The sequence below is a fragment of the Nelumbo nucifera genome, chromosome 7 (genome assembly GCF_055504915.1).
Source record: "Nelumbo nucifera cultivar China Antique chromosome 7, China Antique-T2T, whole genome shotgun sequence".
In the NCBI taxonomy this organism is placed as follows: Eukaryota; Viridiplantae; Streptophyta; class Magnoliopsida; order Proteales; family Nelumbonaceae; genus Nelumbo; species Nelumbo nucifera.
Genome location: NC_142655.1, coordinates 49999931 through 50144109, shown reverse-complemented (window position 1 = coordinate 50144109; position 144179 = coordinate 49999931). Strand labels below are relative to the sequence as shown.

The 144179-nt window shown below is 39.2% G+C and overlaps 4 protein-coding genes across 4 annotated transcripts; 1 reads left to right on the top strand and 3 right to left on the bottom strand.

The window, feature by feature from the left end:
* Positions 1–28227: 28227 nt before the first annotated feature.
* On the bottom strand, positions 28228–72117 carry IYO (RPAP1-like, carboxy-terminal protein). Its single transcript, XM_010274015.3, has 10 exons — positions 71707–72117; positions 70477–71575; positions 62191–62318; positions 59777–59961; positions 54989–55094; positions 54585–54842; positions 43063–43251; positions 40656–42980; positions 39915–40124; positions 28228–28790 (listed from the first exon to the last, which is right to left on the bottom strand). Exons 1-10 carry the CDS (start codon positions 71959–71961, stop codon positions 28602–28604), a joined length of 4944 nt encoding a protein of 1647 aa, XP_010272317.1. The 5' UTR covers positions 71962–72117; the 3' UTR covers positions 28228–28601.
* A 14342-nt stretch (positions 72118–86459) lies between these two features.
* On the bottom strand, positions 86460–87296 carry LOC148790472 (uncharacterized). The gene is made up of 2 exons (XM_088892310.1): positions 86882–87296; positions 86460–86779 (listed from the first exon to the last, which is right to left on the bottom strand). The coding sequence occupies exons 1-2, from the start codon at positions 87294–87296 to the stop codon at positions 86460–86462; spliced, it is 735 nt and encodes a 244-aa protein (XP_088748436.1).
* Positions 87297–89911: 2615 nt separating this feature from the next.
* LOC104608118 (protein argonaute 2) lies at positions 89912–103609 on the top strand. The gene is made up of 3 exons (XM_019199563.2): positions 89912–90369; positions 99874–101080; positions 101807–103609. Exons 1-3 carry the CDS (start codon positions 90003–90005, stop codon positions 103260–103262), a joined length of 3030 nt encoding a protein of 1009 aa, XP_019055108.1. The 5' UTR covers positions 89912–90002; the 3' UTR covers positions 103263–103609.
* Positions 103610–132148: 28539 nt separating this feature from the next.
* Positions 132149–136878, bottom strand: LOC104608117 (putative E3 ubiquitin-protein ligase LIN-2). Its single transcript, XM_010274011.3, has 7 exons — positions 135702–136878; positions 135407–135539; positions 134334–135301; positions 134104–134251; positions 133722–133973; positions 133007–133316; positions 132149–132655 (listed from the first exon to the last, which is right to left on the bottom strand). Exons 1-7 carry the CDS (start codon positions 136760–136762, stop codon positions 132525–132527), a joined length of 3003 nt encoding a protein of 1000 aa, XP_010272313.1. The 5' UTR covers positions 136763–136878; the 3' UTR covers positions 132149–132524.
* Positions 136879–144179: the final 7301 nt, after the last annotated feature.

The window sequence follows — 144179 nt, the reverse complement described above, 5'->3', positions numbered from 1 at the left end:
ACCAAGCTGTGGTAGGCCATGCCACATGCCAGGTCATAGGCCTATGCCAACATAGCCCACACTATCGTGTCATGTCATACTAGCCCATGGGCCTGAAAACTCAAGCCTGGAATGGTCCATACCATCGTGTCATGTCTAACATGGCCTACATGCTGTTGTGTCAGGCCGTGCCGAGCCATAGGCAACACGACCTAAAAGTCCAACCCTACCTAACCCAAAAATTTTAGGTTTATATATATATATAGATACATACATACATACATACATACATACATACATACATACATATAGATATATAAAGTTGTAACACCTTTTGCAATTTGCAGTTGCAATCAACAATTCACGTGCAACAAATTGAGATGGGATCTGATGAGGGGCATTTTGGCCGCCCCACATAATCATCGACACATGGACACAAACGATGACTCAACATCCAACTTAGCGAGGTAGCTTGCCTCAAGGGACACATGGCAGTCTGCATCAGACACATGGCCGAGCTGGAGTAAGCTCGACCCATAGCGCCCAATACAGCATAGCAGCTCAACAAAAAAACGCATGGCAGTCTACAACAGGTATGCGGCTGAGCTCAATCTACGGACAACCCTAGCTCGCCCAAAACAGCCCTGTGAACAATGCCCCCATAAGCGTTGTAACCACTGCCCCAGAAACAAGCCCGCCGAGTTGACCACCACAAGACCCGTAGGCGACCTGTAATCGCCGCACAGATCCAGCGACTAACTGACCAGTGTCCCCAAACTTCGGAAACAACTCCTTATAGCGCTCAGAAGGCACCTGAACCTTAGGTGACTATAAAAGGACCCCAGGACCACTCTAAGAGGTATGGGCACATAAGCTCTCATTCTCTCTTGTGTTCTCTCCACAAGAACTACTCAATGACTTAAGCATCGGAGTGTCTCCCTAGGTAAAGCTTACCTAGGCACTCTAACCTCTCTTTTCTTTCAGCAACTCTCAGCTTGGACCCCCAGCTCGACTTTGCCAAGACTACACCTAGTTCGACCCACCTCATCAGACATGAGGGAGTGAGCAGATTTTGTGCTTCATCTATTGGTGGGCATATTTCGTGCTTCATCAATAGGCACCATCTGTGTGAAACGCAGCAAAAAGCTAGTGTTTCCTCTTATTCACCTCTTTTATCTCTCACTTCATTCAAAGAGAACTCTATCAACGGCATTTTCAAGAAATCCTTGTGCCAGTAATATGAACGGCTAGATCCCAACCATCATAATTGGCCAAATTGACATCCCCTTGCCACAACCTGAAAATGTGAACATGCCACCTTCACCCCCATTTGTGAAACCAGTGGCACCTACTGCAACAGTAGATGTACGTCACTTTAATGATCTAGTGCGATGTGTTAACAATATGACCGAGCAAATGCGGTCATGGGAAAACCGGTCAATATTTATTGTTGGATAACAACAACAACTGCCCCAACAACAGCCACACCAGTAGCAGTTTCACCAATAGCCTCATCAGCAACCCCAGCAGCAGTGTTTAGCCACAACATTTGGCGATATCTGGTCAACAAACACCAAGGGGCAGCCAACCTCGCAGCAGCCAATAGTGACCCCATAGCAATCAACAACCCCCTTAGCCTAACAATCTGGATCATGAAGACCCACCCCAACCGTGAATGTGTAGCCAAATCCAAGTGTCGAACAAAGAAGGCACTGCAACCTAAAATGAGCAAGGACCAGTAGAGAGCCAGGCAAAGGCACCTGCTGAATCTAATGCAGTTAGCTTTGCCAAAGGAATCAGAAAGAACAAATGGACGCATCACGCAGGGAAGAAGATATAGCTCGCTCGGGCAGGTAGTGAGGCATGTCTTGGAGAAGGTAGCACGGCAACGGGAAAAATGATATCCTTATCAGAGCAACCTAGCTTGACTAGAGAAACCCCACTTGTGCCAGAGATCCTCAAAGCACTACACCCTAAGAACTTTTGGGCTCCCACCTTGGAGTCCTACCAAGGGAAATCAGACCCAGTAGAACATGCTAACAGTTTCCAAGCTTAAATGCTCCTTCATGGAGCAAACGACACTAGTATGTGCATAGCGTTCCCCACCACTCTAAAGGAAGAAGCCTGGCTATGGTATTCAGAGCTGGCCCCAAGATCCATAAAAAATTGGAACCAGTTTGCCTGATTATTTATCATCAATTTATTACAAGTATGCCACACTCGAAATCAGCTACATGACTGTTTAACATCATGCAGAAGCCCAATGAGACGCTTAGAGAATCAATATGGCACTTCAACATGGAACAACTGCAGATCCGGACCTAGACCCCTCTGTACAACTCATAGAAACTAAAAAATGTGTCAAACACCATGAGCAGAAGAAGCGATAAGCGCAGAGACTGAAGAAGTAGGAAAGAGGAAGCAGGCAGATGAAGAAGCAAGCACGAGTAGAGCAAGTCGCCAATCAAAAGAGCGGAGTGACAATTGGGAACATTGCCAGCATACATCAGGGTATTTACGCCGTTGAACACCTAAAGAAAGGAAATACTCATGTAGATCCAGTCTAATCACTATGTTAAATGGCCTCCCAAGATGAGGGGGACCCTAGCACCTAGAACCCGAACAAGTATTGCCATTTCCATAGGGACTTTGGGCATGATACCGAAAACTACTAGAACTTAAAAAATGAAATTGAAGACCTCATTAAACGAGGATACTTAAAATGTTTCATCAAGGATGAATGACCCCAAGAAGCAGAAACCAGCAGGGAAGTACCTCAAAGCAACAAATAACAAGAACCACCCACTCAAAACCAGTAGACGCAAGAAAGACAAGCCAAAGGGACCATCAATGTGATCATAGGGGGCTCAATTATAGCAAGATGCACTACATCTACCAGAAGGAATGTGGTACGCGAGCTAGAACAAGAAGATAATTAGCCATGCAAACGCCCCCGGATAGAAGAAACCATTTATATCACTAAAGATGACATGTGAGGGATCCAATAGTAATTAATAATTACTATTATTATAAATATTATTAATAACTAGATATTTACTTTAAATTAAAATTATAAATATTATTATTAAAAAATATTGTTAATAAATTTAGTAACCAGATTTTAATAATTATTGATTATTATAGTAATTTAATAAATATATAATTAGTGATTACAATTAATAATTAATGTTATTATAAATATTGTTAATAAATAGATTTTTACTTTAAATTAAAATTATAAATACTATTAATAAATTTAGTAATTATTGTTATAATAAAAATAATTAAAAATGTTATTAATAGTATTGTTATTGATTATTTAATAAAATATTATAATTATTGACTAATACTGATAAATATTGTTAATTTTGTTTAATTTTGGTAATTATTAGTTTAATGAATATTGTTAATAAATCCTATTCATAAATTTAAAAATTACAATTATATTAAAAATAACTAAATAATATTATTAAAACTATCACTAAGGATTATTTAATTAAATATTATAATTACTTACTATTATTGATAAATGTTACCAATAGTTCGACCGTCTGGTTTGAACGAATGGCCTGTTCTGACAATAAAAATTATAAGTAAAAAATTACGGAACCATACTAGCCACCGATTTTTGGGTCAATGGTTCGATCATTCGGTTCGAATGGGTAATCCATTATGACAACAAAAATTATAGGCAAAAAATTGAGTTTGTGAAGTCTATTAAGTAGTATCATACGTGTTATGTCATTCGAGCGTGTGACTCATATGACTCCAAAACGAAACTGTTCTGGTCACCGGTTTTTGGATTGACTGTTCGGTTCGAATGGATGGCCCATTTTAACAACAAAAAATTATAAGCAAAAATTTACGATACCGTTCTGGCCACCAATTTTTAGGCCAACAGTTTGACCGTTCGGTTCAAATAGACGATCCATTTTGACAACAAAAAATTGAGTGTGTGAGGTTCATTGAGTAGTATCATACATGTTATGTCATTCAAGCATGTGACTCATATGACCCAAAAATGGAACCGTTCTGGCCACCAGTTTTTAGGTCGACGATTCGATTGTCCAATTCAGACGGACAACCTGTTCTGACAACAAAAATTAAAAAGATAATAAAAAACAGGCAAAAACCATTGAATGGGTCAACGGATTGACGGTTCGACCACTCAAGTCATTGGGTCATTGACCAATTCAACGGTTTTTGGCCAGGGACCGGGATTGGGGTGAAATGGAACTGGTTGCCTGGACGGTTTCCAATTAAAAAAAAAAAAAAAACAGACGACCCATTCTGACAATAAAAGTTACAGGCAAAAAATTGAGTGTGTGAGGTCCATTAAGTAGTACCATATGTGTTATGTCATTCGAGCATGTGACTCATGCAACCTGAAAAACGGAACCTTTCTGGTCACCAATTTTTTGGTCAACGGTTCAACTGTTCAGTTTGAATGGTTGGCCCATTCTAACAATAAAAATTAAAAAAATAAAAAAATGACCAAAAACCATTGAATGGGCCAACAATTCGACTACCCAGGTCAATGGGTCGTTGACCGATTCAATAAGTTTTTGGCTAGGGACCGAGATTAGGATAAAATGGAACCGGTTTCCTGGATGGTTCTCGATTATAAAAATAAAAAATAATGACCAAAAACCATTGAACGGATCAACGGGTCAATGATTCGACTACTCAGGTCAATAGGTCATTGATCAATTCAACGGTCTTTTGCCAATGACCGGTTCAATGGGTCGACAACTCCATTCTACCCCTGCGAAGCAGGGCCCCTCCGCTAGTATATTATATTAAAAAAGTACCTAACTTAACAAACGAGTTCTTTTTTTTTTTTCAAAATGAGGCGATTTCATTCATTAACTTTAGAGAATATTACATGAGGGGAGCTGGATTTTTATATGTACAATCTAGAAAGAAGAAAAGGTCGACAAAAGATTTTTAACGTGCAATAGGTGTAAATGTTGTAGCCATTCTGAGGATGCTCGTCTTGTTTTTATAAATTAACAAGTCAAAGATGTGCAATGTTCCTAGCTAACCCGACCCTACCATTGTACATATAATTAATACACCCATAATCAAGGTTATTTATACAAATCATAATGACAATTTTACTACAAAATCGGCATATATGGCACCTTGTTAGAGCCATGGTCAGCATGTCTACTAACATACTTAGTATGTTTAAAAAGTTACTCTCCCAATAAAATAGCTTTATTTCTTTATTTGAAGATTTATGAATGGTGCAATTCTAGTGTGATGGTGTACGATCTAGATGCTTCTAGCTGGAAGGCAGTTTGGATGTCGGCTATGTAGTAGACTGGTCGAATTGCAAGATAGATGAGATCAGAGAACCCAGGGTAGTTAATACAACAAGGTCGCTCCGATGCTTAAGTTAGTACTAGATGCAAGTAGCGAGCTGAAAGCTTGAGAACTATAGAGCAACAATGCACTAAATCGCGCATACCTGGGTCTCAGGGGCTAATGCCCTTATATAGCTGAGTTGCTGTGGGTTTCACAAAACACTCCTGAGACCTTTGGCCCGAGTAGTAGGAGTACGTTCCACTCTGGAAGGTGGATAACGTGCTAGCTGATAAGGCCTATCGTGTCCATCCGATTTGAGCGGGATGAGGATAAGGCATACGGTTGCACGGCGTGATCCCGAAAGGCTCAGAGACAGCTGGCAAGCTTCTAGAGAGCTGCTACGTGTCACTTTAGCAGGCTTGGTCATCCCGAGATACCCAGGCTTCGGTGCTATCCGAGGTGACTGAGGTACCCATAGTGGCCCGACCTGCCGAGGTGGTTGAGGATGCTGAGTTATGTGACTGGTCACCAGGTTGTGTCCATGTGTCTGTTGCTTACTAGGTCAAGTCAAATCACCCCTCATCAGTTGCCCCCCACTTCCCGTGTCAGGGGTTCTGACCTGGTGCAGGGAGGTCACGACGAGTTCAACTCGATTTAGCCCGTCTTCCTCCGGGTCAGAGTCCAGTTCGATGGTTAGACCTGGGTGACCCGCCTAGTTCAATCGAGAACCTAGATCGCATACCAGGGACGCACAAATACCATGCATGTTACAGAGCCCATGGATGTCAAAACGTGCACTAAACCAGCTTCACCTCAAGAGGCGAGCAATCGGTTTCCATGAGAGCCGTAGGATTGCATCAATCTGGACCATCCAAGATCATTTATGGTGGCTAGAATTAGGGGCCTTGGGGTCCCATTTTGTCACCTTGCCTTGCGACTGTCATGAAACTCACACTTTTGTCTCCAAGTCGGTGGTGTCTAGTCTTGTGTCCGAGGTCGCTTTGTCTTCTCTTCGGGTAAGCCTTCTTCGCTCCAATTCATTTCCTTTCCAGTACAAGTAGTAGTAGTAGTTCCCTTAGCAATAGCGAGTCTAACTGAGTTGGGGAAACCTCCTCGACTCACGAATATGAGTCCAATCCGGCCGAAGTGACCTCCTCAGCTTGAGAGTATGAGGTCGGTTCCACAAAGGTAACCACCTCAGCGAGCCTACTGATTCCAGTTTGGCCAAAGATATCCTTCTAGTTCAAGAGCGTAAGTCATTTGGTAGGAAGTCGTCATCCTCCAAGCTGCCAAAAAAGACTTCGACTCCAAAATGTACTAACAAATCCTAAGGTCCAAATAAGTTTTGTCCTTCAACCTTGCCACCCGGGAGACTTCAAGCCTTGATCCTTAAATACAAACTCCCGACAACCTCGGGTACTCTATCCCTTTGGAGGGGGATCCCTGGCAACACAACCCTAACAAAATCACCATCTTCCAAGAGCAGCTCATTGTTGGGCTATGCTTCCCTCTTTTCTCCTTTTTTTTTTGAATGTACTAAACCCCTCTTTTGGAAATGAAGTAATGAAGTAAATTTTGTTCTCCACTTCGTATACAATTCTTTTTAAGTGTAGATTACCCCAATGTGCCGAGTTGGCAAGCTAAGCATAGTTAGGAATAATCTGGAGTCAATGTATGCCGAGGTAAGCAGACACTGTAGGGTATGTGCCCAACCTGTCTACACACCAATGAGGCTAAACATGAGCTTTATTTTTTTGTTGCCCATGCTAAAGAGGCGACGGGTCTTATTTAGTGCCGAGGTATTTTATCAGCTTGGCACATTAGCCCTTAGGCTCTGGGAGCGACTTGTAGTCCACTCTCCAATGTACATCCCAACCAGCTCGGTGGTCTTCTAGACTTGGTAAATTTTTTTGTGGATGCCTGACTAACAAGCTCGTTAGTAGTACATCTTCAAGTTGTCGACGTTCCAAGCACAGGGTAGCTGCTTTCCTTTCAACATTTTGAGCTTGTATGTGCCTTCGTCGAAAACTCACCTCACCCTATATGGACCTTCCCAGTTTGGTCCGAGCTTACCTATGCCGGGCTCAGGTACCATCACCTTTCAAAGTACCAAGTCGCTAAGTAGGAACGGGCGCCTCTTGACCTAGGTGTTGTAGTACCGAGCTACTCGCTGTTAGGCTGTAGTCCGGATATAGGCCAGGTCGCGTACTTCCTCGATCAAGTCTAGGTTCGTCCATAGTTTGTCGTTGTTGGACTCTTCGTCATATGCCTCAAGCCACAGGGTCGGTACTTTGATCTTGGTTGGATTCACGGCCTCCGTTCCATATGTCAGATTGAATGACATCTCTCCTATTGCAGTCTTAATAGTTGTTCAGTAAGCCCAAAGGACACTGGGAAGCTTGTCCACCCATAGTCCTTTAGCTCACGCCAAGCGAGCTTTCAATTCGTAGAGGATGTCCTTGTTCATCACCTCAGTTTGTCCGTTCGCCTGAAGGTGTGCTATCGAAGTGAAATTCTGTTGGATCCCCATCTCAGCACACCAGTTCTAGAACTTGATATTTTCAAAATGCATCCCGTTGTCCAATATCAGCACCTTTGGTAGCCCGAAGCGGTAGACTATGTTCTTTTAGAAGAAGCTTTGCACGTTTCGAGCAATGATTTTTACTAGCAACTCGGCTTCTACCCACTTCGTTAAGTAGTCCACTGCCATGACTAAAAATCTTCTCTACCCAGTTGCCAACGAAAATGAACCAAGAATATCTATCCCCCACTGAGCAAAAGGCCATGAGTTGGTCAGATACTTCAAGTCAGTGGCAAGTTGATGGAGGATGTTAGCATGCCTCTAGCAGTTTTTGCATTTCTTGACGAGCTCGAGTGCATCAACTTTCATGGTGGGCCAATAATACCCTTGCCTTAGCACCTTTTGGGCAAGCACCCTACCCCCTAAGTGTCCTCCACAAAGGCCTTCATGGATCTCATGGAGCACCCAGTCTACTTCTAAAGGCCGCAAGCAATGTAGGTAGGGGAGCATAAAGGATCTCCTGTACAGTCGCCCGTCAATGATAACATACCAAGCTAACTGATGCTCTACCCTCCGAGCTACATTGCGGTCTACCGGTAGGGCCCCGTGGAGCAAATAATCGACAAGCGGGTCAATCCAATTCGGTTCTACTTGCAACACGGGAGCAACCTCTTCTATCCCCACAAGAATGCTAGGTTGAGGCAAGTCTTCTATGTGAACCGTCCTCATGGTGTTTGTCACTTATGCTTGTCAACCGTGATAATGCATCAGCCTCAACATTCTCTAACCTCAGTACTTGTTGAATAAACTAGGAGAGGAAGGTCAACAAGAGTTCCCCTACTTTAGCCAAGTAAGCAATCATCGTAGGATCCCAAACCTTGTACTCACTGTTCACCTGGTTCACAACCAATTGGGAGTCATTGCATACTACAATGTGCTTCACACTGATCTCCTTTGCTAGGTTCATACCGACTATCAATGCCTCATACTCTGCCTCATTGTTCGATGCCTCGAATCCAAACCAGAGAGTGTACTCCAGCATCACCTTGCTTGGCTTGTACAGTATGAGTCCAACACCGCTTCCTTGTTGGTTAGACGAGCCATCTACATGGAGGATCTAGGGCTCCTCGTCCCAGGTCAGGATTTCTTTGACCGAGACCGGTGTTGCACTAGTTGACGCCTCCAATGCACTAACCAGCTTAGCCATCGAAGGGGATGGCATGCTAAACATGCATTCCGCCATGAAATCTTTCAAGACTTGAGCTTTGATCATTGGGTCTTGCTCAAACCGCCATACTCACTCAGCTTGATTTCCCAATTCGTCAATCTGCCTGACACCTCGGGCTTCAGTAGGACATGCCTCAAGGGTTTGCTGGTGAGGATGGCGATCACGTGGGCTTGGAAGTAAGGGCATAGTTTTTGAGCTGCTATTACTAGTGCGTAGGCCAATTTCTCAATGTCGGGATATCTGGTCTCTATTGCCTGCAAAACCTTGCTCACATAGTAGATAGGCCATTGGACCTGGTCTACTTCTCTGATTAGTACCGAGCTGACCACCTTATCACTTGCAAAGAGGTATAGCTTCATCTCATCTCCTTCTTCAGGTCGGGTCAGGACCGATGGTGTACTTAGATATTTTTTCAGCTCGTCAAACGTGAGCTGGCACTCTTTGGTCCACTCAAAGTCCTCGTTCTTTTTAATTGCTTTGAAAAAGGGTAAACACCAACCCACCGATTTAGACATAAACCAGTTTAGGGCAGATACCTAGCCAATTAACCTTTTGACTTCCTTTATTTTTTGGGGCGGCCTTATATCTAGTATGGCCTTTATCTTATTTGGGTCTTCATGACCATGTCATCAACATAACATTTCACTTTATTACCAATCAACGGTTCAAAAACCTTGTTTACAAGGTGTTGGAAGGTTGCTCTAGCATTTTTCAGTCCAAAGGGCATTACTTTATAGCAGTACAACCCTAGTTCGGTTACAAAAGTTGTTTTATCCTTGTCGGATAAGTCCATTCTAATCTGGTTGTAGCCGGAGTAAGCATCCATGAAGCTCAAAAACTCATGCCCCGAGGTCATGTCTACCAGGCAGTCTATTCTAAGAAGGGGAAGCAATCCTTCGGGCAGGCTCTGTTGAGGTCGGTGTAGTCGATGCACATACGCCACTTTCCGTTGGCCTTCTTCACTAGTACAAGGTTGGCCACCCAGCTCGGGTATTGGACCTCCTTAACGAAGTCTGTTGCGAGGAGCTTCCCGACCTCCTCATCAACTACCCTCCACTACTCTAGGGCAAGGTTCTATTTTCTTTGTCTAACTGGCCTAACTAGGGGATCCACATTAAGCTTATGAGTTATTATGCTAGGGTCTATGCCGAGCATTTCTACCGCAAACCAAGCAAAAACATTTAAATTACTGAGTAGGAAACTTACTAGTTGTGACCAAAGTGGTTCACTTAGCAAAGCGCCGATCTTGAGGGTCTTTGTCGGCTCGGCATCGAAGACCAATACCTGGACTATCTCCTCCATTGGGGCAGCTCGCTCCTCTATGTTCAGATGGTGGCTCTAGTTTGATGTCCTTCACCAACTTTGCCTTGCCCTTCAATGCTGCCACATAGCACTTACGTGATTCGAGTTGGTCACCTCGTACTACCCCCACTCCGCAGCTCGTCGAAAACTTCATGGACAAGTAATAGGTCGACACCACCGCACGTAGGGCATGCAAGATGGGCTAACCTAAGATATCGTTGTAGGGGGACAAAGTCACAACCACCAGGAACATGTGCTCGAAGTGCACTAAGTTGAGCCATGCTCCCGCTGCAACTGGCATTGTGACTCGACCGAGGGTCCTGACCACCTTGCTACTGAACTCGACTAAGGGCATGTCTGCTAGATTCAAATCTTTTCGCTTCAACTACAACTTATCAAATGCTTCTAAGAATAGGATATCCGTCGAGCTCCCAGAGTCTATCAGTACCCGTTTCACCTCGAAGTCATTAATTACCAACTTAACGACAAGGGCGTTATCGTGCGGATACTGGATCCCACATGCATCGTCCTCAGTGAAATAGATAGGCTCTTCTACCCAATGTCGCTTCGGTTGGTTCTCAGCTTCATGTTCTAACTCTCGAACTGAGGTATTCCCTACCGCTATGCTGCACCCCACAATGATGGACCCACTGGTGATCATGTTGATTACCCCACGGATCAGCCTGTCCTTTGGTGGTGGCTATTGTCGAGGTTACTGGTCGTTTCTTCTACTTGATTCTGGAGCTTCCCTTCTTTGGTCGGCCTGTTAGTCTTCCATCTCCCTAACCTCATTCTTGATGAACTTCTTCAAGTACCCGCGGCGAATCAATTCTTCAATCTCATCCTTGAGATTCTGGCAATCTTTTGTGCTATGCCGGATGTCGCGGTGGCCATTCGGGTTTCTAGTTGACGGGTCTCCTCGCATCCTAGGTGGCCACTTAACATAGCCAGTGTTTTTGATCGCCATCAAGATTTCACCTCGCTTTGCATTAAGGGGGTGTAGGTGGTCCTCTGGATTTGAGGGGTTCTAGATCGCTGACCTGACCCAAAACCCCAAGATGGGAAGTTGCTTCTCTTATATGGAGACTTACTTCTTTTTGGCAACTTGCTCTTCTGCCACTGGTGTTTACTGTTGTCTGTGCCTTCATCATCTCTCTTCCTCTTCTCTCCTTGTTGGAGCTCTGCCTTGGACCCAAGAGCCTCTTCCGTCGTCATGAACTTGTTTGCATTGTCAAGGAACTTCTCCATTGTCTTTGGCGGTTGCACCCTGAGGTGCCAAGAGAATTCGACATACCAAACTCCTTTCTGTGTTACGGTGAGGCGCACGGCCGGGTAGAGGTCAGGTATCTGCAAACATTCCTCGTTGAAGCGCCTGATGTAACTCCTGATCGATTCATTCTCCCTCTAGACCACATTCAGAAGACTCGCTGTAGATTTTGGGCAATTCTTGTGATGAAGTGTGCAGTAAACATGTTTGCGAACTGATCCCAGCTCTTGATCAAGCCTATAGCTAAGTTCCTATACCACAACCTCACCATACCTCTGAAAGTTGTAGAAAAAGCTGCACACACGTTCGCTTTGTCTACACTAGCGAGCAACATCTGAGACTGGAAACCATCAACATGGTCATTAGGGTCGGTCTTCTCGTCGTGGATCTCCAGTGTGGGCATCTTAAACCCTTGAAGCCTTAGGGCCAGGAGAATCTCCAATGCCAGGGGAGAGGGCCGACTCAACAATGCAGGAGCCAGTTGTGCAGTTGTCGAGCTTACTTCATCCCTCACCCTTCTTAGTGCCAATGGCTGGTTGCTTCTCAGTGAATTATTCCTACCTGAAGTTCAGCGTGTTCTGTAGTGACGTCGCTTCTTTGCGGCCTCTACATTGGTGTTGTTCACTTCTGTGTTATCTGGCACCTCAACCCTGGTGGGCTCGCATTCCCAAACACTATCACGAAGCAGGAGCTGGATCTTGTTGGTTGCGTCTTCTTGATTGCGAATTGTATGCTGGCCACTACGAGGGACAAAGGAGTCTCGGTGGGAGTCTGCATCTCTTACCCTGAGCTAGCGATTGCTAACCTGGATGTCGTGGTTCTCATGCCATGAGTGTTGCTGTTGATCGGTCCTGGTGTGGTGAATGTTCTCAACCCGATCCTTCTAGTTCGCCACCTGAGAAGGTGGGGGTGTGCGCTAACCTTCAACTCCGTCTCGATGTGGGGTCTGGACCCAGGAAGTCCCCACACTCCAAGGAGGAGATTGGCAAACATTCTATTGTGGTTGATTCTGACTTTTGTTCTGCGAAGGGTTCTAGTTCTAGTTCTAATTCGGTAGTGGCAGCGGGAATTGCTACTAATATTGTTGGTAGAGATAATACTTCTAGTATTTCTAAAACTGGTGAATCTGCTGCATCTGTAGCTACATCACCTTAACACTCTACACCAGTTCATCGAACTACTGAGTTCCGACCCCAGGAGGAACCATAAAGGGTTCAAGGACTAAAAAGGTGGTACTCACCTGGGGTAGTAAAGCGTGCAACGGCTGGGTATGAAACTATTGTTGTTGGCTATGTACCATCAAAATCCTCGAGATGGTGAGGGGGATGACCAATACAGAATGTGGGGAATTCTTGATTGGTGGAGGTCTACTCCTGTCCCCCAGAGACGATCATCTCGACGTTCTTTCCGGTGTTGCTTGAGGATGCCATTGAAGAGATGCTAGAAGTGTAGTTGAGGTAGAAAACTTGACTTTTTTGTCGCATTTCCCACCAACGACGCCAATTGATGGCTCACAATCTGGATGCTCCTAGCTGGAAGGCAGCTCAGACATCGACTGTAGTAGATCGATTGAACTGCAAGGCAGATGGGATCAGAGAACCCGAGGTGGCTAACCCGGTGAGGCCGCTCTGATGCTTAAGTTAGTACTGGATGCAAGTAGTAAGCTGAAAGCTTGAGAACTAGAGAGCTACAATGCACTAAATTGCGCGTACCTGGGTCTCAGGGGCTGATGCCCTTATATAGTGGAGCCACTATGGTTCTCACGAAGCACTCCTGAGATCTTCAGCCCGAGCTGTAGAAGTCTGTTCCGCTCCGAAAGGTGGATAACATGCTAGCTGATAAGGCCTACCATGTCGTGTCCATCTGATTTGGGCAGGATGAGGATAAGGCCTACTGTTGCGCGGCATGATCCCAAAAGGCTCAGAGACAACTGGCAAGCTACTAGAGATTTGCTACGTGTCACTTCTACAAGCTTGGTCATCCCAAGATACTCGGGCTTCGGTGCTATCCGAGATGACCGAGGAACTCGAGGTGGCCCGACCTGTCAAGGTGGTCAAGGATGCTGAGTCATGTGCCTAGTCACCAGGTTGTGTCCATGTGTCCGCTACTTACTAGGTTGGGCAAATCACCCCTCATCATCATCATCATCATCATTATCATTATTATTATTATTATTATTATTATTATTATTATTATTATTATTATTATTATTATTATTATTATTATTATTATTCAGATTGAAGTGCAGTTGTTGTGTGGAAATAATATGGAATAGGAACTTTTAATCACTTTTGTTGTTCTCCAAGGTTTTATGGCTTTAATTAAAGGCTTGGTACTTCAGTAATCATATGGATTAGTAATCTTTTGTTGTTCTTCATTGGTGGAACAATGTTTGCAAAAGAGATACCCAATCAAACCAAGTTATTTGCATTGCTAAAGAGAGATATTCAAGTGCTGAATATCCTTCTAAAGTCATTAAAAAAAGCAAGTACAAATTGGTTGTTTGGAAATATCCTGATAAGTTTGTTCATAAACTAAAGGTGGTTTACTAAGAAACACATATGAGACTCTTATCTTCACTTTTCATAGCTCCAATATATAGACAATCTACTACTCAAACCGAGTTTTTGGCCTTATATGATGGTCTAAGACTTTGTCTCCAAAGAGACTATAGGGAGATTGAGGTTGAGAGTGACAACAAAGATGGTTGTTTACATTCTGTTGGGCAACTTGGATTATCCTTAGAAATCTATTTATATTTTGCATAGGATTAAGGGTATAGTACAAATAATGAATATCAGATTCCAATATAAGATCTTTTAGCCAACAAAGGAATTGATGAAAGATGCTCTCTCATGGTTCTTGAAGGTAATTCTCAAATTCCAAGAGATTTAGCAAGGCTTATTCACGAAGATAATTTCAGTTTGTGAATTCTCATAATTAATTAGATTATTAAGGCTGTTTTGTTATTCTATATATTTTTTTTGACAGGTTGGAGTTGGTGAGAGAGAGTTTTGTTTTCTTGGGGCAAGGCAAGCTAAGATGGCCACCCCTCCACCTGGAGTAAAGTTTGGATGGAGTTAATAAAAAAAGGTTATCTATCTATACTACTATAAAAATTGTAAAGACTCTCCATGGTTTCTAGAATTTTTTTTTTGTGATTAAAATACCCTTCATTTTGAATTTAATCACTTTATTGTGTGGGCATAAATTATAATTTGGATGTTACTTTTTAGTGCATTTCATTCCCCTATTAAGTTCCATATTTAAGGCCTTAATGCTCATTATTGTCTCTCATTGAATCCTATAAGGTACTTTTATCTATCATCATTAAATTCCACTAATTAACTCCATAAACACTGATATTAATAGTATGAAGCCTATATTTTAAAATAAATTAAACACTAAACCAGTTTTTCTAAGTGGAAAGTAAGTAATTCTATCATTTGGGTTAAATAGGAGAATCCATAATGGCATAATAAAATTCTAAAACTTCAAAAAGAAATAAACATACATAAATAGAAAAATTAAAAAATTTTAAGCACATCTCAAATATTATATATTTCTCATATTAAACAAAAATAGGTATGATAAATAAAAATGTTTCTATTAATGATGGAAATTGATCCATTAATGAAATCATATTCCTCCCTTAGTGGTGGGTCAATGGTTTAACTATGTAGATCATTGGATCAACCCACTATATCATAGTTAAATAATATTTAAAAAAATAAAAATAATAAATTACACAAAATACATAAAATAGAAAAATTTAGACACATCTCTAATATTATATATTATTTCATATTAAAAAAAGATACGTGTGACAAAGAATTATTTATATTAGTGATGTAATGAAATACAAAATTTAAAACCAAATAGATCAATCCATGTTGTTATAATTGGATGATAAAAATTAAAAACATAGAAATACCAAAAATAGAAAACAAATCTCTAATATTATATAACCGTCATATTAAAAAAATAAGTGTGATAAATAAAAAAATAATTTTATTGATGGTGGAAATGGAATACAAATTTTAAAATTATCTTAAAAAGGAAAATATTTTCCATTCAAGGAATGGTTCAAGAATTAAGTGGTCTAGGTTAACCCATGATATCACAGTTAAATACTGAAAAATGAAAAATAGATAAAAAATACTAAAAGCTATAAAAAAGTAGAAAATATTTATAGAAAAATCAGGAGACATCCCTAATATTATATTTTTACCATATTATACAAAAAAAAAGTGTTATAATTCAATAATAGAAACTTTCAATTAGATAGAAATATAAAATATTATATAAGAAATTAAAAAATCTAGACACATCTCTTATATTATTATTGTTATTACAATTATTATTATCTAAAATTGCCATGTGCAATACATGTGCACATTTACTAGTTTATACAAATGTATCAATGAGTTATCGGGTTCTCATATTTTTCTTGAATGTTTATGTTGATGTTAGTATGGGTTGACATATTAATAAGTGTATATTTGATAGTGTTTTTTTCTTTTTCTTTTTATTTTTTTCAAAACTGGTTCAGGGGGGACGGTTTAAGGCTCCTCCACCCCCTGAACCAGTCAGAACCCCAATACAGCCCCTATAGGGGCATATCGAAAAACCACCGGCATGATACGATACGTATCGATACTTTGAACCTTGGGTAAAACCAATTCTTTATATGGTATCAGAGCAAGCTTAATAACACCATAAGCATCACTCTAATATCATGTGAAATTTTTCCATACAATAGATGCCTTGATAAACAACAATGGAGGATTCCAATTAACTTTTTCAGGTAAACCACACAATGTTTTTCTAGTGGAGACTAGAAAGGCCCAGAATTTGATGTTCAACATTGTTAATTAGCTGGCTCAGCTGGACCGACCAATAAACTCTATCTCTGATGTGCCCAAATGCACCCGTGGCCTCACCCCTCATCAAAATCCCATAGCTTTATCCAGAGATGCGAGAAGTGAGAACCATTTTGGTATCAGTTCTGAGGTTGAATGGTCTGACCGTCCGATTTAAATGTATAGAATGCTCTGATTTAAAAAATAAAAAATAATTAAAAATTGTTGTCTGGGTCAATAATAGTTCAACCACTTGGGTCAATGGGTCATTGACCAAATCAACAAGAATGATTTTATGGTGAAACAGAACCAATTGCCTGACGTTCTCGGGTCAATCAGTCTTACCGTCCGATTTGATCCAGTTTTCAAAACCATGATGACATGTCATACTCAAGTAGGATTGTAGAAGGTGCAGTAAGTGTGCAGGCCCTTGAGTGTAGGATCTGGATATCCAGACTCATCTATTCTATTCTCCCATTCAGTCAATCTTGGGTGTGTTCCCATTTACGAAGAAACATGTCTCCAAAACACAATCCCTTTCTTCTATTCATACTTTTAGCCATTTTGGGCAATGTTGTCAGATTTGAACCGGACACAAAACCGACTTGGTCACGAGCTCGTGGGTTAAATGGCCCAACCGGTTCGATCCTTCAACTCACTCAAAAAGAAAAATAATTGCAAGTTATCTTTTAAAGCGATTCTTATTTATATCAAAATCATATTAAAACAGTAAATATCATAAATTATGACCTATCTTGTGGTGAGCTAGGCATTGCAGCTAGACATTGGGAACATCTCCATGGCTCTCTCTGTGCAGTGCATTGTGGGTAGGATTTGGTAGCGTTCTGGTGGGCAGTAGATTCGAAACTGCCCTGTGGTAGATTTCACATTGACACTGCACAGTGTGTCCTACATGTACATCTCACATGCATTGGGAACATCTCTCATATTTGTCATTGGGAGATGTTCCCAATATACAGTTGGGATGTGCTGTGGGCGCCGATAGGGCATACTCTGTGGGGCGCTCATGCAAATTCCCTGTGGTAGTAAGGGAGTAAAGTTAAGTTTGTAAGATCCAATTCTGGTGACTATGAAGTTTCCCTTTATATTGGGAAAAAATAGGGTGCAATTCATGGTTTTCAAAACCGGATTGGACCAGACAGTTGGACTGAAACAATCAGGAACTGGTCAAGTGATTGGTTCTGTTTTACCCCAGAACCGTTATTTTCCCAAAAACTGTTGATTTGGTCAGTAAACTGCTGACTCGGGTGGTTAAAATGTTTGAACCATTCAACGGCTTGACTGTTTTTTTATTTTTTGTCAGAATGAACTGTCTATTCGATTTGAACGGTCGGACCGTTCAACCCGGGAATCGAACCCCTGACTGGTTCTATGTCCGATTTGGTTTTAAAAACCTTGGTGCAATCTTTGAATTTCATTTCTTGATAAATTTAATAATAAATTGCAGAAATGGAAGGATCTTTCTTTGTAAAAAGCTGGTCCGTTGGTGCTAATCAAATATGTAAGGCAGAACATTCTTTAACATCTCCAAAAGTTGACACTCTCATCATTTCTAATCTTCCATTTCAATCCCTTTTCTAAGATTTTTCTTTTTATATGGATACTTCTCATTACCCATGATACATCATTTTTTTGGTTTTTCCTCAAATGAGTTAAATTATTTTTAGTTTTTCTTTTTTGGTATTCGATGCATGCATTATTAATAATTTTCCCCTTAATTCCTTTTCCAAAGTATTGGTTGCAGGATTCGATTCCGCGTTAACGCTGGAATAAACCAATTAACACACCAACGAGTCAACCCTTATTGATAAATCATTTTTAGGTATTTAGAACTCACTATCTTCAGCCATAAATTTCCCTTTTCCTTCAGCATTTTTCAGTCTAATTTTCTTGAGACCCATGCCTTCATTTCTTTTGGGAAAACACAGTTGGTTACTATTGGCTAGAGCCATTGATTTCTTCTCCACCTTCCCCCAAAGAAAGTCACCTTGCAGTCTATTTCTTTCATTGTTCCTTTTGGGAATCTAAACGATCTCAATAAGTATTGGGCCATTATCCCTAGTGTTGCTTTTCGAAATGTAATCTTATTTCTTACTTGCAAAGGGGAGAGCTCTTTCTGTTTCCATCCTGCTAATTCCTGTTATCATTTTATCTATTGTTTTATTATATGTAGACCTATTCATGGGCCGGGCCGGGCCAGGCTCGAGCCGAGCTTTTATTCTTCATGAATAGAAATTTGTTAGGCTTGAGCCCGAGCTCGAGCCCGGGCTTTTACTCACTGCCGGTGACTGTGTTCGTCGGAGCTGATTTTGCGGTGAACTACGATTTTAACGGTGAAAAGTGTGTCAGTTCGTGTCAGAGAGAGAGAGAGAGAACTCACCGCTACCGCCGGTGCCTATATTTTCCGCCTCGCCGGTGTCTGAGATTTGAAAGAGAAGTGAGAAGAAGAACGAGAGAGAGAAAGAAAGAGAGAGAAAGAGAGAGAGAGAGAGAGGACTCACCGCTGGAGTTGTTGCACCGGTGAATGTTCACTGCCTCGTCGGTTGTGTGGCTGCTTGAGAGTGTGAGGACTGAGGAGGATGTGAAGAGAAGAGAGGTTCGACTAAAGGGAAAGAGGTGAAAGAGAAGAGAGGTTCGGTTTAGGGTTTTTTAAGTTTAGTCTATAGGTCGAGCCAAGCTACTTTGGCAAATCCCGAGCCTAGCTCGAATTTATCGCGGGCCGGGCTTTTTGGCCCGAGGTCCACCCGACCCACGAACAGGTCTAATTATATGTCTCATAATTCTTCCACTTATTTGAGGAGTCCCCCAAGTAAGATACATTCTTTGTTTCAATGAGCATATTCATCATACAAGCCAAAATATTTTGTAATTTTATTAGGATATTTTTAAGACGACCTTACATATATTTTGGAAGCTAGTGAAGGGATGAGAGATCCATCATATGGATAACCGAACCCTGCAGGAAGATAGGGCGAAATTTCAAAAATTTATCTCTCTCCCATGTGAGAATCACATTCTCTGTTTTAGAAAATCTGCATTTTCAATGATCAATCTTGAACCTAAACTAGATCAGATCTGAAACCAAAAGGTAGGAGAGGGATATACCTGAAAATGCCAAAGACTGCTCCCACTGAAGATGACACAGTGTAGGGTGGAGCAGAATCAACAAGTGGTTCTTCAGCAAGAATTCGATGGAGGGTGAGTGAGCATGACTTCAGATGAGTTTTTCACCAAAAACTGATATCAAGAACGCTTCTTGATCGCTCCTACAGCTGGAGAACGAACTAGCAATGGCAGCAGCAATAGAAGGAGGCAAGAACAGAAGATGGCGTCAGTCTTACTGGAGTTGTCTTCTCTCTTGAATCTGTAATCAGATTGTGTGTTGAAGGGTTCACCCTCCTCCTCTATTTATAGCCTTAAAGAGAAGTCCTCCTAATCCCATTAGGAGTTTCCTAATCCAAATCTTGTATTTGGATCTGGACTCTCTTTAAGAGATAAGGATAATCCCTTATCTTATCTACAGATAAAGATCTACCCTCCTAATCTTATTAGGAGTCTCCTAATCCAAATCTTTATTTGGATCTGGACTCTCTGAGTGGATAGGGATCTCTCTGAGTGGATAGGGATAACTCCCTATCCAATCTATTGATCTAAATCCCAGAACCACCCCCTTTTAATTAATCAAATTAAACCAGTTTCAAATTGGGCTTTAGGCCCATTAAGTCCATGTGCTCATTCAGCCTCCAAACTACTGCCCAGTTAGGTATCGTTGTATGGCGTGGGATCCAAACATTGATCTATACATCAGCCACATGGGTTTAGCCCAGCCTTTGTTACAAGGCCTGGCCGAATTCACTATAAAAGACTGTGAACCCCTGAGCCCATCACCATGGACTCTTAATGGGCCCAACACTTACACTAAGTGGTTCTTCGATCAAGGCACCTTATAAAAACCCAAGGACTGTGGGCAGATGCAAGATTAGTTCATCAGGGCATCAAGTATTACCCTCAATGGTCTTACACTTAACCTCTTAGCCCATAATGATCAAACACTGCCCGACAAGAGAGGACCTCTCCCTCAGCTGCAAGGAACAGTGTTGCACTCTCTACTCACATGGATCCTAAGAATTAAAACATTTTGCAAACATTTTGAAATCATAATATATATATGTATATCTCTATATAAATATATTTTGCAAAACAAATGTCAACGGTTGAAATCGGTTGTCGGCAGCTTTGGTTTCCATCAGAGAGAGGTGCTTCCCGATCATGCACTTTGTCCGACAAAGGGGTTGATCCTGTCACTATGATCACCCACTCAGATGAATTCTCGGATTGTCCCAACATACCCAGGTTTTGACCCCCTCTAAGGATCTCACTGATTGGCATATCAAAGATAGTCCAATCCAACACCTAGTGTAGTATCATAATCGAGTCTAGGGGTCAGGTGTAACATTCCAGTTTTGCCCATCAATCTCCAAGGTCCAGGGCAATACTGAAATTCTGGTCCGGTTCAGGGTTTCAAGAAAACCCACACTACATGTACCCTAGGTCTCACCCTGGCAGTTGAGATAAGCCACCCCAACCAACTTGGTGGCACATCAGTGTCAACCTTGGTAGGATAAATCTCCCCAGATCTATCCAACAACTGTAAAGATTCTAAACTAACACGAGTCTCATATGTGTCCAATTTAAGGGTATTACATAGAAACACACGATAATAACATGAATCAAATATGTACTTTATTCATTTACGATAAATGTCATAATGTACATCATTCTGATTGGAGGTAAGGGTATACACTGTCTAATAGTTAAAGCCATTAAAGTTTGCTTGTCCTCTACAATGCAGAGTTAATGATAGGAAATAGGTCCTCAAATCTTTTAAATACTATTATAGTATTATTAACCATTTGTATACTCTGCATGATACTATTGGCAAGCTTTTTTTTTTTTTTTTGAACGGTTAACCATTCATTTCTATTACATCTGGACTGTCAAGAACTCCATTATTTACCCAAGTTTTCATAAATATCTGTTCATTAATCAGTCCACTGCAATGCTCTAAGGAGACCCAGACACTCCCTATTGATAATCTCCCTACTCCCTAGCAGGCAAAGGGTCTGTTCAGTCTTGCATCTGTTTGTTTGATATAACAAATAATAATAAAGAAAAAAAAATCGTTTCTATTTGGTTTTATGCGATCTTTTCATTTTCTGTTGAACGCATGCCCAAATAAAAAGGACTGTCAATTGGATTAGATTTGGTGCAATCCGATCCGATTCAACATTGGTTTATTTACAAATGGATTGAATTAAATTTGATCCAAACCTCATACAAACCGGATCCAATCCAATCCAATTAAAATGCAAATGAACTTGATTGGACCCAATACAGTCCAAATTAAATGGAATTTGAAAATCATATGAAAGCCCAAAAAATATAAAAAAAAACGTAAAAATATACTAAAATTTTCATAATTGGGATTAGACCCATCACTGCCGTCTCAGTGAATCTCTGTGGCTGGGCATGTACCACTTACCAGGCAAAACCTTAACAAGTGAGACTGATGGAACTCGTCTCAGACTCTCAGGCTCCACAAATTCCCATCACGAGTCGTGCATTAAAGCCTTGCTTCTTGATGCCTACTCTAAACTCTAAACGTTAGAAAGGTCTACTTCTTCCTACACTACTCTATCAGCCAATTAAACCACAAAGTTACAAGAAATAATCAACACTTACATCTAATAAACCATTTGGTTCAATCCAATTTCAAGTTTTACTCACAAATAAGCATAACATCAAGCTTACTGGTAATTCCAAATACCCATTATCCATGCTCAAACCATGGTTTTCAAAACTGGACGGTTGGACCGGAAAAATTGGGAACCGGTAGGTGATTGGTTCTGTTTTTCTTAAAAACCGGATTTTCCTTCAAAACCGTTGATTTTGGTTAACAAACCATTGAACCAGGCGGTTAACTGTTCAAACAGTTTTTGACCATTTTTTATTTTTATTTTTTTTCAATTTTTTTTGTCAGAACAGTCCAAGTGTTCGGTTTAAACAATCGGACCATTCAACCCGATACCAAACCCCTAACCGGTTCGGTTTCCAGGTCGGTTTTAAAAACCATGGCTCAAACAACATACTGAAAAGAGCATGTTTTTTTATGCAAAAGTTTTAATTCATCTTAAATAAAAGCCTACAGTCTATAATCCCAGATTCCCAATGGGCTATTGGGTTTCCATTATTTGATGCAAAAGAGCATTTTGGTTCTAGGCAGCTCCTCTCACCACTTCACCAGTCAGTCCCTCACATGAGGGATGTTAAATGTAGGTTATTTTCTGTTTCTCTGTTTCTCTTCACAAGCAACTACTAGCATGTAAGAAGTAGGTTACAAAATTCAATGAAGATGTACAGGAAATATTGTGGGACCTCTCAACTAAGATTTAGGCATGCTTCAATTCAAGAACGGGTTCAGGTGCAGCAGTATTTTCTATTTGATCACCCAGCACAGAGATACAGGGATGGCAGCATGAGCAGCTCCTAACCCTACCCCTTTTCTGTTATATTTAATAGAGATGTTACAAAAATGTTGGAGGCATCAAGTAAATTCTATCAAGAATAGTGTTGTAAAATTCAGTATACGTATTTCCATAAATGCTACTTTTATGAAAATATATATATTTATTATATGTATTTATTCAAAACATTTTTGTACAGAGATCTAGGATTTCAGTTCGATCCAATATAGGACCACATATATTTATTAAATTCTACATGATACATTAAGGAAAACCCTCTTGCTGTTTTGAATATTAAGTCCCCACATACCAAACAGAAAGGGAATCAGTACAATGAAACAAAAAATATTTCTGTCAATTAGATTCACAAAGTAATTTTCTGTCAGCAATGAAAGCATGCACTTCATCAAGTAAAATGAAGGTGCAACAGCGCATAGACATACAAAGCCTTATTCTTGATCCTAAACATAGAATCAACAGGGAAGAAAAAGAAAATCTTGGCATGCAATGCATAGATTAGAGGTTCACAAAACAAAATGGCTAGGTATAATCACTGTAGGAGCAACATTGGAGGCCCCATTTGTGATTGTTGGCTCGTCAATGAACACATCAACCATGAGGCATAGGTGGGGCAGGCTTGCCAAGCTGGTTGACAGGAATTTAAATCTGGCCAAATCATAATATCATGTAACTCGTAAACACTTTTTTATCCATGGGCTTAGTCTCCTTGAACTCATACTTGATCCTTATCTGTGTGGCCTTTGTTGGTTAAAGCCCGAGTTTGAAACATAGGAAAGTGACTTTGAAGCTTGGAGAATTACAGTGACTGCAGTCCTGAAACTTTTTGCAACTGTCAAATCTTTAACCAAGTTGAAACACTAGCAGTTTCCAACTGTTTGCTACCAAGGCATGTATAAAGAATTTACATGAAAAAGAAGAAAAGCTTTCCCTGTTTTCATGACTGCATCATTTTCTTTGTTTTTGAGAAGTAAAATGGGGAGTAGAATGATGTGGTTCCCACTTTAAAGCAAAGAAAATGAAGGCAGGTTGTTTGTTTGATAACTTGTTAGACAGTTTTGTATGTCCTTAGCTTCAATCCGATTTGATGTACTTTTGTTATTTAGTGGAAATAAATAAAGTACATGTTTGATTCATGTTGTTTGGTTTAATTCTGTGTAAGACCCTAAAACTGGACACTTATAGAGACTCGTGTTAGTTTTAAATATTCACAGCCGTTGGATAAGTCTGGGGAGATTTATCCTGCCAAGGCTGATACTGGTATGCCACCAAATGTTGGGATGGCCTGTCTCAGCCACCAGGGTAAGACCCAAGGCACATGCAGTATGGGATTACTTGAATCCTTGAACCGGACCAGATTTCCAGTGTTGCCCTGGACCTTGGAGACAGATGGGCAAAATTGGAAAGTTACACCTGACCCCTAGACTCGATTATGACATTTCACTAGGTGTCGGATCGGGCTGTCTTTGATATGCCAATCAGTGAGATCCTTAGATGGGGATCAAAACCTGGGTATGTTGGGACAGTCTGAGAATTCATCTGAGTGGGTGATCATAGTGACATGATCAGCCCCTTTGTCGAACAAAGGGTAATGATCGGGAATGCACTCTCTCTAATGGAAACCAAACTGCTGGCAGTTGATTTCAATCGTTGGAATTTTGTTTTGCAAAATTAATATATTTATATATATATATATATGTACGGTTTCGAATTGTTTGCAAATGGTTTTAATTCCCAGGATCCATGTGAGTGGAGAGTGCGTCACTGTTCCTTGCAGCCGAGGGAGAGGTCCTCTCTTGTCGGGTAGTGCTTGATCATTAAGGGTTGAGAGGTTAAGTGTAAGACCATTTAGGGGAGTACCTAATGGGCTAATCTTGCACTTGCCCACAGTCCCTGGGTTTTTATAAGATAGCTTGGCCCAATGACCACTTAATGTAAGTGTTGGGCCCATAGGGTCCATATGATGGGCTCAGGGGTTTACTGAGTCTTTCAGTGAATTCGGCTGGACCTTGTATCAAAGGCTGGGCCGAACCCATGTGGCTGGTGTGTAGATCAATGCTTGGGTCCCACGCCATACAAAGAAGCCCAACTGGGCAGCAGATTGGAAACTAGTTAAACACTGAACATCTAATGGGCCAAAAGCCCATTTCGAGCTGGGCTGATATGATCACCCATCTATGGGGCGAATCTGATATTAATGTTAGTAAAAGGATTGGGCATTTAACATTATCCACTCCAGGAGACCAAATTCAAATTAGATTTGAATCTAGTAACCTCCCGATAAGATCAGGAGTAAACTAACTTAATCTGCAGATAGGATTAAGATAATCCCCTATCCAAATACAGATTTGGATTGGGATAACTCCTAATTAGGAGGTTTCTTAATCAAAAAGAAAGGAGAAAAAAAAACAAAAAAGGGAAAATACATCAGAATTCGAACTAGGGTTTTGGTGAAAGAAAACTCCCTACGAATTGAGATCAGATCTCATTCATACTCCAGAGAGAAGAAAAGCAGTTCAGCCATCTTCGTCCTTGGAGTTCTCCTCCTGCCGCCGCCATTCACTCTTGCAAGATTCGATCTTTGCAACAATAGGAAGTCAAGAAATCAGTTCTTGACATCAGTCTTGCAAGAAAGACTGAAGAAGATTCGGTGTTCAGAGTTTCCAGAGGATTCTTGCAAAGGATCCAGTGTGTAGGACGCACCCTACTGGTTCCGTTCCATCCACAGCTGTGTCATCTTCAGCAGGAGCGGATCTTGGTTTCTTCTTTGGGCGTGAACACCAACTTTGGGAGATACTGTTTCTCCGGATCAGGTATAATCCTCCCTTTTACCTTTTGGTTCAGATCTGGTTCGATTATGGTTCAAATAAGACCCTTGAATATGGTATTCTAAATTTAGGGAATACAATTCCCAGTTGGAGGAAGGTAGGAAATTTTTGAAATTCGCCCACCCATTCCGCAACCTTTTGGCGTCCATTAGATGGATCCTACCATTCCTTCATAACTATGCTCTATAATTCAGGGTTACACATCTTGAATAGATTAAGGCTTGCCCTCAAAACTCAATATGATGATATGGGACCCGTCATCCTCTATATAAACAATGATGGGGACACCAGGTTTTTGTCTTTCTATAATCAGTAATTCATAACATACAGTTAGGTGGCATTTGATAAATCTGAAAAGTTAAAAAGATATTAAGTGTATGAAATCTGAAAAGATATAGTTGTTTTTTGACTTTTCATAGACTCTGAATAAAGAATGTTGTTTGTGTTGAATCAAACCCTCAACATCTAAAATTCACTAATTTTACTATTTTACCCCTAAATTAGACTATTCGGTAATTTTGAGTTTAACTTGTACTATTTCATCAAAATAATTTATTAATTCAAAATAATATTTTTAAATTTGAATAAATTATAAAAATTAAAAATAATCTATTAAAATAAGAAAAAATTAAAAATACATATAAATTTATAAATTATTAAAAGTTATAGTAATAATGAAAATAGTAATAAAGTCCATAAAGCAATAAAAAATTAATAATTACAAAAATAATACCTTAAAGCCATTAAAATATTTAATAATTAATACAAATAAAATGTACTCAGTGGAGAAGAAAGATGAATATGGTGAACAAAGGATGGAAGAAGAAGAAGAAGAAGGTTAGAGGAATCACTCGCCATTGCTAGTTAGATGGAGGAGTCACTTATCGCCATTGTCGAGAGTTGCAGCGGTGATCAAAAATGAAAAATAGAGGACAGAAGCCATGGGAGGACAGAGGAAGAAGAAGAGAGAGAGAGAGAGAGAGAGAGAGAGAGAAGGCTGAAACTCGATGATGCTGGTTCATCGGAGGAGTCACTTGCCGCCACTGTCAAGAGTTGCAACGGTGATCGAAAATGAAAAATAGAGGCTGGAAACCACGGGACCACAAAGGAGGAGGAAGAAGAAAGAAGAGAGAGGGAGAGAGAAGGCCGGAACTCACCACCACTAGTTCGTCGAATGAGTCACTTGCCGCCGTTGGTTCGTCATTGCGTCAAGTAGAGAAGATGAACGGTGAGGGGGAGAAATGCAAGCATGTTTTTAAGGGTATTTTGGACTTTCGGTTGAAACGCATCTAAACGTATTCAGTGCCTAACCCAAGTCTTATTATTTCAAATCTAAAAATAATTTTCAAACCCCAATTCAAATACACTTCAAAACACCTCTAACATCTGAAAAGCAACATTTAGACTTCAAAGGTCTGAAAAGTATTATCAAACACCACCTTAGTGAACAAGAGGTGTCTGCAATTTTTAAGGGTTCGGGGGTTTTAACAAGCAATGCAAATGGGAAATTTCATCTATTGTGAAACCAGACAAGAATATATTTCAAAAACATAATATCAGTTCATATTAAAGTAAAGAACCTAACTGTCCAATTTAATTGAAACCTCTATAGCTTGGTGTATCAAAATGTCAAATTATTATAGGGATTAAAACAAAGCTCTATGACTATAGATTGAATTATTCAAAATAAATCTTTGTACAAACCTTTGTATCCTGGAATCCTCTACAACTAAAACCAAATATAAGAGGCCAGGGAAGAGAAAGAAATGAACAAGAGAGAAAATACCTAAATGAACCTAACAATCACAAAGGTCAAAGATCAGAGGAGCCTATCACTTGAGAGAGAGAGAGATGCAAGAGAAAAAATGGACCAAAATACCACCAAGACTACCACTGGAGTGCTGTAGTTGAGAGAAGGGGGAGTGTTGTTGCTAGAGAAGGGGGAGTTCTGCCGCCGGAGAAAGTGAGAGGGTGAGAGAAAATAAACAATGATAGATCGCCAAAGAGAGAAATACCATCGAAGTTCAATCTTTAGACTGAGGATGGAGCACAATGGAGGTGTCGAGCCCTAGCCTTCAAAAGTTTCCAAGCTTTAAACGAAATGAATGGACTAGCAGACTCGTTCAAACCAACTGCTTTGTCCACTTTCGGTCCACTCTATGAATGGACGATTCATGTTCAGACCGGTCTGAGTCCATATCACTTTCGATTTGGACAGGGTCCAACCCAAAACCGGTTCATTGACACCCCTATGCCCAATTTGATTCATGCCAGTTCGAATGGACTAATGGCCTCGGCAATTCGGTTGCAATTTGGTTTTCTCAACATTGTAAAAGAGTTTTCAAGACCAAATACTAACCAATTAAGTTGGTAAATTCAAGATATTATTTTAAACCAAGAGCCAAAAAGAAGTATTGCTACATCTACTCAACCTTCATAGTGAAAAAGAAAGGGAAAAAAGGAAAAAAAAAAAAAAAGCAAGATACTAACGGAGACAAGATTATACAGGGAAAAAAAGAAAAAAAAAACAAAAAACAAAATAATTTTTGTTTTTATATAAATACATTTTATACACAAGTACCCAAATCTTGATATCCAGCCTCGTCCTCATTGATGATCATGTAACAAACCTAACTGCAGCAAGTTCTTGGAACTGAATTCGAGACCAGTAATAATGTAATGCCGTCCATGATAATAGAAACCAAAAAATATATATATACTTTAGGTTACAGGCATACAGATTATAATCTTCTACTAGATGATTTCAGTTTCTCAACTTCCACCAAAAGAGAAGAGTTTCCTTCACAAGCTTCTGTCAACAACTGGAACCTTCTTTCCATTTCACTAGTTTGTGGTAAAGAACCATCCTTACTTACAGGTTCACGATTTGTAGTTGCCTCTCTGTATCTAATGAAATCCAGTATCATACCCTGTAAATGCACATTCAATAACCAATGAGTGGTTAGACCCCTTGTAAAAAGCAACACCTAACCAAGAACAAATAGGAAAGAAAAAAACATAAAAGTAAGTTCAATGATCTTCATTATCAATATCATCCAAGTTTAATAGTTCTCAAACCTAAATATGGATATGCATCAGTTTGGGCAATCACAGGTTCAAATCCAGGTAAAGATGTATGATATGGAGATGGAAAATGAACTTTAGCATATGACGTGGATATGGGGTGTCAAATGCTATAATCCCTCATGTGGCCTCATGCCACCTAAGTGAGGGTAGCAACAATCTTGTTCCTCCATCCTGTCCTATAAAAGGCCATGGTGATAAGTGCCATTAAAATATGAGTTCAATATTCTCAGTTCTCTCGCTATATAAAACTGTCCTTTGCTCTCTTCCAGGTAAAGGAAGGCCATGGTGATAAGTGCCAATAAAATATGAGTTCAATAATCTATTCTCGCTATATAAAACTGTCCTTTGCTTTCGTCCTCTTGCACTAGTAGAACTTTTAATTAAGCATACTCCTAGCAGGTGCTTTAACTGGGGGCCATTACTTGGTGTAATGGTAAAAATCTAGGCTGGCATATGTGAGAATGCAGGTTTGAGTCCGAGGATGGCCACTTTGTACAAAAATGCCAAAGGTTAGGACTATAACCAGTCTAACCCTCCCAAGACCCCAGATAGTTGGGACCAACATTGGGTAATGGCTTTTGGGTGCTTTGACTAAATTTCATTTCATGTGCCTAAAACATCAATTTACTTCCTATTACATTGTTACTAATTGATGCTAACCTAGTTTCTCTCAAATACACTCATTTCTATTTTCATCTCTCCATGTTTAAGCACTAAACAATCTCAACATCTTTATCCCTACTACTATTTATGGATTTTAGTCAACATCATAGTTATCAAGGCGATGCCTAGGCGGGCACCTAGGCGACAAGGTGCCCTTTGAGGCTCGCCTCGCCTAATCACCAAACAGTTTTGTACTATGTATTATAAAATAATTTTTTATTCTTTATTTTTTTACATTATAATTATAAAATAGGCACTATTAAATTAAAATATTCATTTTGTGTGTTTATATACTTATTTCTTTCTATTATTTTCTTATTTGTTAGGGTTTAATCAATATAAACATTGCTAAATGCTGTATTGAACCCCCCAAAGACTTTAAAATCTGAACCAATAAGGAAGAACTTAAAATATTGTCTAATCAACACATTTTCTACTACTACTACTACTACTACTACTACTACACATTTTCTAATCAACAGATTCTCTTTTCTTTTTTTCCTATAACAAAAATAAGGGTTCAGCCCCTATATTTTTTGAATTTTCTTTTCCTTCTTTTTCTTCTCATGAATATGTTGATTTCCTATACTTAAACATGAACTCTCTACTTTTCTTATGAAAATTATGAATAATTCTTAAGAAAATATGGTTATGGTACCTAGGGAACTACCCTAGGATCTATGTTTTCTACATAAAAAAACCCATCGCCTAGAAGACACCTAGACGCCCGCCTAGGCGACTACGCGACAAGGCGCCCTCCTGTCGCCTAGCCTTGCCTTGGCGCCTTGAAAACTATGGTCAACACTATGCCTCATAAAAACATGAGTTTCTAAAGAGATCCTATAAAAATTCCCTTTTTTCTGATGGATAACTGTTAAGCTTTATTAGATATGTACAAAGTGCCCCCACCACCCTTTTCTCTTTTCTGTTTGCTGATGACATTGTTTTAATTGATGAAACTGATGAAATATTAAAAGCAAAATTAAGTCAATGACTTAAAAGGCGTGCCTAGGCGCATAGGCGAGGCACTTTTTTTTGCATTATTTTGAATTTTTGGGCATTTCTTTTATTTTTTGAGGTTTTTTTTATTTTTTGCGCCTTGCGCCTCAGGCGCAAATTGACCCATGCGCCTTTTTTGCACCCAGTGCTTTTAAAACACCAAATTAAAAACAAGAGGTTTTAAAATAAGTAGGAGCAAAACAGAATAAATGCAATGTAAACTTAATAACAACAGAGTGCAAATCAGGGTACACTTAAAATTCAAGAACAAGAGATAACATGACCTTTTCCAGCACCTTGGTTGGGTACACTTACAATTCAAGAACAAGAGATAACATGACCTTTTCCAGCACCTTGGTTCCAATGAACTGTTGAACCAAGGTGGGCAATAGGGGTGCAAATGGATCGGATCATGGTCTGATCCGATCCTATTGGGTCGAATTCAGATCACCCCTGTTTGGATCGGATTCAGGTCAAACCCCCTATCCGATCCGAGATCTGACCCGATATGTATTATATATTTATAAATATAATATATATAATACATATATATGTTATTTATTTATTTATAAATATATTTTTATATTATATTTTTATAAATTTGTTATATTATTTATTTTTTATAAAAAACATGTATATATGATGAAAATAATTAAAAAATACTTGTATTTTTGGTTTTTACTTTATTTAAATTAGTATATTTTATTTTTCTTTTAATAATTTATTAATTTGACTTACCGATAGGACTCAAATTCACATCGAATTCTATCAGATCCGATCAGATCCAGCATGAACAGTGTCTGATTGGACTATTCGTATCCAATCCAATCCGTTTGCATCCCTAGTGGGCAAAATGGAGGGGGTGCATGAAAAGTCCTATGTAATAGGCAAATACCAGTTTGATTAAAAGGAAAATTCTATAAAATAGTTGTAAGGTCAGCAATGCTGTATGGAACAAAGTGTTGGGAAGTCAAGAAACATGTCCAAATAACGAGTGTGGAAGAAATATGTATGGTGAGATGGGTGAATAAGGTAAGAAATGAAGTCATTTGAAGGAACCTAAGAGTAGCTCCAATAAGTGATAAAATGAGAGAAAGTAGACTTCGATGATATGGTCACATGCATAGAATACCACCACAGCACCTATAAGGAAAAGTGATCAGTTACAAGTTGAAGGGGATAGAAGGGTTAGGGGCAGACCAAAAAGGACATCGGCCAAAATAGTAAGAAATTATTTAAGCTCTCATAATTTAACAATAGATACGGCATTAAACAGAACGGAATGGAAAAACAGGATTCATATAGCCCACCCCATCATATAGTTGGGATAATGCATAGATGATGATGATCCCCTTCTCTTACACATTTACACCTTGAATTCAGCCTCAAGCATACATATTCCCTTCTCAGATCTCCAGTTCTTTCTTTTATTACCACCACATTCCACCCTTTAAGTGGCTAAAAACAGAAACATTAAACAGCTTTAACATCTTGATCCAATGCACAACCTTTGTTCAGATGTTTTCTATAATTGCTTCTTGAGTTAGTGTGAGGATGGCTCTTTGGGGGAGGGAGAGCAGTGGATGTTGGAGTGGTTCCGCATACAGGGAGAAGGCCAGTTTGCAGAAGTAGAGAATGGAGGCAGCGGTGTCTATACAAGGAGGGACCTAAAGTTTTTATCTGGTAGTAGGGGTGGAGGGAAGAAAACGTAGACTGGAGTACCTGTGTTCATGCCTGGTTGCATCAGTTTACAAGGAAGATTTAGAGGTGGAGAAGGTTCAAGAATGGGCACATAAGAAATGGAATATTCCATTATTAGAATGAGGAGGTTGGGGCCATCTTGCTTCCTGTTCATCCTGCCATCAGTGGAGGCTAGCAGGGTGTAGAAAGTTGGTTCCAGAAATGCATTAGAATCCCTATTGCAGTTGGAGCCTTGGAATCCTGAGATGGGATGCTCAGAACTCAATCATCAGGAACCAAGGGAGGTGTGGGTTCAAGTGTGCGGGTTACTTATGCATCTATGGAGTGAGCAACTAGTTAGGAGCATCAGAGATATTTGCGAAGGTTTCCTTTGCATTGATAACTTGTTCGAGGCCAAGGAAGACTCAGAATGGATTAGAATGAAAGTGCACTAGTGTAGGTACCCACTGACAACAGCAAATGCAGTGATTCTGAAATTGATGTGGCCAGTGTTGTCTAAGGTAGAGAAGATAAAGCATTACAGATAGGGTCGTGCAATCCCAAAAGGAGGAGATCACGGTGGATGGAGATCAAGAGGAACTTCACGTACCCTATGTTGTCGAAAGCAGAAAGGAGGGGAGTTTATTTTGGTGTATTGGAGAAGCATCGAGGGGAGGAAGAAGGAATTCCACATTAACAGATCAAGATAGTGGGACTGAGAGATGATTGAAGGGAAACAAACGGTGGTCAACAATCTAAGAGAGGCAAACCAAGCTCTGTAAGGGAAATGGGTGTGGAGATGGCCTTTGGAAAGAGAGAGATTGTGGCATGAGGTGGTGGGAAGCATTCATGGGAGGTCAGAGAATGGATGGGATGCTGGTGTATCGAGGCAAGCTAACCTAGAAGCACCTTGGAAGGCTATTTACAACACCCTTCCTCAATTCCTCAATTTTATCAGGTATGAAGTTTGTTCTGGCAACTCTATCCTTTTTTGGGAGGATATTTGGGTAGGAGACTCACCGTTAAAGGATTTGTTCACCTCGCTTTTTTCTATTTCTTTGTACAAAAAAGAGGTGGTCTCAAAATTTGTCTCACCCTTGGGAACACCCTTAGATCCTACTTGGGATTTTGGTTTTCGTAGAGGACTTAGGGATGCTGAAATTGAGTCTCTTTCTTTTTTGCTTGGGTGTCTTAATCAGGTTTGTTTGGATCCCTCCAAGCCAGATATGAGGGTTTGGACTCCTAGACCCAATGGAACCTTCACTTGTGCTTATTTTTTCAAGTCCATCTCTCAACTTTCTACTCACCAACCCTTTCCGTCAAAAGAAATTTGGTGTAGGCCAGTCCTCCCAAAAATTATGGCTTTTTGTTGGGAAGTTTTCCATGGGAAAGTAACACTTTAGACAACCTACAAAAGAGAAGACCTTTTCTCTGTATTTCTCCTAATTGGTGTATCCTCTGTAGAGCTCACGGTGAGGATTGTTACCATCTATTAGTATCTTGTCCCTTTTTTGCAGATCTTTGGGCTTGGCTACTTTCGTTGTTTGGGGGTAGTTGGAGTCTACCAGCAGAAGTTCACATGCTCTTCAACCATTCTACCTTTTATTGGCCTACAAAAATAGGGAGAATTATGTGGAGATGTGCTCGTGCTGCCTTGACTTGGACTCTTTGGGAAGAAAGGAATCTCAGAATTTTTCAAGATAAGGAAAGGAACAACCAAGATTTAAAAGACTGTGTGTTAAACAGGGCAATACATTGGCTGAAGACCTTGGAAATCTTTTGTCAATTCTCCTTTAATGACATTTGGAGAAATTGGTTAGCAGTAGCAAGGTGCTCATCTTTAAAGGCCAAATCAATTACAAGCTGGTCTCCTCCACCCGAAGGCTCAATTAAGTTGAACTTTGATGGAAGCAGCATGGGTAATCCAGGATTATCCGAAATGGGGGGTGCTTTGAGAAATGAGAAGGGAGAGATTTTGTTGCTCTACTCAAGTCCTTTGGGAATTGGGAATTCCATCAGGGCAGAACTTTTAGCTGTTGTACAAGGGGTCCAATTTGCAAACCAGCTGGGGGTACAACAACTAATAATCGAGGGGGATTCCAAAGTGGTGGTGAGTTGGTTGAAAAATTCTGAAGAGGCTATGTGGCAATACAAGAATGAAATGAAGAAATTTAGTTGGTTGACAAGGAATATGTTGGTCATTGTACAGTGGGTGGGGAGATCAGCAAATACCTTGTCAGATGTGTTAGCTAAGCAAGGGATAAATAGGGAAGAATTATTTTGGGCTCAGTTGTGATTCTTGTTTTTCTTTCCTAGTTTACTTGTAAGTTTCAAAGAGGGGTTGCAGCTCGCGCCTCTCACTGGGATGATGTATGAACTCACTCTAATTTGCTTTTGAATCAATAAACTTACTATTATTCATCAAAAAAACAATCTAAGAGAGGCAAACAAAATAGAGGCAGATGGAGGGATTCCAGAGGTGTTGAGTTTTAAAATACAATTTTGAAGAGGTTCTTGAAAGTGTCATTCAGAATTTGCATCTAGAAAATTCTATTACCTCTGGAGCAGTGCAAAAGTGTTGTGGTGGGAGGTGAAGGCCAGTGACACGTAGCGGGAAAAGAATGGCAAGGTTAGTGGGTGCATGGGCCATTGGAGGTCCATGAAAATAGTGGGATTTTAGAAGCCTAAACTCGAGATAAGTGTGTGGAGTTGAGCATGCGCTTGACAAAGGAGATGCAGTTACGGGCTTAAGTAGCACATGCTGGAAGAAAAAGGAAGGAGAGTCGCACAAGCAGGGATCTGTTCAGGTTGGCCTGGGGTCTTAATGACCAAGTGAGCAATTTGATGATGAGAGGTGGGGTGGGAGGAAAGGGCATCAATAAGAAGCTCCTAGGTGCTTTACTTGCAAGGAATTGAATCTAGGACGAGGGTGATGGTTATTGGGAATTTTCTCAAGGAATTGAATCCAGAGGTACTTTACTTGCAAGAGAAAAAAGATAGAAAGGTTGGATGTTGGGGTATTTACAATTATCTAGGGACCTAGGCCTTGTGAATGGAAATTCATTCTTACCAGAGGCACTGCAGGGAGGTGTTAATGGTGTGGGATTCTAGGGAGTTGGTGGCTATAGGCAAGGAGGTAGGGCAATTTGCTTTGTCTGTGCAATTCCAAAATATCGAAGGTTTTAAGTGGTTGACCACAGTGTATGGGCCAAAAGACAATGCTCAAAGAGAAGCCATGTGGGACGAGATTAATGGCATGAGGATCAAGGTGGAGTTTCCATGGGTAATAGGTGGTGATTTTAACACTGAGGTTCTGTTAATGAGAAGAATAGGGGTCCCACAAAAATAGAGGTATGAGGTAGTTCGCAGATCTGGTGGACAAATGAGAACTCATCAATCCGCCTTTTGCAAGACCATATTTCACATGGTCAAACAACCAGGATTCACCAACTTTGGTTCAACTAGCAAATTCCTTGTATCTAGCCAATGGGAGGACGAGTTTCTTGATGTGAGGCAGGAAGGATTACCTTAACCTGTCTCGTATCATATGCCAATATTAATGAGCTGTTGTAGGAGACCAAGGAAGCAACCTCCTTTCAAATTCGAGCACTTGTGGCTGGAAGTTCAAGGTTTTTTTGCATTTGTTGGACAAGTGGTGGAAACCTATTGAATTTAAGGGGTTGGTGATGCAGTACAGCCCTCTACAGAAACAGAGGATACAGCAGAACAATTTTTGGAAAAATCTGAGCATCCCAAATTTACTAAAAAATATCAGAAGAACTAAGACTGGCAGCAGTTTCTAATTTATAGCTACGATTTTCTTGTTTAGAAAATTGTTAGCCAATTACTATTTTGAAGTTTATCTATTTTCTGCTTTCTCTTTTAGGAGTTTCCATTTTTTTTTTGTTTCTATTTTCTTGAGTTTCTAATTTTAAAGAGTATTAGGATTCTAATTAGGAGTGAACTACAGATTCACTATGTAAATCTGTCCAGAACAGCAGAATTGAATGATAATTGAGTGTGTTAATTTCTTCTCTATGGCTACTTTCTTCTCTTGAAATCATTGTTGGAGGAACATGTGGTTTCTTCTATCTTTTGATACTTTCTAGTAGTTCTCTGCTACTATAAGAAAACCAGAAACTATCCTCTGGATTTTCCATTTTTCCCCTAGATTCAGAGCATACTTTGTTGGACTTTGAAGCAAGGCTACCCGTCGACCTTGCCTTCTAGTTCTACCTACCAGTAATACATCAGTTGGCCAGTTACATTATGAGCACACACAGAGTTGAAAGGTTTGAAGCTTAAGATTAAAAAAAAAAAATGGAAGAGTGATGTCTTTAGTGGTCTTAAAAGAAAGGAGTGTACAAGGGTCATCAAGTTCCAAGATGGGAAAGAAGAGGGAAATTTTAATCAGTAAAAACAAAGGGAGAGGAGATGTGCCAAGCTGGAATATGATAGATTGGTTTATCAGGAGGAGATGAAATGGAGGCAAAGGTCAAGAGCCATGTGATTGAAAGAAGAAGACCAAAATACAGCTTATTTTCATAAAATTGCCAATACTAGAAGAAGAGAAAACCCAATTCTCAAAATTGAGGTGAGTGGAATGATTTTACATGATAAAACCAGCATCCAAGAAGCTATTATGAGGTAGTATGAAGTGTTATACAAGTAGAAATGGAGGACCAGGCCAAAGCTAAGGGAAGTGCAATTTGATAGGCTTCAAGAGGATCAAGTCAAGGAGCTTGAGGGGGCTTTCACAGAAGATGAGGTTTTGGAAGCTATTAATGAGGTGGAGGGGGATGATGCCTCAGGCCTAGATGGCTTCACCATGAAATTCTACAAGGTATGTTGGTCCTTCTCGAAGCAGGATATCATGAGGGTGTTTGATGAGTTCTATGTGAACTAAAGGTTGACTAGAAGTCTAAAACACTCCACATTTATTACCGTCATACTGAAAAAAGGAGTGGTGAACATTAAGGACTTCCATCCCATTAGTCTTATTGGCAGTGTATAAAATAATCTCTAAGGTCCTACCCAAAAGGTTGACGAAGGTGATGGGGTGTGTGAGTTTGCAAACCAAGGGGCTTTTTGTAGAAGGGAGGTAGATTGTGGATGGCAATCATGACATGACCCAACCCTTGCTATTTTTCCTTCTTTCTGTGACAAATCATTTCATCTCCTTTTTCATTGTGCTCTTCCATTCTGACTGGCAGCCAAAGAAAATAGCTCCATCCAAAAATACTTCAAACATAATAACATCTCTCCATTCATGAAGATGGTTGCCTTTTGCCAAAAACTTCCTCCACTTCATTGCCAGTGAAAACTCCATTCTTTCTCAAATACTCCCAATGACTTCATGGAAATCTCTGATTTCTTTTAGTAGCATTGAATCCTAAATATGAGGTAATATAGATTCCATAACCAGGGAGAATTTACAGTTCTTTAATTTGTTGAGTTTAAAGGGAAAGATTTGTAAAATACTAATAAGGAGTGAAGATACAAATATTATAAGTGGCAAACTGAAACTTTCACTCCTCAAGCTAAGCTATCTTCTATCAGGTTATTAACATACATATGGTTAAAATGTTAAATACATTTCTTCTTTATCCACCTTCCATCTATCTCTAATTACCAGAGAATATCCTCCTTAACCTCTCCATCTTATGGATAATTAAGGCAAGATACTGAAACTTCATCACTATTAGGTATCTCTTCAACATTGATCTTAACTAAGTCTAATTTTACTACTATATTTACTAAATTCTAAATTCTAAATTCTATGTATTTTAACTTATTTGAAATCTCTGGACTCTAGGCTTCCTCATAATTCTTAGTGTATACCCCCTTTCCGGTCTCATCAATTAAAAATATTTCCAGTTAGGAATGGGAATAACATACCACAAGCATCCTCCTCTTCTATATGCATGTCAGAGACTTATTGCAAATAGAAAAAAGAATTAAATGTGGATACTTGATAGAGGCATATTGTAAATAGAAAGCTTAAACACCTTCCAGCAATAGTTGTCCCCTTTACATATCCTTAATTGCAGAAGTATATCCAACAAAAAAACCCTTGCTTTCTCAAATCCCAGTAAATGGCCTCTCTAGGGAGTAGGGACTCCATTTTCTCTTTGTAGATAACAACTATGTGAAGATTCTGTTTTCTCTAAACTTTCCCATCAATTACCTAAGAAAATAGCTACAAAATCTACTGCACTGCATAAATTCAAATTGGTTTTCTAATATCCCTCCAAAAGATAGGTGAATGTGTATACATTTATTTTTAAAATAAGGAAAAAAAGACATTGTGTGTCAACAATGAAAGTGCATATCATGCATCTTTGTGCGCAATATTGAGATAAACAGAGATAAGCAGACAGGCTTCTAAACAATACATCATAAAGATGATTTGGCATGTTCTGACATAGCAAAAATCTTTAGGGAACAATGTTGTTCATGTATATATGAAAGATATGGATCCATTCCAAATCAAACTGATAAGTCTGAGAGCATATCAGAGAAATTGAGCTACTTCGAGGGAGCCCTAGACAGAGAGAGAGAGAGAGAGAGCGAGGGGGAAGCAGAAGAGGAGAGAATTGGAGGGAAGTTTCTTGTTATTCCTCCTTGAGTTCAAACAGCTACTTATAGCCTCAAACATCCATTTCTATTGAGAATAACAACCCAGTAACTAACTGTGTCGACATGTTCTTCTAGAATATACATATTTAAGAGGTGACTTGTAGAAGACTTCTCGGTGAGTCAGGATTTGAGTTGGGTCCTGGATCTGGGCTGAAGCTGAAGTGTCTGGGCCCTGCTGCCTCATTGATCTCTGGGTTCTACCACAAGCACTTTTTATGCCCCATAATAGAAACCATAGCAGTTGCCTCTCTTCCACTGTCACTAAGAGATTAATTTACTAGTTTTCAGTATATCTTTTAGACATGATTAGTGAGAACACTAGATGAATCAGATTGTGATTGGACAAACATCCATTGAACAAAGAATGTTAACAAAACACAAGATAAAGACAAGGTCAACTTAATTTTGTCAAGTCCCTTAGATTGATCTAAAAGATCATTTCCCTATTTAGGTTTACCTAAATAGATAGTTCAGAAGATAACTAGATAGGCAAACACCATATAATCACCAGGTCCCAACCATCCCATCAGCAAGGTGAAATGAATGTACAACAGAGAACTTTCTAGGTGCATTTTTCTTTTCATGCCTGAACAAACTATATTTCGATCTAATTTGCACATCTTATATTGACATGTATATTATATAATTCAGCAAGGTTTTTAAAACCGAACCGGACAACAAACCAGTCAGGGGTCCGATTCTCAGGTCAAACAGTTCAACCGTTCGAACCGAACGGATGGCCCGTTCTGACAAAAAAATAAAAACCGGTCGAACCATTGAACGATTCAACGGTTCAACTGCCCGGGTCAGTGGTTTGCTGACCAAATCAATGGTTTTTGGGGAAATAACGGTTCTGGAGTAAAACAAAACCTGACCGGTTCCTGGTTTTTCCGGTCCAATCCGATTTTGAAAACCATGTAATTCAGTCTTTTTCCCATTTAACCAGTTCAATGTCCCCTGTTAGCATTTCCCACAGAACTTCATACCTCATGCTGTTGCTTTCGAGAATAATCACGCAAAAGAGACTTTACAAGCTTATTCCGAAGCAATATCTTGCCATCAGTGCAATGGAGAAAAATAAAAGATGAAAGGTGGTGTAGTGCCAATATAAATGTAACCGATCTACGAGTTGCAGCTCTGTCAAGCGCCCCCGAAATCCATGACTTCATATATGCCTCCAGAATCTGTTCATTATCCTGAAAAGCAGTTGAAAGGTTGATTTATAAGCAGTTCTTTTCCAAACACCAACAAAAGCTATTACTTCAGAATTGTCAAGCTGATGCAACTCATGCTTTAGTTTTCTAGGGAAGGGAAGAAAAAGATAGGAATATATCTCCCACATTCATAATAGTCATGTTGCTTTTGTTGAACTCATCTAACTTAACAGAGAACTGAATGGACCCCAGATGGTCTTGCAAAGAGTTTATAGTTCACAATAGCAACCAAATTACCACCTTAAATCAACTTCTAATAAGATCCATTCAGAAGATTTGCATAAAGCAAATATTTTATCCATTAATGGTAAAAAAAGGCATTTCCTCGCTGTTTCCTTAATGGTAGATATCATATTAATGTTTAGAAATTGAAGGAATGTTAGTTTTATTAAAGAAACTGGACCTTTTTTTCTGCTAATGGCAGAATATTCCATAAATATAGCATAACAAATTAGAATTAAGTTGCAAACTGAGGAAATCTTTGGCAAATTAGCAACAAACAAACTATAATACCTCAGTAGGTTCAAGGTATCCTGCAGCCTCAGCAAAACATTTCTCCAGAGGAGGCAAGAGTTCAAGGATGTGGGCATTAGATAGTGCATTCCAGGTAGCAAGACGGACAGGCACTTCAACTGTGCGATGTAAATACATTGTTACTTGACGTCCATAAATTACATCACCATAAGATACAGCAGCAAACTGCTCAATGAAAGTCTCAATAAATGTAGGGTAGCTTTCATGAACCTCAGACTGAAACTTTAGAAATTCTACTTTGCAGTTCTTTGTAGAATCTGACACTAAACACTCCTTTTCCATGAGAGGGATATCTCTACTACCTCTTGACTCATCAAGCATCTTCCCATATAACTCCTGTAAAGTATTATATATATCCCTGCTTCTCTCTTCTTCAATCACATCCATTTTAACAAGTAAGACCATGGACAAAGAGTGTAGCTTCCAAACCAGTGGTATGGCCCAAACAGGTGACTGTTGGACATTATTGCATAAGAAAGAGGACATTGCCTCAAGGCTTAAAAGAAAGAAGAGACCACTTTTCGCAACTGCAACAACTTCATCAGAAGGTGAAGATGTGTCATTTTGTTTGTTGAAAGCATTTGGAAGTTCAAGAGCAGCTTTGCTGTCACAAATGGTTGAGATAGGGCTGAGAAACCAATGCATGGGAAGTGGCAGTCTCTGGTGAACCCACTCTACTATCAAAGAAGTGCAAAAAGGATGATTATCAGTCCCATAAGTTATGTCAGAGTCTTCATGAATGGTCTCCAATACACCATTAACTTTCTTATGTAGTTTATGGACATCACTACTGTTTTTAGGCTTCTTTACAGACAACCATCTCTCTTTGAAATGAGAAGATAAAATCTTACTGAAGTAAAGGTAGTCCTCTTCCTTATATTTCCAGGTGAATGATTTGATACCGTTTGCAAGGTGAAGAAATTGGTTAACACAGTAATCAAGGTACTTTAGGGTAGGGGCTCTAAGTAAGATATCTAACGCTTGCTCCATAATAATTTTATTCCTTGGTCCAAGAATCAAAAAGACTCCTAGAATAGAATTTATCTTCTGTAGATTGAATGTCATGTCTTCAACTTCTGTGATCTCTTTCTCAACCACCATCTTAAAGATTTCAAGCAAGTGAACAAGTAAACAGGCATCCATTTGTGCAAGCAAAACAGTTATGGACCAAAACCCTCCACCAGAGGCACCCCAACCTAGTCCAACTCCTGGAGCAGGCCCCGCTCTACCAAACACCTCAATGAACTGTACATATTGCCATCCTGAATCCACTGACTTCATGAAAGTAATTAGTAGGCTTCTTAATTCTTCCCGACACCACATTACCATGCCATCCTCTAGTATTTTACCCTCTCTTGAGATGCTACATCCTTGGGAGGATGGATTAATATTCTCATTCTTGGCTACCTGAATGAATTTGTCAATAGAAACTATAAGTTGGACCAGTCCTTTAAGGCAACATGTAGCAGAAAGTAATAATTCATTATCACCATCATGTCTCAAATGGCATAAGTTTTCAACAAAAGAACCCTTGCCATTAGGAGCTTCTACATATTCTGTATCACTTGATGAAAAGTTCAGAAATCTGTTATTCACAATTTCAAGCCCAATCTTAGGGACAAATTTTGGCAACCATGGCACACGACCACCACTTTTACCCAGGCTATCAGTATTCTCTGGAGCAACTCTATTAACTACACTTGAAAGCATGTGCATGACAGCTGAAATCACCCACAGTAAACAACTAAGAGAAGAATCTTGGACAGCAAAATAAGTAGTGGTTCCTCTGTGCCAGTCAAGGATTTTAGATATAAAGGGGTTACTCTTCAAGGATATCCACTTCAGAGCTAACTCAACCATTGCACCAGCATAGCTCCAAGACCATGTCTCTATATCCTCATCAGCAGAATCAAGGGTTTGCTTTTTGAGTTCCTCCCCATAATGAAGATATGGGAGTCTTCTGGCCAAGGCATCCAGAACAAGGTATGCTTCTCTGGTGATGGAAGCAAATTCACTGAGGACATTGTTCTCAATGAGCTTATCAAACATAGGGGGACACAACCACAGGGATAGTGCAGGGAAAAAATCTCTGAAGTAAGAGACACAATACGAATACTGGATGCAAACCTTCCAAAAGCGCAATTGTTCAACCATCAATGCAGACAGAAGTCTACAGTGTTCCTGCCCTGATTTGATCCACTGATCAATAGAAAGTTCATACCGGTATAAATGCCACATTGTATTACGGAAAATGCCATTCTTTATAAAATGTATGCAATTTCTCTTGTCAGATTGTGACAATACCTGCTTACAAAAACAAATGTCTGCATCACAGTTGAACATAAGAATTGAACATAAGATATATGAATTACTATATCTTTCTTACCTTTAAGAGGGTTACAGACTTTATCTCAGAAGGATGTATCTCCACTGTGTCCTTCTTGATGAACCTGTCAACAACTGTTTGAACAAGCCTTTCACATTTCATTATTGCATTTGCACATGTTGGGGAATGCCTTGCTATCTGAACAAGTATAGAAATAAGGCATTCTTCCAAAGCTGCAGAAGGATCTGTCTGAAGCCAAAGACACCAAGCATTTAAGAAAACATTAGCACCATTCTCAACCAACAGTGACATTGTGAAGGGAAAGTACTAAGAACAATCCCAAGCAGGAAATAGCAGTTCTTAATAAACACATGTCAGGTCAGGAAAAAAAAAAAGATCGGTAACCAATCAGGCACTGTATTTAAAAAGAATATGGGAACCAGTCTTGAAAAAAGATCAAAGTGTACAAAATAAGAAAAAAGTCTATTAACCCTCACAAAACAAGCATAACAAAGAGCTATCTCAAAGCCACTCTCCCCCAAAACCACAAGAGTACCTGGAAAGAAAAGAAAAGGAAAAAAATGAGAAGACCATATAGTAATCCAATAGAGTAAGACCTCCAATTCTATGTACTCCTTCCCTTGGTAATGAATCAGCAATAGAGTATCCTGATCTTGGAACTCAATTGAATGAAGCACTCAAGTTCATGATCAAAGATCTAGCTTCCCTAATGAGGTGTCTGCATCCCAACCATTAGAGTTTATACTATGAATGCTCTAAACTACATTATGCCACACCCCGCCATAATCCAGAAGGAATCTCCACAACCAGTTGCCCCATAAGGATGTAATTATTAAACATAGCCTTCCTAGGGCCTTTATTTGCTAACTTGTTGCTAACTATGCCCCAGTTAACATGATAATCCTTTTAGGTACCCACAGACTCTCACAGAAAACCTTGCCTGATTTCCTCAACCTTCTAGTTAATTTCACCAGCGCTTCAAAAACAAGAAAGAAATTGACAAAGAGGCTAAAAGAAGTATATTTAAGAAAAATGACATTTCCCCCTCGAGAATAACAGTGTTTCTCTTCCACAATGCAAGTTTCTCCAAGACATGGGGTTCTCACCTATTGGAGAAACCAAGACAGCTCATAGGCCATGGAAAAGTTTAACAACCTAAAATACCAGCACAAGAATCCAAAACACCACTTAGAGGATGGAGGGTAGGCAGAAATGAGGTGGTAGTCACCCACTTGCAGTTTGCAGATGACATAATGTAGAGGAATTAAGGAATTTGAAGGATATCATTGTTACTTTCAAATCAATTTCTAATCTGAGAGTGAACTTGGGGAAGAGATATGTAGTAGGGATTAATGTAGAGGAAGAATTAAGAATGTTAGAAGAGATTCTAGGGTATGAGGTAAGGATGTTGCCATTGGATTATCTTGGTCTTCCACTAGGAGGAAACCCAAGGACAAAAGATTTTTGAAGTTGGTAGTAGAGAGATTCACTAAAGCTATGTTTGGTTTGAAGGGAAAGGTAGGGAAAGGAAGGGAAAGGTAAGGAAACCTTTACAAAGCTTGTATTGGTTTCCTTACCTTTCCCTCCCTTTCCCTACTTTTTCCTTCAAACCAAACACAGCTTAAGAGATTAGCACTCTTGAAAAGAAATTACATTTCAGTGGGTGGAAGAATAACCTTGATTAGGGAAACTTTAGATAATTTACCTATTTACTACCAGTCCACCTTTAGGATTCCAGCTAGAGTTGCGAGTTCGCTAGAGACGATCATGAGAGATTTCCTTCAGGAACCAGGGGACGAGAAGAGGGACCATTTAGTAAAGTGGGAGAAAGTTAGTAGACCCAAGGAGCATGGAGGGCTTGGAATAGGGAGCGCAATTTGTTGAAATCAGCACTATAGGGAAATGGTTATGGAGGTTTCCACTGGAACCCCCTATTTGGTAATGTTGTCCATTCATTCATCCTACTAAAATATCTTCTTAAAAAGCAATTAAAATTATAAAATCATTATTTTTGTGTGAGAACTAAGAATTTAGGACCCTAACACGGACTTATTTGGGCTTGCCTCAAGGGCCGCGGCACAAAGGGGACTCGTAGAATTAGGAATGTAATATGTTTTACATCACATTAGCTACTTGAAGTAATGCAATTGAAGAAAAAAAGAGATTGTGGGCTTTACATGCTTGAAAATGTTTTATATGTTTGATTTTATTTTTAAATTTTCACTTGAATACACTTTACATTTTATGTTTATGTATTTTAATTTTAGATAATAGGTTTTTTAAAAAATTTAAAAAATTATGTTTATATTTCTTATTAATATTATGTTTAATGTTTTTTTTTTGCATTTCTTTTATTTTTTTGGCATTTTTTGAATTTTTTTTATGAATGGCATTTTTTTAATTTTCCAACATTTTTTTAGCAATTTTTTGTATTTTTGCACCTTGCTTCAAAAAGGCGCATGCTCTCGCCTCAAGTGCAAATTGGCCCTTGTCCCTTGCGCTTTTAAAACACAAAACCTTACACCTGTGTGAAACCAGAGCCCTCTCCAATGTCTCCATCCCCCCCGCAGACTCCTCTTCACTTCCAACCGATATTGCCTTCTATTAGTCCAATGGAACAACAAAACCAGCATCCATTGAAAAGTCTGGTCTCTCCTTCTCATCATTCCTTTCCTCTACTGATCTGAATGCTTCCCTTGCAAACTCTACCCTTCCTAAGAAGAATAATCCCAAGGTTTTGCTAACCTCCACTTCCTTGCCAACTACTTTCTCAATGTCAACAACCTTTTCAACTTGATAAGTCTCATCAATGATTACTGTAGAAACCACTGATGTGGTCCCCACCTCTTTCTATTGTACTCGTATACAACTACTAGTTATTCAAGTGTCAGTCCACAATTAGTTGTTAGTCTTTTATTAGGACTTTAATTGTTGTCTTTTATTAGGATTTTAATTTTGCCATGTAAGCAGTTTTATCCTTACTTCAGAATTAATATAAATAGAAAGAGGGGGGCGGCAGATTAAGCATCCTCTTCTTTTCTGAAATCCTTCCTTCGAAATCTTCTTCTCTTCTTTTCTCTTCTCCTCTCATTCTCTCCTCTCATCCTCTTAATTTCCTATTGATTATACACCACAGCTTGAGCTGTTAGTAGTCTCATACAACTACATGGTATCAGAGCCAACCTAGGAAATCTTATGATAGTCTGACATGGCCGGCTGCATAAGAATTTCCTAGGGTTGGAAAATTTCCAGCAAAAAGGATCATCGGCTAAGTCTTGGAGATTGTTGGTGAAGCATCAGAAGATGACCAGCAATCAGGAAGAATCAGAAGGAAGAACCCTCAAGATTAGGGTTCAGACTTGATTTTGAAGGTTGCGGCCAAAAAGTCGGAAGGAAGAACCCTCAAGATTAGGGTTCAAACTTATCTTTGAAGGTTGTGGCCAGAGTTTTTCTGAAGTAAGTCAATCTTTTCTATTAAAAAGATTACCTTTTCTGGTTATTTCAAAGGTTCGACTAAAAGTTTTTTCCTCTTGAACTGTTCTTGATACATTAAAAGAATAGTTTTTTGGTTACTTTAAGAGGTGCGGCTGAGAGATCCCCTCCTTTGCTAGCCATTAATTGTGTTCTTGGCTTGTTTCTTGACCTTTGACTGGTTCTAGGTTCAATATTCTAGTTTCTTGACTGTCGCCAATTCTAGGGCTGCAGTTAATTTCAGTCTTGCACTCTCAGCCCTGCACTCTAAGTTGTACTTGAAAGGTTACCTTTTTGGGTGGATTTCCGACCTAGAAGGATAAAGTAGGTTTGGTTGATAGCAAACTCTGGGTGTAATTACCTAGTCTCAGTGATACAAAAGGCAGTTGTTAATCTTTTCTTGACAAAGAATGGAGCTTAAGAGCCAAGGGGATAACTGTTTAGGGGCTGGTGGTACTGGTAGCATACCTGAGAACAGTTTTCAGATTACCACTATAAAATTTGATGGGTCAAACTACCTAGAGTGGGCCCAATCAGCTATGATGGCTATTGGGGGTAGAGGAAAGCTAAGTTATTTACAGGGAGATGTCAAGGAACCAACCAAGGAGGAGCAAATATATACCAAATGGGTTCAGGAGAACTATTTGGTTATGACATGGCTGTGTAACTCCATGCAGCCACATATCATCCGAAATTATTTATGGGGAAAAACAGCTAAAGAAATTTGGGATATCATGAAAGAAACATACTCCCAACCCCTCAATGTTGCTAGGGCCTATGAGCTAAAATGTAAGGTGAATAACCTTGAGCAAGAAGAGAAGCCAATCTCGGTTTATTTTTCCACCTTGAAATCCTTGTGGCATGAGATTGATCACTTAGATACAATTGAGTGGGAAAGCCAAAAGGATGCACAGACCTATAGAAAGCAGGTTGAAACCAATAGGGTATTTGAGTTTCTAGTTGGTCTGAATTCCGAGTATGACATTCTAAGACAACAGTTTCTAACAAGAGACAATGTGACCCTATCACAAGCTTACTCTCTAGTGCACAGTGAAGAAAGTAGAAGGAAAGTTATGTTACAGCATTCACCACTTGAATCAGCCTTGGCAGCAACTAAACCCAAGTTTGGGGAGGATAAGGAGAGAGATATGAAGAAGGAAGACAAGAAGGACCTAATATGTGAACATTGCAAGAAACCTGTAGGAAGCTACATCCTCATCTAGTTCCCGCAAACTCAAGAACAAAAAGGGGAATGCTAATACAGTTGTTACTACTGATTGTACAGCCTCATCAGGCACAAGAGCAACACCACTAGATACTCTAGCTGCTGTCCGAGCTGCCTTGACTCAGTTGGAAAAGGAGGTTGGTAATTCAGCGTCATCATCTCAGCCAGTCACAACATCAGCTCCTCCCACCTCAGCATTTGCTCATTCAGGTACACGGGCCTCGGCTTATCATGCTTCAGCTCCAGGTAACACTAAACATTGTTGGGTAATAGACTCAGGTGCATCTGATCATATGACTAGACCTGTTCATGGGTCGGGCCGGGCCGGGCTCGGGTCGGGCTTTTGCTCTTTATTAACATAAACTTTTCAGGCCCGAGCCCGGCCCTCAAAAAAGCCCGAAGTCCGACTTGGGAGTCTGAGCGCCGGTGCCGTCTGAGAGAATGGTGCTTGTTGAGTTCGCCGATTCCTGGGAGTCTGAGAGTGAGAATAGAAACCTAGAAAGTGAGAAAATAGAAGATGACAACACACAACAGTGCCGGCTAGAGAGAGAGAGAGAAAAAGAGAGCTCACCGCTCGAGAGAGAGAGACGATCTAGATCTGGTGGTGCTAGCTGCCGGTGCGGTAGTGCCTGAGTTCGCAGAATGAAAACGGTGCGCCTGGGTTCTGGTGGCGTTGGGTCGCTGGCTGGAGAGAGAACTGAGAATGAGAAGAAAGAAGATGAAAACGGTGACAGCTAGAGAGAGAGAGAGAGGGAGAGAGAGAGAGAGAGATCACCGCCAAAGAGAGAGATGACTAGTTCTGGACCTTCTGGTGGAGTCGGCCGTCGGTGACTGAGTTCGCAGGTGGGTTGGGTTCACCGGTTCTGAGAGTTGAGAGGGAGAAATGAGAGCCACTTCTGTGAGAGTGAGAGTGAGAAAGGAGAATGAAAAGAAAAGTTTTAAGTATTTAGGGTTAGGGTTAGGTAGTTTAGGAAAAGTCGGGCCAGGCCGGGCTCAGGCCGGGCTTTTTTAACAAATCCCGAGCCCGGCCCGTAAAATAGTCAGGCTCGGGCTTTAAGGCCCGAGGTCAAGCCCACGGGCTAAAACACATGCTCAAGCCCGTCCGGGGGCCAAGTCGGGCCGGCCCGGCCCGGCCCGTCGGGCCACCCGGCCTATGAACAGGTCTACATATGACTGGTTTGCCTTCACTATTTACTACCTATCACTTATCCTCTAGTAAAGACAAGGTGTTTATTGCTGATGGATCACTTGTTCTCATTTCTGGCAAGGGAGACATCAAGTTGTCTAGTGCCATTTCCCTGTCTTCTGTTCTGCATGTTCCTAAACTTAGCACCAATTTACTTTCAGTTAGCAGCATTACTAAAAACCAGAATTGCTCAGTAACCTTTTTTCCTGATCGATGTGTTTTTTAGAACTTGGAGACAAGGAAGGTGATTGGGACTAGCCGTGAGACAAATGAAATCTATCTGCTTGGAGGAAGTTCACAGTGGGAAGGTAGCGAAGTTAGAGGGCCTTTTGTTTCTCAGTCTATTGGTCAAGTCATGCTTTGGCATAACCGATTGGATCATTTATCCTTTAGGTCTTTGAAAAGCTTGTTTCTAGTTTATTTGAATCTATCCAGATGTCTAGTTTAAAGTGTGAAAGTTGTGAGCTTGCAAAGCATTGTAGACAACCTATTCATTAAGTAATAAGAGAAGTAGTGTTCCTTTTGACATTGTGCATACCAATGTTTGGGGACCATATCACATCACTGCTATGGGGGGGTACAGATACTTCTTGTTGTTTGTTGATGACTACATCCGGTTTTCTTGGGTCTACTTGATGCGTTCTCGAGATGAGGTCCCTACCCTAACCCAGACCTTTCATCAGATGATTTTAACCCAGTTTGGGGTAAAAATCAAAATTTTCAGATCCGATAATGTGAGAGAATACTTTAAAACATCACTAGCCTCTTATTTTCTTGACCATGGGATTATCCATCAGAGTACCTGCCCTCATACCCCTCAGCAGAATGGGGTGGTTGAGAGAAAGAATAGGCACATATTGGAAGTAGCTAAAGTATCATATTCAACTCCAATGTGCCTATACATTTCTGGGGAGATGCCATTCTCACAGCTATGTATCTCATCAATCAAATTCCTTCACAGGTTCTTGACATGAAACCTCCACTCACTCTTTTATATCCTGATAAAGAATTGTTTTTTGTCTCTCTTAAAACCTTTGGTTGTAACTGCTTCGTGCAAACTCTTGGCCCTCACTATTCCAAATTTGACCCTAAAGCCTCAAAATGTATTTTCCTTGGTTATGCACAAACTCAAAAGGGATACTGCTACGAACCTACTTCAGGAAAGAGATTTGTATCCATGGATGTTACTTTCTTTGAGGATGTACCTTATTACTCTAGGGTTTCTTCTCAGGGGGAGAGTAGTACGGTTGGGGTTAACACATCAGAAGTCCCTTTACCTGTTCCATTGAGTGAAGAGGGGTGTAATGGGTAGGGTTGTCAAAAATGTCGGGATTTGAGAGTTTATCACAAACGATGGAGGCAGGTTGATTTCAGTCATCAGCAGTCCAAGCCAGCCCCAATTCCTTCTGAAGATCCAGATCCAGGTACTACATCTCTTCCAGCTCCCATTACAGATGAATCTTCTGTTGTTGAACCTTCTCCATCTTCTAAGCCCTCACTTCCATTGAATAACCTTGACCTTCCCATTGCAGTCCGTAAAGGCAAACGCCGTTGAACCTCATCCACAGCCCACTGTATCTCACAATTCTTGTCCTATGATCACCTGTCTCCCTCTTACAAGTCCTTTCTTACATCCATTGTTGATATTCCCATTCCTAGAATAGTACAGGAAGCCCTGACCACTCCTTAGTGGAAGGATGCAATGAAAGTAGAAATGGATGCCCTTCTGAGAAACAATACCTGGGAGCTAGTTGATCAACCCAAAGGGAAGAAACCAGTTGAATGTAGATGGGTGTTTACTGTGAAACATAATGCTGATGATTCCATTGAAAGGTATTAGGCCCGATTAGTTGCAAAGGGATTTACTCAGACTTATGGTATAGATTACTTGGAGACTTTTGCACTAGTAGCAAAAATGACCACTATCCGAGTGTTATTATCTCTTACAGCAAGTTACTCTTGGCTCTTGTTCTAAATGGATGTTAAAAATGCCTTCCTCAATGGAGACTTGCAAGAAGAAGTGTACATGTAGTTACCTCCTGGTTTTTATAGTACAGAGACAAGTAAGAAGGTTTGTCGGTTGAATAAAGCTTTGTATGGACTAAAACAATCCCCAGAGCTTGGTTTAATAGATTCAGACAAGCCCTTGAAAAGTTTAGCTATGTGTAGGCCCAATCAGATCACACTTTGTTTATTAAGAAAGTGGATACTTCCTTGACTCTACTTACTGTATATGTGGATGACATTGTAGTAACAGGGAGTGATAACAGTGAAATTGAGTCTCTTAAGAAACTTCTCCATCAAGAATTTGAGATAAAGGACCTGGGAGAGCTACGATATTTCTTGGGTATTGAGGTAGCTCGGTCCAAGCATGGAATCTTTGTTTCTCAAAGGAAGTATGTCCTTGATTTGTTAGAAGAAAAAGGAAAGTTGGGTGTTAAGCCAGTTGATACACCTATTGAACAGAATCACAAGATTAGTGTAGAAGGTGGAGAGCCTCTTAAAGATAAAGCTATGTTCCAAAGATTAGTTGGTAAACTACTCTATCTTTGTCTTACAAGACCAAATATCAGCTATGCAGTCAGTGTTGTTAGTCAGTATATGCACTCTTCCAGAATTACCCACCTACTTGTTGTTGAGAGGATATTAGCATATTTAAAGAGGTGTCTAGGCAAAGGTGTACAATTTAAGGATAATAATCACATGAAGATAGAAATTTACACAGATGCAGAATGGGCCGGTTGTGTTGATGATAGAAGGTCTACCTCTAGATATTGTGCCTTTGTAGGAGGTAACCTTGTTTCTTGGAGTAAGAAACAAAATGTTGAAGCTGAATATCGGTCCATGGCAAATGGTGTGGCTGAAATACTATGGTTGAAATCACTGTTTGATGAATTGGGTATTACCTATGAAAAACCTCTAATGTTGCACTGTGATAATCAGGTTGCTATTAATATAGCTCATAACCCGGTACAACATGACAGAACCAAGCACATTGAAGTCAATCGACATTTTACTAGGGAAAGGGTTGCATCTCAAGAAGTCTGTCTTCCATATATCAGCTCCAACATGCAGTTTGCTAATCTTCTCACCAAAGCAGTTTCAAAGAAGAAGTTAGAAGCAGATCTATGCAAGTTGGGAATGACAAACATCTATTCCCAACTTGAGGGGGAGTGTAGAAACCACCGATGTGGTCCCCACCTCTTTCTATTGTACTCGTATACAACTTCTAGTTATTTAAGTGTCAGTCCACAATTAGTTGTTAGTCTTTTATTAGGACTTTAATTTTGCCATGTAAGCAATCTTATCCTTACTTCAGAATTACTATAAATAGAAAGAGGGGGGCGGCAGATTAAGCATCCTCTTCTTTTCTGAAATCCTTCCTTCGAAATCTTCTTCTCTTCTTTTCTCTTTCTCCTCTCATTCTCTCCTCTCATCCTCTTAATTTCCTGTTGATTATACACCACAGCTTGGGCTGTTAGTAGTCTCATATGACTACAATTACCTCATCATCACTTCTTTTCCTGATTCTAACTGTTACCTCCAAGGGAAAAAGTTGTATATTTTTCTGGTTGTACACTCTTTCTGCATCCAACGTTTTGCCGCCTTCAACCTCTCTCCCGGCTTCCTCAGCCCTTTTGATTTTCTCCTCTCCCTAAGTGTCTTCCAATCCCCCAACATCTACCTTCGCTTCCTTCCCCACACAATTTTCCAAAATCATCATATTATTCTCCTATTTAACCCTACCAATCTCTTCAACCAAATGAACATCCTGAATGTTCACAATCTCTCTCTCATCTCTACCATATTTCCTTCCCAGCAATGCTACAGTCGCAGATCTAGTATTCTCCTTTTCCATTACAAATACTTCCTCTCTCAACCTCCGTCCCACCAAACCGTCTCATCATCCCCTCCACCCTTATGGATCAGATCAATTTCTATTTCATTCTCACCAACTTCTTGTCGTAGAAAACTCTCTACAGCAAGAACTTTCCCATCACCCCCATCAACAATTGAAGGGTTTATATCCCTCAATCCCTTCTCTGGAACTTTCAAAATTTCCTTTTCTCCAAAATGTCTGTGACTCTCCCTTGGAAGCAAACCTTTATTTTTATAAAAAAAAATTGTAGTTCTCCTCTCCACACAAAACCCTCAGCATTACACAATCGAGATTCTAAGACCTTCTTCCTTATCAGCAAACTGATTAAGTTTTCTTCCTATGGTCCTACCTACACAAAGACGAAGATAGACCCTTCCACCGGTCCATGGACAGCCCAACATCTTTTCATCTCACGTGCGTTAAAAGAGGGTCATGAGCCTTGAGGCTCATGGGCCCAAAGAAACTTGACCCGTCCCCTTCTACTCTGTAATCAATTCAGTTCATGATTCCTTCTTCAATGGGCCTACCAATCGGCCCCTGAGAAAATTCCAACCGATTCATAATTCCATCTTCGGTGGGCCTACCATCCGGCCCATGAGAAAACTCCAGTCGACCATCCACTTGAGACTCAACATGATAACTTACAAGTCACATGAAACATTCTGCCCCACCAATTTGAGTAGCAACACTCAACCCAAACCATCATCTTCAAAAGAAACATTCAGTCTCCCTCTTGACCCCCCTGGAGAATCGATCCCAAACCTTTTCCCTTCTTGGTCTCCCCATGCATTCACAACCCCAGTGTTGCTACATGTAACCACCTAGGAAACTAAACAATCATGTGTCGTCCTTCCTTTCCTGGTTTCGAAACTTCTCCACCTAATCCCTTGTCTTATCCTCTACCTTGAAATCTTTCTCACAAACTTGTCATACTTCTCTTCTCGCTTGAACAATCCAATCGTTTCAAGCCAATGTAGACTTTCTTCTTCAATCCATTTGTCCTCCTCCCATTGGGCATCCTTCCACAGACAAGCTTCAACAGATGTTGTCAACTAGGCTGAGTAGCACCTCTGATCTACAGATACCTCAACTTTCCTTGGAATCCCCTCGGTTTAACTAGGGGCAGAGAAAAGTGGCGGAGGGAGCCATGCCCCCCATGCCTTAAAAATCCCTACATCCCCACTTATATCTATCTTATATTTTGGCCCCCCCATCTATGTTTTATTAACATTTTTGCCCCCCCCCCCAATCCATATTTATTAGCTTTTGCCCCCCCCCCAAAAAAGATCCTGGATTTGCCCCTGGGTTTAACTCCACTCAACTGCTCAAGAAGATGGCAGTAGAGTGAAAAACGCTCACAAATACACTCTCCAATCTCACACTGCAGATTGAAGCAACCGATATGAAAATTTCTTCCTCCCACAAAATGAACCTTGTTTTCTCTTTTCTTTTGTCTCCTCCTTCTCTTGCAACCATGACAGACATCATTCTTCACTTTCTCTTCTCCTTTCTTACTCAGATTTTTGCATTTCTATTGCTGAAAACAACAAGTCAGCATACTGCAAATTTTATCATACAATAGCATCAAAAGCAACAGAATTTCTCAATGCTAAACAGCTGTAAATTATCATGCAAAACAAGAAAGAAGAAAATCAACAGTATAACATCCACAATATATCAGTAAATTCAAGTTATGAAGGAAAAATGTTTAAGTTGTGTATTGCATCTATAGGATTTTAAGTGTTATTGGACCTTGGTTTCCTTGCATATGTGACATTGGTGACCATTATCATGCTTACCTCTAAAAGATGGCGTATCCTTGGAAGGATTCCCATCCTTACAAGACCTGCAGCAAAGTCTTGTCCAGCCACAACAATATCGTCCTGAATTGTGTGTTCCCCTTCATTCTCATCATTCCTAACCTCATGAACCAAAGGAAATATGTTGGAAGGTTTTGTATTGTATTTCCAAAATCCACCACGGAGGAAACCAACATTAATCTCTGGTCTACTACGAAACACAGGGGCAGTATAGATGTCCTCATACTCTGCCAATTTCTGGAAACAGGATAACAGATTAAACATTTCTCCTAATTATAAACCCCTCGATGTTAAAAGTCAATGAAATATTGGGAGATAAGAGTAATAAAATCAGTATGATGGAAGCAATAAAGAAAAGACAGGTTTAAAAGTTTTATTTTTACCTCGGAAATATCAAAGAAGTTCTCATTCATTTCACAGCTCAGAATGCACTGGATAACTTTTGCACATGCCAAAACGACAGAAATATGGTTGTCATCCAAAGCCATCCTGTGATTCATATATAAATGATTAGAAATAAACAAAGGCCCTGTTCAGTAGCGCTGAACACTGAAATATTAAAGTTTACAGTACAAAAAATTGAACCTTAAGAGCGTTTGGTTCACTCTTTAATCTTCAGTCTTAATGTACGGACCATACCCATCCTTTCATGTAATGTTGTATTTATTTTTCAAATATACCCTCACAACACTTTCTCCTTTGAGGACCCCATGTGGACATGGAACAATAATCTCATTTTTTCTTTCTAATAATTTTATTAATAATAATGATATTAACAAAAAATAATAAAATATTAGAAATAATATTAACATATTAATAAAAATAATAAAATAATAAAACCATTAAGTAATACTTAACTATTTATTAAATTATTTTTTAGAATTATTTATTAATAATTAGGTCAGACAATCGAGTCGGGTCAGGTAGAGTTCGAGTTGGATCAAGGCAGTTTTTGTCTTTTCAAGTCGGGTTGACTTTTGGACTGGATCGGCAAAGGTTAGACCTTAATCCTAAATATTCAGGTTAGCATTGATGCACGGGTCAAATGGATCAATGGTTCAACCACTCAAATCAACTGGTCTTTGACAAAGTCAACGGTTTTTACCAAAAAAAAAGGTGACTTGGCGGTGACCCGTGACCCAACCAAAATTCTCTTCATGTCAGGTAAAACCATGCCATCTTTAGTTCGGGGCACTAGATAACGGACCCTAACCCACTTTTTGGGTTGACTCGGATTCACATGTTCAATTGACTTTTTGTCAAGTCTATTAATAATTATTTATTTATTGTATAATTATATCTTTACTTTATTATTTTTGTTAATTGTTAATTACATTTAATTATTTAACCATGATTGTTTACTTTATTAATTATATTTGCTTATGAACAATTGATCATTAATTATTAGTTATTATATAATAAATAATTGATGAGTTATTATGTGATTAGTTTATTAAATAATTAAAATAATTAGTTATTAATGAATTAATTAATTATTAAATGCTTAATTATTTAAAAAACAATTATATCATTATATAATTATTAAAATAAAATTATTAAAATTTTATTTTAATTAATTATTGATATTTTTATCAATTCTTTAAAAATATTCAATTATTTATGTTTTTTATCAATTTCATTACTTATTCAATTATTTATATTAACTTAATTAATTTTTAATTAGTTTGCTAAATAGTTAACTACCTTTCTCATATCAAGGGTAAAAATAGTCAATTGTCATTTTTCAAAACCAGCATTCAGATTTCCAAACTACATTCTTTACATTCAAACTTTAGAACCAAGAAAAGTTCACCAACTCCAATACACCACTGAAAGTAATTATTGTTAGACATTGTATGCCCTTAACTCTAATCAACTTGATGTATATTATGACATTTATTGTAAATGAATAAAGTACATATTTGATTCATGTTATTGTACTGTGTTTTTGTGTAATACCCTTAAACTGGACACTTATGAGACTCAAGTTAGTTTAGAATCTTCATAGCCATTGGATAGATTTGGCGAGATTTATCCTGCCAAGGCTAACACTGATATACCACCAAGTTGGTTCGGGTAGATTGTCTCAGCTGCCAAGGTGAGACCTGAGGTACATGCAGTGTTGGTTTTCTTGAAAACCTGAACCGGACCAAATTCCAGTAATTGCCCTAGACCTTGGAGATAGATGGGCAAAATTGGAATGTTACACATGACCCCTACACTCGATTATGGTACTACACTAAGTGCCGGATTGGGTTGTCTTTGATATGCCAATCAGTGAGATCTTTAGAGGGGGTCAAAACCTAGGTATGTTGGGACAGTCCGAGAATTCATCTGAGTGGGTGATTATAGTGACAAGATCAGCCCCTTTGTCGGACAAAGCGAATGATCGGGGAATGCACTCTCTCTGATGAAAACCTTAACTGCCAGCATTGGATTTCAAATATGTTTGAAATTTGGTTTTGCAAAATATATTTATATAGAAGTATACTTATATATTGTGGTTTCAAATTGTTTGCAAAAAGTTTTTTATTCCCGAGATCCATGTGAGAAGAGAGTGCAGCACTGTACCTTGCAGCCGTGGGAGAGGTCTTCTCTTATCGAGCAGCGTTTGATCATTAAGGGCGGAGAGGTTAAGTGTAAAACCATTGAGGGTTATACCTGATGGGCTAATCTTGCATCTGCCCACAGTCCTTGAGCCTTCATAAGATGGCTGGACCCAATGACCATTTAGTGTAAATGTTGGGCCCGTTAAGAGCCCATGGTGATGGATTCAGAGGTTCACTGTATCATACAGTGAATTTGGCCAGGCCTTGTAACTAAGGCTAGGCTGAACCCATGTGGCTAATGTGTAGATCAATGATAGGGTCTCACGCCATACAAAGAGAGCCAAGCTAGCCAACATTAAAAGGAAGTGAGCATGAAAGCTTAATGGGCCTAAAGCCCATTTCAAACTGGGTTAATTGGATTAATTAAATAGGGGCGAATCTGGGTATGGATCAGCAGATAAGGATAAGAAGATAACTCTTATTCACTTAAAGAGTTCAGATCCAAATAGAGATTTGGATCAGGAAACTTCTAATTTGATTAGGAGTAGCTGATCTTGATCTGCAGATTAGATAAGGGATTATCCTTATCACTTAAAGAGTTCAGATCCAAATAAGATTTGGATCAGGAAACTCCTAATCAGATTAGGAGATTGACTCTTTAAGGGTTATATATATAAAAAGGAGGGTGAACTAAAAAAAAGGTTACACACACAGATATACAGTTTGATTGTTTCTGCCTTCAGTTTTCTCTCTCTGCTCTTGCCGACCTACCCTGTTCGATCTCCAATTCTTGGAACTAATCAAGATTCGATCTTGATATTGTTTCTTGCTAGAAGAAACAATTCTAAAGTTGTGTTCACTACCCCATTCGATTCTTACTGAAGAATCAGAGGTTCTTGGTAAAGAACCACTTGGTGATCCTGCCTCATCCTAAACTGTGTCATCTTCGGTGGAAGGAGGATTTGGTACACTCTTTGGGCATGAACACCTACGTTGGGAGGAGCTTTTTGCGTGGATTCCGTATCAGGTATACCTATCCCTAATCTTGGTTTCAGATTTGGTTCGCTTTGGTTACAAGAAACCTTGAAAATATAGTTTTCTAAATTAGGGAATACGATTCCTGGATGGGAGTGAAAGAAATTTTTGAAATTTTGCCCAACCTTCCTGTAGGGTTTGGCCATCCATATGATGGATCTCCCATCCCTTCAATTATTATAATTTCATAGGCATTTAGATGTCAGACTTCAATGCAAACAAACAGGCCCCAAATAGAATGCACAGGCGCCAACTGAAGGATGGCTTGGTTAGTATGTTAGATGGTTCGCTCCTACATTAGACACGCATTCTATTCCCGCAACCACCAACTTTGGGAAGGGGTTATTAGTGGTGTGTCTCACCAAATACCAAAAAAAAAGTAGAATGCACAGACTACCAACACTTTGAAAATATATGTTAAACAGTCTTTTTGTTTATGTTTTCTTATTAGTTGGAGAATTTGAATTTGCTCCTCACAGAGCGCTCCTCACACCCCCACCACAGCACATCGCAGTCATGCATTGGGAATATCTCCTGTACTAATATGTTATCATTTATGGGGAGATGTTCTCAATGCATGGCTGTGATGTGCTGTGAGGTTGGTGTGAGGAGTGCTCTATGAGGAGCAAATCCAGTTTCTCCGTTTAGTAGAGGGTTTTTTTTGAAAAGGTAAGGTCTGAATTTATTAAAAAGAAAGAAAGAAAGAAAGAAAGAAAGGGTATACAAGAGGTACACAAGACCCAAGAGGCCAGACACACAAAACAAAGTTACCACAACCACCAAGGCCCAAGACGGGAATTTATGTCTTTCTGTTGTTATAACTCTACTGAGGGTAGGTGTAGACTAGTCACTTTACTTATATTACTTAAAGGGGCAACATTGTATTATGAATCAGATTTGAGTAGCAAAATATAAATAGAGATCTAGCCAACTAGAAACTGATCATTTCTCCCATTTGGCAGGCTCATTTCTTCTCCAAACATGACTGCTGTGTTTCTCTCCTCTCTTCTTCTTCTAAATTTCTAGTACCAGTAATCAAACATTTACATGGTGTAAGAGCAGGTTTGTTCTGGTTAGCATCCTAGCCCCCCCCCCTATCTTTCCAGTTTTCTTCTCTGTCCTCTATCTAGAATATCAAGAGGGACTGTAGAGTACCGAGTACTAGAGAATTGCTGTGATCACTATGTGTTTGAAGACGTTACTGGAAATGGACTCCTAGTCTGCTACCATGTTGCCATCAGATTTTCTGCCTATACAAATGACATTCACAGTTAAACGAAAGTAAATAATATGAGGTAGCACCCAAGTCCATCATCTTCCATGCTCTGGCACGATATATTTTATTTTTCATTCCCCAAATAGAGAAGCTTCTCTTCTTTATTCTTTTTTTTTTTTTTGATAAATGAAGCTTCTCTTCTTTATTACAAATCATATTTTCTTCTTGATCTTTACACACATTGGTTTAACCTCTTATTGCTACCCTATAACATTTTATAAGCATCATTCCTTCTAATGTGCCTTATCTATCAATGAAAACATATCAATTTGAAATACAAAGTAAAGGGATATCTAGCCAGGTTCATTCACCTTAATGCTAAAACAAGCTCAGGTTCTGGGCCAAGAGAAAAAGCCCAAACAGCCTTCCAGTCAACTTTGCGATTATTATTAGGACTTTTCATATTATCCCCAACTTCACTTAGTTGTATGTTGCACAAAGCCTTGTCAAACACAGATCCCAGGAGCTGCAATGCAAGGGCTCGTTGTCCTGGAACCTGCAATCAAGATTAGGAAAACAAGTCAAGATATTTGAAGATCAGAAATTATACAAACCACATTTCCAACAGACAGGCAAACAGTAAAGATTATTTAAAAGTTTAGCCAACTGAAAAGCAAACAGTAAAGACTAAATTACATCCAGATGAATAGACAGATAAGGTGATCAATTGAAACCATTCTGGTGTTTCTCTCCTCATGCTTGCCTGTTAAAAGCTAGTGGTGAAAATACTTACCACTTGCTAATCTCGTGTATTTATGTGACGTCTATCTAGAAACACTTCTTTGCTTTATTTGGGTACAGGTGGTCTCCACCTGATGGCTTTAAGACTATTTTCAAGGCCTTCTTTTATCCTCCAAGGAAGAAAAGTAAAATCTTTTAGAGATGAAGTAGGGCAGCAATCCTATGGTGTGTCTAACAGGAGAGGACTGCAAGACTTTAAGGAAAGCAAAGTGTCAAGGAAATCATTGACAAAATCACAATAAAGCAACGTTTTAAAAGGCAATAGGTACAGGTGGTCTCCGCCTGATGGCTTTAAGACTATTTTCAAGGTCTTCTTTTATCCTCCAAGGAAGAAAGGTAAAATTTTTTGGAGATGAAGTAGAGCAGCAATCCTATGGTGTGTCTAACAGGAGAGGACTGCAAGACTTTAAGGAAAAGCAAAGTGTCAAGGAAATCATTGACAAAATCACAATAAAGCAATGTTTTAAAAGGCATGAGGGCATACACCTAGAGGCACACCTCCAAGTGAGGCATCCCCAAAAGGAAGGGAAGGGAAGGGAAAGAAACAAGAGAGAAAGAGAAGAAAACATTGTCTGCTAGGAGGCTTATGCCTTCTTGTGCTTAGGAAGCTTACACCTATTACATTCTAGACTAACCTCACACCTCCAAGTAGTGGAACACCTCACGTCACGCCTCCATGTTTTAAGACATTGCAATAAAAATTGCATATTAGGTGAAAACTCTAAACATGTTTGCCACATTTTCTATCAATATATTGGCAAGAATTGGAGTAGTTGATTCCTATTTGACAATTAGGAAACCAGCTGCTATTTGGTGCCCCCTTTCTCCTTTGCACTTCAAGTGTAACTTTATGGGTGCAACCTAGGGGATCTTGAAAGATCAGAAACTGGAGAGGTATTTCGTAATGAGATGGGACTGATGGGTCATATCTAGCAATGTTCTCATGGCCAATAGGAGTGGGAGATTCAACAATAACAGAGAAAACAGCAGTACAGATGGGATTAAGAAGGGTAAAAACCCTGGATTACAGAAATATTACCATGGAGGGAGATCCACAAGCAGTTAATCAGTTGGCTGCAGAATTATTTGGGGGTCCATAGTAGTACAGACACATGTAAGGATGCAAACGGATTGGATCAGATTCGAATCAGGGTATATCCAAATATGACCTGATATCACCTATCCAAGATCCGATCTGATCTGATCCTATCCGATTCAAATTCTGAAAATTTTTAATAAATTATTAAAAGCAAAATACATAGCAGTTTATATAAAGAAAAACAAAAAAAAATATAAGTATTTTTTCAACTATTTTCATCCTATATATTAATATATACATGTCTTTTTATAAAAAATTACAAAAAGCACAATATAAACATATTTATAAATAAATGTGTTAATAAATATATAATATATGCATGACTTTATATATATATATATATATGTATATATAAATCTAGGACCTCCACAACCAACACAAATAGTGATGGGGAGATTGGATAACTTAGCAAAGCAAGGAGTAGAAAGATCTTCTCTTTTCTGGGCTGCATTGTAAACTTAAATGGGTATATGTATATATAAATCTAGGACCTCCACAACCAACACAAATAGTGATGGGGAGATTGGATAACTTAGCAAAGCAAGGAGTAGAAAGATCTTCTCTTTTCTGGGCTGCATTGTAAACTTAAATGGGGGATATTGTGAATTCACACAATGTGCTGTATAGTTTTTCTTCCTGATATACCATATACATTCTTAATTCTTAATTTTTAATGAAATCATTCTATTATCAATCAAAAACAATGGAAAATTGTCAATACTCGGTAGACATTTCAGATTATGTAATTTGGTTTCTTATCAAACTTCTGTTCCAGAAATATTACGCTTCAAGGGGTGCAGCATTCCCACACTAACCCCCCCCCCCCCAAGAGAGAGAGAGATGATGATGATGTTAAGACAGCAAGGTGAAAGTACCCTGACTAACCATGCTTCTTGTCAGTGCTACTGCCTCTTTAATTGTGTAACCCACAGCACCAGGATCCCCCTCAGTTCGCAAGAAGTCACGTTCAGTAACATTATCAACATTATATTGGCTATGCTCAGGAACATTTCCTACAAAATGAGACAAGTTTTCAATATTTAAGCATAAATGAAGTTGAACAGCTCTCCAAAAATAATAAGACAACACATGAAAATTGAATTAATGAAATCTATCTGGTCTTCATTGCATGAAAGCTCAAAATTCCACAGCTGATCTCAATTGAAACCGAGAAGTACCATTCCTATTTCTAAGATGAACAAATGCAAATGACACAAAGCTGGCAACAAATAGCAGTCATCAATTTACCAGGACACCTCAACAGTCAACACTAGTCTAGTAGTTCAGGTCATCCCAAGGGGCAACACTTTACTGTAACATGCTGCAATGCTCGAATGCAAGGTTGGAAAAATGTTGGCCAATGGCACTCTTAGAGGTGTCATATTTTCTTTTTGATTGGAAATGGTAACTTCATTAAAGAAAATTCAAATTACAACTGTCAACCCCTAGAGTAGGGTGTTGAACCCAAGAAAACAATTTAATTACAACACAGCCCAAAACATGTTCTCCCTAACAGTCCCTTATTTTTCTCATGTATCTGCTAACCCATTAGAAGACATTCTTGTCCTCTTGTAACAAGCACCAATCTCCCTTGTTATGCTGAGTATTTCCCTTATTAAATGTCTATGTTTCCAGGCCAAGGTCAAAGTATAGATACACCCTGATACAGCGCAAGGGATGTGTCGGTACTTTGAACCATTAGCCCACCCTTTTTTTTAGTTTTTTTTTTCAAACATCAGTCAAGGGTAGGTTTTAGGCCTGTCTACCCCCTGAAATAGGTCAAAAGCATGAAACACCTGTATTTTTCGTATCAGTGATCCACCAATACCCATTAGAAGACATTCTTGTCCTCTTGTAACAAGCACCAACCTCCCTTGTTATGCTGAGTATTTCCCTTATTAAGTGTCTATGTTTCCAGGCCAAGGTCAAAGTATAGATACACCCCGATACAGCGCAAGGGATGTGTCGGTACTTTGAACCATTAGCCCACCCTTTTTTTTAGTTTTTTTTTTCAAACATCGGTCAGGGATTGGTTTTAGGCCTGTCTACCCCCTGAAATAGGTCAAAAGCATGAAACACCTGTATTTTTCGTATCAGTGATCCACCAATATGATATGTATTGGCCAATACAATCGAATACATGACAAAATTTTGAAATTTGAACCTTGTTCCAGGCTCCCAAACAACTTGACTGCATCCATCCACTTAACAACTTAGAGTCCCCTTCTATCCCAATTTGAGGCAACCCCAATTGTTTGGCATATTTTGCACCTTGAAGCAAAGCCATCACCTCCACTCTCAAAGAATCTCTCACTCCTATTGGTCCCAAAAACATAGCTTTTATTCTTCCTTTTGCATCTCTAAATACTCCCACAATACACAATGGGCCCGGATTACCTATAAAGCTTCCACCAAAGTTCAGCTTCAACCTTTGGAGTGTTGGCAGCACCCAAAGTTCTTTTACCACAGGCTTCAGGGGTTTCCCTATTTATAGAAGTATGGGAGCAAGGCCATATGCATGAAGCAAGATTTCCAAAATATTCCTTAGCTTGAATATTGCCTCGAACAGATCTTGTAGATTTCTCTCCTCAAGACACATGTCTCTCAGGACCAAGGTTGTTATAGCATGATCTTGGGTTTCCTTAGGAGGCGATGCGTGTCAATACAACATCCAGGTATAGCTAGATGTGGTTTCCCTAATGTACTGATCACGCGCGACGCGTCTGACACCTTCGGTGTGACCCTTATCACACTCAAGTATCATCGCATTAACATCTAACTTGCCTTGCAAGACATACACACGTAGCTGATTTTAAACATCTCACGAGATCACTTTGTGATGCAACTTTGCAAGGCTAGAATATTGTGACGTCCCAAGACAGCTTCACGAGGTGAGACATATTGATGATCCAGCGAGACGACTGATAACTTTGTATTTTGATGCCTTAACGGGCATATTTTAGGGTTACTTAGGCCTTAGAATAGTCAAAATATGTCATTTTCCCAGTTAAATTCAATATTGTGACCTCTGAGGGTCCCTGTGCAAATCCTGGGAAAACTGGGGAAGTTTCAGGGCTGAAATGCAGTTTTTGGGAAGCTGGTGTTAATTCCAACTAAGAGAGGGGTGTTTCTATGAAAAACTAAGCATAGGAGGGTGCCTCCTATCTGCTAAACCCAAAATGGTGCCCCTCCTACTGTATTACCATACTCCCCTCTCCTTAGCAAACCCTAGGGTGCCTCCCCACTCATTCTTTTCATCTCTAACAAACCCTAGCTGCCCCTAACTATGAAAAACTAAGAGAGGGGTGTTTCTATGAAAAACTAAGCACAGGAGGGTGCCTCCTATCCACCCTCTATTCTAGGGCGCCCTCTCTTTAGCATTCTAACCCTAGGGCACCACCTAACTTCTAATCCCCCACCATTCAGCCTTTAGCCACTAGATCTCAGCCCTCTATTTCACTCTCTATCTCAGCCATTCACTCTACGGTGCCACCCACTCCTTTCAATCTCCACCTTTCAGCCCTAGGTGCCTAAATCTCCACCATCCAATCTTAGGAGCCCAAATCTCAGCCATACATAATATTGGGCGCCCTCTCCTTCTCTTCTCAGCCTTAGGATCACCTTAGAACAATCCTAACCCTCCATTCTCAACCCTAGGGCGCCCATATTTCTGCAAAAACCCAGCTGTCGCCCCCTTCTTTCTCTCTAATCCCAATTTTATCCACCATTCTCTATAAAAAGGACCTCAAGGGCCCTGGAGAAGGGGTTGGCCAATTCACCCAGTTCACAAGGCTAAGGTTTCTTGAAGAGTTCAAGGGTTGTATAAGGGAAGGACGCCCAGATCTTGTCAAGAGGGGTTCTTGCAAGCAATCCATCCACTCTGCAACTACCGCCACTGGATTTGATCAGCCATCCCTTTCGTTTTCTTTATTTTCTTTTATGTTATTTTTATTCTGGCAATCGTTTAGATTTAATATCTGTTTGTTTGTGTGTTTTGCAGATCTGAATTCGTCCGATTCAAGGCTAAGGTGTCTCAAGGGGTTCAAGGGTTGAACGGAGGGAGAAAGCATGTATTTCATCTTCCCGGACAACTACCGCCACTGGATCCGAATTTTGGATCATTTTTATTTATTTTTTTTTGTTGATTTCAGTGTTCTTTAATTTCTGAATTTTAATTATTGCCTTGTACAATTCAGAACATTTAATTTCAGCATTAATAAATTCTATGTTCTTATTTTCTGCAAATCCTAAATCTGTTTTATTTTTCTTATTTGTCCGGAACAAAAATAATAATTTTTAACCTTGCTTCCCTAAGGATTTAGCCCCTTCCTCACCACTAAACTACATTCTTTATTTAGTTTTGAGGATTGGAAAAATATAAATTATTAAACTGGTGACCCGGGTGTTTGACGATGCATCTCGGGCACACCGACTCGCAGGGTTAAGTTGTTATGACCTCATGAAGCAACTCGCAAGGTTTGGCCAATGCGGTGTCACGAGGCTAAGTCAGCGATATTGTGAACTTGCTCAACACTTTACGAGGCTAAGTCGGCTCTGTTTCGCTGTCTTACATTAGCCCCCCTACTTGACAATAGAGGACTCTATTTGCTAAGTAGAAAAATGGGTTGGGAAAATTGATCCCTGTTACTTGTCATTAGCCCCCACTTTGGGAGTGAAATTCAAAGATTTGCAGCTCCCAAAATTAATATGTTTGTTGAGGAATTTTCGAGAGATTAGCCCCCAAAATTCTAAAACAAATTAGCTTCCTAATGTCTAATGAATTCTCTACAAGATTAGACCCCAAAATTCTAAAAGAAATTTGTGAAAGATTAGCTCCCAAATGTTTGAGGAATTTCCTGAAAGATGAGCTCCCAAAATTCTGAAGAAATTTATGAAAGATTATCCCCCAAATGTTTGAGAAATTTTCTAAAAGATTAGCCCCCAAAATTCTGAAGAAATTTGTGAAAGATTGTCTCCCAAATGTCTAAGGAATTTTATGAAAAATTAGCCTCCAAAGTTCTGAAGAAATGTCTAAAAGCGTAGCCCCTAAATGTCCGAGGAATTTTCTAAAAGATTAACCCACATTTTGGCACCAATGGTGGTAATGGTGGTCTAACTCCAATGATCAAGAGGAAATTGGCAATGATTTGCAGAGGTCGATGGTTCAAATAGGAGAGAGAAAAAGAGAGAAAGTCAATCTTCCCTCCCCCTTTAATGGGTGTTATCAAATAGGTTATTAATGGATCCCCATATGGGAATGGAGCCCTATTTATAGTGATTTGAAGCTCTATTTTCCAAAATCTTCTTATTCTTTGTCTTTGCCAATTTTACCCTTATGTCTAATTAATGTACATGACTTTATTCTAGAAAATTCTATTAAACTAGTACAAATAGCTTTGTTTGAGTAGGTAATTAACTTGAACCGGTCTGATCTGACTCGGGTCCATGTTGGCTCAATCAGGCCCTCATACTACAGAAATCCATTGTCTTACACCATGTATGCTAACAATCACTTTATGTCAAAATCTATCTTGTTCCTACAGCAACCTCCATAACCATTTCCCCAAAAAATCTGTATTTCTTAATCTAATATTTCCTATTTCTAGGCATCCATCATCCCTACTTCTAGAAACCACCTCCCACTTCACTAGATGATCCTTCCTAGTGTCTCCTGGCTCCCGCAGGAAATCCCTCATAATATTCATTAAAAAAAAATCCTTCATAACCTTCTCTAACTAGCTTGCCACTTTCGCTAGTACTTTGAAGGTAGACAAAAAAATATACTAGCAAGTTGGCCAACATTAACTTAATTAGATTTATCCTACCCCCCCCCCCCCAAATAAATGTAATTTCTCTTCCAATTTGCAAGTCTCTTAGTAAATCTTTCAAACACGGGGTACCAAAAGGTATTTGGATTTGGATTTCCTCCCAGTAGTATTCCCAAATAATGTAATGGCCAATCCCACTTAACACCCCAAAAGCTTAGCTAAAGAATCCACCTTTTCACTAGCCTCTTTAAATTCAAAAGCTCTTCTGCTTCCCCTTCACAAAACAATATGATATCATCTGCAAACTGTAGATATGTTTCCAAGTTGTGTTCATATTATGTTTTCCAAGTTTTTTTATCATGCTTCTTCAATAGATTGTTAATTATATGCTCTGTGACATTCTAAAAGTAGCATGCCACATTATATGGTTGAATACTCAATGTAGATACATGAAATTAGATATCGTATCACCTATAATAAGTGGCCTACCGTGACGCTACAAAAGAAGTCAACGCATGAGTAACAGTGGTGAGACAAGACATTATTGTAGCAACATCGAGTTCACAACACAATTGATACCCATGAGTATGCCCAATATTGTCACAACTCTCATCATAGAAAGACTTTGCAATGATGCATTCTTCTCTGTATCGTTCCAATTCTGATGCATTATATTACAACCTCCCATTGCATCATGTCCCATATCACAAAACCTTCACAATCCTGTGTTGTGGTTTGATACCTCCTCGTTACAGCACCACAGCCTCAACCCACAAGCGTGTCTCACAACCTCGCCGAGTGACCTTACTTTGTGACCTTGCCTCTCGCGTGTGTGTAAGCTCTACATCCCTCACTAAATAGCATCACTCGACACTTAGACATTTTTTAGAATAACCTCTCACACAACACATGCAATTAAGTTTCTAGACACATGCAAACTCTGAGAAGAAGCGAGAACTTCAATACCACCATAACCGTATTAACACGTTGCAAAACCCTAGCCAACTTACCCGAAGTGGGTAAGTTTTCCTCTTTTCCCCAAGGAGATCTCTATAAATAGGAGATCTCCAAGGATCCTCATATGCACTCTTGCCTAAAGCCCTGCATCAGCTCTACTCTATTGAAACCCTAGCTTCCTCTCCCACTCTCAACCTCCTAGAAACCCCTCTTCATCACCATCTACCATCTTTCAGGTAAGTTTCCCAATGCCTCTCACCCTAGACCTGCACTTGGAACCCAGATAACTTAACAAGGTAAACTTTTTTTTTATCAGCAACACAAAAGGATTCATTAAAATTAGATAAACAAGGTACAACAAGATAGTTATGGAAAGATATAGCATACTCAAGAGGACACTTTTAACTTGGAAAATTACAAGTGAGCCCAATACATAGATTGTCTCTGAACCCTTGCTTAGCTAACCCATCTCCCAAATGGTTTGCAGATCTTCTCACCCAGTTGACTTGAATCATCATTTCTTTAGATAGACATTTGAATCTTCTATAATCATTCCTTAAGTTCCAAATTATTCCTTCTCCCTTTTTCAACCAAATCACAACTGTTCTTGAGTCCCCTTCAATAATCAACCTTTCAATACCCAATTCTTTTGCTTTCTCCACCCCATAAACTGCTTCCAAAAATTCTGATCTGAATACATCACCTTGCCCAATTGGACCCGAGTACAATGAGAGTATAACTCCTTTCGCATTCCTAATTACACCACCAATGCCTAATAGACCCAGATTACCCACACAACTATCATCAATATTTAACTTCTTCCATCCACAACTTGGTGGATTCCATTGCACACAGACTTTTTGTCTTCTAGAGGAAGAGTTGGCCATTGCAACCAAAGATCCAAAAAAATCATCAACCTAAAACTCAGAGAAGAGATTCAAGATTCTCACCTAGTATTCCACTCTTGAGGTAATTACCTCTATCAAAGCTTTCTTGCTTCTCTCTTTTCCTTCGAAAATCCTTAAATTTCTTTCTTCCCATACCGACCATACCACTGCTGCCCTCATACATCTTCTACCCTCCTCTTAGAACATCTAAAGGCAGACAGGCTAAACAACCCATCCAAGCTGATAGGAGGTGTCCACCTGCACCCAAAAAGAGAAGAAAACCAATCCCAATTGCAGCCAACAAAAGGACAAGAGATAAAGAGATCAAGAGCAGTCTCACCATTCAACTTACATAAAAAACACCAGCTAGAGGACAAGCACCAATTAGGTCTTTTCCTTAGGATCGTGTCACAAGTGTTAATACAACCATAAAACACTTCCCAACAAAAGGCACTAACTTTTGTTGGAATAGGGGGACTCCAAATTTCCTTAACAGCGAAAGAAGGAGACAGTTAAGTGGTTACAAGGGAATTGAATAAAGACTTACAAGAAAAAAGCCCTGCAGCATTAGAAACCCACACCCTAGTATCCAACTCATCTTCCCCTAGAACTACTAAGTTTAACAAGCATAGCAAATTTGACACACTGGATATTTCAGACTCCCTAAGATTCCTAGTGAACCCAAGGTTCCAATTAAGCCCTGAGGGGGAAGAATGCTGGGAAATGAAACTGGCGGCATTACAAGGTCAATACCCATGTTGGTCCATCCATCTTGGATCTTGAAAATGGTAGACCGGATACAGTCCTAACCTTTGGAATTTTTTTCACAAAACGACCACTCTCAGACTCAAACCCATGTCCTCACACTTGCCAGCCCAAGATTTTATCACTACAACAAGCAATGGCCCCTAAAATTGGTTATATACATATTATAAAAAAATGAAATAATTCAGATCATTTGCTGATTTAAATTGAGAAAAAATTCAGTAACAGGAAGCTGACATCCAGTTCATGATGTTGAACTTTTATACACATCAGGGCACATCACTAAGCTAGGATTTTTTCGGTAAAGCTTCCTTTTTAAAAGACATTTAAAAATCCCTCAATATTATCTGGCATAACAAAGCATCGTCTTGAACGGCTTGAGCCTAATCACCAATTAAGCAACTCAGACAGATGAATGGCATAACTACATGTGCTCTTGAGTTTCTACTTCAAAATATCAAAGTTATCTATCATGCAGCATCATAATTATATGCTAAGTAACTGAAATGAGTGTTAGAGTTCCTGCCCAATTATATGCTAAGCAACGCTTTGTCCGTGTATGCCTTGAAGCACAATCTCACTGATGGTTTTGAAATGAAACATATTTATATGATTTTTTTGATAAATAAACATATTTATATGATTCAGCATATTAGATTATGTCTAACTTGAGAACTATGTGCTTAAGCTTTCAGAGGCTCAAGAACCTAAATCTTATTGATTCAACTTCCTAGTTTGTGTCTACCACAAGAATTGTCGTTAAACTTTGATATGCTTAAACGCTTAGTCCTTACCAGTTGTTGGTCCTTTTACAGAATCTCCTTCCACAGTAGTCCCATCTAAGCAAAATCTGAGTGCCCTGACTGCCTCAACTCTCTCATTCCAAGCGTTCCACAAGCTGTTACCAGGAGCAACCAATGTCTGCAAACCACCATCATCTGACCTCTTTGCTGTATCCTTAGTAGGTATTGCCTTTGCCAATGCTACGCCAGAACTTTTAGTAGCCTCAGTGGGTGGAGCACTAGATGGTGTTTGGGCAGGGTCACTCTTATCTCGTTGAGTACCAAGATGATGACTAGTAGCCAAGTCTGGCGTTGGACGTTTCTGCTGCTCCAATTTTTCTTGTCCCCGCCTTTTTAGTACCTCTAGCAATCCAGGCTTCATCTTCGCCACTATCTCAGCCTGCGCTTCTGCAATCTCTTCAGCTGACATCTGTTGCAACCTGGCACGATTCTCGGCATCAATTTGACTCTCAAGAGACGCATATCCTTCTCCAGCATCAACCCTGTCGAACTTGAGGTCTTGACAATGGGTTCCTTCATCTTTAGCGTGCTCAGCCACAGCCAAAGAACCTGATGCATCTTTTTCCACATTCCCAGGAACCTTCACACTATAATCATCAGCTTTAACCTCTCCATTTTCAGCACGAGTCTCACTTGGACCCTTATCCGCTTCACCATTCGCCTTTATAGAGCCAAATGAATCAGAATTATCTAACTTACTACTTTGGCGTGAAGTTACATCTGTTTCAATCTCTCCACTTTTAATCCGACCCTCGTTTGAACTCTTACGAGATAGTCCATTCACTTCTTTAGACGCAAAAGCAACAGAACTATACAAACCATTTCCCTTTTTTGCATTTTCTGATTCTTCTTCACCCTTTTGTCTTCCATCGTCCGCCATCGCCAGATTATCCGTTTTCTTCACCTGGGGTACACTAGAACCATCACCTTCTTGAACCAGTTCTCTCCACCTGCTAAAGTCCAAACCCTTTTTGGGTTTCTTCTCAATTGGATTAGCAAAGGCCGCTATAGGATCAAAGTCAGTATCATCTTTATCTTCGTTCTCATCGTCTTCTTCATCATTCTTCTCATTAGTTACCGGATTCCAATGCTATCGAAATCATAATAGAAATCAGCAAAGGTGGAATGAACTGCATGCCCTAGTTGAAGCTAAATTTGCCTTTCAAAACAATAAAGAACGAAACTAAATTAAAAAAGAAAATAACAAAAAAGAATGCTTACAGGACCATGAGAACGGTGGCGAGCAACGGGGAAAGGGAGAACGGTGGGGCGAGGGAGAGAAGATGGCTTGAGGGAATTGCCAGAGGGGGTGGAGGAGAAACCCTTCTCGACTATTCGGCCGACGAGGTTTGAAGCATCAGCTTCTACCTCTATTTTACTCTTCGGGACGCCTGGAAGATTTCGAGGAGATGGTGTAACTTGCTTTATGCCGCTGCTAAGAATGCTGCTGCTGTTGTTGCTGCTCTGCTTTTTCATTGTTTACTTAACTTGATCGAAGTAGTGAGTTCCTTTCTCTATTGTTTGAGGATGGAAGGGATCACGGAGAAGAGGAAGCTCTCTCCTACTAGAGAAAAATAGTTGTTTTGAGTTGGATTCTGAATTTGGAAATTGGGGAATATAAGAGGAGTGGAAGTAGAGTCTGCGAGAGAGTAAAATCGAAATGATTCGAAAACAAATGAAGGTAGGGCCGTAAACGGGTCGGGTCTGGAGTGGAACCATCTGGAACCGGAACCGGCCCAATATGAAATGTTGAGGATTCGGAACCGGACCCGACATGGGTCTGTATTTTTTACCCGGAACCAAATAGATTGGCTCTCGGGGAACTTGGGTATGACCGGATAGGCCCAATTATAATAAATAAAAGATAAATATTTATGTTTACTATATATTAAATATTCTATATATAACGGGTCGGGTCTGAATCGATTTGGGACTAGGTGGAACCGGTTCTGAATCGATAATAATCAGGACCCTGTATCAGGACTTAGTATCGACCCAATTCCAGTTCACAAAACCAGAACCGACCCAATTGGTTCTAAGTCCATCGGATCGGACCCCAACCCATTGACAACCTTAAATCAAGGAATAAGTAGCACGGAATCATGGACCTGCCGTGTTATTTTGGGCCAAAAACTCATGTTTGACCTAAACTTGGGTTGGGCTTGTGATAGTTCAAGCCTGACCTAACCCCTAACCCAATATATATATATATTGATAGATATATTGTGTTCGGTTGTGCCACCTGCGACCCGACATGACTGTATGGGTCATGTCGGGCTTGGGGTTTCAAGTCCGCAAGGCAGGTCGGCACAACCCGCACTGTCGTGCTGTGCTGCCCGTGGCTCATAGGTTAGCCATTGGAGACCCCCCCAACAACAACTAGTTTCAACTTTTTAAGACACTTTTTTATAGAAATACCCCAATAGTTATAAACAGTTATATAGGGGTATTTATGTATTTTGGCTTTTGGGATATAAAATGACAATAATGCCCCCAACAACTATATAATAGCTAGTTTATGGGGTATTTAGGTAAAGTGATAAATAAATTTATAATAACCAAAATACCCCTCCTAATAACTAAAAAACGGTTAGTTTTTAGGGTACTTTAGGGAATTAAATTATTTTCATCCTATAAATAGCTTTATCTTCCACCATTCTCATCACACCAATTCTCATACTCTCTTATACTCTCTTAAATCTCAATCTCTCATACATCATACATAATCATAATCTGACATATACTCTCCAATTCTCCACTACTCTCCAATTATCAACTTGATTCAAGTTTCAAAAAGAGGAAGGCTTGCTTGGGTATCTCAAGTTAGCAATTTGGGAGACTTTGAGGCTTCAACTATTGAAATGAAATTGAGATTCTAAACCAATAATTCGGGCAAGTGCAATTAAATTAATTTTTATTTTTTTATAATTAAAAAAATGTTCGGCCCCTCCTCTTTCTCTCGACACCAATTCCCCAACGTGGTTAATGTCGACAATGTCAATATTTAGTCGCAATTAGACCTGTTCATGGGTCGGACCGGGCTTCCACTCTGTATTAACAGATTTTTGTAAGGCCGAGCCCGGCCCGACCATTGGGCCTACAACTTGTTTCCGAGCTCGGCTCGAGCCCGAAATTTAGCCCATGTTGTTACTACTGCTGAAGCGGCTGAATAGAGATAGTGAGTGAGAGAGAAATTATAAAGAAAAATAAAAAAATGTATATATTAAATTATAAATATATATATATATTTTCAATAAATATTATATTATTTATATATTTTATATATAAAATATATAATGCTGAGTCGGGCCGGGCCGGGCTTTTTTGACAAATCTCGAGCCCGGCCCGTAACACAGTCGGGCTTACTGTGTTAGGTCCGAGGTCAGGCCCGCGGGCCTAATTACATGACCAAGCCCGACCGGGGTGCGGACCGGGCCATCGGGCTACCCGGCCCATGAACAGGTCTAGTCGCAATATGATAGTGTCAGCACCGATATGGGTGTTGCTAATATTGCCGATGTTCCCACCCCTAGTACTGCTACTAGAGGTTGGGGAAATAAAAAGAACACTAGGTTGATTAGTCTGGTTTGAACAATATTTAAAATATAGGAGGTTGAAGGGAAGGGAAAGAGGGTCGTTTGTCAAAAATGTAGGATTGACTTTATCTACAGTAGTAATGGAGGTACTAGCCACTTGGGTAGACATTTGATAAGCTATATAATGAAAGAAGAAGAAGAAGAAGAAAGAAACATTACAAGAACAAATAGGAAGTGAGATTTTTAGTACTTTTAAATATTCTCAAGAAAAAATGTGGCAAGAGTTAACAAAATATATTATGCATGATGAACATCCATTTTTATTAGCTGAATATACTAAATTTGAAAAAAAAATTACATAGATTTGTAAATTAGAACATATGCTTTAAAAAATTTTTTATTCATATAAACAAAATTTAATTTCTATGTTATCAAATCTTAATTCTAAAATTGCAATTACTTATGATATTTGGACATTTAGACTTAATATAAGTTATATTTGTATTATCGGTTATTTTATTGATGAAAAATAGTTTTTACATAAAAGAATTTTAAGTTTTATTAGGCTTGAATGGCCACATATTGGCCTAACTATTGCTGCAAATATTTTAAATACTTTGCATATTTATAGACTTGATTATAAACTTTTTTCCATTAGTTTTGATAATGGTAATAATAATGATTCAGCAATAAATATCTTAAAGTCTTAATTAAAATAATGTTTAGATAAGAAATTATTTCATATTAAATATGCATGTCACATCTTAAATTTATGTATTCAATATGCTTTAAAAATTAATTCTTATCATATTTCTAAAATTAGAAATTGTATAATATAGATTAAAAGTTTTTGATCAAGAAAACAAGAATTTAAATATTTATATCAAAACTATGGTTTAAAATATAAACATTTTGTATTAGATGTTCAACATATATTGAATTCTACCTATTCTATATTAGAAAGTTGTATTGCTTACAAACAAATTTTTACTGATTTTTATGATGCAAAAATGCCACATGATATGATTTCGACGAAGATTGGAAAATGACAATTTGTATAAAAGATTTTTTTACAAATTTTTTTTGATGCAACTAATGAATTTTCGGGTGTTTATTACTTGACTAGTCATCTTTTAGTTAATCAATTATTTATGATTAGTGAATATTTTGCAAAATATAGGAAAAATTCACAATTTCAAATTATTGTTGAAATAATGGAAAATACAATTAAAAAATATTGCAAAAAATTTCTCCCATTTATTGCTTAGCTACAATATTATATCATAGGATTAGAAAAGATGGTTTAGAAGTTTTACTTGAATCATATTGTGAAAATATGAATATTGAAATTGGAAATACGAAACAAGAAATTAATAGTTTATTATTTGAAATGTATAGTTTATATGAATCACAAGTGCTAAGGCATAAGAAATCTTGTACAAGTGCAAGTTTTACTTATGAAATAGCTAGTTCCAATAGTAGAAAAGACAAAATTTGGTCTCTAATAAATAAGAGATAGAAATCTACTACCTCTTCATCAACAAGTTCATATACTGAACTTAATTTTTATTTATAAACATTTTTTTTTTACTTTAGTTAATTCCTACGGCTGGAGGAATGGAATAGTTTTGATATTTTAGCCTGGTGGAGACTAAAGAGGACATGAAAAAACTATCCAGTCCTTACCACCCTGGTACATGATCTACTAACCTCTCCGATATTTACAATTCTATCGGAGTCTTGTTTTAATACAAGTACTAGGGGGTTGAAAGACAACAAAAGTTGCATGAATGATGAAAGTCTTGAAATATGCATCCACCTCAAGGATTGGGTGGATGCTAAGGATAGATTACAAGACAAATGAGGGCATTTGTATACTTGAAGCAGATGATGAAGATGCGGGTGGAGGTGAAACTTGAAGAAAAATGATAAAGTGAATATTTTTTTTTTGTATACTCAATATTTTAATTATTGTATTTTTTTTTCAATTTTATTTAAATTAGTTGTTTTTTTTCAACAATGTAATTTTTTTATTTTCAATTTATAATTGTATTACTTTTTTATATTTTATTTCATTTTCTATATTTCATTCATCCATTAACCATTGCATTGTTCAAATTCAAGAAAAAAAATCCTATTTTTTCTAATTTGTTGTTCATTTTGTATTTTGTTAAGTATTTAAGTATTTTTTTTCATTTCTTTGTTACATTTTTTATTTTTCCAATTTGTTCCCAAAGATCAAAGGAATTAAGGAAAGTGAAGTATTCTAGTTTTAGTGTTTACTTAGCGAAAAAATAAAAACAATCTAAGTGTCAAAAAAACACAAGAAAAAATAGTATGACCCGGTTCGGCCCAAGCCCAAGGCCTAGCCTGTAGCCTAGCCTAACACGGGCTAGGCCCATAGCATGACCCACAGCCCACCTTGCCTAGCACGGGCCAAAACGGGCTCAGGTTGTAGGCCGTGCTGGGCCGATCCCCCGAAGTATCCCAAGGGAGGGAAGCACGACCCGTGGCCCAACATGGCCTGATTTACACCTCTCTCTCTCTCTCTCTCTCGCTCGTTCGCTCGTTCGCTCGCTATATATATATATATATACCTGCTCGAGCCTAAGCCCAACCTAAGATTTGTTGGGTTAAGCTAGGCTTGGGTCTGAGTTGGTAAACTCGGACTAGACCTTTAGTTGAGCCAAGCCTAAGCTTGAGGTTTGAGACTTAATGTTGGGCTTAGGTTAACTCTCAACCCGATCCAATCCACCCAAGCTGCATGCTAAAAGGAGCATTATGATATTTCTAATTATATTAACATTTACTAAAATTTTATTTAAATTTATTTTGTTATTTTTAAATGGATTAAGGTACTTTATAGTAATAATAATTGTTCAAAAGTTTTTGATAATTTTAAATTTTAATTAAGTTTAAAACTAACAATTTTTTCTTTTTAACTTTTGATTTTATAAAACAAAATTTATATTTTTATAAAAGAATTTTAAATGGAATTTTTTTTTGCAAATATTTTTTGATGCAACTAATGAATTTTTGGGTGTTTATTACTTGACTAGTCATCTTTTAGTTAATCAATTATTTATGATTAGTGAATGTTTTGCAAAATATAGGAAAAATTCACAATTTCAAAGTATTGTTGAAATAATGGAAAATACAATTAAAAAATATTGCAAAAAAATTCTCCCATTTATTGCTTAGCTACAATATTATATCATAGGATTAAGAAAGATGGTTTAGAAGTTTTACTTGAATCAATTAGGTTGTGGACTTACAAATCTGCCATGCCTTTACTAGAAATGGCAAATGGAAACTTCACCAAATTTTTGGATGATAACAAACTCAAGGGCCCTAATTATGCTGTCTGGTTCTGAAACCTTATGTTGGTTTTGACGTCCGAGAAATTGGACAAAATTGCTAAGAACCCTGCTTCGGATCGTCCGAGTGATAGGGCTTCTGAGGCTGTAGAAGAGAGTATCAAGAATGGGAAGAGAAAAACTCTCTTGCCCGGTGTTATTTTATAGCCTCTTTAGACAATCCGATACAACGATAATTCTATAAGATCGAAGTGTCCAAAGATATATTGGATAGTCTGAAGACTATGTACGAAGAGCAGAACCGTTCTACTCGACAAAAGGTCTTAAAATTGTTTATGACCGCACAGATGACCAAGAACAAACAGGTTCATGACCATTGTATAAAGATGATGGGTTACATCAATGAACTGGAGGCTCTCGGGTCAGGGCTAGATCATGACATCCATGAAACTCAGGAGTTCATATCCTTCCATTGCATCAACGAGCTGGTTGATCCTCGGCAAGGGGAAGCTATCCTTTGGATAGACTTTTTTTAGGTCAGTGAAGTCGATGCAAATCCTTCACTTTTTGTTGGCCTTCTTTACCATCACCACGTTGGCCAGCCAGTCGAGGTATTTCACTTCTCGATAAAGTCAGCGCCGAGCAACTTTTGAACCTTGTCAGTGATCACTTGCCACTATTCTGCAGTGAAGCTCCTCTTCTTATGCCTGATGGGATGGTAACATGGGTTGGTGTTCAGGTAGTGGGTGATGACCTCGGGGTCGATCCTTGGCATGTTTGCCGCTGACCAAGCAAACACGTTGGTGTGATCCTTCAACAATTGTACTAGCTCTTCTCGAAGACGATTTCCCAAGAGAGAGCCGACTTGGACTATCTTCTCAGGGTCTTCCTCACTAAGCGGCAACTAAACGAGGTCTTTAACAGGTTGGCCACATTGCATCTTCACTTCGTCCCGCAGATCATACGCTTCGGCCATTAGCATCTCTACGATTGGGTGCGGTCCTTGGTAGGAGGTCAAATAGCATTGCCGTGTGATTTTATGGTCTTTACATGCTACTCCCACGCCGTATTGGGTTGGGAACTTCAAGGCGAGGTGGAAGGTGGAGACTGAGGCCCACAGAGCATTGAAGGATGGCCTACCATAGTCGTTTCCATGATATCACCATCTTCGATTAGAAGGGGGAGGGTTATCCTCCTGGTCAGCATAAGGGACTCCCCGGAGAAGCCCATAAGGGGAGTGTTGATGGGGATGAAGCAATCACTGCCGATGCTGAGCTTTTCAAATGTGTCTTCAAAGAGGACATCCGTTAAGCTGCTTGTGTTGACTAAGATACACCACACTTTGAAGTTGGCTATCTCAGCCGTGATCACCAAGGCATCATCGTGCGGGGTCTGAACCCACTGGAGGTCATCCTCTGTAAAGGTGATCGGATCTTCCCGCCTCTTCTTCTATTCGCGGTCATTGACCTTGATCAACCGCTCATACTTCTTGCACCTCGATCTGCTCTCTCCTCTGGTAGTTATTCCTCCTGATATCACATGGATAACACTAGTGAGAGGAGCTCGGGGTGGTGGCCGAGCTTCTGGGCACGACTCTTCCTATGTCAGCTTCTCGCTCTTGTCGATGAACCCACTGAGGTACTCGCGCCTGGTCAAGTCCTTGATGTGGTTGCGGAGGTCGAAGCAGTTGTTTGTGTCGTGGTCGTGGTCCTTGTGGAACTCGCAGTATTTGTTGCAGTTCCTCTTGTTGCTCTATGTCTTCATTTTCTTAGACCACCGGACATAGTTGTAGTCACGAATCTGCATTAGGACTTCAGACTATAGTGTGTTCAGCGGCGTGAAGTTCCTATAGGTTGGAGGGGGCATCCTTAGTCTACGGTTGGGCCGACGATCTTTTCTTTTATGGTCCTGGTTTGACCTCTCTGCCTTGCGCTCCTCCGTGTCCCTTCTCTTCTTGTCAGGCCTTTCCTCTTCTCCCCTTAGTTGTGCCTGGGCTTCCTTTGTGTTGATGTACTTTTGGGCATTCTTCATTAGTGCGACTATAGTCTGAGGAGGGTTCTTGGAGATGGAGAAGTTGAAGGGCGAAGGGTAGAGTCTGTGTTGTATAGTTGTGATAGCTACAGATTGGTTTAGGTTTTGGACTTGTAGCGCTTCGGTGTTGAATCTTGCCAAGTAGTCTTTGAGAGATTTTCCCTTTCTTTACCACACCCACATGAGGCTGGCCGAAGTCTTCCAATGTTTTTAGCTGGCTATGAATTTGCCAAAAATTGGTCCTCTTGCTGCTTCCACGACATGATGGAGCGCTGGGAAAGGGATGAGTACCATGTCAGCGCCGGTCCTTTGAGTGTGGAGACGAGATCTTTGCACATCAACCCCTCTGACGCACCATGTAGAATTAACTAGGCCTTGAGGGCTTCGAGGTGGTCGTCGGGGTCGGTGCTTCTGTCATATTTGTCGAGTTGCGGTGCCCGCCATCCTACGGGGGGGGGGAGCTCGTCAATGATCTCTTGGATGAAAGGCGGCTCTTTGATGGGCTTGTTGTCTAGTTGCATGGGCTGGTCCATGGATGGTGCTGCACTCCTCTACGCTTGGTTGTGCTCTAGCTCGGTTAAACGCTGTTGGAGCTCTCGGATCTCCATATCACTGTCGTCTGGTACAACGACGTGCGTGGCTCTTTCTTTCTTGGGCAATGCTGGGCGGTCCTTAACAAAACTGGACTTGACGATAGAGACCACCTGGGGAGGTGTCCTCTTGCTAAGCCTTTCTTTGGCTGGTACCCGCGTAGTTTGGTGTGTCCTGCTGCGGTTGTGGGGTTCACGAGACTGGGTAGAAGAGACGGATCTTCTCGCGGTATCTTGCTTTTCTTGGTCAGAACACTCTCCCTTCTTGTTTAACCGACGTGTTTTGGGGTCCTCGGGGCAAGGATCAGCCTTTGTACGCAACATGATAGGAGGGGAACGGTTTGAGTGGGCGGTGCCGTAGACCCCAACAATTGCATCATTGCCAAGATTTGGTCAACCTTTTCTTGCATCGCCTGGAATTGAATGGGGTTGACCACAGATGGTTGTAGTTGCTGGGTTTCCTAGCGCGGAGGGCACGATGACGGGATTCCCGAGATGGGGATCAACTGGTTGAATGCTCAAAGTGGTTTTTTGGCATCTTGACGGATTCTTGTTTGCATGGGGAGAAAGATTTAGGGAAGGCTTTTTGTGCATTTCCCATAAACGACACCAATCTGATGTTGCTCGATCCTAGGTAGTGCAAGAACCGAGGTCATAGTCAGATAGTCCTTGCTAGCTAGGTTGAGCCGAGGTGGAAGGACGAAGCTGCGCACCAAGATTTGCGAACACAAAGACAGTCAAAGGCCCGAGGAGTTATCCCCGGGTAGCTACTCCGACACTCAAGTCAGTAGATGGTAGTAGAGAATCAGGTTGAGCAATTAGAGAACAATGTTGGTTCGAGTAGTATAATAATATGGGTTGTAGAAGTTGGAATCCCTTACCTTGAGTGGAGGTACCCTTTTATAGCCGAGGGTCCATGTCCTAATCGGACTAGGCTTCTGGGGTTGCCGGGATGAGGTTAGCTGTCGAGGTCTTCGGGATGAGTCCTAATCTTCAATGGAATTATCCCCATCTGCTCTTCTGTCCTGGCTATGCTTATCCGTATGACGTGGAGTCTTTGTGGCTGGGGGGATGAGGTGCGGACCACAGAGACAGCGCAACGCTGACGTGGTCATGATGATTGGGCAACCACGTGGCACCTGAAGCCAGTTCGACCATGACCCAAACAACATGGGTGTTGTTCCTTCTTCCTTTAACATGCTTTGGCAACGCCCTCCTATGCACTATATTAAATTGAATTGCCATGGTACTACATCAAATATTAAGGCGGTTGATAGCTTGGTTTCTAGAGGTCACCATGGTTCATTAATCATTGCTCATTTCGTGGCTTTTCCAATTTTCTCTCCATTGGAGATTGAGGTTCTAGCTTTAAAGGAAAGCCCTAAACTAGTTTTGGATCTCCATTTTCACCATATTATCTTTGAGGGTGATGTTCTTACTGTTATAAACTCCCTCTTGGAGGTCTTAAAGGATACTCCTTGGCGTATAAAACTTATGTTGTTGATTGTAGGGCTTTGTTAAAACGAATTCCCCATAGTTCAATGTAGTTCATCAAAAGATTTGAGAACCTTGTTGTGCACTTACTAGCTAGAAAGGCGTTAACTCTTTCATCGTTCCATTCCTAGTCCTTTGTTCTAGATTTTTTTGTGTCATGCAGTCCTTAATTAATGATTGTATATTGTATTTTGTATAAAATAAACAGTTTTAACATAAGTTTGGATGACTAATAAAAATTGTATGATATATTAAACTGAATGGATTGGAGCTCATTTATAAGTTAATAAGGTAGTGTTTACTTAAAATTGAGATGTTTTTATGTTAGATATACGAGGAATGAAAGTAGTATGATGAACAAATAGAGTCTAAATTATTGAAGGTTTTAAATGTTTGGCAATATCTTTTTCTTTAAAAGTTTCTCCATCTTCTTTAATCTCTATCAATCTTAAACTTTTTTTTGTTTTATATCCTTTGTAGAGTCAACATTTCTTATCTAATTCATTCTCAAACTATCCATTTTAATCATATCAATTACTATAAATTTGTTAGAGCAATGGCCTATGTTTCCTTCTTTATCGGCCTAAATAATGAAAAAGTAAACATTTCCTTTTAGCTCTTTTAGATTTCATAATTCTTATTAACTTGACATTTTTTTCTAAAAGATGATATAATTTATGTTGGGTGTTACTTATATTGTATTAGTAATATTTTGTGTCAAATTTGTATTACTATAAATTTTGATATTTCACATCTAACAATTTCAGTAATTGGTCAAAATTTGTATTACTATAATTTTGATGTGTTCAAAAGTCACATTAGTCAATTTTTTATTTGTTTTAATTTTGAAACAAAAAAATCAAAAATATTTTTAACTATTTCTTGGGACTTAAAATGAAAAAACACTATTTTTTTTTGAAAAAAAAAGAATGCTGTTTTAGTGTCAACCCGCGAACCGTTTCTCTAGTAAAATAGTTCAATAATTCAATGACTTGGGTCTGTGGTTTTTTAACTAAATCAATGGATTTTTGTAAAAAAAGTAGGTTGGGTGACTAACGGGTTCTTAGGTCAAACAGTTTGACTATTCGGGTCAAAAACGCTTTTAAAACCTTGAGCATAATAAGCTGAATTATTTAAATTTTGAAATTTAAATTGTGTATTATTAATTATGGGCAAAATCTATGGTGCATCCAGTGCACTATGCAACAAAATACGTGAACAAGTTGTATCTTTGAATCACATTTTGTTAAATGTGGATGTATACATTGTTAAACTTGAGTGTACATTTTGTGAAAAGTGAACTAATGAAAAGTAAGACAATTTTAGTACGATTAGTTGATAGAAAAACTTGGTGTATGTGAGAAACTTCAGGTCGAAGGAGAAAGATTTTTTTCTGTATCTCTTTTAACGAACGATCACAAGATATATATACAGAGTTAGAGTTAGAGTTAATTCCTAAACAAAGATGGAAGCCAAACCCAAAAACAACTAAAATACATATAGGATAAGGCTACGCTAAGATAAGGTTTATACAAGATAAGGCTCAATATCCCCCCTCAAGTTGGTGCATGTAAATGGGAAATGCCCAACTTGGCAAGAAGATGTTCGAATTGTGGCCTGCCCAGGGCCTTTGTAAATATATCAGCAAGTTGCTCGGAAGTCTGGACGTAGGAGAGCCGTATATTCCCATTCTGGATTTCATCGAGGACAAAATGACAGTCTACTTCAATGTGTTTAGTCCTCTCATGGAAGACCGGATTCGCAGAAATATGCAAAGCTACTTGACTATCATAGTATAATCGCATAGGGTCAGGATGACCAACACCTAAGGAATGCAACAACCCTTTTAACCATTTCAATTCACATGCAGCTGTTGCCATAGACCTGTATTCCGCCTCAGTCGATGATCTGGACACTGTATGCTGCTTCTTTGTCTTCCACGAGATGGGTGTTTGTTCCAATAAAACAAAGTATCTGGTGAGAGAGCATCGTGTCAGTGGACAACCGGCCCAGTCAGAATCACAGTAAGCATACAATCGAAGATCACTGTTAGTTGGAAGGAAGATTCCCTGTCCCGGGTTACCTTTCAAATATCGCACCACACGTAAAGCTGTCTCCCAGTGTTCTTCACGAGGGGTCTGCATAAATTGAGCGAGCACATGCACACAATAGGACAACTCAGGACGAGTAATGGTCAAGTAAATCAAACGACCCACTAACCTCGTGTAACTCTCCGGCTTTATCATCATAGGACCATCTGCTAGAGCTAATTTATGATTTTGTTTTAGGGGAAGCCCAACTGGCTTAGCTCCTAACAATCCAGTTTCTGATAAGATATCCAAAGCATACTTCCGATGACAAAGAAAAATACCTTCCTGGCTTCTGGCGACCTCCACTCCTAAAAAATATTTCAAAGCTCCCAAGTCCTTCATGTGGAAGCATTGGCTAAGATACTTCTTGAATTTCCAAATGGCATTGCCATTATTTCCAGAGATGACAAGATCGTCCACGTAAACTAAAATATTTAACTGTTCTTGCTTACGTCGAAGCGTAAACAAAGAGTAATCAAATTGCGACTAGGTAAAACCATACTGTTTCAAGGCTGTCGTTAGTTTAGCAAACCAGCAACGAGGGGTCTGTTTCAAACCATAAAACGACTTATGCAGCTTGCACACATTTCCAAGCAATCTTGAAGCAAATCCAGGAGGCATCTTCATATAGACTTCTTCTTGCAGATCTCCATGAAGAAATGTGTTCTGCACATCCATCTGATGCAGTTCCCAATTTTTAGCCGCAACAACTGCAAGGAATGTACAAACTGTAACCATCTTTGCCACAGGCACAAACGTTTCATTGTAGTATATCCCTTTAACCTGTTTGTACCGTTCTATTGTGTCATCTGAGTTGTACTTTATCTCGTAGACCCATTTACTTCCGAGAGCCTTTTTCCCTGGTGGCAAGTCCTCCACTGTCCAAGTTCTATTGTTTTCTAAAGCTTCAATTTCCTTTCTCATTACTTCTCTCCAACAAGAGTCCTTGACAGCCTCTGAATAACCTTGTGGCTCATGACTAGCTGTGACAGTTGTTAAGAAAGAGCGATGTCGCAAAGAAAATTTATCACAATTCACATAATGTGTTATAAGATAGGGAGTACCTGAGGAGTGAGATTGGCGAGATGAACTGGCAGAAGGGCTCAGACTTTGGTTGGAACACCAAGTTGTGTGTATGACGTAATCCTTGAGACGAGTGAAAGAATGCTTCACTCTATGACCTCGTCCAAGTTGTTCATTCCCTGCATTCGTTTCTACCATAGAACCCCCCTTACATCATGCTCCACTTCATTATTTTCACACCTGTCGCCTATACTATCACCCCTTCCTCTTATACTTTCACTATCTTCTTCGTCATACACTTCAGTCTCCACCTGATTATAATCAAGATCGCCATCATTGTGTTTGACTTGTTTTTCTTCAACAGCATACGAAAACTCAGTTTCTAAAAACACCACATCCCTAGAAACAAAGTATTCATTTTTCTCCAAGTTATAAACTCTCCACCCCTTCTTGCCAAAGGGGTATCCCACAAAGACACAACGTTTGACTCTACTGGAAAACTTGTCCCTGGTACGATTTAGGCTTCGCACATAACACAAACACCCAAACGTTCGTATATGTTTGTAGCTAGGTTTCTGCCCATACAACATCTCATACGGTGATTTTCCCAAAAGAAGAGTGGAGGGAGTCGTATTGATCAGATAACTAGCCGTCATAACACACTCTCCCCAAAACTCAATAGGGAGATTAGCCTGAAATCTAAGGGCTCTGGCAACATTCAGTATATGTCTATGCTTTCTCTCGACACATCCATTCTGTTGCGGTGTTTCAACACATGAGGTCTGATGTATTATACCTTGCTCAAAAAAATATTCCTTCAAGCAAGTAAATTCAGTACCATTATCACTTCTAACTATTCTTACCAATTTATCATATTGGCGTTTAACCATAGTGAAGAAGTTCCGCAACATTTTTCCCACTTCACTTTTGTCATTAAGTAAGAAAATCCAAACAACTCTTGAGAAGTCATCAACAATAGTCAAAAAATACGTGGCACCACAAGACGCACGTACAGAGTACGGACCCCATAAATCACAATGAATCAAATCGAAAGTTCCTTTAGCATTATTTTCACTAGAATCGAACGTACCTCTTGTCTGTTTGACTTTTGAACAAACACCACAAATCCTGTTTCCACTACCATATCTAATGTTCAAATCAGGAAGAAATTTAATTACTTTTTCGGAGGGATGACTCATTCTCTTGTGCCATAACTCGTATGAAGCTTCAACCTTTGCCTTGTGAACCTTGCTTGAGCACGCACCTTTGAAGTAGTAGAGCCCTTCGCGTAGTTCACCCGCACCAATCACCATCCTCGAAGTGCGGTCCTGTACAACACAAAACTTATTAGTAAATTGGATATTACAATTTGACTCCTCTAATAATTGCGACACAGATATTAGGTTACAATTCAAACGAGGAACATAAAGCACATTAGCAAGCTTCATGTGTTTATTTAAAATGACTGTCCCTTTCTTTATTGCCATGACAAGCTTTCCATCGGGCAATCCAACCTGACAACCAGCCACGATTTTGGGATCATGCAAGTGGTTCAGGTTCCCGGTCATATGGTGTGAAGGTCCTGTATCAATTATCCAATTCATACCTGCCAACTTCTCATTTGTGTTGGGTTTGCAAGAATTCAAGAGATTAAGAAAAGTGGACTACTGTTCATTAGTCAATCCACCGAATGCTGCGCGATCTCCCTCTGTCGCGTGAATTGGTTCAGAGGTTTGCCCTACCACTTGTGCAGCATTTGCTCTCTGTACGCCTCCACGTCCACAACCAGTTTTGCCTTGTGTTCCTCGGCCTCGTGCTTTCCCACTTCCAGTAGATCTCGGCTGGTCTCCCCACTAGTCCGGGTAGCCGATGAGCTGAAAGCAACTCTCAGCCTCATGCCCTATTCGTCCACAGTTCATGCACACTCCAGATTTTTCTTTTTGTGTCATGTCTCGTTCTTTTTGTTCCACCTTGTGCCTGCGTAGCGTAGCTCATTGCCTCCATTTTTTCTTCTTTGCCGCGTGTCATGGTTCTCAGGCACTCCTCTTGTATCACCATGGCATAGGCTTTGTTCAAGTTTGGCAACGGATCGGTGCCCAGAATATTGGAACGCACTGTTCCATATACTGCGTTGTCCAAGCCCATCAGAAACTGATGGACTCTTTCTTCTTCTCGTCTCTTCTCCAGCTTCGCAGCGATGTTGCAGTTGCAGCCTGCACAGACGCATGTCGGAATTTGTTCGTAATTAGCAAGCTTTTCCCATATTTGTTTCATTTTGCCATAATATGTCACGATTGGGAGACCGACCTATTTGCTGTTCGCAAGATCTGCCATGAGTTGCTGAATTCTTGGCCCATTGCCTACTGTAGACCATTCTTTGATGTCATCCCACAGGTCCTTCACAGCCTCCATATATGTGATTGTAGAACGCAGGCTCGGTTCTATCGTGTTGAGGATCCATGAAACCAGCATCGAGTTTACAGTCCACCAGTCTTTCAATTCCGATGAATCATCTGTGGGCTGAGATATAGTGCCTTCGAGAAATTCGATCTTCTTCTTGGCTCGGAGCGCCATCCGCATTGCTCGAGCCCATTCTTCGTAATTATCTCCTTTCAATTGAACTTGGTTAATTATATTACCCGGGTTGTCGTTGGCAGTCAGGTAGTACGGTGAGACTACCTTTCTGCTTCTGCCCTCACCTTCATTCTTCTTCTCTCTTCCATCCGCCATTTATCGATCAACCAAATCTTGAAGACGATATTCCGATCGGGTTGTAAAGCACATTAAGCCGTTAAAATCGACGAGCAACCAATATTCTCACCGGCTCAAGAGAGTGTCTCGTCGATCCTGTTTAAGACTCCGGCGGGTGCAACAGCGTCAGTCACAGAGCCACCACCTCCGGGACTGGCATGGTTGAAGAGGTTTGCGTTGGGTCGAAGATCTGAAACGTGGGTCGCTGATGACCTGGATAAATCGTTCGGTTGTGAGAGTATACGGCAACGACGAAACCTAGACCAACCCAAGGCTCGATTGCCGTCAAAAGTGGGGGGTTGCGGAGCCCGCTTCTGTCTAATAACTGTGCTGATTACGCGGCAACAGCGTTGGATGAAAACCTGGCTCTGATACCATGAGAAACTTCAGGTCGAAGGAGAAAGATTTTCTTTTGTATCTCTTTTAGCGAACGATAACAAGATATATATACAGAGTTAGAGTTAGAATTAACTCCTAAATGAAGATGGAAACCAAACCTAAAAACAACTAAAATACATACAGGATAAGGCTACGCTAAGATTAGGTTTATACAAGATAAGGCTCAATAGTATGTATACACAAAGTGAAGAAGCACGATTTGTATATGTGCATGACACTTCCTCTACACTCTATGCCTTTTCTCTCCTTTTCTTTTGTAGCATAGTTGATAGAAAAACAAAGGAAAGATATTTGCTTGTGATCGTTTTCATTTTTCTGTAGCACTACTTCGTTGAGATCCTCTTCAAGTTAGAATATCCTCTCCACTTGTTATATGTTACTAATGACAAATTAAACCTGCGTGATGCATAGAAAATGACTTCAGAGAATGACAAAAGAAATAGAACATTAAGGTTACACTTATACTCTATTTTTGTAAGAGATGGAAGGTGTTGTTAGTAAAATTTTAAGGCAATCAAAATGCAGGGCACTTAGTTGTCCAGCATTGTGTGTATTGATAGTAAGGTTTGCTGAAAGGTGCAATTGAAAATGGGTCAAATTTCTAAAGTGAGAGTGAACATAAGGATTTATTCGTGTAAAGTATGTTGGTGAAGTCACTTTTCAGCCTAGGCATCTATTTGATAAGTAGGTCACAACAAAAGCTGAGCCTATATCTCCTACAAGTAAAAATTTCATGCAAATAGCATCCAACTGTACATTGAGAATATCTCATGTATAAGTATGATAAATTTATGAAGAAATGTTCCCAATGTATGGTTGGATTCCCATGCTTCTAGAATGTGTGCAGAGTTTTACTTATAAGGAATTTGGTCATGAAAAGCCTTAATACAACTTTCTTAAATAAAAAAATCACAAAATCCAAAAGTGTAAGGAAGCAAAAGAGAGCATGCTGAGGTGGACAACTGCATTTTTAGAATATAGTAATAGATAATAAGAGACCCATGTGATGCACTGAAATGGTGTTAAAATATGCCCATGTTCTATAGGGGAGTGGTTATTACATTATGTTTGTTAATATGAAGCTAAGGAAACTAAATTGGTTGTGGCCTTGTGGGTGAATTTAAATAACCCCATTTTTATGTATTTTTAAAATTATTTTAAAAATTAAAAAAATTCACAAATTTATGAGAGAATTAGTAAACGATGTGAAAAAGGAAAAAGCGACACAAGAACAATTGCATCTCTAAGTATATATAGTATAGAATATAAAGACATTTTTTGCCATAAAAAAGCTTCAAACACCATCTTGGAATTAAAGTGTCCCCTTTCAAACCAGGGCTTTGGCTTTGCAAGGTATAGGTAGAGGTAGAGGCGTAGAGCCCACCCCTTTGAAACGCGGTTTGACTCTCAATGGACCCATTTTTTTCTTTTTTTAAATATAATATAATAAAAATGGACCCATTCAGTTATCAGTCATTTTCTTCTTTTTTTTTTTTACATAAATCAGAAATGCAAAACAGGAACTATATACAACGGAGGTAGTCCATCCCCAAATGTCAGCAGAAAAAAGGCAAATTAAAAATTGAACTACGAATTGAATGAACACAATTAACAAACCAATCAGTAACTCGGGGTGAACAAGCTTCCTTCCTTGGTCCTTAGTCCGGGGTGAACCGCCATGATTTCACTTCACCGTTTGACAGCGCTACTCCAAGTTTCCAACAGAATAACTGATTTGTCCTCCTTCATCTCAACAGGACCCTCCCAACCGAGATCAACACCACACTCCCTCGGCGCTTCCCTGTTTTTCTCCGTGGCTTCCTCTACCTACTGGGCACAGCCCCACACCCACTTTTCTCCAACCAATCCACGTAAACATAACCAGAATAGTGTCCAGTCCACTCTTCTCTGACTCTGCCGCTGCGTATCGTAGTAGTCTCTCGTATTTTTCTCCTCCAAATTCTCCATTTTTCTAAATGGAGTATTTTCCTTCGTCTCCACGCATACTGTCCTTGGCTAACAATTCCGCTCTTTTCTCAGGGACCCAGCTTTCGTAAATTAACCAGAACTTTCCCGATTCTTCTTTTCATTCCTTAGTACTCTCAAAGCGTAGGAAGCACGTAAAGGCACTTCAGTAATTTCAGTTTTGGTTCTCTTCTTGTATTTTTATACCTCTTTTGCTTGTGTCTCTTTTACTTACAAGTGTTTTTGTTTTGGGTAGTCTTGCTTACAGAGTTTACTTGCTACAAAGTCCTGTGCTTGCTTGTTTCGTTTGTGCACTCGGCAATGGAGAACTATCAGAGGGGGAGGGGGAGAGGAAGAGGAAGAGGAAGGTCGGGAGATGGAGGAAGAAGAGGGGGAAGGTCCCATCACCAAGGTTATCAACATGGTCAAGAAAGTCGTGCGGGAAATCCAAACCCCAACTACTCTAACTATCCGACTCAGCAAACGAGTTACCGGCCTATTTCTGGCCATGAAGGATCATTCCGGCAAGTACCCACTTCGGGTCATGGCCAGTCTGGAGGACCCACGAGGTCGAATCCTGGTTCTGGCCCTGCTTGGGTTCCTTCTGGTGAAGGGTCTTCCAGGGGTTCCGGTCCTGTCTGGGTTGGTAAAAGGACCGAGCTGGTTTCGGTTCGATCTCCGGTTTCCGGTAAGCATGCGGCTATGTGGTTTTCGTATGATTATGCAGATAGTTGAGTTGTTAGCTTGATTTTTTTTTTTTACTAATTAATTGTGGTATTGTTGCTTATTGATTCTATGGGATGTTTTTATTGTTGGAGTATATAGTTTCAATTCCGTTACAATGATGAGTTGAATGTACTTTTTTTATAAGCCTAATTGAATGTACTTTTGGTATTGTGATTTGATTGCACGGATGATTTGGATCTATTCAACTGCTGGTCTTGTTTTCTGATATTTGTGGTTGAAAATTCAGTTCTACATTGCTTTCTTGCGGCTATTCAATTCTCTGTTATGAAAGATTAACTTGCCATTTGGATAGCGTTTCTTGAACCGGTCTCTTATATTTGATGTATCCGCACGAGTGTCTTTTTAAGTGTTTCTTATGCTTCTCGGAAAATTGAATTTCTATTTGAAAAATGCTTGAGTTGTCACTGGTTTTTTAGAATATTAGTTCATCTATTCATGCATAAACAAAAAAAAACTTTGAAATTGAAATGTGTAATTTGTTTGGATTGGGGTGGAAAGAGAAGAAAAAAAAAGGAAAGGCGGATGAGATGCTTTCTGAATTTTGCGTCCTTGATTGGCTCTGAAACTGAAGCTGCACGAAATCTGGAGGGTAATGGATAGATTTTTCTGTGGAATTTTGAACCCATCAGGGGGAGATAAATTGTCCACTAATTCTTAAATTGTCTTTTTTTCTGGGTATTTCATGTACGTCCTTAGTGCCTAGTGAAGTTGGTTCAGCTTGACTATGAATTCTTTGCGTCTTCCATGGATATAATGCTTGGGTTGTCACTGATTTAGTTTTCAATATATCTGCATATTCTCTATACAAATTTAGGAATTCAATGGATTTTTTAAAGCATTTTGTGTAGTTCCAGTGGAATTTTGAACCCAATTTGTGGGGGTAATAATTGGGTTTTCTGCTGAATCTTTACTTCTATGCATCTTTTGGGTTCTTTTGCTTCTCTGGGGAAATTGAGCTCCATCTGATTATGCATTCTTTGGGTCTTCCTTGAAGAAAATACCTGGATCATCACTAGTTTAGTATTCCATTTATCTCTTTGTTTACAAGGGAATGTTGGAATTGACAAGTGTCTTAATATGACTGCAAACTGATTGGATTCGAATGGGATATCATATACCTGGATCCAAATTCAGTCCATTGATATTTGGATTCAAATGGAATCTTATTCATTGGATTGGGAATCTTTGGATATTTCATACCATTAAATACAACTAAACTTAAATCAACCTTAATCCCAAACTATTTGGGGTTGGCTTTGTATCCTCTCCTGTCTGTTAGCCCTATCAAGAGCCAAGTTTTCTGTCAAGTTTTCTTTTGCACCTCTAAGCCTATTCTAAAACATTGTTTTTTACCATGTCAGGTCATGTTTTCTTTGGTCTTCCCTTATTTCTTTGGGTTCCTTCTACTTTCAACAAGTCACTCTGCATTGGTGCAGTCATTTATCATCTATGCACATGACTAAACCATCTCAGTTAATTTTTTCTCATTTTCTTTTTCATTTATTGGAACTACTCTCAAGTCCTTTCTAATGCACTCACCTTTTTACTTGGTCCTTTTAGTCTTGCCATTTTCATCTATGTCAAAATCCTCATCCTCATTCTAGCTACACATTTTTTGAACATGGTGTTTCATTATTGCCTATCTCTCTGTCCCATATATTAATGCTGGTTTTATTACTGTTTATATAACTTTCATTATTGCCTATCTCTCTCTCCACTTCAACCACCCTGCTCTACATCTATGGGCAACTTGTTGATGATTTGATTCTGGCAGATATTCAAATCCATTGAGGGGTGGGTATTGATGTCCTCTTTTCCACTCCCACCTCCAAATCCAATCACAGCCTTATGGATAGAACGTTTCTTCTCTCCTTTATATTTTCCTGGTGATGCGCTGTTGAAATGCAATTCTGGAATAAATAGTTTACAACATTCACCATATTTATAGGGGTGCCTCACTTGAAGAAGTCACACAGCATTGAGGGCCTGGGCCCATTCAAAAATTGACAAATGTCAACCTGAGCCTGCCCAAATTGCAGCCCTACATATTTCTCAAAGAATCACTTTGGGCATACTTTTGTATTAAGGGGAAGAAATCATTAACCAAAATTCTTTTGGTGGGTGGGGGATCTGTACCTGTAGATTTCCTTCAGACATTCAACAATAGCTCAAGTAGCCAAATATTAAATTAGCTCGGGTGAGTTATTTTCATTGATGTGCAAAGTCAATGCTCAATTTGGTGCCAGGTTCCTGTTTGAGGAACGGAGATGGCTCTCTATCTTGCTTGATTTCAAGGCAAGTAATTCATTTACTTTTTTCTTGCCACAATTTGGTATTACTTTAAAGGCACTGTATTGATTTCCTGCCCTGTTTGTATTTTTCAAATAATGCAGATATTCTGCAATTGCCAACAGCTTTTGCAGGGATAGATATAGCATATTGGGTTTTCACTGGTTTTATTAGTCCATGTATTCACCAGATGAGCTTTGGAATTTGGAATTTCCTTTGTTTCTATTGGGGTGGAATTGAAAAGATGGCAAAAAAGTATTTGTTGCTTCCTGATTTTGCTTCATGTTTAGGCTTTAACAATGAAGCTGCAGTCTAGAAATCAGTGGATTTTTTGCAGCTTTCTGTGCAGTTTTGGCAGAATTTTGAATTCATTTCCATAGGGGTGTTGGTGGCTAGTTATTCTGTTCCCTAATGCCTCTTCACTTCCTCCCCCAATCTAAATTGTGCATGTTGATAGATTGCTTTTATCTCCTTACTTTGTTGATGTTGGAATAATAAATGCTGGATTAGTTGAGCAGGGCGAGGAAATCATTTACCAGATTTAGCGGGGAACCACTTTAGTCTGAATTTTGAGCTCTAAGGGGGAAAAACCATTTAGCAGAGTTCTTTTCTTTGGGAGAGGGTGTTTGGAAGGGGAAAGACTAGGAAAGTGGATCCCCTACTTGTACAAATATGCTATTTTCCAGATTTCACCTTGTTAATTTATTGTTTGGCTCCTAAAGTGTTTGAAAATGAACTTTCATGGAATCTGGGAACAACAATTTTTCGAAACATTTTCTACAGTTACAGATTTTTGAATCCATTGGATGGATGGAGGCTAATGATGTCCTACATCTCCAATTCCTCCCTGCCCTTTTTTGATTTTTAACTGTCTCAAATTTATTGATTAGGAGAGAAAAATTTATGTTCAATATTGTATACTATCAGATTGGCTTAGCTAATCTAGCCAGCCTTGTTCTTTACATCATTATGTTTCCTTTCCCAAAACAAATGTGTTTTGCTCACCCCTTATTTGGCAGATTTTTCTACCCAAGCTACAGTGATCTTCATTTCCAAAGGTAGATACATGATTTCTTTCATCTCATTCCCATAACATTAGGATGCTTGTTTGTTGTCTCTTAACCAGCTCATTATTGTCCTTGAGTCCCATTTTATAATCAAGTTACTGACATCCAGTAGCTTACCTAGCCTATATCCTTGTAATATTGCTATCAGTTCTGATCTAATTGAGTCCCTAATTCCTACCAGTCCTGAACAATGCAAGTATTTGCTCCATGGCTGAAATGGCTGAATTCAATGACTTGTTGCTTTGTCTTTAGTGAACAAAATAATTAATTAAAATATTTTAGGATATAGTAGGCAACTCAAGTCTGGCTTCAGTCATTAAGGAGTTCACAACCTCAATAACTTGCTCAGTAAAGGACAAAGCATTAAGCCATTAACTTGAGCCTCTTCAGCAGTTATTGAATGCCTCCTTCCCAATCCCTCAAAACTTTCTGGAAAAAAATTAAAAAAAAATCAAATATAGGGCTTTTTGAACACACTAAGAACCAATTCAGTTTCCTTTTGTGCATTGCATGTGTTTCTTCTAGTATCATTTATATGAAAGAAATCTTTGGAAATTGTCCAGAGCTAATGAAAAGCTTCTCTGGCTTCATTTCTTGTGGTGTATTGATTGCCTCCTTGACTCGCCAGGTGAACATAGGCTGTGTCTTAGGCAATGTCTTATTTAGCAGTTGCTAATTAGTGTTTATGAAGATAGAGACTGTGTCTTGGGCTATATTTAGATCTCAGTATATGTTTTCAAGTCAATCTTATCGATACCTCAGTTCAGGAGGCAATTAAATGATTGGGAAATTGAGCCTTTAATGGAGCTAGCATGCTTTATATAGTGCTAGGATTGACACAAGGGAGGAGAGTTTGGAATTGGGCAAGTTCTGATCTTTTATCTGTGAAATCCTTCTATAATCAGATGGCAAGGCAAGAAACCATCACCTACCTGTTAGTGTTGTTTGGTGCATAAATGTGCCATCAAAAGTTGCTTTATTTGTTTGGACTGCTTACTTGAATAATATATGAACTGGGGAAAGGCAAGGAGTTGGTTTTGGAACAAGGAAAGACAAGAGGGGGATGGTGGTGGACAGGGCTGAATGTGAATTGTGTGAAGAGTACATGGATTTGGTTGGTCACCTATTGCTTCCTTGTAAATTTTCTTGCACAATCTGGTCTAGAATATTGAAGATATTTGCTGTAAAGAGCTGCTGTCCTGCTTCAATAGAGTGATTTCTGAAGGTTGGTGATCAGAAGGGGTGAACAATAGAGGAAAAATCATTTGGAACACAGTTCCAATTAATTTTTTTTTGGATGATATGGCAAGAAAGAAATGCTACTATGCTAGAATGTTTCAAAGGAAAACAATTTAGCTGAAGCAGTAAACCAAAAGATCTTAGGAAAATTGTATTCTTGGGTAGCTATACTGCTATACATAAAAAATTCAAGGGGAGAAATCATGACCCCTTTTTATATGTGAATATCTTTTTGTAAACAGTCAAAAGGTGGTGGTTTAGGGTTATGAGATGTGTATTTTGTAAATACCCATTCTACAACATATAGTTGTAGAGGGTCGTTTTTTTGTTAACTAATGAAATATACTTTAATCTTTTTTTTTTTTGATAAATGAGAGTAGTTTTATTAATTCAAAAAATAGTAGTACATTCAGCCTAGGAAGAGGCACGAGGTGTTACCTCCCCCTAGGACTGAGTCATAAACACTAAACAAACACAAGCCTGAAACACAGTTACAAAGTGGCTCAAAACAGATCTCCCCTTTACACCCCTTGCTTGGCCAAAGAATCAGCCATTGCATTTGCTGATCTGCTGACCCACTGAAACCTGACTGACATATTCCTTGTCAGCCATTTAACTTTCTTTAACAGATCCTTGTAGCCCCAACAAGCTGTCTCTGGACTTGTCAACCAGCCCACTACTACCTTGGAATCCCCTTCTACTATCAAATTATTCACTCCAAGTTGACTGGCCATCTGTATACCTTGTACCGCTGCTAGTATCTCTGCCCTTACAGAATCACCAACACCCACTGGTCCTGAAAATAAAGACAACATGTTGCTATCTTTGTCTCTCAGAATCCCTCCTATTCCAGATGGCCCTGGGTTACCTCGACAGCTACCATCAAAATTCAGTTTTACCACTCCATCCGGTGGGGATTCCCATTCAGCATGTGATTTGTTCTTTGTGGAGACTATAGAATCCACTGCTGCCCAGTTTCTCCTTAAGTCATCAAATGAGTAATCTGCCAACAAGTGAAGATTTTAGCCACGAGACTGCCCTTGTCATTATGCATTCCTTAATTTCAGCAAGACTTCTTTCCTTTTCTTGTAATATTCTAGCATTTCTCTCCTCTCATAAAGTCCACAAGGTAGCGGCTCTGATACATTTCCACATTAGCTTCCCTCTTTTTGTCAATCTCCCAAAGGCAGCCGGAATGAACAATAGCTTTACTTCGGAGGGCAAGTTCCATCTGCACCCAAATAGTGCAACAACCCAGTTCCAAATATTGGCAGCAAAAGAGCACGATATCAGTAAATGGTTACAGTCCTCACCCTTCACTTTACACAAGAAGCACCAATTTGGGGACAAACACAAGTAAGGTTTCTTCTTTTGCAAGTTTTCCACCGTATTGATCTTACCCAAGTAGGCTACCCAATAAAACACTGCTATTTTAGGAGGAATTGGCCTTGACCAGACCTCTTTAAATATACTTTACTCTTTTAATAAAAGGTTTGATTACAACATGGAAAATGGAGTCATGGGCTGAACTTTTATTATAGGATAAGTCATTTTAGTTCATTCTTACTCTAGCTTTGGATGAGTACCTACCACTCTAGGTTTGGTGAGAGGTGGAGGGTGGGAAGGGATAGAGTGCCTATCACCCATTTACAATTTGATGGTGATACAATTTTATTTTGTGAGAGTGGTAATCTATCTTGGGTAAGGAACATGAAGATGATGATTTACCTTTTTGAGAGGATGTCAAAATTGAAAATCAATTTTAATAGAAGTTGTGTAGTGGGAATAAACATGGATGAAAGAGAGGTGTCAAAGGGTCCAACAATTTTGGCTGTGATGTTTCTAGTAGCCAATGAAATACTTAGGTTTACGATTAGGAAACAACCCAGAAAATGTGAGTTTTTGGAATCCGGTGGTGGACAGGTTTACTAAGAGATTAGCTTCTTGGAAGAGAAACTACCTTTCTTTGGTGGGCAGAATCACTCTAATGAAGTCAACCTTGGCAAATTTACTTCTTGTTGGTGTTCAAAATGCCATTTAAGTTTGTAGGTGTCTCGAAAAAGTTAATGAGAGACCTTTTGTGGGAACCTAGAGAGGAAAGATGGGACCATAAGGTGAGGTGGGGAATAGTAAGTAGGAGTAGGAACTTTGGTGGCCTAGGTATCGAGAACATTTAGGAGAGAATCTCAACTCTATTAGGGAAATGGCTATGGAGATAACCGTTGGATAGGGATAAGCTGTGGACAAAGGTGATATTAAGTATTCATGGGTTGGTGGTTGAGGGCTGGAATGTGGGGAGTATTTGCTCAAGTGACCAATGTGGCACCTTGGAAATCTATTCATGCCATACTTCCTGCCTTTTTACCACTTATCAAGTATAATTTGTGCTCTGGAAACCTGGTTAAGTTATGGGAACATGTTTGGGTGGGGAGTTCATCTTTAAGAGAACAATTTCCGCCGTTGTATTCTATTTCCAACCATAAAAGGAGCCTATATCCACTTTCTTGTCTTCTTTGGGCTTGGGTCCTGGGTGGATTGGGACTTGGGCTTTGGGCGGGGCCTTAGAGAGTTTGTGTTGGGTAATGTCTTGGCTTTACTTCAAAAGGTTTGTTTGGATTCCTCTAAAATGGGCTCTCGGATTTGGACCCTCTCCCCTCCTGATTCCTTCTCTTGTGCCTCTTTTTTTGAAGATTTAATCCAACCTTCTGAAAGTCTTGGGCAACCTTTTCCTATTCAGGATGTTTGGGGTAAGCCAGTCCCTCCACGGGTTGGAGCTCTTTGCTAGGACATGTTCTTGGAAAGAATTAACACTTATGATCTTCAAAGAAAAGTGCCTTTTTGGTGCTTATCGCCTATTGGTGCTTTCTTTGCAAGCTCATGGTGAGTCCTGTTACCACCTACTAATCTCCTGCCCTTTGTTTCTTCTATTTGGGTTTGGTTTTTTCTCTGTTTGGCCACTGGTGGATCCCACACAAAATGTGCAAAGCCTTTTTGACTCTTCTGCTGGTAGTTGGACTAAGAAGAGGGGTAGAGTTATCTGGAGATGCACAATAGCTGCAGTTTGCTGGACAGTCTAGGAGGAAATAAATCAAAGAATCTTTGTTGACAAGGAGAGAAATAGAGGGGAAACTATTGAGGTTATTACTGCTAGGGTGGTTCATTGGATAAAATCAATGGACCTATTTGATGATATTCCTACAGTGATTCTGCTAAATAGTTGGAAGGAAGTGGTAGATTCATCTCCAAGCAGAAATGTCTTTCTTCCTGCATGGAATCCATCATGTTCTGGCTTCATTAAGCTGAATTTTGATGGCAGTAAGGAGGGCAACCCTGGGTCTTCAGGGATTGGTGGAGTTCTCAGGACAGAGGAAGGTGTAATCATTGTTATGTATTCAGGTTTGATTGGTTTTGGGGACTCACTCTGGGCTGGGGTAATGGTTGTGATGGAGGGTGCAAAAAGGGCTAAGGAATTAAGTATTAACAGATTGATCATTGGAGGAGACTCAAAAGTGGTAATAGGTTGGTTAGGAGAGGAGGATGAGGGTATCTGGTAGATTCATCTCCAAGCAGAAATGCCTTTCTTCCTGCATGGAATCCATCATGTTCTGGCTTCATTAAGCTGAATTTTGATGGCAGTAAGGAGGGCAACCCTGGGTCTTCAGGGATTGGTGGAGTTCTCAGGACAGAGGAAGGTGTAATCATTGTTATGTATTCAGGTTTGATTGGTTTTGGGGACTCACTCTGGGCTGGGGTTATGGTTGTGATGGAGGGTGCAAAAAGGGCTAAGGAATTAAGTATTAACAGATTGATCATTGGAGGAGACTCAAAAGTGGTAATTGGTTGGTTAGGAGAGGAGGATGAGGGTATCTGGTAGATTCATCTCCAAGCAGAAATGTCTTTCTTCCTGCATGGAATCCATCATGTTCTGGCTTCATTAAGCTGAATTTTGATGGCAGTAAGGAGGGCAACCCTGGGTCTTCAGGGATTGGTGGAGTTCTCAGGACAGAGGAAGGTGTAGTTGTTATGTATTCAGGTTTGATTGGTTTTGGGGACTCACTCTGGGCTGAGGTTATGGTTGTGATGGAGGGTGCAAAAAGGGCCAAGGAATTAAGTATTAACAGATTGATCATTGAAGGAGACTCAAAAGTGGTAATAGATTGGTTAGGAGAGGAGGATGAGGGTATCCGGCCTTATCTTAATGAACGCTGACTCTGAAAGTGGCTGACTCAGGGTATGGAAGTGAGATTGCAGTGGGTTAAGAGAAGTGCTAATTCATTTGCTATTTTGCTAGCCAAACAAGCAGTGGGAAATGTTTAGTTCTTTTGGGCTTTGCTGTAATTTTCCTTGTTTTTTTGAGGGAAGTTGAGAGAGTTTATCTCCCCTACCCTTGTACTTTTTTCTCGAATCTAATGAAATATTTCTCTTATTGATAAAAAAAGAAAAGTTTTGCCCATCTTAGTAATTTATCTGCAACTGAACACTAGAGCATCATGTTCAACCAAAGACAACCTTGGACTTTGCTTCCCCCCCTCTCTTAATCCATCTTAACGTGTTCCTGTTAATTGGAGTTTACCTTGTTATCGAACTAGAGTCTTTTTGCTTAAACAGACAATAATTAGATCATGAATTTGATTCATCTCGTTTTAGGCATACCCATTGAATGATTTTTAAATTGGTTTTATGACAGACATTGTTTTAGCAGTTTATTAATTCCAAGATTATGGTCTTTATTGTCACAGGAATTGGGACAAAATAGTTTGATGATGCACTAACAAAATATTTTAGTCATTTTATAATTAACTTTGCTAATTATCTTCTGGTTGTATATTTGTTTGTTTTGGTATATACAGACCCTCCAGTCGCAGAGCTAACGTCACTGGATATATCTCTAGAATTGACACCATCTCCTGCATCTAGGGTAGGGGAAAGAGTTCCAGTGAAACGACCTGACTATGGCGGGAAATGTGCTATTAGGTTTTCACAGCTTCTAGTTAATCACTTTCGTGTCAAGTACAATCCTAATCTAATCATACTCCACTATGATGTTGATATTAAACCAGAAGTGACACCCAAGGAAGGCCGATCTTTGCGGATAAAAAAGTCTCTTATGCACATGATCAGGAATAAGTTATTTTCTGATGACCCCAAAAACTTTCCTATGGCTAAAACTGCATATGACGGGGAGAAAAGCATTTTCAGTGCAGTAAAGCTGCCTACTGGGAAATTCAAAGTGGAGCTGTCCATGGCGGAGGAACGAGGTGCTTGTGCATTCATGTTTACTATAAACCTTGTGAAGGAGCTACCACTTTACAAGTTGGAGGACTACTTAAGAGGTACGCCGTCATCTATCCCTCGTGAGATCTTACAAGGTATGGATTTGGTCATGAAAGAGAACCCGACTAGACATCGTATCCAAATAGGTCGAAGCTTTTACTCCAATAATGGTGATAATCTCGGCAAGGGTCTCATTGCTTCCAAAGGCTTTCATCATAGCCTGAAGCTCACTTCTCAGGGTCCAGCCCAATGCTTGGACTACTCAGTTCTGGCATTTCGGAAGAAGGTTCCTGTACTAGAATTTCTTCAACAGCACATTGCTGACTTTCGGCTTAATTGTGGTCCTGTTCATCATTGGATGATGAAAGCAATTGAAAGGGCCTTGAAAGAGTTGAAAGTGACAGTGACTCACAGGACAACGAAGCAAAAGTACATAATTCAGGGGCTTACAAGCTCTGTTGCAAACAAGCTGAGTTTCCCAATTGAGGACCCAGATGGTAAGCATCCACCAAGAAATGTCGGACTTGTGGAATATTTCAAGGACAAATATGGAAAAGTGATTGAGCACAGCTATCTTCCTTGCTTAGATTTGAGCAAGGGTGGGAAGATGAACTATGTACCTATGGAGTTCTGTGTTTTGGTTGAGGGACAAAGGTACCCTAAGGACAGCTTGGATAAGGATAGGGATGTAGGACCCAAATTCAAGGATATTGCTTTGGCTAAACCATGGGTAAGAAAGGACAACATATGCACGATGGTTAAAGCAGATGATGGACCTTGCGGGTATGGAAAACTACTATTTAGTTGTTTCTTATTAATTATGTATGATGATGATATGTTAACAATTTCAACTATCGAAAGCCTTATGGTTTTCCTGTAGCCACCATGTCCTTAGGAGCCCTACACTGTTTAAAAGGATGTGAGTTATGCATAAAGTAGTGGTTTGTTTAATTTTTATGATCCATAAAATGATTTTTTTTATCAATAACAGAAATCAATTTATTAAAAGAAAAGTTAATTACAACATTAGGAAGAGGTAAAGAGGCTCAACTCTCCCGATAATAACAGAAATGAAAATTACTATACAGCCCAAAACATTTGTTCCCTTCCTATTTTGTTCACAGTATGCTTACTGCTTTCAGTTTTTCAGAGTTAAAGGTTAAAAGTATTTTCATTTCCTAACAGTATGTTGAATTACCTCCCTTTTGGTGTCTAATATGAAGCCTAGTATTTAGTCTTCACATCATTGCAAATTAATCATTGTTAAGGTTGGAAACAAGAGAATTGCTTTGTAGAATAAGTGCTTGTGTAGTGTAACCTCTATTCATATTTCTATTTTGATCAAGTATACAAGGAAATTATTAACAGTTATAGTACAACTGGAAATTAGAAAGCTGTAGGCAGAGTACCATGCAATGTTTCTTTTCTAAAAAATGAATGCAAGAAAACTTGTCAAAATAGTGAAATTTTTTGTTTGTATCTCATTTACTTCCTAACCATTCTTATCAGGGGAGGAATTGCACAAAATTTCCAGATTGCTGTTAGTGAGCACATGACTGAAGTCACTGGACGTGTTATCCAGCCACCCAATTTGAAACTTGGCAATGTGAATGGTGGGGCTAGCAAAGTCACAGTTAGGGGTGACTGCCAATGGAACCTTCTTGACAAATGTGTTTTGGAAGGGAAGCGAGTTGAACGATGGGCAATCATCGATTTCACTGATAGGGATGTGGAATTAGATTACCGTCGGTTTGCAAATCAACTGGTCTCTCGATGCAAGAAACTCCACATTGAAATGAAGGAGCCTCTCTTCTATGAGCCATCTGACATGCGTGAACTTCACAACAGCAAGCAGCTCAGTAAACACCTAAGTTCAATTTGCTCCCGTGCTAAAGAGATTTCTGGTGGTCAATTGCAGATTCTCATATGTGCAATGACCAAGAAGGATCCAGGGTACAATAACCTGAAGCGGATATGTGAGACTGAGATTGGAATTGTGACTCAATGCTGCCTCTCCAAAAATGCTAATAAAGATAGAGGATTAGACCAGTACCTTGCAAATCTTGCCCTCAAGTTAAATGCCAAGCTTGGTGGTAGCAATGTTGAACTCTTTGAAAAGCTTCCTCGCCTTGAGGGTGATGGTCATGTCATGTTTATTGGGGCTGATGTCAATCATCCTGCTGCCTTTAATACATCTAGTCCATCCATTGCAGCTGTTGTTGCCACCATGAACTGGCCTGCTGCGAATAAGTATGCTGCAAGAATCCGCCTGCAGGACCACCGGGTTGAGGGTATAAAACATTTTGGGCAGATGTGTTTGGAGCTTCTTGAAGCTTATGCTAGGATTAACAAAGTGAAGCCAGAGAAAATTATTGTGTTTCGGGACGGAGTTAGTGAGAGTCAGTTTGACATGGTTCTTAATGATGAGTTAACTGACCTTAAGAGTGCTATTGAGTCAGATGGGTATTCCCCTACTATCACACTAGTCGTGGCACAGAAGCGACACCAAACCCGTCTCTTTCCCAAGGACAGGAACCAAGGGGGACCCACTGGAAATGTACATCCAGGGACGGTTGTTGATACCACAATTGTGCATCCATGGGAGTTTGATTTCTATCTTTGCAGCCACTATGGAAGCCTTGGAACTAGCAAGCCAACACATTATCATGTCCTATGGGATGAACATCGATTTACTTCTGATGATTTGCAGAGTGTCATATATAACCTCTGCTTCACTTTTGCTCGATGTACCAAACCAGTTTCCTTGGTACCACCAGTGTACTATGCTGACCTTGTTGCATACAGGGGGCGACAATACTACGAAGCATTGGAGGGTTCAGCTTTATCAGCATCTTCATCTTCATTGTCTACATCATCACGGACTACTCTGTCATCGTCATCGTTTGATCAGAGTGTCATCCTCAAGCTGCATAAAGATCTTGAAAATGTTATGTTCTTTTGCTGAAGATCGAAAGGCAGACCGCCATGGACATTACACAGCTAAGTTATCAGGTCCAATCTCCTAGCCTATGCACATTACAGAAAGTTCATCTTTTTCTGAGATGGAGTGGTGGTTAAGGAGTTTGTGCGTGAATCTAAGAGATCGTATGCTCGTATCTCGTTTGTATTATGGTTTGGTTTTGTAATTTGTTTTTGTGCCTTTACCATTCGTGTTTTGAAAGTCTTCTTTTGATCGCTCATTTGGAGTTTGTGCGTGTCCTTCATGTCATGTTTTTGGATTAGTTTATTTTGGCTTTTGTGTTGAACAAGTTACGGATCTTTTGTGTTAGTGAAACTAGTTTTATTTGAGCACTCAGGGTGTTTCTTTATATGCATTAAAGGGAAGCGTTTTTTTAGCTTCATACTTGAGCTGCAAAAACGGAAGGGAAGTATTTTGAAACTATAAGGGAGGTTTTTATGATTATCAGAAACTTCAGGGGAGGTTTTTGTATTTTACCCCAAAATAAATAATATAAGTAAAATAATAAAATTTCATAATTAATTGATAAGAATATTATAAATAACATTTTAACATTATCCTTATAAAATCTCTCTCTCTCTCCATGGGACATTTTGGGTCCCAAACATCACTATTTGTATTGATGTTGAAATTTGGCAAATAACATAGCGAGAAGATGGCTCACGAAAATTCAAATTTTTGGTTACCAAATAGATTTTGATTGATTAAGAATGACAATGGACGGAGCACCCCCCTCCCTATCCCCACTCCTCTAGACAAAATTCACTACCCCATCCCTAATGGTGAGTAGGGATGGCAATGGGGCAAGGTTTGGGGATAAATTTCAAATCCTATCTGCATCTTTAGACCCCCCCAATTCGTACATGTCTCAAAACCCATAGTGGATTGGAGTTTGAGAATCCAAACCCTCCCTGTACATTAAAATGCAAAATTAGACTTGTTCATTGGGCCGGCCCAGCCCAACCCAACCCAACCCAACCCAACCTATTCTAAGTCGGGATCAGAAATGAATTTAGGCCTATGGGATCAAACTTTCTCAAAAAATCCCAGCTCAGGCCTGAGACCAATTTGATAATATATTATAGAGAAAATATTTATTCCATATAATAAAAATATACATATAATATGTTCTTTTCTTTGTTTTTCTTCCCATTTATCAAGTCATAGTGAGATCTTTTATTATTTCTAAGTTTTTGAGCTCTTTTAATATAAATAAATTAGTTTTTTTATTGAGTAAAAAGATTTATTTCCAATTTTCTAGCCAAGCTTTGGGCTCGGTGACTATATTCTGTTAATACAAAGACAAAGCCCGACCTAAACTTGGCCGAGTCTGACCCATTAGAGGTCTATGCAAAATCCTCATTGACTCTACCCATCCTACATTCAAGGGTAGGGTGGGTACCCACATCTAATTTCCTGTTATTTCTTGTTATATATATAAGCAATACATAAGTAAAATAACACAAATGAATAATAAAATTTCCAATTATTTGATTGAGGGATGTAAGAAACACAAACTATAAATTATCCTTTACATAAAATTCAAAATATTATTAAATTCAACACCTAGTACAAAAGGTTTATATGCATTATAACAATATATTGTCAGGTTTAGCCTAATACCATACCATACCCATACTCATACCAGTTATGGAATCCCAAAACCCATCATTCAAGCAAAAAACCCTCCTTGTCAGGGTGGGTACCCACAGGGTAGGGTAGAAATTGTCATCCCTAATGGTGAGGCGAGTTTGGAGCAGGGCACCGACGAGGAATCCTTGAATTTTTTTCCACCCCGAGGCAACCACGTAAAAATACATCAAATTTAGGGGTATTTTATTAATTAAATCATGGGAATTTTGGGGTATTTTAAAAATGAAACTATGAGAATTTAGGGGTATTTTAGAAATGAGATTGTGGGATCCTAAATCTAGGGGTAATTTAATAATTTACCACTAGGTTTGGAGTGGATTCAAGGAGTTATATGCCCATCCTTGGTTTAGGGATTTTTTTTTTCCATTCATACCTTGTCCTTGTTAAGATTGAGGAAAATTAGGAAGGACAACTTTTGCCATAAAGTTGGGGCCTTACCTTACCACACCCCACCCCACCTAGGCTTTCCCTGATCTTAAACAGGGACGAGTAAAATATCTTTACCCCAAATCCAGAATAGGGTAGGAATGAGGTTTGCATATAATTCCTTAAACCTGATGATAAATTATTAAAATATTTATAAATTTAATATTAATTTTTAAATTACCCTTGAATTCCACCAAATTTTTAAAACCCTAGGATCCAATAATCTCATTCCTAAAATATTTTGAAAATTCGATGTATTTTTAAATGATTGGCCTTGGGCGAGGAAAATTAGGGGATTCCTACCAAAGGGGAGGGGGTGCTGATGCCCCACCTCGAACTTGCCTTGCCACTAGGGACAGGGTGGGATGGTGGCAGGGATGGAGTAGGGGATTTTGGCTATGAGGTAGGAATAGTGATAGGTGGTCCACCCCAAACTTGTCCTATTGCCATTCATAGGAAAAATTCACCCCATTCGGGGTAGGGTGAAAACTTGGTTCAAAGAGGGAAATTGCCATCCCAATGATTGATTTGGTTTATTCTACCAAATATGCTATATAAATTTTTAGAAAGTATGTCTTGAAAATTAATATTAGAAACACTATCAATTAACATGTTTTGTCAAAATATTAATTTAATTTTGAATAAAATATTATTTTGTAACCTTTTCAAAAAAATTCTGTTAAAAATTTACTAAAAAACTGTTTTTTATAAATTGTGTAAAAATTTAACTACTAATTTTTTAAAAATACTTTTTGTGGACATGAATTGTCTCCTTTGTCTTATATCTCTGTTTTGATGAACTTAAGTTTTAAAAGCACTAAGTGGTAGATCAAATAAATTAGGTTGTTTCCTCAACTTTGCTTATAATTCCCAAAGAGTAAAAGAAAGGAGAATAATATATAGATGAAACAAAGACCTGAAAATCATTATGCATCAAGAAGACTAGTTCGTGCTGATAATGGAAATTTTCTAAAAACCCCAAAAATAACATAAAAACTAGAAACCTAATTTTTTTAATTAACTAATAAAATGAGAACAAATTTCACAACAAATAATTTTTTAAGATACTAAAAGTAGTATTTACTAGGATAATATTAAAAATGAAAAAGTAACAAAAAATATAAATAAGGGAAAATTAAAAATCAACAATTGACTTACATGATTAACTTATTAATTAAAATGAATTAAATAATTTAGTTTTATTACCTTTAAATAATTATTAAAATATTAACATAATTAAAAACAATATGTAATTGTGAAAGTATTTAACAATAAGCATTTTATTAGTTAAACTTGATACAAATTAAAAAATATATAATTTAATTATAATTAATAAAATATATATTTTTAATTTAACTTAATAAAAAATACAACTCTCCCTCTCGATAATCCCTTTCACATTTTTGACTTCTTGGATTTATTAGACAATACATAACCTGCCCAAGATTAATGCTAAGATTGTCTTTGCATGTTTAAATGGATTTTTTCTTATCTAAAAGTAGGGGTGGCAAATGGGTGGGTTGGGTAAGAATTGAATTCCAATTCACCCGTATTGACACACCAACCCACTATAACCCATCATTAATCCTAGTTAAAGGGTCATAACCCACCATAACCCACCCATATTGACCCATTTGACCCATCTATATTGACCTTTAACCACCCTCACCCATACTAACCCACTTACCTTCATAAATACAAAAACGGCCCGAATACACAAAATAATAAATTTTGAGAGAATAATCTCTCTCAAGACTATCATGTGACATAAACGAGTCAGGTCAACCCATATACCTGAAAATGCAAAAAAAAACCAAAAAACTATAGAAAATACAAAAAATACCAACAATTACGAAAAATACAAAAAATACTAAAATTTTATAGAAAATTCAAAACTTTTGCAGAAAAAATCAGAAAATATGTGAAACAAATACTAGAAAATTGTAGGAAATGCATGAAAAACACCAAAAAATGCAAAATTTATGCAAAAATGCACAAAAAATGCATAAAATAACAGAAAATTTGCAGAAAATGCAAAAAAGCGTAACTTTTATAAAAAAGTACTTCTACAAAAGTACTTCTATAAAAGTGCTTTCATCAAGTACTTTCATAAAGCACTTTATTAGAAGTGCTTTTATGCATTCATAAAAGTGCTTTCATAAAAGTACTTTTATAAAAGTGCTTTTGTAAAACTTCTTTTATGCTTTCATAAAAGTGTTTTAATAAAAGTGCTTTTGTGCAAAAGTGCTTTCATAGAAGTACTTTTATAAAAGTGCTTTTATGCTTTCATAAAAGTACTTTTATAAAAGTGCTTTTGTGTAAAAGTACTTTTGTGCTTTCATAAAAGTGTTTTTGTAAAAGTACTTTAATAAAAGTGCTTTTGTTTAAAAGTACTTTTGTAAAAGTACTTTCATAAAAGTACTTTTGTAAAGTGCTTTTATGCTTTCATAAAAGTGTTTTCGTAAAAGTACTTTCATAAAGTGTTTTTGTAAAAGTACTTATGTAAAAGTGCTTTCATAAAAGTGCTTTTCATAAAATTGCTTTTGTAAAAGTGTTTTTGTATAAAATTGCATGTGAACATGAAAGTTAATAAACTCTATTTTATTTCACTTTTATTCTCAAAATAAAATGTGGCATAATGGTTTGGAAGTGTAATGGGATATTGGCACGCAAGGAGACTTGAGTTTGAATCACTACAACTTCCATTTTTTTGGGATTTTGCGAGTATACATAGAGTTGACTTTGACCCAACCCATCTTGACTTGCGCAACCTAACCCATCTTGACCCTAATGTGTACCCTCGACCCAACCCACCCTAACCCTTTTCCACTGACCCATATTGATCCACCAATAGATTGGGTGGGTTGGGTGGGTCAAATGGGTTGGGGTCAAGATTGCTAGCTTTATCTAAAAGATCGCATTAGGAGAGAATACCAAATAGGGGTAGCAAATGGGTGAGTTGGGTGTGGGTTGAACCCACCCATACTGACCCAATAACCCATTTTTCACCCATGTTAGTGGATCACACAACCCACTTTGACCCTGGCCCACCCTAACCCACTCATTTGATCCTCTAATTCAGAGTAAACTTTTTTTAACATTCTCCTCTATTATAGTTGCATAAAATCATAGAACTAAATTTCAACTAAAAAAACAAAAAAAAAATCAAATTTTCAAACAAAACATAAAAAAACTGATGTAGCGCGATCTGGTCACTCCTAGCTGGCGGTGGCCTGGCTCCTAGCTGGCAACGGACAGTACCTGAGATGGAGAAGACAATGAAGGATTCTCGGGGAGTTCGCCTGGCGGGAACACTCAAATGCTTAAGTTAGAACTCTGAGAAAGAAGCTTAGAGAATAGTAAGAGAGCTAAGAGTGCAGATAGCGCGAAATCACCTTGTTCAAGTTCCCCTTGTCCCTGTTAGACAGTTGTATGCCCTTATCTCCAATCAGAATGATGTACATTATGAATTTATTGTAAATGAATAAAGTACATATTTGATTCATGTTCCTGTGGTGTGTTTCTGTGTAATACCCTTAAACTGGACACTTATGAGACTCGTGTTAGTTTAGAATGTTCACAGCCGTTGGATAAGTCTGGGGAGATTTATCCTGCCAAGGCTGACACTGGTGTTTTGCCAAATGTTGGGGTGGCCTGTCTCGGCCGCCAGGGTGAGACCCAAGGCACATGCAGTATAGGATTAATTGAATCTTTGAACCGGACCAGATTTCCAGTATTGCCCTAGACCTTGGAGATTGATGGGCAAAAACTGGAAAGTTACACTCGACCTCTAGACTCGATTATGATACTGCACTAGGTGTCAGATTGGGTTGTCTTTGATATGCCAGTCAGTGAGATCCTTAGCGGGGGTCAAAACCTGGGTATGTTGGGACAGTCTGAGAATTCATCTGAGTGGGTGATCATAGTGATAGGATCAGCCCCTTTGTCAGACAAAGGTAATTGATCGGGGATGCACTCTCTCTGATGGAAACCAAGACTGCCGGCAACCGATTTCAATCTTTGAAATTTTGTTTTGCAAAATATATTTATATACTGATATACATATATATACATATATATATATATATATATATATATATATATATATATATATATATATATATATATATTATGGTTTCCAAACGTTTGCAAAAAGGTTTTAATTCTCGGGATCCATGTGAGTAGAGAGTGCAACACTGTTCCTTGTAGCCAAGGGAGAGGTCCTCTCTTGTCGGGCAGTGTTGGATCATTATGGGCTGAGAGGTTAAGTGTAAGGCCATTGAGGGTAATACCTGATGAGCTAATCTTGCATCTGCCCACAGTCCTTGGGTGTTACAAGGTGGCTTGGCCTAGGGACCACTTAGGGTAAGTGTTGGGCCCATAGAGCCCATGTGATGGGTTTCAGGGGGTGCACTGCCCATAACAGTGTATTCAGCCAGGCCTTGTAACAAAGGCCGGGCTGAACCCATATGGCTGATGTGTAGATGAATGTTTGGGTCCCATGCCTTACAAGGAAGCCCAGGAAGCTCAACTGGGCTGCAGTTTGGAAGGCTAAGTGAGCACATAACCTTATTGGGCCTAAAGCCCATTTCGAACTGGACTGATTTGATTAGTTAAATGAGGGGCGAATTCTGAGATTAGATTAGCAGATAGGATAGGGTCTTTCCCTATCCACTCAGAGAGTCCAAATCTGAATATAGATTCAGATATGGAAACCTCCTAATGAGATTAGGAGGGGGCTGATCTAATCTGCAGATAAGATAAGGGTTTACCCTTATCACTTAAAGGGAATTCTGATCCAAATATGATTTGGATAAGAAACTCTTAATGAGATTAGGAGTTGATCCCTTTAAGCTTATAAAAGGAGGAGGGGGCGGCAGCCTTTAGAAGATATTCATAATCACATTCTCTTCAGAGCTGAAATCACAAAAGAGAGAATTCAGCATCACTGCGCTAAATCTCTCTTGCCGCCTCCTTCCTGCCACCGCCATATCTGCCAGTTCGATCTCCTCTTGTCAGTAGGAGTGATCAAGATTGGATCTTGATATCAGTCCTTTGTGAAAGGGGTGATTGGAAGTAGTGCTCACATGCCGTCCAACTGATTCTTGCGAAGGATCTGGTTCTTGTGAAGAACGCTACTGGTTCTGCTCCATCCTGCACCGCGCCATCTTCAGTGGGAGCAGTCTTTGGTTCCTTCCTTGGGCGTGAACACTTCCATCGGGAGATACTATTTCTCCGTATCAGGTATATCCATTTCCTACTGCTTTTGTTCAGATTTGATTCGGTTCATGGTTCAAGATTGATCATTGAAAAATATGATTTTTCTAAAATAGGGAATACGATTCCTAGTAGGATGGAGATGAATTTTTGAAATTCGCCCATTCTATTCCGCAAGATTTGGGCGTCCATACAATGGATATCTCCTCCCTTCAGCCCCTTGGGGATCGGACCTTTATATACTGATGTTCTGTCAAATCGGGTGTAACCGCCTTTGATCCTCTGCTACAGCCGTTATTCGCTAGGCTGATTCGATTGGGACAGGTATCCGTCCCAGTGTACGGTCCTGTCAGTTGAGAGACGTTATGCAGAGTCGGTGTGTACCACGCTGCCTGACGTGAGACGTGGGCTCAGTCCTCTGGATTGGCAGGTGCTGCGCCGTCAGACAAGAGACGTGGGAGCAGTCTAACAAGCATGGTTTTGTCGGGTAGGAAGTTTCCCGAAGACTCCAAGTTATTCAATAGCGAGCTCCTATAGCGAGCTGCCTTGAGTTGTAGCAAGCTGTCTTATGGCGAGCTATTCTGCTGGGGTTTTAGCGAGCTCATTATGCCGAGTTTTGGCCAAGCTGTCATGTTGAGCTATCATTCACGTTGAGTCATGTCCACGTGTCACTTGGTTAGGAGGTCGGGTCAAATCACCCTCCATCAAAAACCATAAAACACAAAAATGGTAATATATATTGTAAAACATCATAAATTGGATAAGAATCATAGGAAATAATAAAGAAATTTAAATAAAAGTATAAAAGAAAAAGGAAAAAAAATGAAAAAATTATAGAAAAAAGCAGGAAATTGTAGAAAAACATAGGAGATAATAAAAATTTAAATAAAATTATAAAATAGAAATTGTAATAAACAAAGAAAATTTCAGAAAAAAACAAAAAGTTTGCAAGAAATTGTCAAAAAATTTGGAAAAATGAAAAAAAAAGTTGTAGAAAAAATACAAAAAATGCAAAAAATATAAAATTCAGAAAAAAGAAGAAAATATTGCAAATAAATAACCAAAACATACAAGAAAATATAAAATTGTAGAGAAAAAACAAAAAGTAGAAAAATGTAGGAAAGTAACAAAAATTAATAGAAATTTTCATACAATGCAGAATACATTGCACATAACATGATAAAAAATAGAGCATAAAGACGTAGAAAATAGAAAAAATATATATTTTATCTATAATAGAAGAAATTATTGAAAAACATAGACAAGTATTAAAAATTAAATAACATTGTATTTATAATTCAAAAAAAAACATAGAAAATGATAAAATTTTGAAAATAAAATTATATCCAAATAAATAACAGAAATTACAAACAATATAGAAAAATTTCAAAAAATGCAATGTATTCTGGTTAGGAGGTCAGGTCAAATCACCCTCCATCAATTGCCCCCCACTCCTCGGGCAAAGGGTCTCACTTTAGCGCGGGGAGTTCATGAGGTGACGGGTGGATTTGACCCGTAATTCAAACTAGGTTGACTGTTCGCATGATGTATTTGCGCGGGTGTCAGGCAATTTCTGGATATTTCGGGTGCCAAAAAATGCGCCAAACTACATTCAATTTGGGAAGATGTGCAACCGTCTCTACTTCAATTTCGGAGGACGTGCGACCGACTTTGTTGTAAGCCGTTGGATCTGCTTGCCTTGCATAAATAGGAGGGCCCCATGCCTCATTTTCTTTACGCCAACTTGCCTTGCATTCAGTTTTGAGGTCGCACCTTCGCCTTGTTTGCTCGAGCTCTCCCCGTTCTTCGTCGTTTTCTCAGTCCACTTTTCTGGTGAGTCCTCTACTTCTGTCGAAACAATGTCTGGGTACCCCGAAGGGCGGTCTTCAGAGGCTCGGGAAGCCTCTAGTAACTCTGCTTCTACTTCCCGGGATAGCTTTGGCCCCTCTTCCATGTCAATGGAGAGACTTCGGCAACTATCCCTAGGAACATGGTCACAGCGAGATCGTGATCTTCGAGGAGCAGCTCGTGGCTGGTCTCCGGCTCCCGCTACAACCTCTGATAGTGGAGGTTCTTTGCCATTTCAATATCACCATTGACCAACTGCACCTGAACTCTGTTCGAAACCTAGTGGGGACTATTTCCTTGTTTTTTGAGTATTGTCTTCCTCTTTCCCTTGATATTTTTGCCACCATTCTGTCGATTAAGAATGCCTCCCCTGGAGCCCCTCTAGAAAGGCGTTCTTGTTACTTTTCCCCCCGTCCCGGCTTCAAGCTCCTTACCGAGCTACCCAATAGGATCCCGGCCTGGAAGCGGGGTTATTTTGTAGTTTGCAACCCCGAGGGGTGGCCCTTTCCGACCCACTGGAGGGCCGCCATCCAGGATCTGGGCATTGAGTAGGACCCGAAGATTCGGGAAACATTGTAGTCCTGGGCGGGGGTCGGTTTTCTCTATTCAGACTACTTGGCTGATGACAAGCTCATGCAGGCCGGCCTGAGCCCCGGTAGGTTACCTTTAGGTCGCCTTCTTCTTTTTTTCTTTTTTTTTTTTGCTAAGTGTTGTGCTATTTACTCTTTTGCCGAAGTGACTATTTCACCCGAACTGCTAGAGCTAAGCACTCGAAGTAGGGTTTCTCAACTATCATCACCCTGAGCTATTGCCCCGTACTTAGTAGGGGTGATTTTATAATGTACAGCGAGGTGATCAACACAGTGATCTTATACGGTGCCGAGGTCTTCGTTAGCTCGGCGTTTTAGCCCTTAGGCTGGGGGAGTGACTTATGGTCCGCTCTCTTGGAGTTCACCCATGCCATAGAGGTGACTGGGTCTTATAGTGCTGAGGTCTTCGTTAGCTCGGCGTTTTGGCCCTTAGGCTCTGGGAGTGACTACAGTCCACCCCTTTCTGGAGTTCACCCATGCCGAAGAGGCGATTGGGTCTTATGTGCCGAGGTCTTTTGTTAGCTCGGCGATTTGGCCCTTAGGCTCTGGGAGCGACTATAGTCCACTCAGCTCGGTGACTACAGGTAATACTGCCTTAAGTTGACAATATTCTACACCTGAGGTACTTGTTTCCCTTCTAGGGTTTCGAGCTCATACGTTCCTTCCTCGAGAACTCGCTTTACTCGGTAGGGTCCTTCCCAATTTGGCCCAAGCTTACGAACACCGGGTTCAGGCACCATAACTTTACGAAGGACCAAGTCTCTGACGTGGAAGTTCTACTTCTTGACCCCGGCGTTATAGTACCGAGCTAATCTCTGTTGGTAGGCCGTGGTCCTAATGTATGCGAGGTCCCGTACCTCGTCAAGTAGGTCGAGGTTGGTGCGTAGCTCATCTTCATTTGCCTTGTCATCATGCTCTTCAAATCGTAGCGTGGGGACTTCGATCTCGGCTGGGATGACTGCTTCAGTGCCATAAGTGAGGTTGAAGGGAGTCTCGCTTGTTGCGGTCTTTATCGTGGTCCAATAAGCCCATAGTACACTGGGTAGCTCGTCTACCCATAGCCCCTTAGCTCGGTCAAGGCGTGCCTTCTGTCCGCGTAGAATGGCTCTGTTCGTGACCGCTTGGCCGTTTGCTTGAGGATGTGCCACCGAGGTGAAATTTTGTTGAATTCCCATATCTCAGCACCAGTTCTAGAATTTGATATCCTCAAACTGCTTACCATTGTTAGAGATCAGTACTCGGGGTAGTCCGAAACGACACACTATATTCTTCCAGAAGAAGTTCTGCACATTCCGCGCTGTGATCGTTGTGAGAGGTTCAGCTTCTACCCACTTGGTAAAATAATCAACTGCTACCACCAAGAACCTCCTTTGCCCTATCACTGGCGGAAATGGTCCAAGTATATTGATCCCCCACTGTGCGAAAGGTCATGGGTTGGTGAGGTACTTCAGGTCGCAGCAGGCTGATGGTGGATGTTGGCATGCTTCTGGTTCTCATGGTGTTATCACTGGTGCTGGCTAACTGGGACAGGGCGTCGGCATCAGCGTTCTCTGATCTCGGGATTTGCTTGATGAAGTGTGACTGGAAGTTGAGTAGAGCCTCTCTTACTTTGGCCAAGTAGGCGTTCATGGTTGGCTCGCGGGCTTCGTATTCACCTGTAACTTGGTTGACCACGAGCTGAGAATCACTACAGATGACGATGTGTTTGGCTTTCACTTCATTCGCTAGAGCCAGCCCGACTAGTAACGCCTCATACTCCGCTTCATTGTTGGATGCCGCAAACTCAAAGCTCAGCACATACTCTAGTTTCACCTCGCTTGGCCCATACAGAATGATTCCAGCTCCGCTGCCCTGTTGGTTGGATGAGCCATCTACGTGAAGGATCCAAAGCTCCTCATCCCAGCTTACGATCTAACTAGGAGAGAAGCCGCACTGGGTACTACCTCACGGTGCTCGAGCTCAACCGGCCTTGGAACCTCGGGCTCATCCGACCTGGGGGCCTTGGGCTCATCCGGCCTGGGGACTTCGGTGCTGAAAGTGCATTCCGCAACAAAGTCGGCTAAGGCTTGTGCCTTGATAGCAGTTCGCGGCTTGTATTGGAGGTCGTACTCGCTGAACTCGATGGCCCACTTCGTCAACCTACCAGAGACCTCGGTCTTAAGTAAAACTTGCCTCAGAGGCTTGTTGGTGAGGACGATGACAGTATGAGCTTGAAAATACGGGCAAAGCTTCCGAGCTACAATAACTAGAGCATGTGCCAACTTTTCAATCTCTGGATATGTCGTCTCTGCTCCCTGCAACACTTTGCTAACATAGTAGATAGGTCGTTGGACTCTATCTACCTCTCTTATTAGTACCGAGCTGACCACCTCATCACTTGTAGAGAGGTACAGCTCCAAAACATCACCCTCCTCGGGTCGGGTTAAGACCGGGATACTGGCAAGGTACTTTTTGTGCTTGTCGAACGCGAGTTGGCATTCTTCGGTCCATTCAAAGCCTTTGCTTTTAATCGCCTTAAAGAAAGGTAGGCAGCGATCTGCTGATTTGGACATGAAGCGGCTCAGAGCGGCTATGCGACCATTCAACCTCTGAACCTCCTTCAATTTCCTTGGTGGTCTCATATCTAGGATGGCCTTAATTTTGTCCGGGTTGGCCTCAATGTCGCGCCGGTTAACGATGTACCATAGGAACTTACCTGAGGTGACACCGAAAACACACTTGTTTGGGTTTAACTTCATATTAAATTTACGCAAAATTTCAAAGACTGAATGCAAGTCTTGTATTAAATCATTTGAAAACTGAGTTTTGACGACAATGTCATCTACATAGCATTCTATTTTCTTGCCAATTAATGGCTCAAACAATTTATTTACAAGTCTTTGAAATGTTGCCCTGACATTTTTTAGTCCAAAGGGCATGACCTTGTAGTAGTACAGGCCGAGCTCGATTATGAAGGCTGTCTTTTCTTCGTCAGCAGGGTCCATCCTGATCTAGTTGTAGCTCGAATAGGCATCTAAGAAACTCAGCAACTCATGCCCTGAGGTCGCGTCTACCAGACGGTCGATCCTGGGGAGTGGGAAGCAGTCCTTTGGGCAAGCTCGGCTCAGGTCGGTATAATCGACGCACATGCGCCATTTACCGTTACTCTTTTTTACCAGAACGGGGTTGGACACCCAGCTCGGGTAATGGACTTCCCTGATAAAGTCGGCTGCGAGGAGCTTCCCGACCTCCTCGTCAACTTCTCTCCAGCGCTCTGGGGCTAAGTTGCGTTTCTTCTGCCTAACAGGCCTAATTACAGGATCAGTATTCAGCTTGTGAGTTATGATGCTAGGGTCTATGCTGGGCATCTCTGCCGTGGACCATGCATAAACATCTAAATTTTCAAGTAAAAAACTTATTAGTTGGGATCGTAGAGGCTCCTTGATTGTAGCGCCAAACTGGAGTGTCCGAGATGGGTCCTCTGTCGAAGTTGGGACGGAGACAGTCTCTTCTGTGGGTGTTGCTCACTCCTTGCACTGCTCCGCAGCTCGCTCCAGCTTGAGGTCGTCTGCCACCTTGGCTTTCCCTTTGAGGGCGGCGACGTAGCACTTGCGAGACTCAAGCTGATCGCCTCGCGCCACCCCAACTCCGAAGTCCGTAGGTAACTTTATCGCCAGATAGTAGGTGGAGACCACCGCACGTAGGGCGTGGGTGATGGGCCGACCTATTATGGTGTTGTACGGGGAGGGAGTCGCGGCCACCAAGAAGTCATGGTTGAGCCTCACTATGCTAGGCCAGGTGCCGACCCCCACAGGTACAGTAATTCTCCCCAGGGGTCTGACTTCCTATCCGTTGAAGCCCACCAAGGGAGTGTTTGCGGGCTTGAGGTCGCTTTCTTAGAGCTAGAGCTTGTTGAATACTGCCTTGAAGAGAATGTCCGCTGAGCTGCCAGAGTCGACGAGGGCACGCTTGACTTCGAAGTCGTTGATCCTTATCTTCACGACGAGCGCATCATCGTGGGGGTAGTGGACCCCACGCGCGTCATCTTCCATGAAGAAGATCGGGACTTCCGTCCTTGGCCGCTTTGGGGGGTTTTGGTCTTCCCTTTCGACCTCATGGGCTGATGTTCGAGCTGCAGCCGAGGTGCAGCCTACGGCGATCGATCCTCCGACGATCACATGGATAGTCCCCCTAATTGGTCTCTCTTTCGGGGGCTGCCTCTGTGGCTGCTCTGCTTGCCTGCTGGATTCGGGAGCATCTCTATTTTGTTCCTCCTACCGATATGCTTTATTATTATTATTATTATTATTATTATTCTGTACAAAATTTCTTAAATATCCGCGATGGATGAGCTCCTCTATCTCGTCGCAGAGGTTTTTACAACTCTCAGTACTATGACTGTGGTCTTTATGGAAGCTACAATACAAATTTTTATTCCTTACATTAGGGTCCCCTCTCAGCTGGGGTGGCCACTTCACATACGGGGCATCCTTGATTGCCATAAGGATCTCGGCCCGCTTTGCGTTCAGGGGCGTGTAGTCTGTCCTCTCTGCTGGTGGAGTTCGGAAAGGCTGACCCGGCCTTGCTCCCTGAGCTAGATCTTTCTTCTTTTTTCTGTCCCCCTGGGTCGAGGACTCGGCCTCCCTCTTTCTTTTTCCAGGGACCTGCTCACCCTTCTGGTTGATTTCCTCCTTCGTCCCTATAAACTAGTCCGCGAGCTTGAGGAATTTGGTTACCGTCTTGGGCCGATTAACAACAACGTGCCACTTGAATTCTTTGTGCGTGATGCCTCTCTTGGCTGCGGTAAGCCGAACTGCGGGGTCCAGGTCAGGTATTTGTAAACAAGCGTCATTGAATCGCTTGATGTAACTTCGGATAGATTCTCCTTCCCTCTGGACTATGCCAAGGAGGCTCTCCTGGGTCCTCGGGCACTGCTTGCTGGTGATGAAGTGAGAAGTGAAGACTTGCACGAATTGCGCCCAACTTCTTATTGATCCGGGCGTGAGGTTCCTGTACCATGTACGGGCCACTCCTTTGAAAGTGGCGGAGAAAGCCACGCACATGCAAGACTCACTGGCCCTTGCCAAGTGCATTTGTGATTGGAAGGCGTCAACATGGTCATTCGGGTCAAACGACCCGTCATATTTGTTCAGGGGAGGTAGTTTGAAGTCCTTGGGCATTGGAACGACCAAGAGTTCTGGAGATAGAGGGGATGGTGTAGAGAGGAGCGGAGTGGCTTTCACCTCACCCGAACTTTACCTCTGCCTTACCCTTGAGCTCGGGCAGGTTGTGTGTTGCAGTTCAGCGAGCTCGGCGACGTCTCCACTGCTTTTTTGCGGGCTCCGCATTGGTGCTGATGGCCTCGGTATTGTCGAGTACAGTTTTCGCAGGGAGGGGGGCAGATTGTTGGTGATGGTTGCGGATAGAGGGATCTTCCCTGGAGTCTGTGGCCAAGACCTCAAACCGGTTCTCCACAAGCGAGGCCACAATCTCAGAAAACTGCGGTGATGCGGGCCTGGTAAGCTGGGACCCTCCCGACCTAACTGCGTGCGGCGAGGCAAGAGTGACGAGTCTTTCCTTCCTCCCATGGGATGAGACTTGACTCTTGAGAGGATTCTGGGTCTGAGAGGTCTCTCCCTGGCGAGAAGGACGCTCGTTCTGACGGCGAGGTCGGACTTGTTGCGTGGCCGGATGTCGAGGAGGAAGCGGCTGCTGAGTCTGAGGCAACGGAGGAAACTACTGCTGATAGTGATGCTGAGAAAATTGGTGCAGCACTTGCTGCTGATACAGTTGGAACTGCTGAACCTGTTGCATCTGAGCTTGCATGGCTCACATGCATTGCACCAGGTCTTCAAGCTGGTTTTGAGCGGTCATGGGAGGAACAAGAGAGGGTTCAGTGAAGGTTGTTCCAACCGCGAAAGGGAGTGGAGCGTTCACGGGGCCATTGTCTGAGGCACGTTTAGGATGGGAACTCCATCAACAGGGAGGGGGATGGTGAACTGTCCAATACACACCGCTGGGACCTGGAGTTGCTCCCCGACGGTGTTCATTTCTGCACCGCGTGCTGCGTTGCTGGAGGAAGCCATGAGAACTGAAGTTTGCAAAGCTTTCGTGGAAGGTTTTTTGAAGCGTTCCCACAAACGACGCCAAACGATGTAGCATGATCTAGTCACTCCTAGCTGGCGGTGGACTGACTCCTAGCTGGCAACGGACGGTACCTGAGATGGAGAAGACAGTGAAGGATTCCTGGGGAGTTCGCCCGGCGGGAACACTCTGATGCTTAAGTTAGAACTCTGAGAGAGAAGCTTAGAGAATAGTAAGAGAGCTAAGAGTGCAGATAGCGCGAAATCACCTTGTTCAAGTTCCCCTTGTCCCTTGGGGATCGAGACCTTTATATACTGATGTTCTGTCAAATCGGGTGTAACCGCCTTTGATCCTTTGCTACAGCTGTTATTTGCCAGGCTGATTCGATTGGGGCAGGTATCCGTCACAGTGTATGGTCCTGTCGGTTGAGAGACGTTATGCAGAGCCAGCGTGTACCACGCCGCCTGACGTGAGACGTGGGCGCAGTCCTCTGGATTGGCAGGTGCTGTGCCGTCAGACAAGAGATGTGGGAGCAGTCTGACAAGCTTGGTCTTGTCGGGTAGGAAATTTCCCGAAGACTCCAAGTTATTCAATAGCGAGCTCCTTTGTAGCGAGCTCCCTTGTAGCGAACTCCTTTGTAGCGAGCTCCTATAGCGAGCTACCTTGAGCTGTAGCGAGCTGTCTTATGGCGAGCTATTCTGCTGGGGTTTCAGCGAGCTCATTACGCCGAGTTTTGGCCAAGCTGTCATGCTGAGCTGTCACTTACGCTGAGTCATGTCCACGTGTCACCTGGTTAGGAGGTCGGGTCAAATCACCCTCCATCAAAAACCATAAAACACAAAAATGGTAATATATATTGTAAAACATCATAAATTGGATAAGAATCATAGGAAATAATAAAGAAATTTAAATAAAACATAAAAGAGAAAAAGGAAAAAAACAAAAAAATTATAGAAAAAACCAGGAAATTGTAGAAAAGCATAGGAGATAATACAAATTTAAATAAAATTATAAAATAGAAATTGTAATAAACGGAGAAAATTTCAGAAAAAAACAAAAAGTTTGCAAGAAATTGTCAAAAAATTTGGAAAAATAAAAAAAAAGTTGTAGAAAAAATACAAAAAATATAAAATTCAGAAAAAAGAAGAAAATATTGCAAATAAATAACCAAAACATACAAGAAAATCTAAAATTGTAGAGAAAAAACAAAAAGTAGAAAAATGTAGGAAAGTAACAAAAATTAATATAAATTTTCATACAATGCAGAATACATTGCACATAACATGATAAAAAATAGAGCATAGAGACGTAGAAAATAGAAAAAATATATATTTTATCTATAATAGCAGAAATTTTTGAAAAACATAGACAAATATTAAAAATTAAATAACATTATATTTATAATTCATAAAAAAACATAGAAAATGATAAAATTTTGAAAATAAAATTATATCAAAATAAATAACAGAAATTACAAACAATCTAGAAAAATTTCAAAAAATGCAGCCAAAAAACTAGAAATTATAGAAAATATAAAAATGATTAAAAATAAAAAAATATAAATTCCAACAAAAACAAAACACAAAAATGTTATAAAAATATATTTTTCATCTAAAATAGAAATTGGGAAAAGTTCTTATGTCTTCAATGATTTTACCGGATGTTCATTGAAATTTCTTTGCAAGAGGGATAGAGATATTCATTGAAGAACATCGTTCGTTGAATTTGAATGATCACAACTGTTTGTCATAAAATCCAAAATTTCTAATTCTAATTGCATGTTTGGATCAAAGAACATTAAGCTCAAGGATTTATAGGCAATCAAGTTGACAATTTGAGATTTTTCTTGAAACCATAAGGAAATTGATACGGCTTAGGAGAACTCGCCCCCTAAAAGCTAGTTGTTAGGGCCGATGTGCGATATTTCGTATTAGCATCCCGTACTACCAATGTGGTACAAATGGATCATAACATTGCACCACGCTCCACTGTCCTAGTGCCCACGCAGGTTGGCTCTGCACTAGTCCACCTAGTTCTGGCTGAACATTGCAATATCAACATCACCTCCTGCGACGCATAAATACAATTAGGAGGCATAGTGTAGGCTCTGATACCATTTGATACATGTCATAGGAGAATTTACCCCTAAAAGCTAGCTATTAAAGGGAGGGAACCCAAATACATATATACCACACAACAACATCCCATACTACCGATGTGGGATATTTCACATTAGCATCCCATACTACCAATGTGGGACGAATGGATCATAACAAAAATGTCTTGAATCTTGATTGTCATAGTGGTTTGTCTCCAAAAGTAGATATTCTATTCATCTTCGTGTGAGATCATTCAATAATCTTTTGAAAGAGGCAAAATCGGTGTTGTTGTCATGTGAGATCCATAGCTGAAGACTCATCTAGTGTCACCATGATGAGAGGGCTCACTTTGAAGGTTTGAAGAAGCTTTCCAGAGAGGCAAAATCATCAAGGAGCAGAAACTATTCCACCATCTTTGAAGGTTTGAAGAAGCAAAAACCAAAGGCTGAGAGTGGGAGATTCCTCTTTCTCTTTCTCTTGAGAGAGAGAGAGAGAGAGAGTAAAGTTTCACAAACCCTAGGTAAATCTAATAAACGTTGATCCATGGGTACCCTTGACCCAACACCACCCTGACTCTTTCCCTTTGACCCTCATGGTTTACTTGACCCATATTGACCCATTGCTAGGGTGGGTATGTTTTCAAGCAGGTGGGTTGGGTGGGTCACATGGGTTGAGAGTAGGAGATTCTTCTCTCTTTTTCTATTGAGAGAGAGAGAGAGAGGGAGAGTAAAGTTTCACAAACCCTAGCTAAATCTAATAAATGTTGACCCAGGGTACCCTTGACCTAACCCACCTTGACCCTTTCCCCTTGGCCCTCATGGAACACTTGACCCATATTGACCCATTGCTAGGGTGGGTGGGTTTGGGTGTATTTTCAAGTGGGTAAGTTGGGGGGATCACATGGACTAGGGTCAAAATTTCTGGCCCTAATACCAAATAGCAATTTTTTATTATGTATTTATTTATTTATTTTCTCCACGAGGATACACAATGGGGATAGCCCATCCCCCAAACCCATAACCCCTAACCCAATCTTAGTATAGGTGGGATTCGATCTCAAGTCTGCTACAATTAGGCAGAGACCTTACCAATCAAATAGCAATGTTATATATATATATACTTACTTTGGTTTTGGTTAAAGTCATAAAAGTTAAATTTAATTATTGTTAATTTATGTTTTATCTTTTATTTGCCCATGCCCTTGTCTAGATAATATAAAATGAATTGTAAAATATAAAAACCTCCATTGAGGTTTCACTTTAACAAAAACCTCCCTTGTAGTTATGAATACATAAATCTGTAGTTACTCCCTTACGTTGCCTAATGCATTATTTTTTGAAAATATTCATTTTACCCTTATATCTATTAGTTTAGATGGAAGTTTATTAAAATATCCCTTGTAAATTTGTTAGGTCGAGTAAAGTTTGGAAGGACAAATTTAGCATTTTTGAATTATGTTGAAAGATGCCCAAATTTTAGTAGTAAGGGAAATTTTGTAAGTTTCTAGTCTCCATTATTGGGATAGTGATGAAGGAATGTAACTTAGGCTTTTTTTCCAAACATTTTATTAGATAAATAGATACCTATTCAAAATCTTCAATTGGAATTCTGCAATAATTTCAACTCAACTAAGTGAAACATATATTTTTCTGTGTTCTTATTTCTACTCAGATACATTATACATTATTAAGACAAATGTACTAAATAGGTGTTATCATGGGCTGGGCCAAGGTTTGGCCTGGGTTGTGCTTAGCACCTATGGTAAGGGTTCCTGTTAGGCCCAACTCGGTCTAGACTTTGGGTTTGAAATATAAGCCCGAGCTTGGGTCTACAAGTTGGGCTGAGTTGGGCTTTGGGCCTATGGCATCAAATAATAAAAGTTTAATTATTTATAATATTTTGGGTAAATTTTTGAAACATCCTTTGAAGTTTCTAACCATTGTTGAAACGTCCCTTAAAGTCTAGTAATTGCAGCTAAACTTTCTAATACAGTTGTAAGTATACGCCGTCTGATAGAATCTTCTAAGAAAGGCATGAAAGTGTCCAAAATGCCCAGGAAGGTACTATTAAAGCTGGTTTCTATATAACAAAAAAATACAAACTTTATGAACAACAAAAATAAGAGAGTTTAAAGTTTCAGCTTTACCTTTGAGTGATTGGCATGAAGGACAGATTTGGAAAATACATCAATTTTGGAAAAGAGATTAGGAGGGTTTGGGGTAATGATTATTATAAAGAGAAAATTATAAAATAAACAGTTTTACTATAATTGCATAGGTGTTTTGGACATTTTTGGAAATTCGAGTTAAAGGGGTCTAATTATAAATGTTTAGGGAGGTGATTACAATTATCAAATTCTACCTTGAGTTTTTCAAATATTACAATAGTGCCCTCAAAAGTAACTATTGCTCTCTTTTTTTGCATTGTATGTGATCTTATATTTTCAAAATATTACAATAATGCCACCAAGAGTAATGATTACTCTCTTTTTGCATTTTGTGTGTGATCTTATATTATCAAAATATAATAATAATGCCACCAAAATTAATCATTACTCTCTTTTTTATTTTATATTTTCAAAATATTACAATAATACCACCAAAAGTTATATCATTTAATTAATTTATGTAACATAATTAATTTATATTTTTTTCTCTTTCTTCTCCCCTTCATTCTCTCTCTCTTTAGTCAAGTTATATGGTGACAACCTATTCAATTAATATCAATTAATTAATTTATATTTTTATAACTTAATTAATTTATATTTTAAATATTATACTCAAGTGAAACAAGATCAATTAATTAATTTATAATTTTTAATATTATTTAACCTAATTAATTTAACAATTTTAATATATTTTTTTTCATTATTTTTGTGCTTTTAGTATTATGCTAACAACCTTCCTTAAAGTATTTTTTTATTTCATTTATTTTTATTTTTATTATTTTTTGAGATGCAACTTCTATGATTTTTTTATTCATAGAAATTGTATTTTAATGTAAGCAAGAAAAGGAAGATTTTTTAAGAAGACCTTCTATTTTCAAAATGTTACAATAATGCTGTCAAAAGTAATCATTGCTCTCTTTTATTTTCACTAGTAATTAAGCACATGCGTTGCACGCGAGAAATTTTTCTTCATATTAATTACTTGAATCTTTAGATATATCATAGTTAAGATAGAAATTGAAAATTAAAAAAAGTAACAATACGATTAAAACTAAACTTAAATATTTATTATCCAATTATGACATCTTGCGGTTTTTTTTTTTTTTGAAAAGTTGGATCATTGACCCACCATCTAGATAAAAAATAGCATTGCTTTTGGATTAATTTTAAATTAGGGAAAATTATAGTCAGAGCTGGTTGTACATTTAAAATTTGGATACAAGTTGGTCCATAAACCAACAAAACTCTAACAAATGGCTCTACATTTCAAGTTATAAAAACCATTGCCATGTCATCGGAGGGTTATGTGGCTATTGTCAACATGAGACTCTTAATCCATATTGTACACAATAAAAAGCTTATACTAAAATTGCCCTTTAATGTTGGGTGATTGGAAAATAAAAAAGGGTTTTTAGTTTTTCTCTCTTTCTCTCTTTCTCTCTTTCTCTCTCAATCTCCCTCACACTCTTTCACTCACACTCATCTTTATTTGCTCAACGACTATGTGATTTGAAAATGAATAAAAATGGTTTTTGGTTTCTGAATTTTCATTCTCTATATCAATTTCTCTCATCCACTCTCTCTACCTATCGTTCTTCCTCAATCTTTCTCATTCTCTTTCTCGGTTAATCTCTCATTCTCCCTTAATTTCTATTGTTCTCCCTTAGTTTCTCTCCCTTTCCCTTTCTCAATTTTTTTTTATTTTCTTATTTTCTTACACACTTATATGGCATTAATCAGATCGTATAAAAGAACATGAGACCAACTTGGTATGGTTCAAAAATTATTACACTAAATTGATAAAAATCACAAGAAACTCTTGGCTATGAAATTTACACCAATTGGAGAACGATAGAGATTGAGTGAGAAGAAGATTTTGACCGAGTGGGAGAAGAATGATAAAGATTGAGGGAGAATAATAGAGAAAGAGGGGTTTTGATTTGGCTACAGATCGAAGCAGAGAGAATGGGGGAGATAGAGGGAGCGGGAGATCAAGAGATGACTGTGAGAGTGAGAAAGAAGAGAGGGAGATCGAGAGACAAAGGGAGTGGGAGAGAAACTAAAACCCTATTTTCAATATAGGTTTTCTGTTGTGTCCAACATGGAATAAGAGTCCCATGTTGGCAACTGCCACATAAACCTCTGATGACATGGCGGGGTTTTTATAATTTGAAATGTAGAGCCGGTTTTCAGAGTTTGGTTGGTTTATCGATCAACCTGCAACATAATTTTAAATGTAGAACCGACTTTGACTATAATTTTCCCTTTAAATTATATATTTCATTTACATTATATAAAATATTTTTTACTTATCACACTTAATTTTTGTTTGTCTATAGTATCATTTTACTCAAACCACTAATCCACCATCTAAAAATAAAAATTGTTTGATTTCTAGGTTGACATTAAATTTTGTATTACATTTCCATCATTGATAAAATTATTTCTTATGTATAAAACTTAGTTTTGTTCAATATAATGAATGTACAATATTAGAGATGTACTCAATATTTTATTTTTTATAAATATATAACATTAGATATGTGCCCAAAATTTTCTCTTATCTTTTTTTATTTTTGTGATTCTTTATATTTTCTATTATTAAAAATTTTATTATTTGACTATGACATCATTTAATTTCTAGGTAGATTTTGAAATTGGCTTTCCATTTTCATCATTAATAAAAATACTTCTTACATTTCATAGTTATTTATTTTAATTTTTTATTATTTAATTATGGCATTATTTATTAATCCATTTGACCCCAAATGGTCAAATTGCTTGCCCACCACCGGGAGGGAAGAAAATGGTTTTGTTTTCAAATTACTTTTCAATATATTTATTTTTATACTATTAAAATTAATATTGTGGATTTAATTACAAGAATTTAATGATGAGAAAAATATATTTTAAATATAGGATTTAATTAGAGAGAATAGGAAAATATTTTTATTTCCATTTGGTTTTAAATTTTACATTCCATTTTCATCATTAATGAAAACATTTCTTATTTGATACTTATTATTGTTTAATGTGTATGTTAAAAATGTTCCCAATTTTTTTAATTTTTAATTTTATTATTTAATCATGGCAACATGGATTAGCCCATTTGACCCAAAATGATTTAATTTCTTACCACCACTTAGATGAAAACACTAATTTTGCTAGGTAGATTTTAAAGGTATAAGCTTTTATGTTATTGGAATTATTAATTTACTAAGAATGGATTTAATTAATATAACTTAATGATGAGAAGAAATAAAAATGACTTAAATATATGATTCAATGAACATGAATGCAAGTTAATAACTTAAATGTTGGATTTAATGAGAGAGGATTGAATGAATTGAATATCTTTAAATTACCTCTTTTCAACTCATTTAATATCAAGAACCAATTACCCTATTTCCCTTATTTTTTATCATTAAATTTAAATATAAAGGGGTAAATATTGTCCTTAGAAAATTCCATAAATATTTTTGAGGACATTCGTACTTTTTAAAGTAGTATAGATTTACTATTCTTTTTTGTTTCTCTCCTCTCCCCTCCATTCTCTCTCTCTATCTCTCTCCCTAAATTTTTAATATAGGAATACTCTCTCTCTTGTGAAGTTATATGCTGACAACCTATTTAATTAATATCAATTGATTAGTTTATATTTATGGAACATGGTTAATTTATATTTTTAATATTATAATTACAAACACCCCCTTATACTATGAGGTCTGTGACAAAGACCCGCTGTACTTTATTTTGCATCAATGACCCCCCTGTACTATGACTGTGAGACAAAAACCCCCTTCGTTAGTTTTCCCTTGAAATCCGCAGTTTTAATTTCCATACTACCCTTGTAATAAATATTTGAACAATTGAGAGAAAAGCATTGTTCATCTTGCTTCTCAAGCCTTTCTTCACCGGCCGCCCAGAGAAGAGCTCTCCCTCCAATTTGCCCTTACCGAGTTCTCAAAGCTCGCTTCTTTACCCACGAAGCTTATCCCCAAGGTCAACGGCGATCCTCTTCTCGTGGCCACGCTGCGTGATTGCCTAACCCAGTTTGAAGACGCCATAGATCAACTCAACATGTCTATCTCGTCCATGCACCCTGGTGACCGGAGACTGCTGTAGGAGACGGTTCTGTGGATCCGATTGGTCATACATACCTTGTTGTATGATGGGTCGAGTAAAGCTAAAGACCCACTTGAGCACCGCTAGGATTTGTGTGCGTATGTTAGACTCCATTACAGTCGAGTAAAGCTAAAGATGCAATCCAGCTTTAAAGAATTGGTGATGGTGGTGGTCGGTTTTGAGGCCCAGTAAATTTAGACAACATTAATAGTGATTTTCTATATTAAAAGTTCAAGGACTTGAAGGGATAGTCCCTAACCGAGTAATCCAAGGAAACCATGTTTTTGTCTGAGACTCATCCATGAATCAGTCGGGTATGGCGTGATCATTAGAGATCAGAAGAGCACTCTACCAGTCAACAGACACAGAGCAAATGAAATTGAAGCCACTTTGTCTAAATAAAGAATCATTCTGAGCATCAAATGCGGCATACTGATTGCAGTCATCAAATGCATAAAGAATCATTCTGAGCGCTGCTCCACTCGGCCAATCTGTTGACCCGAACGACCTAATCTATCACCACCACACACATCGTCCAATCTGTTGAAGAGCTGTGAATGGGTTAGGTCTACTTGCAGCGGAGTGGCGGCCGCTGCAAGAACCACAGAACCGTGGTTTCTATTTGAACGGTTGAAAGAGTTGGTGCTATCTATTTGTTGGTTTTGATTCTTCAACAATAAGGTATGTATGACCAATCGGATCCACAGAACCGTCTCCTGTAGCAGTCTCCGGTCACCAGGGTGCATCCACGCCGGAAACTCATCAGAGTTAGACCCCGCATCCAATAGCTTCCGATGGATTGGAATATCGAGGTTCTTGAGAAGGGTCAGGATCTTGGACGCGATGTTTAAGCTATTACTTGTAAACTCGGTTGAGTTCTTCATTGCTACCCTCAACTCTTCAAGCACTATTGCAGCGGTGGTGTTGTTCAACTCTTGTAGCCCGTCTAAGCAGGACTGCTCGTTCGTGATTGCCGCATTGAGCCATGTCCTGAGGTCGCTAATCTTGGAAGCCGATAACAACTTCTCGCAGAGCTCGGTAAGGGCAGCTTAGAGGGAGAGCTTGAAGAGCTCTTCTGGATCTGTGGTTTTCTGGGCGGCCAGCGAAGAAAGGTTTGAGAAGCAGGAATTGGGGTGCTGTTTGGGAAGATAAACAGTGCTTTTCTCCGATCGAATATAGGGTAGTATGGGGATTGAAACTACGAATTTCAATGGAAAACTAACGGAAGGGGATTTTTGTCTCACGGTCATAGTACAGGGGGTCTTTTTCTCAAAACAAAGTGTAGGGGGTCTTTGTCATAGACCCCCATAGGACAGGAGGGTCTTTGTAATTTACCCTAATTTTTAATATTCTTTATCCTAATTAATTAAATAGTTTTATTATTTTTGTTCTTATATTTTTTCATTGTTTTTCTTACTTTTAATATTATACTAACAACCCCATTTAAAATATTTTTATTTCATTTTTTATGATTAAGCAAAAGAATGAATGATTTTTTGAGAAAATTAATGAAGTAGTTATTTTTTTTTTGCATTTTCAAGAAAAATAATGTTATTTTTATTATTATTTATTTATTGATGTCCATCATTTATACTTTAACGCCAAAGGCCCATTTTGGTTAGGAGAGAGAGAGAGAGAGAAGCAGTGTGGATTTTATTTTCAAAGATTTTCAATATTTTTATTTTATGTTTGGTTTGAAGGAAAAGGTAGGGACCTGCATTTTCCTTTAAACCAAAGATAACCTTAATGAAGACAGTTTATTTTTCTTTTTCTAACAAAATCTATTAAATAAACAACTTAAGTAACCAAAATTATGGTTATTGCTCTCTCTCCATATAATATGTTGTAAAAGAACATGACATTTAATATTGTAGCCCTAGCCAAATAAAATTGTTTATTTAAAGACTACTTTGCCTTCTCATTAGCCCCTTTAACGCAAGGGCCCCTACTAGTATCCATTATTATATAAAGTAAATATTTGTCTTCATAAAATTATCATTTTTTACATTAATTTAAAGAAAATTACATACCCTTGAAAGTAATCTATATATTTTGAATTCTTAACCTTATAAACCTATAGAAAAAGTTTTAAAACTTCTATCTTTATTTGTAACATTCTATAGCGAAAATCACATTCATCATGTATACATTAGCCTTTGGTTTATGTTAAATTTATAAAGATATAACAGAAAATTTCTATATAAGTGTGAAGTGTTCCTAAAGAGTCCATGGACTGTCAAAATCTGATGCCTGTCTGACATAGACACTTCATCCATATAGGGCAGTGGGTTTTATTTCTAAATTGTTTTGTTATCAGTTTTGAAGGATACTGATTTGGGTACATCCAGTTTTGATAAGCAGGCTACGTCCCTGGTGAAAAAGATTCTTGGGAAACTTGGCTCTTTTCTCAATACTTCTTCCGAAAGGAACAACACCAAGCACACTTTGGTCAATAGAAGTGCCTACTGCTGTTTATTTTGTCCCATTTTCTCTATGTCACTATATTGTCTCAAGTTATTATGAGGGCGCTTTGTCTTTTAAAACATGTAATTTTGAGTTTTGAGAACTAATAAATATATTTAACAAAGACACTTTGAGATACCTTGAAATTATTGCATATTCATTCTGTAAATGTTGAACCAGAGACTACTTGGGTGAACTTGGATTGGGAATTTGTTACATTTTGAATGGGCCCAAACCCTAATCTGGCCCGATGTAGGATTATGGTGCATTTTAAATATTTGTTACACATTATAATAAAATTTCAATCAATTATGTTAAAGATGTCATATACATGGTCTATTTACTTTTCATTGGTAGGGATGGTAATGGGGCAGGTCCCGAAAGGGTTTTGTAAATTCTAAATCCAATCCGCCTCCTTAAGGTTCCCAACCCCATACCCTCTCCAAAACTCTAGTGAGATGGACTTTGAGAATCCAAACCCTCCTTACACATGAAAATGCAAAAGCCTCCCTGACCTACCCTCCCTTCATTCAAGGGTAGGGTGGGTTGGTTTAGAACCCACATCTAATTTTTTGTTATTTCTTGTTATATATAAGTAATAAATAAGTAAAATAACATAAATAAACAATAAAATTTCCAATTATTTGATTAAGCCATGTAAAAAGCACATAAACTATTAATTGACTTTCACATAAAATTCAAAACATTATTAAATTCAACACCTAATACAAAACTCATATGCTTTCCAACAATATGTGAGTTGGGGAGGATTGGGTTTAGCCTAATATCGTACCAGACCCGCACCCGTATAGGCTGTAGAATCCCAAAACTCATCCTTTTAGCGAAAAATACCTGCCCTGACGGGGTGGGTACCAAATGGGTAGGATAGAAATTGCCATTCCTATTCATTAGTTCACATTTCAGAAGGCATGATTACCATTAAAGACTTTAACAAAGATTCAACTATGACTTGTCACTTTATCATTGATTGATAGTGCACAACATGGATTTTGCCTACCATAAAAGATTCAACATATATAGACTACAGTGCTTTTGTTTAGAATTTGCATAAATATTTAGAGGCACATCCCCTTTTATATGTGCTCAAATTACAACCCACAGAAGTGGTAAAATAATAGAAAATTAATCATCATTGCTGTCATCACCCAAACTTGTAAATAACCTCACGTCAATTCGACGACCAATAAATTTGGCAAGATGTATAAAATAAAAGCCATATCCAATGCTGGTCCTGGTCCCAACCTGTTTGGGGCCTTGGAGGCAGAGGGGTAGACTGAATGTGGACCCAACCTTTTCATATTTTCTTTTGCACAAAGTAGATACTCTCAGACTTCAACCCATGTTCTCACGCTTTATCAGCCTGAGATTAACCAACTGAATGGTGGCCAGTTGATATATTGGCTGAGTAGTCCCAGCAGATATGCAGATTCGAATCCCGCTATTACCACTTACCTCTGTGAATTGTTTATGTGTTGTGTTAAATATGGAAAAAAAAAATCAGCCTGAGATTTTACCATTACACCAGACACCAGATAATGGCCCCAAAGATGTATAACATCTGATTTTTTCCCTGTGCAATGTCCATGCCTCTTCGCTAAGTACAAATAAAACAAACAGCACACACACGCAGAGAGAGAGAGAGAGGTGTTCACAGAAATGGTAATAGTGTTCAAAGGGGGAGGGGGACACATACAAATCTGACTCTGACTCAAGACAGGGCAGACCCTTTCAATAGACATATACCCATAAACAATGAGAAACAGAGAAATGGGCGTTTAACACCAAAAACCAAATTCATATGGCCTTTACCTTGTTAAGAATCATACTTGTTGGTAATGCCTTCACCCCATAATTCCTGATTCAAGTGGGTCAAAACCAAGCATTAACTAGATGTACTTCTACCTAATCGGTGGTCCAATTTGTTCAATGTGTCAGTTGATATTGGTGGTTCAATATCAAGTTTCAATCCTTTACAGATAAAATCTTGGATTCTTAGAAAAGTCCATGCAACAGGCAAGGCTGGCTGGCTCATGGTATAATCTAGGGACCACTGGTCGACCAGTTGATATTGAAGCACGGATTACCACACGATGTAGCCATTACTTCTGGCTCTTGTGATGCTTATTTATATCCTCATTTCTTCTCTCAACATGGGAAAACACATGGACATGATAAGGTGACCAAAGAGACAGGAATTCATAAAAACAAAAGAAGAATTTTGATGGCTCTTTCATTCTTTCACTCTAGGAATCAAAGTCTATTTTCACTCATAAAAGGATCCTTCACTTTACATACATGCAGGGGACAAAGCAACCCAATCCTACCTTTCCTATAGGACTTGTGAGATATATGTTCCTATACATCTCTGCTGTTAAGAATCAACTTCTCTTCAATGACCAAGTCATATTTTGTATATTCTCAAAAAATGGATGAAACAACCAACTCCTTACAGTGAGCATGTTATGGAAACAATCCTGCACCATGGGATGGCGCGCCTAATCTCATAATACAGGCCACCATCAAAGAGATCAGTTTTCCTACAGTCTGTAAGCATCTCTTTATCCAGCTATGTCTTCTAGCTTGGGATGCCACAGGTTTGACTTGTGGCTATTGAAAGCAGCTCTTCTGCTGTCCATGTCACCAAGGCGAGGTTCCGAAGAGGGCCCATCATTTCATTACTCAATGGTGAGATCATGGAGATACATTCTGTAAAAATCAAAACAGAAAGACTGGTTGAGAGAGAATTGTTCACAAATGATGAGTCAAGACTGATGTTATGCAGTATAAAGTCTAGTGTATATTGATTATATTCATTATAGATTCCCATTAGGAGCTCTGAAGTCTGGCAACACAAATGATCAATCTCCAGTTATTCCAATCACAAAGTATCGTGTTCGAAATGGGAGTCGTTAACAGGGGAGTAATGTCTTGTGACTCTGTGATCACAAAGATCTTCAACATTGATTAGCATTTATTTCCTAAAGATGCTAAGGTTTGTGTAAACTATGTCATCACAGATATCTTAAACAAGACTGAGACTCTTGTGGTATGCCATACCTGAATTCTTAATGAGGCACAACAATGACAGGGAAGCAAGCACCCTCTCCTCAAGTGCTCTGTCATAGTTTAAAGTTTCTATCAACCGAGGCACTAGAATTGAACATGCTGTTGATTGGAGGCTTGAATCTTGAATTGAAGTGAGTGACCTGCTCAACCATGCAACTGTGATCAGGCTTGCCCGAGCCAAATATGGAATCCCATTGGCCATGCACTCTGAAAGAGCAACCAAGAATCTGTTTTTGCCACTAGTGAGCAAGACCGTTGCTGCCTTCCTAAGCCAATTTTGTATTGATTCTTCCTCTTCATTCTGTTAATTATCATAATCAAAGGAAAAAAGAATAAGTTAACAAGCTCAATTGGTTATACATGGGAGGAAGAATGAATTAAATGAGTTCATGTACAACTAACAGACTGGTGTAGATTATCCATTCTTCCAATAGTAAACAACTAAATGTTGTAGTTGTATGTGTATAATACTAGAAGCAGCAGCTTTAGTTGGATTATACGTAATCTGAAGACACTGAAACTTAACAACACTCCCACAACCATGATGTGCACAAACTTGATTAGCAGTAAAAAAGCAAAACAGTTGAAGGAAATTAATTATCCATTGGAAAGGTTTTTTGTACCAATTAATGGGAAACTAAATAGATCATTCTCACAAGTATTTGATCAAAACAGTTGAAGAGAATGATCAATCAGGATAAATTACCTGTATCAAGATTTCATCATAGACGATTTCCTTTCCATGGAATGAATCATCTGTGCTATCATCAAATCCTGCTTGCTTCAATAGCCATGTTTCTGTTGATGCCTCTCCCATGTAAGAGAAACGACCTCCCAGGAGTAAGAGAGACCTTGCTGACTGTTGTTGAACCTTCTCATTACATGTCTTACAATCCAAAGCTGTTATAATGGCATCCACTGCTTCTTCTCTATACACACTGTACTGGAAAGAATCTTCCTGCAAAACAACTGCTAGTCCATATGAAACTATTCCAAATTCTGGAAACGAGTTAGAAAGAAACAGAAACAAGTGAAAACAACAAGAAGGATGGATAGAGAAGACAGACAAAATAGAATGAGAAGAATACCAGAAGATCAAGCTGTAATAGAATGGCTGCAACCAATGAGCGCTGTTCAGGTGGAGCCCATTGAAGGTAAACCAACAATATGTGCATTGTATTCAATCTTTCCTCATTGTTCTTCAAACCATTTAAGAAACTGGTTATCTCAGTTCTTCTGCTCAGGTTCACACAGTCTCAGTTTGTTAAACCAAATATAAATTTCTGGAAAATATCCCGAAATTGTAAAGAAGAGTTACCTATTAAGACAGAGCAACTCGATCAGCAAAGAAAGGATACTCCCACTGGACCTGCTCCGGTTGCCCAGGATCAGGAGTTGAAGAATTGATGCCTTGTTTATGTTATTTGCTAGGTAGTTTCTACAGCTTCCATCAGCTTGAATGCAGGAGGTTATGATGGAAGCAGCACTCCGACTCTGGGGATCTCCTGTTTCAAGACTTCGAACCAGTAAGCTCAGACCCCCTAGAGCAACAACTTGTCTGGCATTTTCCAAATTGCCATCCTCGTTAAAACCTGTAAGAAGTTGGTCAAGCAAATAAAATGCTGCCACCTGAGGACTGCACTGAACACTGAACAAGGTCTGCAACTCGTCCCCAAATTCCACCACCCGGAGGACTAATGGGATCCATTCAATTGATAGCATCTGTTTTGCCTTGGGCTTCAATAGGTAAAGCAGCACAGAAGCCTTTAGAAATAGACTGTTACTCCTAAGAAGTCTCATGAGAACTTCAAGCTGTGGATCTGAGTTTAGTATTATCTGCCTGTTAACTTCACCCCTTGAAACCAGTTCTGCTAAAATTGAGATTGCTAACTCTAGAGTTTCTTCATCTTCAGATGTAAACAAGACCTCAAGCATCCCCTCAAGAACAGGTGCTTTTGAGAGCATGGTTTCAATTACAGGATCTGCATGTGAGTCAAGCCAAGCTTTCGCAACCACACGGATTGCAAGCTCACAGTCACTAAGGCTCTGTGAAGTGCAAATGGTTTTGATTGCTGCACCAAAGCTATTTGAAGGAAGATAGCTGGGTGATTCTTTTCTGATTGAATCATTCTTGGAAACATGAGCTCCTTGAACCAAGTTCTTTGCTGGTTCACTTCGGCATGGGAAGAACCTAAAATAGTCTGATTTCCGGGTCTCGGGCCACAACTCTGCTTTTGGGTTTCTACTTTGTTGGCTTATTGATCTTCTGTGAACCCCCTTTCCACTCTGTAATCCGTGTCAGAGAAATAAACAAATATCGTAAAAACACTGCATCTTGGTTGAAATCTTAAATTGTAGCTTGTCAATTTAGAGAGGGAAGAGGGAGTTTACCGAATGAACAGATCTGGTTCTATGGATGTTGTGTTCATCATTACACACTTTTACCTCTTCCTCTAAACTCCATGTATCATTTTCAAGCTCCAGTGATTGACGTTCATTGATGCGGCCAAAAACAGCTCGATATCTTTGGAGATTGAGATCACCATGAAATATAAGAATCACAGTTGAAAGAGAGATTAATTATACAATTAAAATAACTGGTCTGTGTTAAATCAACCAGAAAGAATAATGCCCAGATGAAAAGTAATAACTGAAAGAAGTTCTGAAACCATTTTGATTCACTTACAAGCTTTTATTCAGGGAAGCCTGTGAACCAAGAGAGGTTCCTCTCCTTTTTGCAGCTCCATAGCTGGGTCTTGATGGTAAAGACACAGAAGGCATTGGAGGAGCTTTAGCCCCAACCTTGAGCCACTCCTTGTAGTAAAGCGCAAACTGAGAGGTACCCATATCCATTTTCTCATTGTAGACCTTGATCAGAGCTTTCATCTTTCTCTCTTTCTCACCAGATTCCCAGTTCAAGATTAATTCTTCTTCCTTACTGTACCATATCTTGAGATGCAGAAAGTGGGGAAGAAAGAAATGCTCCCAAAGGTCAGGCAGTAAGTGGGTCCTGGCGAGAAATGGCGAGTCACAGAAAACCTGCAGTAGATGCCTCGCAGATATTCGGTCGTTCTTCTCAAGCTTATACACAATGGAGAGATATAGCTGTGCACAAGCTGAAAGATGCGAATTGGGTATTCCACAGGTGGTATCATTCTTGGAGTTGTGAGAATTCAAGGAGGCAACGATGCTCAGCAGCCGAATCGAATTCCTCAGAGACTTCATCTTCAGTTCCTTCTTCGTTCCGTGGTTCTCTGCCAATCTCTCAATGCTTTCAATACCCAATTCCATATTTGCGAGTATCGCATTATCTCCATCCTTGCTTCTTCCCTCCATACACGAATAGCACTTCTCTCGCACTCTCTCCCTGAAGCTCTCATCCTTGATGAACCGACCAATATAGCCGCCGAGAATCGAGACAACTGCGCGAACTGCGACTTCATCGACGATGGTCTCGCCGCTCTGTGGCGGAAGAGCTTCAGCCATGCATGACGACTTAGAATTGGATCTCTTTGAGTTAGAATCCACCCTTTTAGAAGATGAAACAGAGGACGCATTACGTACGAGGCTCTTCTGTGGTGTCTGCTTCGAAGAATCAAAGTTTTTTCGATCATGGCAGATGTAAGTGGGTAAGGCTATGGAGTCATCGGATGTAATTCTTTCTCTGGACTTCACGGGCTTTCGGTTCTTTGGAGTTTTCCCACCTTGGAATCCTTCCTCTGCGAGCAATTCCTGTAAAGATGCCATCTTTTGTGGATTGAATGAATCTGGATTTCAAGCAAAGAGGAGAAGATGAGAAGCTTCACAGACATTCTCTCAAATCAAAACAGAAAAAGAAACAACTAAAAAAGAAGGAAGAGATACAGACGAAGAAAGACAGCAAAATAAGGACAAGAAAGGCGGGTAATTATCCTATGCTTTTTAACCGTTAGCACCCGTTTTTTTCTCTTTTATTGTAAAAAAGAAAAAAAATAGAACCATACCGGCCGGTTCAACCTGGTCTGAGTGAAGACAGTTTACTGTTAGTAGACTTTTGATAAAGCCATTAAGACTCTGAAATCAAATAAATGGTTGGTTTTATACTTTATAGTTGAAAATAAACTTTAGGTAAATTACAGATGTCCACCCTGTATTAGGGGGTATTGATACTTAGTCCTCCAAACTTTGTTGTGTAACAAAACCCCCTTTGAATTTCTAGATTCCAGCACTTTTCCCCTACCACCATTAGGATTGCATCAGTTACTCCACAGAATATTTTTTAACATTTTTAAAACTCCAAATAAGACCGTTTTCCCCTTTAATTAAATTAATTTTTCTAAAATCCCAATTCTCACATATTTCTCTCATCTTTCTTTTAACAAAGATCATCTTGAGAACATATATGGAGGGAGAATGATCAGTTTATAAAAAAAATGGTTTGTACTTTAAAATGGTTATTTTCATCATTTTGATATTTATTGCTACTAGTAAACATATACATGCATTTTCATGAGACAATATCTCTAAGACAACTATTTATAGTTCATGGACAGTTTCTGAGTAGTTATAACTGGACAGTTTTTAAAGTGAGAGTAAAGGACATATATACCCTCTTTATGTCCATTATATGCTTAGACAAAGGGGATAAAAAGCGTCCAATAAAAATTCCAGAAACAAGGGGCTTTCGCTCTTTATAGGGGATAAAAAACGTCCAATAAAAATCTCAAGTGGATAATTCAAGGTGATGTTTGGCATTGATGTTGCCGATTTTCAAAATCAGTGATTTTTTTTTTTCAAAAATCGATAAATTTTGTTATTTGGTATCATTTCTGCCATGTAGTTCTATTTTTGAGAAATCGACTTTGAGTATGCTTGGTGTTGATTCTCAAGGGTCAATTATTTTTGCATTTGAGTTATTATTCAAGGGGCATTCTTTTTTCAGATTTTGAGAGGGGAGAAAGTTGGTCAATGGGATTTTGGTTCCCATTGAACAAGAATCCCATGTTCTTTTTTCAAATTTATGTGGGGACCAGGTAAAGTTTATTTTCCTGGGTATCACTTACCCCTGGGAAATAACTTTCCCACCTAGGGGAAATTGCCAACACTTGAATGAGACAAAATATCCCTTCTAATAATGGATTTTTATGACCAAAATGGTCATTGTCTTATTTACATGAAAAATAAAAGAACATGGATAAGTGTTTACCAGAATCGATTTTTGGCCAATTTCTTGAAAATTACCAAAATTGGGCAACCAAACAGAAATTTCAGCGCTGGTTTCTAGAGCTGACGTGGCTTCAACATGGCTGTGATTTTACCGTTAACCTTGTTAGCAAGTCAGGGGGCAGAGTGCTGGAGTATAGAAACTAGAGGGGACCATTATTGTAAAACAATGTTCCAGGGGTCTAAGTGTTACTTCCCACTAAGTACATAGTAGCTATATGTAATTTAGCCTAAAATTTATTATTTAGTCTTAGAGACTGTGAACATGTGCTTTGCTTAGCTGATTAAGGGACCCACTTATGAGCTAATCAAAATTCAGGAATCTTTTTATTTCCAAAAAATAATATTAAAATAGGGAAAAGCATTAGGTACATGGACAGGTGGACAACCTCTACATATTTGATCCCACGTGGCCTGGAATGAATGAGATGTAATCTCTGATCATCACAAGAGGCACAACCCTTGTCTGAGACCCACTTATCAGCCAATCAAATTTCATGGACCTTGATGTATGGAGCATATCTACCTTTCCATCACACACTAATTATTTCTCAACTAGTCTCTTAAGTTGGTGGATTAAATAGTTGTCTGGTGTTATAGATCCGTGGGCTGAGGGGACCAATCAGCTTTTTGGAGTGAATCCAAACATGGGTAGTGGGTATTTTCAATGTTAATGGGCCACTGAGTGCTTAACCGTTTGCGGGTCGATGCTTCACGTGCATGGCTTGGCTCATTTTTTATATGTGGGTTGCTGCATTATTCCTGAAGGGATGGGGCCTATATGTTTCCAAATCCGGGTCGGCCGAGTTGAAATACCCAATTTAAATGGCTTAACATACAACTAACGTTAAACAAGATAATAAGGATGAAGGTTTGGTTGTGTTAACCTTAAACGAGATCAAGGTTTGAGTTGGGGTTTCATGGGCCATTCGGGTCGGGTCGGGTCGACAAGTTAGATCTTAATTGTATGTCAAATTCCATTAGCATGAGAATCACTCAACCCCATTTCAACTTGACTTCTAGATCGTGCCAAAAAAGAGCATATGGCCAATTTTTTGTTCAATAAACTGGTTTTAATTTTCAATTTCGAGGGAAGAAATCAGACTACAATGCAAATAGCTTGAATCCAACTTTTCTAATCAACGGTGTCTTTCTTTGTTGATGGCATCAGCCTGCTTCATTAATTCCTTGCAATTCTATCAGTTTGATAAATAATCTCTTTGAACAGAATTGATGTATTTGGTTTATTGTGATCATCAATCTCAGCTCAGTTGAGTTCAAATCAGCCCCAGTACATCCCGTGTATTGGGAACATCTCCCGATGATAATCATTTCTGATATTATCATTGAGAGATATTTCCAATACATGACAGGAATGTGCTGTGAAGAGTTGTGGGGGACAATCTTGTGGAGGGCTGATTGGATATCAGCTCAGCTTAGTCAAAAAAAGGAAAAAGATTTGGATTCACAGACCTTCACATTAATGTACAATTCTCATTGTACCAGCCTTCTTATTCACGGGCCTCCTTGTTTGAATAGTTTAAATTAACAAGCAATTGGTAGATAATTGTTTTCTTCTGAACTGTACAAATGAGCTTCCAACCGTTCAGAAATGTCACAATTCCCTATATGGGATTAAATTATCCGATTAATCTGCTTTTATATCTTTTTTCTTTGTTTGCATTTAGAACATTTCTGAAATGGGTTCTGAAGACTTTAGTAGGAATTGATTCCTTAAAACTGTTATGCAGAGATGTATGGAGATTTCTATGTGTTTTCTGTTAAGTTTTTCTTTCTTTTTTTTTGCATATTATTGACATTGATGAATTGCTTCCAACTCAAAAGCAATCTTAAAAATTGCACCTTTCAATTCTTGGAAGCCATCTCCCTCAGCTTGGAGAATTGCCCTTAGGCCAGGTTTGTATGCAGTGTAATTTTATTTGTATTGGCGTAAAAGTATGGGAGTGCAAATGATTTGAGTGCATGGAAATTCTGTTTTTCTTTTTGTCATTTCCTTTATTTTGTTTGTTTGCGTTCTATATAAAGTAAAATAAAATCCGAAGCAAAATAAGACAAAACCCAATATGAAGGTGAATAAAAAATTTTCATTTACATTCCCATGCATTTGAGCTAGTGCAAATAAAATTACACAACAAACAAATGAAGAATCATTTCTCTATTGGTTTTTAAAGAATTTGTCAAATCGGTTAGTGAAGGAAGATGAGAAAGAAAAATCGACAGATCAAATTTTCTTGTCAAGCATACACCACCTAAGCACTTGGAATTGATAAAGATATGCAGATATGATATGACAAGAAAAAGTTCTGAATGGTTGGTAATAGGAGCCAAGACCTAATATATGTTCTCTAAAGTCTGAACACAAAATTAAAGTCAAATTTATCAAATTAAGTGTTGCATTAGCAAGGAGGCAGCAAAAGTGAACTCTAGGTTACAAAATATAAATTGACTTGTCACTTTAATCATTTTTTAGTACTTTTTAATTGATCCTCTCTCACTCTCTCTCTCTCTCTCCTTGAAATTGGAAAACCTCATCAGGCAGCATATCTTGGAGTGTTAAACATAAAATATTTTGATTTAGATTTGGTGATCAAACCGAGCACACAGCCCTTGCCACAAGATAAAAGGTACAATAAAAGTTGACAATTAGGTTTTTTTTTTTTATTTTTTAAATAAATTCTCTTTTTTTTCAAAAATGGGATGTCATGTGACCCCCAAAAATTAAAGATTTGAAGAAAAAAGAGTAAATTTGTCAAAATTTGGAGCTAAGAACAGTGGAAGTTTATATAAAATCAAACAGAAGAGTCAAGACCCTGTGGCTAATATGAAAGACTTATTGCTTTGTCCTCTGATGATGAATGAGTTTTTAAGGAGGTACTGAACTCCTTAATAGGCTGAAACTGAAGTTGGATTGATTACCGTGTATGTGACCTCAATTATTTTATTAGTCATTTACAAAAACACCCCCTATAGTTTCATGGATTTACTAAAATCTGTTCTATATAATTTGTGTTTTACTAAAACAACCCCTATAATTTGTAATCTATTCACTCAATTAATTGACCTTCCTTTAGATGATAATGGAAAATGATGGTTTTGATCCTAAATCCATTTGAGTAAATTTGATAAAAAGAAAATTAAAAATGAAAATACCAATTTTCCCCTAATAAGACACGAGCAACTACTCTATTTGACACTATTTGGTCAATTTTGTTTTCTATAATGAAAAAGTTTTGGAAGTACTTTTGGAATAAACAATCATAAGCCCCATGCATGTTCTTGAACATTTTTCATTCAGTTTTGGTGATCATATTACTATTTTTTTTATAACAAAACAAACACTTTTTAGTGAAAAATCGATTAAATAAATAGATTGTAAACTATCAGGGGTGTTTTAGTAAAATAAAAACTATAGGATAAGTTTAAGTAAATCCATCAAACTATAAAAAAACATAAATCAAGAAGTCATTCTATCCAGCCACTTCAGCTTAAAAGGATGAAACTTTATGAAACAACAGTATGATTAGTCTAAAATACTCCACAAATCAGATTATCAAAAGTTATCAGATAAAAGCTGATTTTCGGTAGATGGGACCCATGAGATGGTGGGTCCTGGTGATCTGTCATGTGTGTACTACAATGAGCGGTTAAAAAGCTCAAGCTCGAAGCTCCCAATTGTTGTTGGAAGCTGGAGCCTTGTTCAAAATGACATTGGTTTTGCAGAAATAATCTCATTGTACAGACATCGTACATGGAATCAGCTCAAACTTTGTTCTATGTATAATGAGTAAATAATTAAAATAAGAACAACCAGCAGCATCTCTCTACCAAAAAGCCAAGAAACCTATTTTCACTCTACATGTATATGGCTTAATACAAAATCATTCTTCCACATGACAAACACAATAAGCCATGGATTTAGTTGTACTAGAGGCGTTTAAACAAAGATTTGTTAAGTGGGGTTTTGGCTTCATAGGTTCAAAACAAACAAAGAGGAGATGACAAACGGCGACCCTCAATTGGCTTTGCATGGATGGGGTTCATGCATGCAGTTCTATCTTTTCTTCTTGTGTAATTTATTCTTTTTTTTTTTTTATTTAATTTTTTCTCCTCTTCTCATTTCTCGATGTTGTCTCTCGTCTTATTCTCTATCAGTTTGCCTTTCCCATACGCCAGCTTCACCCGGTTTGGACCTGTCTTTTGGTTATGATTCTGGGAAAATGGCAAAAAAGGGCACCATAAAATTGGTTATTATCATCAACTATTCATCAATATTTTTATTTTCTTCTGCTTTTGACAGCTTTTAGGAAGTGCTTTTTGTGTAATGGGTATATGGCAAAAATGAAGAAAAAGGAGGGAATGCGCATGGGAGTGCAAGGCAGAGTGTAAATTGTGGTTTACTCTTTTGCTTTAAATTTGACTTAGTTTGCTTCCAAAAAATATTTATTAAAAGAGAACCAGATCAATGATATAACTTTGTCTTATATATGAAAGAAAATGGAAGTAGGAGTGGGTTATTTATGTGGGATATGAGGTAAGAAGCAAGATTCTATGGTCCCCATTTTATATGAGAGAGAATTGAGGTAGGTGATGCAAAACTTGCATTGCCAGCAATGGGTGCAAACGAGACAATAAGTATAAATTTTGTATCAGATGTGGAAATGCAAATCATAATTATATTCTAAACAAATGGGTGCAAAGTTTTTACTTGATACAGATTTGCACCACAAAACATAGCCTAAAGAATGGAAGTAGAATGCCAAATTTGCAATTTTCTAGATTTATTCATCAGATAAAAAAAAAAGGAGTGGTGCAGAATATGGATGGTAGAGGGTAACCCCCTCCTTCCTTTTTTACATATCAATGCAAATTCTATGGTACAGAAACATATATTTGGGTACGGGAAAAACATTCTAAATTGTACATGTTACAACTGTAAAAGTAGTACTTGGTCCTAATGTGCAATATTTATAATACCCAAAAAAAAGTGGGCAATATGTACAGCCTTATAGTGCTTTCATTGGTCGCAGTGAACATGTAGTCTAGGTGGTTAATTGGCATCCCTCCCGACATTGTATTAGCTAGTGCAGTGTTGGTGCATCCGATGCAGCTCACACAGTGATGAGATGCGAGTGTAGCCAAGTGTAACAACTGTAATAGTTCATGTAATTAGTGCATCAATGAGCGTAGCTAAAATAGATGGCGTTTGGTAGTGTAGGCGCTTTTAGTGAATAAAATGATTTTTAATTACTAGGATTAGGGGTGTCAATTGGACTGGATTTGGTCCAATCCGATCCAGTTCAATGTGAGTCCATTATAAATGGATCAGGTCCAATCCAATCTAATAAATATTTTGAACTGGATTGGTCCAATCTAATATGTCTTGTTGTTCCATTCAATCCATCCAAATTGATTTTGGACTGGACAGGGTCCAATCCAAAATCGGTTCATTGACACCCATAAGTAGGATTGCACTGAACATCCTGTTTCTGTGGGGATGGCCTTCTACTGAGATCAGATTGACACCCCACATGCACATTTCAGTGTGCATTGGGAACATCTCAGTGTGTATTGGCAGATGTTCCCAATACATGGCTGGGATGAACTGTGGGGCGTGTGTGGAGTGTGCTCTGTGGGGCGCTGATGTGAATTCCCTCCTACTTGTGGCTTTGCCTCTTCTGGGGTTCCCCAAGAGAAATCCTTGCAGTACAAGTAAAGATAGCTCAATCACCTGAACGCAATAACTGTAAATTTTCATCCCTTTGTTGAATGCACTAGGAGGGTGTTTGGTTCCGTTTATGTTTATTGATTAAATGTTGTCACATGGGCGCCCCATCAGCAAATGCCTCATTATGCGCATCCGTATGTGTCGATGATTGCAAACATCGATTTTTGTGTGCCTCTCCCGTTTTAGGAAGCTTCATTTTGGAGCTTCCCCCAACGG

Bases quoted from the DNA above. Each gene is read 5' to 3' on its own strand.
- LOC148790472 (XM_088892310.1), bottom strand. From the start codon at position 87,296: ATGGCGGATGGAAGAGAGAAGAAGAATGAAGGTGAGGGCAGAAGCAGA. The intron at 86,780-86,881 runs GCAAATAGGTCG...GCGTCTGTGCAG, and splicing joins CATGGCAGATCTTGCGAACA to GCTGCAACTGCAACATCGCT.
- LOC104608118 (XM_019199563.2), top strand. From the start codon at position 90,003: ATGGAGAACTATCAGAGGGGGAGGGGGAGAGGAAGAGGAAGAGGAAGG. The intron at 90,370-99,873 runs GTAAGCATGCGG...TGGTATATACAG, and splicing joins GGTTCGATCTCCGGTTTCCG to ACCCTCCAGTCGCAGAGCTA. The intron at 101,081-101,806 runs GTATGGAAAACT...CATTCTTATCAG, and splicing joins GCAGATGATGGACCTTGCGG to GGGAGGAATTGCACAAAATT.
- LOC104608117 (XM_010274011.3), bottom strand. From the start codon at position 136,762: ATGGCATCTTTACAGGAATTGCTCGCAGAGGAAGGATTCCAAGGTGGG. The intron at 134,252-134,333 runs GTAACTCTTCTT...GAACCTGAGCAG, and splicing joins GAGTTGCTCTGTCTTAATAG to AAGAACTGAGATAACCAGTT. The intron at 133,974-134,103 runs GTATTCTTCTCA...GTTGTTTTGCAG, and splicing joins TATTACAGCTTGATCTTCTG to GAAGATTCTTTCCAGTACAG.
- IYO (XM_010274015.3), bottom strand. From the start codon at position 71,961: ATGAAAAAGCAGAGCAGCAACAACAGCAGCAGCATTCTTAGCAGCGGC. The intron at 55,095-59,776 runs GTGAATGAACCT...TATGAATCACAG, and splicing joins GAGCTTGTTTTAGCATTAAG to GATGGCTTTGGATGACAACC. The intron at 42,981-43,062 runs GTAAGAAAGATA...TTTTGTAAGCAG, and splicing joins AGTCTGTAACCCTCTTAAAG to GTATTGTCACAATCTGACAA.